Source organism: Ovis aries, chromosome 14, assembly GCF_016772045.2.
Source record: "Ovis aries strain OAR_USU_Benz2616 breed Rambouillet chromosome 14, ARS-UI_Ramb_v3.0, whole genome shotgun sequence".
Taxonomy (NCBI): Eukaryota; Metazoa; Chordata; class Mammalia; order Artiodactyla; family Bovidae; genus Ovis; species Ovis aries.
The window spans coordinates 51,510,838-51,647,036 of record NC_056067.1 but is presented as its reverse complement, the minus strand read 5'-3'; the positions used below and the strand labels follow the sequence as shown (position 1 = coordinate 51,647,036).

The 136,199-nt window shown below is 48.8% G+C and overlaps 10 protein-coding genes and 1 long non-coding RNA gene across 27 annotated transcripts in view; 3 read left to right on the top strand and 8 right to left on the bottom strand.

Annotated features, from left to right (window-relative positions):
* Positions 1-3,170, bottom strand: part of SRRM5 (serine/arginine repetitive matrix 5) — a 5,366-nt gene extending 2,196 nt beyond the window's left edge. Inside the window, exon 1 of the mRNA XM_012190493.5 lies at positions 1-3,170. This exon is cut by the window's left edge and continues 2,196 nt beyond it. Coding sequence (XP_012045883.2) covers positions 1-429 — 429 coding nt within the window. The 5' untranslated portion in view covers positions 430-3,170.
* The window catches only part of ZNF428 (zinc finger protein 428), a 9,397-nt gene extending 5,396 nt beyond the window's left edge, over positions 1-4,001 (top strand). For 5 of the 7 annotated variants that reach the window (XM_027978420.3, XM_060398111.1, XM_027978423.3 and 2 more), the window contains one exon: positions 3,340-4,001. In XM_027978420.3, coding sequence (XP_027834221.1) covers positions 3,340-3,842 — 503 coding nt within the window. In that variant the 3' untranslated portion in view covers positions 3,843-4,001. Of the gene's footprint in view, positions 1-3,127; positions 3,251-3,339 lie in introns of all 7 variants that reach the window. The other 2 variants (XM_042232111.2, XM_042232110.2) reach the window with 2 other exon arrangements.
* A 1,541-nt stretch (positions 4,002-5,542) lies between these two features.
* ZNF576 (zinc finger protein 576) lies at positions 5,543-13,358 on the bottom strand. Of its 4 annotated transcripts, XR_009596215.1 has the most exons (4): positions 12,468-13,358; positions 11,562-11,622; positions 7,960-10,869; positions 5,543-7,382 (listed from the first exon to the last, which is right to left on the bottom strand). XR_009596215.1 is itself a non-coding variant. In XM_012190490.5 (3 exons), exons 1-3 carry the CDS (start codon positions 12,955-12,957, stop codon positions 10,442-10,444), a joined length of 558 nt encoding a protein of 185 aa, XP_012045880.3. In that variant the 5' UTR covers positions 12,958-13,358; the 3' UTR covers positions 9,448-10,441. The 4 variants fall into 4 exon arrangements, 2 of the variants coding, with proteins under 2 accessions (XP_012045880.3, XP_012045881.3); XM_012190490.5 differs by lacking the exons at positions 5,543-7,382; positions 11,562-11,622 and having other exon boundaries at positions 9,448-10,869; positions 12,468-12,568; positions 12,929-13,358; XM_012190491.5 differs by lacking the exons at positions 5,543-7,382; positions 11,562-11,622 and having other exon boundaries at positions 9,448-10,869; positions 12,468-12,568; positions 13,174-13,358.
* Positions 13,359-13,420: 62 nt separating this feature from the next.
* On the top strand, positions 13,421-21,200 carry IRGQ (immunity related GTPase Q). 2 transcript variants are annotated; one of them, XM_015100037.4, is made up of 3 exons: positions 13,421-13,551; positions 14,008-14,539; positions 15,901-21,200. In XM_015100037.4, the coding sequence occupies exons 1-3, from the start codon at positions 13,542-13,544 to the stop codon at positions 17,237-17,239; spliced, it is 1,881 nt and encodes a 626-aa protein (XP_014955523.3). In that variant the 5' UTR covers positions 13,421-13,541; the 3' UTR covers positions 17,240-21,200. The 2 variants fall into 2 exon arrangements, with proteins under 2 accessions (XP_014955523.3, XP_027834219.2); XM_027978418.2 differs by having other exon boundaries at positions 13,523-13,699.
* A 3,351-nt stretch (positions 21,201-24,551) lies between these two features.
* Positions 24,552-28,649, bottom strand: LOC101106789 (phospholipase A2 inhibitor and Ly6/PLAUR domain-containing protein-like). Of its 2 annotated transcripts, none has more exons than XM_015100035.4 (5): positions 28,513-28,649; positions 27,073-27,189; positions 25,511-25,663; positions 24,980-25,123; positions 24,552-24,786 (listed from the first exon to the last, which is right to left on the bottom strand). In XM_015100035.4, exons 1-5 carry the CDS (start codon positions 28,580-28,582, stop codon positions 24,641-24,643), a joined length of 630 nt encoding a protein of 209 aa, XP_014955521.3. In that variant the 5' UTR covers positions 28,583-28,649; the 3' UTR covers positions 24,552-24,640. The 2 variants fall into 2 exon arrangements, with proteins under 2 accessions (XP_014955521.3, XP_027833383.2); XM_027977582.3 differs by having other exon boundaries at positions 24,552-24,789; positions 28,513-28,641.
* A 16,053-nt stretch (positions 28,650-44,702) lies between these two features.
* On the bottom strand, positions 44,703-48,939 carry LOC101106541 (phospholipase A2 inhibitor and Ly6/PLAUR domain-containing protein). Of its 2 annotated transcripts, none has more exons than XM_042232108.2 (6): positions 48,824-48,939; positions 48,457-48,619; positions 47,051-47,167; positions 45,658-45,810; positions 45,131-45,274; positions 44,703-44,940 (listed from the first exon to the last, which is right to left on the bottom strand). In XM_042232108.2, the coding sequence occupies exons 2-6, from the start codon at positions 48,524-48,526 to the stop codon at positions 44,792-44,794; spliced, it is 633 nt and encodes a 210-aa protein (XP_042088042.1). In that variant the 5' UTR covers positions 48,527-48,619; positions 48,824-48,939; the 3' UTR covers positions 44,703-44,791. The 2 variants fall into 2 exon arrangements, with proteins under 2 accessions (XP_042088042.1, XP_042088043.1); XM_042232109.2 differs by having other exon boundaries at positions 44,703-44,937.
* A 1,939-nt stretch (positions 48,940-50,878) lies between these two features.
* Positions 50,879-55,479, bottom strand: LOC114118001 (phospholipase A2 inhibitor and Ly6/PLAUR domain-containing protein-like). Of its 2 annotated transcripts, none has more exons than XM_042232107.2 (5): positions 55,275-55,479; positions 53,399-53,515; positions 51,857-52,009; positions 51,326-51,469; positions 50,879-51,131 (listed from the first exon to the last, which is right to left on the bottom strand). In XM_042232107.2, exons 1-5 carry the CDS (start codon positions 55,342-55,344, stop codon positions 51,016-51,018), a joined length of 600 nt encoding a protein of 199 aa, XP_042088041.1. In that variant the 5' UTR covers positions 55,345-55,479; the 3' UTR covers positions 50,879-51,015. The 2 variants fall into 2 exon arrangements, with proteins under 2 accessions (XP_042088041.1, XP_042088040.1); XM_042232106.2 differs by having other exon boundaries at positions 50,879-51,134; positions 55,275-55,457.
* A 17,719-nt stretch (positions 55,480-73,198) lies between these two features.
* Positions 73,199-102,221, bottom strand: LOC121816525 (phospholipase A2 inhibitor and Ly6/PLAUR domain-containing protein-like). 2 transcript variants are annotated; one of them, XM_042232104.2, is made up of 6 exons: positions 101,760-102,221; positions 77,139-88,445; positions 75,727-75,843; positions 74,171-74,323; positions 73,646-73,789; positions 73,199-73,454 (listed from the first exon to the last, which is right to left on the bottom strand). In XM_042232104.2, the coding sequence occupies exons 2-6, from the start codon at positions 77,206-77,208 to the stop codon at positions 73,336-73,338; spliced, it is 603 nt and encodes a 200-aa protein (XP_042088038.1). In that variant the 5' UTR covers positions 77,209-88,445; positions 101,760-102,221; the 3' UTR covers positions 73,199-73,335. The 2 variants fall into 2 exon arrangements, with proteins under 2 accessions (XP_042088038.1, XP_042088039.1); XM_042232105.2 differs by having other exon boundaries at positions 73,199-73,451.
* Positions 102,222-103,259: 1,038 nt separating this feature from the next.
* On the bottom strand, positions 103,260-119,987 carry LOC121816523 (phospholipase A2 inhibitor and Ly6/PLAUR domain-containing protein-like). 2 transcript variants are annotated; one of them, XM_042232102.2, is made up of 5 exons: positions 107,185-119,987; positions 105,770-105,886; positions 104,232-104,384; positions 103,700-103,843; positions 103,260-103,509 (listed from the first exon to the last, which is right to left on the bottom strand). In XM_042232102.2, exons 1-5 carry the CDS (start codon positions 107,252-107,254, stop codon positions 103,391-103,393), a joined length of 603 nt encoding a protein of 200 aa, XP_042088036.1. In that variant the 5' UTR covers positions 107,255-119,987; the 3' UTR covers positions 103,260-103,390. The 2 variants fall into 2 exon arrangements, with proteins under 2 accessions (XP_042088036.1, XP_042088037.1); XM_042232103.2 differs by having other exon boundaries at positions 103,260-103,506; positions 107,185-108,315.
* LOC121816524 (uncharacterized) lies at positions 108,356-130,836 on the top strand. The gene is made up of 3 exons (XR_006056196.2): positions 108,356-108,514; positions 109,708-109,791; positions 129,950-130,836. It is a non-coding gene; the product is annotated as an uncharacterized LOC121816524 (long non-coding RNA).
* Positions 130,837-133,443: 2,607 nt separating this feature from the next.
* Positions 133,444-136,199, bottom strand: part of LOC101111695 (phospholipase A2 inhibitor and Ly6/PLAUR domain-containing protein-like) — a 5,019-nt gene continuing 2,263 nt past the window's right edge. Inside the window, exons 2-5 of one of the 2 annotated variants that reach the window (XM_027978416.3) lie at positions 135,958-136,074; positions 134,419-134,571; positions 133,888-134,031; positions 133,444-133,697 (exon numbers count right to left, since the gene is read on the bottom strand). In XM_027978416.3, the coding sequence (XP_027834217.1) occupies positions 133,579-133,697; positions 133,888-134,031; positions 134,419-134,571; positions 135,958-136,074 (533 nt within the window). In that variant the 3' untranslated portion in view covers positions 133,444-133,578. The remainder of the gene's footprint in view (positions 133,698-133,887; positions 134,032-134,418; positions 134,572-135,957; positions 136,075-136,199) is intronic. The other variant, XM_027978417.3, reaches the window with a different exon arrangement.

Sequence of the window (136,199 nt, the reverse complement as noted above, 5' to 3'; positions counted from 1 at the left end):
GGCTGACCGCTTGGAGCTGCGGCTTCCCTTTCTGCCAGGAGTTCTGCCCCGGCTGCGGGTGCCTCGGTGCTGGGGGCGTCTTACCCCGCTGGCCTTGCTGGTCTTGCTGACCCTGGTGTCAGTGCTGGCCCGGGTGTCGGTGCTGGCTTTGCTGGGCGTGCGTGCCTGGCTTTGGACTCGTGACTTGTGGCTAGGCTGGTTAGAAGGGGCTGTCTTGGTCTTCGCCCATTTGGGAGATTTGGAACTGCTTGGGCTTGTGACCGAGTTGGGGGCTGTGGACTGTTTGGTGGATGCCGAGGGGCTGTTGGGCGCTGCTGATTTGGGGGTCTTCAAGGAGGCGGGAGGCTTGGGAGATGCTGCAGGCATCGGGGGTCCAGTGGGTGCCGGAGACGTGCTGGGCTTTGGGGCTCTCGTAGGTGGAGAAGGCATGGTGGCCGTGGAAGGGCTTGTGGGCTGGGAGTCACGGTGGACACAAGAGACCTGGTAGCCGCAGGTAGCCACTACCTGATTGCCTTGCTCAAGCCAACTTCGTGAAGTCACAGTGGGCAGTGAAGACCCTGGAGGGGTGGTGTGAAGTCAGAGGTGGGAGGAGAAAGAGGGGTGGGGCCCTAGCCCAAAGCTGGAGGTGTACGTCACAGCTCTTCAGCATATGCCTCCTCAGGCTGCCTTATGCTCAGGATAAGGAGAGGATGCAGAGAGGGGTAAGACCCAGGTCCTGCCTTCCAGGAGTTTCCAGTCACTGCCCAGGCCAGGCGGTCAGGGTATGTTGTGGGTAGGGGGAGCCCAGACGAGAGAGGCACTGACCACCTGGGCAGTCCAGGAGGACCTCACAGAGGCGGTGACGTGGAGCTGGGGCCTTAAAGAGGAGCAGGAGTTTGCTAGTCAAGAAGGAAAGGGTCGTCCCAGGCAGGAGGGGAGCAGAGGCAAAGGCCTGGAGGGGAGAGAGCGGGGCGGCCCTGCTCATCCCAACCACGTGGCCTGTGAGGGCCCCAGATGAGTCAGCCCTGTCCCGAGGGCTTCCTAGCCTGATGGGGGAGACATTCTGGGCCCAGATGGCTGCAGCCCTTAGGACAGTGACGGGGAGGTGGAGCCAGGGTGGAGGGAACAGGGCAGAGACCCCCACCTGAAGTCATCAGGGTGGTAACTTCATAGAGGACGGAGCCTGTGCTGGGTCCTGAAGGATGAGTAGGAGGTCGCCAGGCAGACAGAGTGGGGAACAGCGTTCCAGGCGGAGGGACCAGCCCACGCCAAGGCTCTTTATGTGACAGAGAGACAGCAGGACAGGGGCAGGAACAAGTAAGAGACAGAGGGAGCCGCAGAGAGGCCCAGACGTTTATAACCTGGGCTTCCAAGCTGGGTGATGCTGGGGACCCAGCAGTGAGTCGGCCCAGGCCTGTCCGCTGGTCAGTGGGGAAGAACTTCAGATGGGCACCTCCCTGAGGGTTCAGGACTAGGATAGCCAGAGAGCAGAAGTGACTGGCTGCCTGGGGTCAGGAGATCTGGGGTGCCCTCAGCAGAGAGGAAGGTCCTAAAGGCTAACAGGAGACATTCCCAGCACATGGGAAAGCCACAGAAAAGGCTGTCAAATTGAATGCCAGGCACAAGGAAAGTGTTCTAGATGCTAGGGCACAGCCGTGAATGAGACAAAGCCCCTGCTCTCAGGGACAGGCAGAAACCACATAGCGGGAGTTGCATACAGTAAATTGAGGAGGCGGATAAAGCCGCGTGGAGGGCGTCGGGGGTGCTCGGGAGGGACTGCCAGTCAGACTCACTGACCAGGTGTTCACCAAGGTGACACCTGAGCAGAGCTGTGATGGAAGGGAGGGATCAAGCCCTAGTCCATCTGCAGAAAGGGAGGCGAAGGCCCTGAGGTGGGGTCTGGCCTGGCTGTTGAGGGATGTGAGGAATGTGGCTGGCCCAGTTGTAACGGGGTCCCCGTACGCTGCTGGGGGAAACTAAGGTGGAGGGCCATGGATGAAGGGCTGAGCTGTCACAGTCTGAGGAGATGTTCTTGGCAGGCTCAGGCCACCACTCCTAAAGCAGCCGGTATTTCCCACACTGCCACTGCTGCCAGTGGCTCCCTCTGACTGGGGCTGGGGCCCACACCCCCCATAACAGCTGTTGGCGTCGCCCTTCCCTGTATATCCACTTTACACTTTTTACTTTATTTAAACGTAAATTTGTCCTAGGCCTGTCCTTCATACCCATGAAATCACAGGAATACCTCTATTCTTACAAATATTTTAACTCACTTTACTAGATGTTTTTTGTATACATACATACATATCTATATGTATGTGTATATAAAGGGCTTTTATATATATTTATATTTATAAGGGCTTCCCGGTGGCTCAGCGGTAAAGAGTCTGCCTGCAGTGCAGGAGACGTGGGTTCGATCCCTGGGTAGGGAAGATCCCCTGGAAAAGGGATAGGCTGCCTACTCCAGTATTCTCGGGCTTCCCAGTAGCCCAGCAGTAAGGAATCTGCCTACAGTGCAGGAGATGTGATTCGATCCCTGGGTCAGGAAGATCCCCTGGAGAGGGCATGGCAACCTTCTCCAGTATTCTTGCCTAGAGAGCCCCATGGACAGAGGAGCCTGGCGGGCTACAGTCCACAGGGTCACAAAGAGACAGACACAACTTAAGCGCCTGAGCATGCACTCACGAATATATATTAATATAAAACCATGTATTTCAAAGTATGTATATACGTGTCTTAATTTGATGAAATATCTGCTCAAGTGTTTGCCTCCCTAAAATGAGCCGTGCTAGGCCATCGCCCACATTTAGCTTTCCCTTTTCGCTGTGTGACTGAAGGCCAGTGATGTGGTGTGGAGCACCGCATCTCCGTGCCTCGGTTCCCCATTTGTCACTTAGGGATAATAATAGTAACTCTCTCAGGGTTGTTGTAAAGATTAGTTGAGTTAGTATTTATGGAAAATAAGGTTCTTGGGAATACCCTGGTAGTACAGTGGTTAAGACTCAGTGCTTCCATTGCAGGTTTGATCCCTGCTTGAGGAACTAAGATCCAGCCAAAAAAATCCCCAAAGTTCTTAAAGTAGCAGTGGACACTATCACTGTTTTTATTATTCCTATATCTCCTACTTTGTTCTTTTTAACCCCCTAAGATGCAGTTCTTAAAAGATGTGCGTTTGCTTAACGCACAGATTCCTAGCACCTCCTGCGTTCCGGGCTGTTCTGTGCGATGGGGGTTCATCAGTGCGGAGAGCAGGGTTGGGCCCAATACTGCGGTGAGTCTGCATGGGTCTTCTGGAGGGGACAGCCAGGCATAGCCCTCTGTCCTGTGACGCACTGTCTCCTTACCCACCACCCCCTGCAGGCCCCGAGCATTCCTCTGACTCCGAATACACTCTCTCAGAGCCAGACTCCGAAGAGGAAGACGAGGAAGAAGAGGAGGAGGAAGAGACCACTGACGATCCTGAATATGACCCCGGCTACAAGGTGAAGCAGCGCCTGGGCGGGGGCCGTGGGGGCCCGTCCCGCCGGGCGCCCCGTGCGGCCCAGCCTCCCGGCCCCCCAGCCCAGCCCTGCCAGCTCTGTGGCCGCTCACCCCTTGGGGAGGCCCCTCCGGGCACCCCACCTTGCCGGCTCTGCTGCCCTGCGGTAGCCCCCCAAGAAGCGCCAGCCCCTGAAACCCGGGCCCTCGGGGAGGAAGAGGGGGCCGCACCTCGGGCTGGGGAGGGCCGACCCACCGGGAGGGACGAGGAGGAGGAGGAGGAGGAGGAGGAGGGGACCTACCACTGCACCGAGTGCGAGGATTCCTTCGACAGCCTCGGCGAGCTGCACGGGCACTTCATGCTGCACGCCCGCGGGGAGGTGTAGGCAGAGCCCCACTCGGGCGCCTGGTGGAGGGTGGGGCGGGGCGGGGTGGGTGGGGGGTCGATGAGGACACTGGGGTGGTCAAGGGGGTGGGGTCCCTCCAATCTGTGTTGTCTTAGCAGTAGACATGTGAAGGCCAGAATAAAAGCCAAATTCTGTGTGCTGGTTCAGTGTGCCTTTGGGGGGTGTGTGTGTGTAAGCTTAAGTGTGTAAGGCATGCGCTTGTGTGTGTGTGTGTGTAAGCTCAAGTGCGTGAGGCATGCACCTGGGCATTTACCTCACCATCCCCGAGCTCCTTCTTGGGGAAACCTTAGGATCATCGTTACCACGATAATTAATGCTTACTAAATGCATCGTTCAATGTGGTCTCCGTGCATTTAATCACAGACCCTATGATGTACAGCGTCAGATGCAAGAGGATTCTGTTTCTCACTCACGTGGTAGTCCGGGGTTGGCAAGTAATCTGCATAGGGTGATTTGGGGAGGCCCAGGCATCCTTTCATCATTCACATGGTCGTGGCTGGATGTCCCTGGCTGGGGCTCTGTGGGCGGAAGAGGAGAGGCACACGTGCTTGCGGAGAAGCCCCAGCCTCCCCAGCCTGGAAGGGGCATGTACTGCTGCCACTTAACGTTCTATGGCTGAGAGATGAGTCACATGACCGCAGCTCGCTGCAAGGGAGTGTGGGAAAGGAGGTCTCGCCAAGTGCCCAGAAAGCAGAAAACGTTTGTGGAAGACAGCGAGCACGCTCTGCCACTTCATCCAAGAACCTTCACAAAGAGGACTTTAATTATAATCATAGCTCTGCTTCCTGAGCGCTTCCTGAGTGCCAAACGCCAGTGCAAGAGCTTTATGTATTCAGTGTATTGACTCAGAAAAGTTGTGCATCTAGGAACACACAAAAATAGAACCTTAATTATAATTACAGCTGCCGTTTTCCCAACACTTAACAGAGTGCTGCATTTTATTTGCATGAGATCATCAGGCCCTTAGAATAATTCTGCAAGGTAGGGACTGTGAGCCATTAATTGATTTAACAAATACCTTTTCAGTCCTTGGCTGTGTGCTAAGCATTGAGAACACACCAGTGAGTAAGATACAATCCTTGTGTTCATGGAGCTTACCTGGAAGTGAGAAGGGGTCCCTGGTGGGGACAGATAGTAAACCAGAAATAGACGAGAAGGGCATGACATGCTTGATGGTGCTAAGCACTGTGGAGGAGACTAGAGCAGAGCAGAGAACAGTTCTGAAAGAGGGTGCAGTTGTAAATAGTGATGTCCCTCCCTGAGGTGAAGAGAGACCAGAGAAGGGGGCGGGGGAGGGAGCCGTCTAGGTGAGGGCGTGGGGCATCAAGGAGGCCAGAGTGGCTGGAGGGATGAGGTCAGAGTTGGGAGTAGAGGGCCAGCTCGTGAGAGCCGTGTGGAAACACCAGCTCTCACTCTAAGACGGGAAATACTAATTCCCAGAAGCTTGGCATCAAAGCTTCTTTGAAAATAGAAGCTTAATTATAATAATAGCTACCATTTACTGTGTGCCAAGCTCTGTTCTAAGGCGCTTTACATGTGTTAACTCACAGAAGCTTGGCAACTAAGAACCCTCAAGAATAGAACCTGAATTACCATAATGGCTCACGGCTGACCAGACCCTGGGCTAAGCACTCTATAGGGATGGTCACATCGGATCCTTAATGAGGTAGGGACTGTTATTTATTCCCATTCATTCAACACTGATTTATTGAGCACGTAGGTGATACAGGTACTATTTGGGGAGCAGGGAACAGAGTGGTAAACACAATGAATAAAAGTTTCTGCCTTTGTGGTGGTTATAACAGTGGAAACAGATACTTGAATATTTAAGCAAAATGTATAGAATGGGCATTTCCCTGATGGTCCAGTGGCTAAGACTGCACTCCCAACGCAGGGGGCCCAGGCTGAATCCCTGGTTGGGGGACTAGATCCCGTATGCTGCAACTGAAAGAACCCGAAAGCCACAACTAAGACAGAGTATGGCCAAAACAAACACCGAAAAAAGGTATAGGACGTTAGCAGGTTGTAAGTGCTGTGGAGGAAAAGAGAAGGGGAATGGGAGGCTTTTGTGCGTGTGAAGCAGTTTCAAATGAGGTGGCTAGGGAAGGCTTCGCTGAGAAGGTGACGTCAGAGGAGACTAGAGGGGGAGGAGCGGGCCGTGTGGCTGTGGGGACAGCAGGCGCAAAGGCCCTGCTTGGGATGCTCACGGCAGCGCGCCTGGGGCAAGAGGCTGGTGCTGAGGAAGAGACGGAGGAGCGGGGAGACGGGGGAGCGCAGGGGCGGAGGGCCATGTCATACAGGGCATAATACTGGCTTTGACTTTCTCTCCAAGTCTGTCTTCATAATCCTTAGAGCTACAGGGGCCGTGATCATGACATTTTGCAGCTGGGGCACAGAGAGGTTGAGTAATCTGCTAGAGGTCACACAGCTAGAAAGAAGCAGAAGCTAGGTTTGAATCCAGACAGCTGGGTGCAGGGCACACATTCTTAGCCACTAAGCCACACACCAGAAATGGCTGTCCACAGCCATCATCTGACTTGCAGGAGTGCATTTGGTCTCCAGAGTCATTGAAGTTTTTAAAATCATGTTGGTCAACAACATTGAAAAACTGGGCAGATCTGGAACAGAAATGGAAGTTTCCAGCATCCCTATGAGATTGATGGCTGCACTCACAATCCCATGGGGTGACAGTTTGCTAGAGCTGAGTGGGGGTCACCTCCTATTAACGGGGCATTCCATCCTGCATGCCCAGACCCCACCACCTGGCGTCTGGACCCCTCATACCCTGCTTGTGTCACCAATCTGTGGTACCTGCTTGGCGCCAAAAGAGAACTGATGTCTGTTACAGGATTATGACCAAAGCATCTTTCAAAACCCCATACTGTTATCCTGGAAGCTCCGAATCTGACATTTATCCACTCCTTGAGACTTTCATAACCACTCTAGCTTAACATCAATGAGTCTCAGAATCATCAAAGCATTGGGTTGGCCAAAGAGTTCATTCAGGTTTTTCCATAACATGTTACGAGGGCTTCCCTGGTGGCTCAGTGATAAAGAATCTGCTTGCTGTGCAGGAGACGAGTTCGATCCCTGGGTCAGGAAGATCCTCTGGAGAAGGAAATGGCAACCCACTCCAGTATTCTTGCCTGGAGAATCTCACGGACAGAGGAGCCTGACGGGCTACTGTCTGTGGGGTCCGCAAAGAGTTGAACACAACTTGGCGACTATACCACCACCACAGAACCACCTCAGAATCTCAGTAGCTGAGCCAAGATGTTATGGGAAAATCCTAATGACCTTTTTGGCCAACTCAGTAGAAACTCGCAGCCCATTAAAACAACAGATGGATTTTATTTCCTGGGGCAGCTTGCCTAAGCCCTATTCTGCCTTAAGACGGGGCTTTCTAAACACAGAAGTAGAGAATTACCCCTTCGTCAGCAAAAGTTCCTAAGGATCGTGAGAGACTGGGGATCAGGAGACCAGGTCTGCTGCCAGTGGAGTCCTTCAGTTCTTCAGAGCCTAGAGGAAATAGAGGCCAAGTGAGGGATTCCGGAGGATTCTGTACTGGGAGTTGGTCACACAGGTACTAGAGAGCTAAGAGCACAAACCTATGCTCAAAATGTGGTAACTGAGAAATTAGTGTCTGCAGGAAGCTCCCACCTCTAGGACTGTGATGCAGAAAGAGAAGTACAATGGCCAGAACCCAGTGGGAGCCACATGTGTGGCTGGTACAGGGATCAATGACCCCATAGCTCCTGCTTAAACCCTAAGTGGGGCACAATGCTCTTGCTGAGTGTGTGAGGAGATACTGGAGCTTGAACTGCTGCTGGAGGGGCTCCAGCAGGACCCCTGCTTCCCTCTTTGACCTTCTTTCTGCCCTTAGGTCTTATGGGATGAAGTGAAGGAAGCCAGCTCTCCAGGGAGTCTGGGAAGTACAGCTGCCAAAAGCCCAGGCTGACAGAACAGTGTGGAAGGGTGGGCTGAGGCTGACAGCGAAGTAAGCCAGTAGACAGTCAAGGAGTTCTTTTTTGAGCCGCCGCGGTAAGCGCTATCCTAGGTGCTGAGGATGAAGCCGTGAGGAAGACGCAACACTCACCCTCAGGAGCTCGGATTCCAGAGGAAGGACACAGGTGATGATATAAACACGGGGTGACAGTTCCAAGTGGTGAAGTGCGCTGGGAAGACACTGAACCAGGGTAAGGGTTGGAGGTGCTGTTGTAGCCAAGGAGGACCTCTCTGAGGTGGCAGGCATTGAGACCTGAGTAACAAGGAGGCAGCCTGGCAAAGTTCTGGGTAAGATGAACCAGAGAGTGCAGAGGCTCCAAGGCAGATGTCAGCCTGGCCAGTGTGGCTAGAGTGTGGGGAAGAAGACAGCTCCATCCCTGGAGCTGAGACTGCTTCGGGGGCTGGGGCCTTGGTGCTGTTGGGTTTTGTGGTCCTGGTAAAGGTCTTTCAGTGTTACTTACAGGATACCATTGGAGGGTGAGTCTTTGTGGTTTTTTTTTCCCTAAACTACTACTTTTAGACCTGAGCTTGCAGGCATTTTGCCCCAGGTCTGCATCTCAGAAAGTCGTTTTTCTTTAAATATTTATTTGGCTGTGCTTGGTCTTAGCTGCAGCATGTGGGATCTAGTTCCACAATCAGGGATCAAACCCAGGCTCCCTGCATTGGGAGCATAGTCTTAGCCACTGGACCACCAGGAAAGTCCCTCTTTGGAGGGTTTTGAATGAGTGATGTAAGCTGATTTCCATATACACAAGGGGTAGTTTGTAGTAAAGAGACTGGGAGGTTGCAGGGGTGGGGAGCAGTAATAACAGGAGAACCTGCCTCCTACTGTCTTCTTGCCCTGCCACCATGGGGTCCCCTCTCCTGGTCCAAGATGGCTGGAGACCATGTCCACATTCCAGGTGGGAAGGTGGAGGAAAAGTAGGTTCCTTTCTGAAGCTTGAAGACTCTACCCAGGAGTTTAGTCAGAAGTGTATCATATGGCCACATCTAGCTGCAAGGAAATGTGGGAGATGCTGTCTTTGTAGCCAGCATGTGCCTAGCTAAAAACTGGGAGATGGCTCAGTCTCTGTGGACTTTCAAAATATCCCTCAGTTCAAACAGAGTCTGTGATTATTTTGTGCAAAGCATTGACCATTGTCTCTGGGGCAGAGCAGGTAATGTGAGGGAGTAACACTGGCTCAGTGGAACTCAGCCCAGAATGGGACCTTTTCAGAGCTGAAAATAGGATCTTAATGGAATATCTCCCAGTGCTGGCTAAATACAACAGGAAACAGAAGGTATCTCTGTTTGACTCCAAACCAGTTCCCCTGCAGGGCCAGCTCTGCCCTGAGCACCCCGCTGAACCACCCCCCATCCATCCCCCCGCCCTGGTGCCCTTCTGTTCTCTGGGAATTCCTGCTCAAAAGCAGAGTTCTGTTTAGACAGTTTAATGTGGACCTTTTGTTTTTTAATCTTTCAGCTGCATTATGAGGCATGTAGGATCTTGGTTCCCCAACCAGGGATTGAAAACCCATGTCCCCCTGCATTGAAAGTGCAGAGTCTTAACCACTGGGCTGCTAGGGAAGTCCCACGGATCTTTTGTTTTCAGATACTATTTCTGTTAGTTTATTCATGCCATGTCACCTACACATAATAGAAAATAATCCATGACCAGAATGGTACATAAAATTATTTAAATAAACAGTAAGTCATCCGGAGAAGGCAATGGCACCCCACTTCAGTATTCTCGCCTGGAAAATCCCATGGATGGAGGAGCTTGGTAGGCTGCAGTCCATGGGGTCACTAAGAGTTAGACACGACTGAGCGACTTCATTTTCACTTTTCACTTTCATGCACTGGAGAAGGAAATGGCGACCCACTCCAGTGTTCTTGCCTAGAGAATCCCAAGAACTGGGGTACCTGGTGGGCTGCCGTCTACGAGGTCGCACAGAATCGGATACGACTGAAGTGACTTAGCAGCAGCATCTAGGGAGAAGAGGGGCAGAGCTGTCCAATGCCATGGCCCCTCCTTGAGTGGGAAAGACTGGCGGGGGGTGGGAAGAGACACTAGCTCAGATTGCAACCCCCACACGACTCAGTACAGACTCTGACTTTGCTGTCCCATCCCCAGAGGCCCAAGTCGCTCCCTGTGTGGGACTGTGCTGTGGTGGCCTTGCAGGTGGGCAACGCCTCACTTTCCCTGCCTGCAGTCAGGCCCAAATCCAGTCACTCGGCTCCTACAGCCCCACAGCATCCATCTGGGATGAATTAAAGGTGGTTACACAATCTGCAGCTAGTTGCAGTTTCAAACTATATAATTGGGAATGAGGGAGATACAAATCACAGTTTTCCCTCTTTCCTGTTAATTTTTTAAAAAAACAATAGATCTCATTATTGTCTGATTTGACTGTTTCCCTGAAGGCTTTTGTGTCCTCCAACGACTGAAGCTCCAAATGAGTATCTTCTGGGTCCTGTTTCTCAGGAGTCCTTTGCCTTTCCAGGGAGGAAAGTCCAGGGCTCCCATCCCATATCAGACATGCATCCCACCAGCCACAGAGCTCCCACGGCCCTGGGGTGGGCGTAAGCTACTCTCAGAGCTCCCCCCGCGCATGCCGGATGTAGTGTTGGTGCAGCCCTGCTTCCTGGGCAAAGTCCTGACCACACTCTGTGCAGGCAAAGGGGCCAGGAAGGGGATGGGCCTCGTGTGCCTGGCGATGCCGCCTCAGAGAAGCAGCCTGCCCGAAGGTCTTGCCACAGTCGGGACAGGGGAAGGTGGGTGGTGTGGTGATGGGTGCAGCCGGCTGGGAGGCCCTGGCCACTGGACCGTGGCCGCGCTGGTGGGTGATCAGGGCCTTGGAGGAGGGGAAGGATCGGGCGCAGGTGAAGCAGATGAAGAGGACCCCCTGCAGCTTCTGGGCCACGAAGTCCGCTGGGTGCTCCCGCTTCATGTGGCGCTCCTGGAACTTGGAATCGGCGAAGGTGATGAGGCAGCGGGTGCACTCCAGGGCCCCCAGGTGGCCTGAGGACATGGGGGAGAGGTTGGGAGAGGCCAGCAGGTGTGGCGAGGGCCTCTCCCAGCCCCAGAATCATGCCGACAACCAGCATGCAGGACTTGACGTGCTCTGTGCCAGGTGCTGTGCCAGGCCTGGACGGGAGACTTACTGGACCTATTTTGTGAATGAGCAGACCAGGGCTGCAAAAGCTGAGGCAACTTGCTGACTGTCATGAGGCTGGGAAGTGAAATGGTGGAGTTAGAACTGGAACCCAGGCAGTCTGCCCTTCTGACAGAGCTGTATGATTAGGGCACAGCCTCTGGAGCCAGACTGCCTGGAACTGATTTCCCCTGGCAAGGGAAAACAGTGTTTTCATCTGGAAAATGGGGTAATCATTGTATTAGTATCCACCTCATATGGTTGTTGGAAGGAATAAATGAATGAACTTATAAATAGTGTTTAGAACGGTGCTACACAATGGTTTGCAATAATTATTGTTGAGAAAGAAGAAACCCCACAGCCAGGGGCTGGCCTGGCACAGCTAGGCCTTGGCATTCTCCTGGTGAGCATAAACAATTCCACAGAACGCTGTCAAACAAGGCCGTGCTGTGACTGGGGCAAATCAAGACCACACCATGGTGCTGTTCTGAACACAGACAAAACGTGAACATTGTCTGGGCCATGAGAAATGGCCAGACAGCCCCCTGTCCTGGCTTACGTGAGTGCCTGCTGCTGCTTGGCCAGTCAGAGCTGGAGCGTTCCCTTGTTCCTCCCTCCTCCTAGGTCAGATTTATTAAGTGAGCAGCCATCTAAGAGCCCTTGCTTCCTGGCAACCTCTATCCAGAGCAAAACCCCTTTCTTGAACCCTTCCCCAGTGGTAGGGAAGTCCTTTCTTATGAGATGCCCCACAGTGTGTGTACTTCCTCAGCACAATGAGCAATAAGCCTGATTTGCTCAACTCCACGTGTGTTCCTGGTGGTCTCCGGCTAGAAAGCACTAACACTAGCTTTCACTGTTATAAACACATAACCTCTCTTTGCCTCAGTTCCCTCACTTCATATGACAGTGATAATTATCAATTTCATAGAGTCTGTTAGGAGGACAGACTGAGACAAGTGTTAAAATCTTAGAATGCATCTAACACGTAATTAGCATTCAGTAGAAGCTGTTGCTGTTCTATGTCAAATTGGCTATCTTCATTAATATTAAGCTTTCTCCTTTTCTGCAGCTAATCCTCATACCAGCCAGCCCTGTGAGGTGAGGAGTGGCCACCCCTTTTGACAGGGAAACTGAGGTCCAAGGCGCACTGTAAGTCCAGGGCAGGGTTGGGACTGGGGCTCACTGCCCTTCCCAATCATTTCTCCCACCCCAAGCCTCTCTGGATGCCACTCTTTGCCTCTGAAGTGCATCCCTTTCATATTTATGTGGACAGAGCAGGGAGCTCTGCTCCTTGTTACCTCTGAGGGTAACAAGGGTCGGGGTCCTGAGAGGGCAGCTCATGGACCATTAACAGCTCCTTCCTAACGAGTAAGTCCCCACAATGCTTTGAACACTGAGATGCTATAGAAGTCCTTTTAGCATCACAGCTCCTGCAACCCACCCTCCTCTGGTCAGCAGTACTCACAGAGGTCACCTCTCGGACTTCGGGAACTTCTCTCCTCGGACGAATCCTGCTGCTCCATGGTCTGCTTGGAGTGCCGGTCCTCCATGGTGACTGGGACCCCTCTGGTCAAGAGAGGAGCATGCATGGCAGAATAGTAAATCAAGTGAAGTCGCTTATCTATAGCCAAATTTAGAGGGCCCCCTAATCCTGTGATCTTTGACAAGCTTACTTTGCCCGTCTTTGACTTCCATGAGATAACATCTCTTTGAATTCTAACCTAACAGCTCTCAGTAGAGAATTCAACCTTCCAAAAGATTCAGCTCCTCAGCTCTGTGACTTCTCTTAGCGCCTTCTCACTTGAGTGACCTATGCCTGCTACATCAAACCAATTCCCTGAACACAGAGCTAGGGACCCCTGATCTTTGGACACCAGCCTCATCCCCTTCTCTTCCACCTGTCTTGAGGCAGGTAGTGGTACCCACGCTTTAGCCCGCCTCCTCCCGAGAGACATCTTTCTCTGACATCCCGAAACTCTGAGACCCCGCTTCCCACGCGCGCTTTCAGCCGTTGTGACCCGCTGCCCCCAAGCACTGCCCTCGGCTCCCTCCCGAGGCCAGTAGCCTAGGTTTCTGCTTTTCTCCAAGACAGCAGAGGGGCTGCCTTTCGTTGCGCCTGTCAGTTGCTCGTCACAGCGCCGTCACCCGAAGGGAAACGGGGTAGGGCCCACCGAGTCTCAAAGTCCCGAGGCTTTCCACGGCCTTTCGCCTGATGAGCCTTTCGAAGCCCGGATCTTGGATTGCCATCCGACTGCAATGATGCAGTCCCACCAATTCGGTCCTCAATATAACGCGAGGGGTCCTTCCCTGCACTGGGGTGCGTAATGATGACGTTGTACGCAACTCTCGCCTGACCGACCGGTGCTTACTGCGCAAGCGTGTTAGGCGCTTCTGGCGCGCACGCGCTTTGGCTCCCTCATTGTTCTAGGACCTGCGACCGCTGAGAGCGGGCGAGCGCCCATCCGTCGTTCTGCGCAAGCGCCGCACAGCGCTGTCTTCCCGAGGTTACGCTTTCAAGACACACCTCCTCCTAAAGGGAATGACGTCAGGTTAGAACCCCTGGAAAGCGTCTGGACGTCCCCGAATCCCGGCGCTCTAACCTCTTAGGCCTCCGTCCCCCGACCCCAGAGCGGGGGCTTCTTAGGGGCAGACCACCTGCTACCAACTGCGCCGTCCCTTGTGCTGGTTGTTTGCTCGGTTGGTGATTTGGAAGGGAGGAGTGAGGGGTTAAAAACATCTGTATCCCAGAGGGTGTTGGGAGCTGGAGGCCAATTTCTGAGTTTTTGAAGCGGAAAAGGAAAGCCATCCAGAAGGAGGGCGGACGGGACTCCCGGGTCCCTGGGGAATAGAGGCTGGGCGCCAGATTTCTGGCTGCCTGGGAGTGGTACCCGAGAACGAAAGAAAGGGACAGAATAGTTGGCTGAAATGTGAGACCGGAGTAGGGAGGCTAGAAAATAAGGTTGGGTGCTCCGTGACCCAGGTCTTCCTCTCTCCTTGCTTCCCAGCTATGCCTCCGCCGCGAGGTGACGTGACCGTCTTATTCCTGGGGCCTCCGGGCTCCGGAAAATCTGCGCTGATCGCAGCGCTGTGCGACAGAGATGTGGAGACGGTCGAGATCCCCGACGGACGGCCGGATTCCGGGCTCCCCAGCCTGCGAGCTGCAGGCCCAGGCCTTTTCCTGGGCGAGCTGAGCTGCCCACCCGCAGAGCCGGGACCCTGGGCGGCGGAGGCCAACGTGCTGGTACTGGTGCTGCCAAGCCCCGAGAGCAATGAGGAGCCCTTGGCCCCGGCCCTGGGGGAGGCAGCACGGGCCGCCCTGGCCCGAGGGACCCCGCTGCTGGCTGTGCGGAATCTCCGACCCGAGGAGTCACAGAATGAAGCCCAGGCCCGGGATCAGACCGCGGCCCTGCTGGACAGCGCCGGGTTGGGCGCCGCGGCTCTCTTCGTTCCACGGACCGACTGCCTCAGCACCGACGGCTGCGAGGAGCTGGAGCGCCTGCGAGCGGCGCTGCGGAGCCAGGCCGAGGCACTGCAGAGGTAAGCGCGGAGCTTCTGGGTGGGTGGAAGAGGCCTGGAGCTTTATTTACTCTATACCTCCACCCTAAGGTGCTCTTTGAAGTCATCCCGCAGCAAGTTTGTGACCAACCTTAAAGAGATATCTGCTGAAAGCCCTGCTCCAGATCCTGCCCTTGAGTGCAGGTCGTGAGGTCCGCGAGGCCCCACCTCAAGCTAGCACTCTGTGCTTTTGTCATCTAGGCCCCATCCAAGGGTCGGTCAGCTGGAAGTCCCAGCCTGTCATCCAGCCTGCTCCTGCTAGCACTCTGAGGTCAAAAGTCCCGCTACCCTGCCAGAATTCTAGGAGGGGCCCGGACCTAAAGCCCAAACACTGCCCCCAAGCCAAGGTGTGAAGGAGGGCTTGCTCTCTGCATCCAAACTGGTGATCCTCATGAAATCTGTACCCGAAGACTCCACTCTCCAGTCTTTCCTCCTCACCATCTGCTTGGTTCTCGAGGGATCGCAGTCTCCAGAGAGCCCACCCTCAGTGAGCTTTGTTGTTTAGGGGGCCCTCCCCCATTTCGTTTCTCTAATCCCCTCCCTCTTCTTTCTGTACCCACCTGCTGGCTATCTCCTATCTCCCCCCACCCACCCCCAAGCAGCCTTGCCTCCTTTGGTAGAGGTTGAAAGAGCCTCAGGGAGGGGCAGCAGCTCCAAGCCCACCACCATTCTTTTTTCCTTAGCCCCACGCCCTTGCTAAGAACTATTAAATGAGGCTTCTCCCCTCTTTGGACTTTACACTCCTACTAACGCCTCTGCTCAAGGAAGAGCGCCTGTGTTGACCTTGCCCACCTAGAGCATTTAGTGCAAGGTTTTCATTTAGTCCCTCAATTCATTCCGGATTCTTTTGCCCTAAGGCTCACTGTGAGTTTTGCCCCACCCAGCATGGCCTTTTCTTAATCCTGCAGGTCCTTTGGAAAGCCCAGCTCCCAAAGAGTGTAACCCCTGGGGAGACTTAGCCAGTTCCCCATTTTCAGCTGTGTTGGAAGCCAGATTTCAATCGAGCAGTCCCTCCCTTGCTTTAGGCAATGATGGAGACCTGGGTTCGGTCCTGGAGTCGGAAAATCCCCTGGAGAAGGAAATGGCAACCCACTCCAGTATTCTTGCCTGGAAAATTTCATGGACGAAGGAGCCTGGTAGGCTACAGTCCATGGGGTCGCAAAGAGTCAGACACGACTGAGCCACTTTACTTTCCTTCTTAGCCTCGGTGCCGTTAATCTGGCCCCTCCCTTTCTTGCTTCAAACTCCACCTTGTCATTTTAGCCTGGTCCGACCCCCTAGGCTAGCTCTCCAGCCTCCAGCCCCTCTTCTGCCCTTGACCCTATCCCTCCCTATCCCCGCAGGCTCCTTCCACCAGCTCAGGATGGCTTCGAGGTGTTGGGCGCTGCGGAGTTGGAGGCTGTGCGGGAGGCCTTTGAGACTGGGGGCCTGGAGGCGGCCCTGTCGTGGGTTCGGGCTGGCCTGGAGCGACTGGGCAGCGCACGCCTGGACCTGGCCGTGGCCGGTAGGGCTGACGTGGGCCTTGTGTTGGACGTGCTCCTCGGGTTAGATCCTGAAGATCCGGGTGCAGTGCCTGCTGCAGCGCCTGCAGGGCCCACGCCCTACCCGGCCCCAGAGCGCCCCAACGTGGTGCTCTGGAGCGTGCCTCTGAGCTCCGCGGACACCACCGTCTCCCCGTACCCGACCACCCACTACGACGCTCTCATCCTCGTCACCCCTGGGGCCCCCACTGAGAAGGACTGGGCCCAGGTCCGGCCCTTGGTGCTCCCGGATACACCACTGGTCTGCGTGCGAACAGACGGCGAGGGCGAGGACCCAGAGTCTCTGGAAGAAGAGGAAAAGGCAGAGAAGTCTGGCAGCGAGAGCTTAGAGAACCCAGACGGAGAGGGGTTTGAGACTGCCCACAGTGATGGAAAGGAGAACCGCGGCCCCAGATTGCAAAAGGGAGGCAGTGGGGAAGGTTCAGAGGAAGCAGGCACGGAGAGTTTGCAGCCAGTGGGCGTCAGCGCGAAGAAATCCGGCAGCGGGGACTCAGAGCGCGCAGCTGCCCTGAGCCCCGAGGACGAAACGTGGGAGGTGCTAGAGGAGGCGCCGCCGCCCGTGTTCCCGCTGCGACCGGGCGGGCTCCCGGGGCTATGCGAGTGGCTGCGGCGCGCGCTCCCCGCGGCCCAGGCGGGGGCGCTGCTGCTCGCGCTGCCGCCCGCGTCTCCCCGCGCGGCCCGGACCAAGGCTGCTGCGCTGCGGGCCGGGGCGTGGAGGCCGGCCCTGCTGGCTAGCCTGGCGGCAGCGGCGGCCCCAGTCCCAGGGCTGGGCTGGGCGTGCGACGTGGCGCTCCTGCGGGGTCAGCTAGCGGAGTGGCGACGGGCGCTGGGGCTCGAACCCGCGGCACTGGCCCGACGCGAGCGCGCGCTGGGCCTGGCGCCCGGGGAGCTGGCCAAGCGGACGCGCTTCCCGGGCCCGGTGACGCGAGCCGAAGTGGAAGCGAGGCTGGGCTCGTGGGCGGGCGAGGGCACCGCCGGGGGCGCGGCGCTGGGCGCGCTCTCCTTCCTGTGGCCGGCGGGCGGAGCTGCGGCCACTGGGGGCCTGGGCTACCGAGCGGCGCACGGCGTCCTGCTGCAGGCGCTGGACGAGATGCGCGCGGACGCCGAGGCAGTGCTGGCGCCGCAGGTGCCCGCGCAGTGAGAGCTGGGCTGAGGGCCGGGGCTTCCGGGTGTGCCCAGGGTCCCAGCTGCCTGGCTCTGCCAGGGCCGGAGGACTCAAGACCCGGTGAGAGGGAGAGGGCACGGGGTCCAGACTCTAGCATGGGATGTCTGGGCCTGAAGGATCACAGAGCAAGGGGTCTGCCAGTCAGAATCCTGGGTGCTTGAAGGGAATGAGGGCTCTGACTAGGGCCTCGAGTGGGTGACGTCTGGTCACCAGGATTCCTGGGTCCTGAAGGGAAATAGAGTTCTGGGGACGGGACTCCTGATTTCTCTGGGTACCATCAGACTATGGAACTCCTCAAGGGAGTTGAGGGTTTGGACTCCTCAAAGGCGGCCATCTTGGTCTCTCAAGAGTAGAAACTAGATCCAATAGGTGTCTAGTCCCCCTGGGGAGGAGGAGGTGGAGGCCCTGGTTGCTGATGAAGGCGATCTCCTTCACACTAGGGATTCTGACATGGAGGAGGGGTGGTCTGGGTTCCCCAGGGAGCTGAACTCCTTGGGCTTCTGAGCCACAAAGGGATATAAGATCTAGGTTTCCGGGGGTGAGGGAAGGACGGTTCTCTGGACTCTCAGAACGCCTGACTCCCCAGAGGGCTGAGGTCTTTGCTTTCTAATTCATGGGTTGTGGAAGGTATCCATGTAGAGGAGGGTACCGGGTGCTGTGTGAGGGAGCTGGAGACCCTGTGGTCCCTCTTCGGAACTGGAGGGGTGTGATATTTGCCCCTCCAGAAGCCTGGGGGCACAGATTTCTTTCCCCGCTATTGTGGGGAGGATGGTACCACAAAACACAAGAGGAAGCAAGAGTGTTCTGGGCATGGTTGGGCTGGGGAGTAGCCAGAGACCAGGAATGAGGCTTCCTGACTGTGGAAGGGCAGGAACCCATCCCTCAGAGGGAACTCCCCAGAATCCCTAATAGATTTGGATCCTGGTGGCTGCCCTCCTCTGAGTTTGACTGGAAGGGGATGTGACTGACCCCATTTTCTAGGTGCTGGGCAGTTATGGGGCTCTCTGGGTACTCTGTCCCTCTCTCCCTTAGGGATTTCTATCGTTCTTGGGTCTTGGTGTCTTCTGTCATGAAACCTGAACCGTTTCTGGCCTTGCTATTTTGTATACCCGCCTTTTGGGAAATGCAGCTGTACTGCTGGACTAATCCAAACACTTTGTGTGGCTACCTCAGGTGTCCCCAAGAGAGACACAGAGAAGGCCACAGTGAGCCAGGCGCCCACAGAACAGCCGGGCAAGTGTTCCAGCCCATGGGAATGTGTCGCAGGGAGGCAAAGGCAGAAACCACAGTGCCTGGGATGTTCTAGGCTGCCAGCTACCAGTAGAGGAGAAGCAACAGGTCACAGAACTCTTTAATGCCAAAAAGAGAGAGAATGGGGCAGTGAGGGGGGCGATCTGCAGCTGAGAGGCCATCTAGCAGAATCTCTGTTATGTTAGATGGGGAAAGCAAAGCACAGAGAGGGCAGGCTCTAGGCCCAACAGCACACAGCAAGTTTGCTCCGTGCCTCTTTTCATTTCCTGCCCCCTCTCATCCTCATCTTCCTTCTGATGCTTGAGTGGGCCACCTGGGGTCATGCCTCAGGACCTTTATAGTTTCTGTTATTTTTGCCCAGAATGCTCGGCTCCCAGATCTACTTGCCAATCAGATCTCAGCACAAATGTCCCCTCACTAGGGACCTTTCCTGACCATTGTAACTGAAGTAGCTCATAGCTCACTGTTGTTATTCATCTCCACTGAGTTGTTGTTTTTCTTTTCCTTGCAGCAATTATGATTTTAGAAAATTACTTACTTACCTGTGTATTGGCTGTTATCCCCGTGCGGTACCCTCAGCCCCTCAAATAGTGCCTGACATACAGAAGGTACCTAGTAGATATTTAATTCATTAATCAGTGGCAGAACTAGGGCTGGAATTTAGGTCGTCAGCCTCTTGCCCCGAGACAGGGAAAAGGTGGGAGATGGAGGAGAAACAAGCATCTCCTAGGATAGGAGACACCTGTCGGGGGTCAGGAGGCCAGCACGGCTTTGCCACGTCACTCTGGGTGACTTGAGCCAGTGCCTTGTGTTCTCACCGTGAAATGAAAGGGCCGGAGAACAAGCATAAACACTTTCGAGACCCTGTTTCCTGTGACAGCTGAAGACAAGGGTAACCGGCCTGAGGGGCAGGTAGCTAAGGGGTAGTACCCCCAGGTCTAACTAGAATTCCCACCACTGGCACAGTTTGTCCCATCGAAGTTGAGATAGCCCAGATAGGGGAAAGCACTTCACACTATACTGGATGGCTCCAGGCACTGTCCTCAAAGCTCTTTCGGCCTTAGGAAAATGTTCCTCATCCATCTCCATGATACCCAGCACAACACTGTCTCCCCATCTCAACTGTGGTTCAAGCCTCTGCATCAAGCCTGCCTGCCACGGGCAGAAACAGGAACACACAGAGCAGCTAGTCCAGTAGAAACAACATCAGCCACATGTTCCGTCACTCAGTTGTGTCTGACTCTGCAACCCCAGGGACTGCAGGCAACCAGGCCCCTCTGTCCAGGGAATTTTCCAGACAAGAACACTGGAGTGGGTCGCCATTTCCTTCTCCAGGGGATCTTCCTGACCCAGGGATTGAACCTGTGTCTCATGCATTGGCAGGTAGGTTCTTGGCCCCTAAGCCACCTGGGAAGCTCATGAGCCACACAGGCAGCTTCATATATTCTAGTAGCCACGATGAAAAAGGAAGAGGGAACAGATACAGATGACACCAATTCTAACGTCTCACGTCAATATATCCAAAATATTAATTCAACATATGATCAATATAGGAAAGAACTTTTTTACGCTCCGTCTTTGAAATCTGGTGTGTATTTCTGTAGCGCATCTCAATTCAGATGATGAATTTTCATCAGAAATACTCGACCTCCATTTAGATTTCATGAAACTCAACATTTGAAGAAGTTGATTCCTATACCCACGCTGTCCCAGTGATGTTGAATAGTTTTCCAATAATGAAGATGAGAAGCATTTTCTAAATTAATGAGAAGTAAGTTGCAGGTAAACTTTTCCCCCGTTGCACCACAAACATGGTGAGTAGACAGAGCACTGGAGAGAAACAACAACAACCTTAGTATCACCAGGAATTCTGTCTGCATTGCCCTAGGGCCAGACAGCCCTTTGCATAAGGGTGGCCTTTTGCAAGTGAGTCACCAAGTGGAATCTACTGCAGGGTTGTCCTGAGCATTCCGAGTAGACACGTTTGTACCCCGTTCTCTCTTGTGTACAGTGATAGACTCCTGGAAGCCCTCAAGCATTCGTCCCACCCCCGTGCCTTTGCTCGGGGTGCCCACCTCTCTGACACCATCTCTACCTTGGCCCTGTCTGACATCTCTACGCTATGCTGCTCTGCCCTCCTGCCAAGGGGACTCCTGCCTGAGATCAACTCAGAAAGCAACACCCAGTTTTGTTTCCTTGTGTCACGGTTCCTTGTGGAGTGTGCTGATTGTGTTTAGTAGTTGTGTTTCAGCACCCTTGGGGGTCAACGACTGTCTTTTGGGAGTGGTTGCCTTTTAAGTCATGACTTTTAAACGGATTGAACTTTAGGCTCTGGAAGCGGGAAGCTGCCAGCGAGGCATCGGTCTCTGGGCACATCCAAACAGAAAAGACTGAAGACTCACTTGTGGAGCGACAACTGGCAGCCTTTGGGGTGAGTCTACATGGCACCTGCAGGCTGGCAGGTCCTTGAAGGCAGAAATTCTAGGAAACCTATGATGAATCTTGGTGTTGCCATCGCCAGAAGCAGAGGAGGAACAGAGCCTCATCAACTTAGATGAATTTCCTACTTGTCTGGACTATGACAGACTTGTGTCCATTGAGATGAGGAACCATGAAGCCTGGAGACTCAAGGGTGGGTTGACCTGTGGTGCTTTTTGGAGGAGTGAATAAAAAAGTAGAAATTTCATTGTGTGTGTGTTCATTGCGGGTTTAAAAGGAGGGAGAAGATGCTTGGGATTCTGACTGTCAACTGGAAGCCTAGACCCCTGTGTCTGATGGAGGAGGGGTCCAAGAGTGAGGCCTCCTGGGTCCCTGGAGAGGAGGGATGGTGGGGGTGTGTGCAGGATAGAATTCCCTGGGCTGCAGTCCAGTGACTTTAATAAAGAGTTTTGCCACCTTGGAGGAGGTGAGGTGGCCTAGTAATTTTTTAACCTTGTGGGCTGTGATAGTAAACTTCTTAGCTCTAGAACTAGCGTGGCCCATTAATGCCCCCAGTCTGTTCAGCATGTCTGCAGCCATGGCCTTGGGTAGACCCTTCTCATCCTGACTTTAGACCTGGTCTTTGGATCTGCTTGACTACTAGACTCAGACGTGATGCAAGCAGAGGCTTGACGAGTGCTCATGGACTGGGATGATCTCTCTTGCTGCCCTGGGGACCCCTGCCACCATGCCCACATGGGGAAGTCCAGCCTAACCTGCAGGGTGATAGATAACGTGTGGCCCAGCCAGCCAGGATGCCCCAATTAGTGTCAGCCCTCTAAAAGAGAGCTGCCTGGCTGATGAGCAGCTGAACCATCCTCCAGCTGATCCTAGACCAAATTGCCAACCCATGGAATGCGGTAAATACAGGACAGTAACTCTATAGGCTTCTCTGGTGGTCCAGTGCTTAAGAGTCTGCCTTGCAATGCAGAGGATTGAAATTCAACGCCTGGGAGGTAACTAAGTTCCCAGATGCCACCGATCATCTGAGCCTGGGAGCTACAACTAGAGTATCCATGTGCCACAAAAGGGATCCTGCATGACTCTGTGCTGCCAATGCAGGGGGCCCAGATTTGATCCCTGGTCAAGGAACTAGATCCTACATACCACAACTAAGAGTTCACATGCTACAGCTAAAGGTCTCAAATACCATCACTAAAGGCTCCACATGCCAGAACTAAGACCTGGTACACCCAAACAAATTTTCTTTAAAAAGTAAATTTACGTAAATAACCAAATAAGTTTTCTTTAAAAAAAAAAAAAGAAAAGAAAAAGAATCTGCCTTGCAATGCAGGGAATTCAAGTTCAATCCCTAGTGGGGGAACTAAGATCCCACATGGCTCAGAGCAACTGAGCCTGTGAGCTGCAGCTACAGAGTCTGTGCTCTGCAATGAAGATCCTTCAAGAGTCAATGGAGGCCTTGTGAGCTGCAACTAAGACCCAATACAACCAAGTAAATAAAACTATATAAATATGTTTATATAGGCAATTACTCTAAGTAACTGAGGTTTGGAGGGGCTTGTTACGTAGCAAAGGACGGATAACTGATAGAGGCGTATCCCCTCTCTCCGGAATGTGGTCTCTTTCTCCCTCTCAACAGGACCTAGTGATGAAAATCTTAACCTCTGTCACTTTTTAGCTGCATGGTGATGTCCAATGTGATGCTCCTTCTCTGAAGCTCAGGTGCTTCTGAAAACAGGGTTGAGAATAATAGTGCCCATCACAAGGAGTGTTGTGAAGATAAAGTGGATCACTTTCAGTTCGTGACCCTAAGAGGTCATGTTGGTTAGGAAACTTGTCTGGCAGGGGTGGGGGTGGGGTCAAAGGGGGCCAGACTGCTCTTCTTCCGCCTCTCCCCCTGGGGTTCGCTAGGGCCATGAAGGGGGAGCATCCTTCCCTACTCTACTGAGGTTGGCTCTAAACCCTATGATTTACTTTACTCCATGGATGTTAGCATCCCCAACCTCCTCCGGGACCTTTGGTGCACTTGGGTTTTCTGCTTCTGTCATCTGCCATGAGAAAGACATGAGCCAGGGAGCCACAGATCCCGCAAGACTGAAACCCCACGGAGAAGAACTAGTCCATCTTCCAAACTGGAGCGAAACCCACCAGTGCATAACCTGCAACAGAGCCGCCCCGCATACCTACAAACCATAGGAAGCAGAATGCATTTTGTTACAAGTCTCAGTTTGGGGATGGTTTGTTATACAACATTATCATAGCATTAACTGACTGATGTTCTTGTTCAGTCACTCAGTTGTGTCCAACTCTTTGCATCATCGTGGACTGCAGCACTCCAGACATCCCTGCCCTTTGCCATCTCCAGGAGTTTGCTCAACTCATGTCCATGGAGTCATTGATGCCATCAAACTGTCTCATCCGCTGTTGTCCCTTTCTCATCGTGCCTTCAATCTTTCCCAGCATCAGGGTCTTTTCTAGTGAGTCAGTTCTTCGCATCAGGTGACCAGTGTATTAGAACTTCAGCATCAGTCCTTCCATTGAATATTCAGGGTTGATTACCTTTAGGGATTGACCGGTCTGATCTCCTTGCAGTCAAGAGACTCTGAAGAGATTTTTCCAATACCACACTCCAAAAGGATCAGTTCTTTGGCGCTCAGCCCTCTTTGTGGTCCAACTCTCACATCCATACGTGGCTACTGGAAAAACCATAGCTTTGACTATATAGACCTTTGTCAGTAATACAACATTGTTGTTTTAAACCACTGAGTTTAGGGACTTCTAGGTTACCTTAGCATAATTCAGTCTATCCTGATAGATGCCAAGGTCTAGCACGTGCCAACTAATGCCTACTCAGCTATTAAGTAAGTAAGTGGCAGCTATTAGGACAGTAGCTATTTGGCCAGACACACTGTCTGTAGAACCAACACTTTCTTAAAGGTGCTAGTGCCTCTGCTCAGTCACTCAGTTGTGTTCAACTGTTTCTGACTCCATGGACTGTAGCCTGCCAGGCTCCTCTGTCCATGGGATTCTCCAGGCAAGAATACTGGGGTTGCCATGCCCTCCTCCAGGGGATCATCCCAATGCAGGGATTGAACCTGCCTCTCCTGCATTATTAGGCAGATTCTTTCCCATCTGAGCAACCAGGGGAGCCCCCTTTAAGGTGCTAGGCACTGCACTAAGTCCTTTTTTAGTTTTCTTTCATTTGACCCTTCAAATAGCTCTGTGAGGTTATAAATATTAATATCCACTGCTTACAAACATGAAACGGAGGCAAAAAGAGGTTAACCAGGAGAGGTGATCATGCACTCTGGAGTCTGACCCTCCCAACTGTTTGACCAAAGGCAAGTGACACCACAATCCGAGCCTCAGTTTGTTCCTCTGTAAAATGGGGACAGTACTTTCAACCTCACAGAGTTGTGATTATGAAATGAGCTCTCTCATGGAAAACACTTAGCACAGGGACCCAGCAAGAAGTAATCCTTTAACAAAAGGTAGCATCTTCCCTCTCCTCATTACAAAGAGGGGGTTCAACACGGTTGAGACCCTTGCTTTTGGCATCCCGTCTCCCTGAAATGCATCACATCACAAAGACTCAGGCTTGTTCTGTTGATTCGTTTAATTTATAGACACGTGGGAAGCTAGCGCTGAGAAGGAATGGAGACCAAACACCACATGGGCCTCAGTTCTTCACTCAGCTTTGCCAGAAGCCTGGGGGCTTGGAAGACAGCTGATCTTCTTGATGGTCAACAAATGAGAGCCTGAGGGCACCAGGGTCCCAGGCTTGATGTGGCAGGCGTTCTCCGTAGCACATCCCCAGAAAGCAAATTTGACACCTGCTGGAGGGGATTTCAGACTAGAATCAGGATCTCCAATGCCTCCCGCTCCCAATCCAGGGGTCATGCCCCAGCCACCTTCCTCCATTTCTCGGCAGCCACTTTCTCCCTAAGAATCTGGAATAATGAGGCTCCAGTTCTGGGGCCCTCTGGGAACCCTGTGCCCTCCTCCCGAAATCCATGTGCCCCTCACCAGGGTTCATGAGGCCAGTCACGGTGACACAGCGGGTTTCTTCACCAAAACAGAGCGTTTCGTCAGTCGGGGTGCATGTTTCCTTGAGGAAGGTGGAGCAGGAAGGACACCGAAGGCCATTCTTTGTCAGATTTCTCCTGAACGCTGGGGAGGAGGGTGGAGGGTAAGGTGCACGGGGACATTAGTCCCTTTCCCAACCTTACAACCAGCACAGGGACACCGGTCGCTAACCGGCACTGCATTTAAAAAAAAAAATGTTTATTTGGTTGTGTTGGATCTTAATTGGAGCATGTGGAATCTAGTTCCTTGACCAGGGATCCAACCCCTGCATAGGGAGCATGGAGGCTTAGTCAGTGGACCATCAGGGACATCCCTGGACACCGCAGTTTATGAGAGAAGAACCCAAGGCTCAGCGCCAGGAAGACGCTTGCCCTGTGACAGCGCAGGTCAGAGACAGGTGCTCTCAGCTGGCTCTGGGGGGGAGAGGTGGGCAGGAGGGGACTCCAGCCGTGGGGCTCAGCTGGGGCTTACCGGGCAGGGGGTCCTTGTTGCAGCCATTGCTCTGGCAGCAGCGCATGGTGGACCCTATGTTGCTTTCGGGGCCATCATTGAAGGAGAGGAATCCTGAGTCACAATCGCTGGATGTCGTGCACCCCTTCTTGGAGCTCACTAAAACGTCGCCAACTGCAGGATGGAGGCAGGGGGAGGGCTCAGGGGCCCTGGTCTGGACCCTGGCCTCGGGGTGTCTCCCTACCTTACAGCTTCCCCAGTCCACTGTGATCTAGAGAGGTCTCTTCCAGCTCCCAAAGGTCAGACCCCCTTTATCTGCCTGGGGCGTCGTCTGCACGGTTTATTAGGTAGCAACACTTCCTCCCTCCGCCCCTGGCTGTGTTGGTCTCTCCTGAGTGGTCCCTTCAGCCCCACGTCACCCACTGCCATCCTCTAAGGGTCACACCCGGAGAGGTCTTTTCCAGGCCACCTATGACTACCCCCAGGCCTGTGTGAAATGGTGTCTTCCAGCCTTCGGCCCTCCCCTGGCTCCTGCAATTCCCTGCACCAAACCCTAGGATGCAGCCCCCAGCCACCGCCCTGTAACACCTGTCGCCTTCTTCCAGGGTCACTGCCTAGACCTCCTACGGATGGTCCTTGCTGCCCTCCCTGGCTACTCTCAGGTCTTGCCTGCAGTGGCCTCCTCCAGCTTCCCTGGCCTCCCCCTCCCCACCACAGGGTGGTCTCTCCCAGCACTAGGGTTTCTGCTCTTCACCCAACCTGCGTGGGTCTGTGGGTCCTCAGGGGTGTCTGATTCTGCAACCTCATGGACTGAGTCCAGGGATTATCTGTCCCTACATATCTCTCTCTCTATCCCAATATTGAGGCTTCCCAGGTAGTGCAGTGGTAAAGAAACAGACTGCCAATTCAGGCGACACAAGAAATGCTGGATCGATCCCTGGGTGGGAAGGATCCCTTGAGGAGGAGATGGTAAGTGACTGCAGTATTCCTGCCTGGAAAATCCTATGAACAGAGGGGCCTGGGGGTCTGCAGTACATGGGGTCACAAAGAGTCGGACACGATTGAGCTCACACTCAACTCAATCAACCCAAATATCTCCCTCTTTCTCCTGTCTGGAAACCTTTGGTCCAGCCCGTATCCCTAGAGGATTCCTGGTGCCCCCAGAGAGTCAACCTGATCACTTTCCTTGCAACTCACCCCAGTCTTCTCTACACCCAGCCCTACACCTTGCATATTAGATGCCCCCTCTCTGGATTTCCAGCTTCCCCCACCCCCAGCACGTCCTTTCCTTTCCTAATCCCCTCTCACCTAAGAAAGTCCCTATATCTGCCCCTCCCCCATCCTCTCTTTAGAGTCTCATTTTCACAAATATTTGGCAACAGTGGTTTCTTTTTTTTTTTTGGCAACAGTGGTTTCTATCATTCCACCAGATTCTCTTTCCTCCACTCACCTTAAGATTGTCCTTACCTCTTTCCTGCCCCCTCATCACTCAAATGTTCCTCCCAGCAGTGCCTGGTGGTATCTGCTATCCTGAAGGCACTCCCCACCTCCGCAGGATCTGACGCTATCCCCTGCCCTCTTACCTCTGTGGGTCTCATACACTGCGGCCATACAGGTGTCCTCTTCGGGGGCGCAAGGTTGCATTGTTCCATGGCAAAAGGGACCGGGGCTTATACACACCCAGCAGTCTAGTGGGTGCCCTGCAGAAGAGAGCGGGGCTCTAGTCAAAGCTCATGTGGTCTGTGGGTCACAACTTCCAAATCCAGAGGGGCATGGGGTGGGGAGTCTGAAGGAAGAGGGACGCATGTCTCCCTAGTTATTAAGGGTGGGCTGCTGAACAGAAAATTTTCCGAAGCTCCTCCAGGGACACCAGGGTGCTGACAGCAAAGCTGCTTCCAGTGGTAAACAGCAACCCCACCAGCAGGCAAGTTTACCTACTTATAAGGCTGGAGACTTTGGACACTGGGGTCTTCTGAGAAAGCTTGAGGACAGTGAAGGGTCCTGCTGAAGGTTCCCATGGAGTTTTTTTTTTTTTTAATCTTTCTTTTCTTTTTTTTTTTTTCTATTTTTTGGCTATGCTGAATCTTCCTTGCTTCCTGGGGCTTTTCTCTAGTTGTAGTGAGTATGGTCTACTCTCTCGTTGCGGTGCCTGGGCTTCTCGTTTGGGGTGGCTCCTCCTGTTGCAGAGGACAGGCTCTAGAGCACGGGCTCAGTAGCTGTGGCGCAAGGGCTTAATTTGCCCAAGGAATGTGGAATTGTCCTGGACCAAGGATCGAACCCTGGACCAGGGATTGCACCCATGTCCACCGCTTTGGCGGGCAGATTCTCAGCCACTGGACCACTGGGGAAGTCCTTCATGGACTTTCGTGAACCTTCAGGTCCAGAGGGTCCTTGGAGCGGGACCCTCTCCCTTGTGGGTACCACACTTAAATCTGATAGATAGTGGGCACTCAGGCAGGGGTACCTGAGGCTGGGATCTGCATCCCAGGTCAAGAAGGAAGATCAAGGACCAAGAGGGTAAGTGCATGGACTCCTTGGTCCTGAGAGAGGAGGCAGCTGGAGCCCAGACACAAGGAAAGTGGGTCCTGAGGAAGGTGAAGCTGCCTGAACTCCTGAATGTAAGGGAGGAGGACACTGGGGACCTGAACTGCTTAGAGTCCTGGGAGAAAGGAAATCTCTCACCTTCGCCTCACATTTTTTCATATTAATGAAAAATAGTAATCATACTAATCATAGTCTCATCTGATTTTCTAGAATTCAGGTGTCTTATTTTGAGACCCTGCCTGGGATACAGGGAACAGAGCCCATCCAAACCCCTCCTTTCTCAGAGATTTAAACCCACACGTTTTTTAGCTCTTCCTCCCTTGGGGACCCAGGCTTTCTCTCCTTTACCCTCTGCCTTCTCCATGAATTTCAATTCCCAGGACACCTCCTCTTTCCCTTCTCCCTCGAGGACTTGGCTGAACACTCGCTCATAGTCCTTGTTTTGAGGGTCCCAGAAGTCCAGAGCCCTAGTCACTTACCCAGACCCAGGAGGGTGCAGAGCAGCACGGAAGCCAGCAGGAAGGTCTCAGGTTTCATGGAAGGCTTCATGATGGATGGATGAGTGACCCTGAAGTTCCAAGTCCCCAGCTCTTCTTATAGGAAGCTGAGAAGGGGCAAGTCTGGACCTACCTTAACCTTACCCCCAGGCTAAGAAATGATGTAAGACCTGGGGGTAGGTCTCTGCAGCTCTGAGCTGGGGAGGCAGAATCCAAATCCAAAAAGAACATGGGCATCTTCTAAACAACCCCTCCCCCAGGAGTCTCTGCTTCCAATCCTCTCTTCCATCAGATCCCACCACCCCCGCCCTCACCCCCTTTTTTTCTGACATGAAGCCTACGATCAGAATCAGGTCATTTTTTTTTTCCTGTAGGGGAGAGCAGCTGCTAGGACTCAGGTACCCTCTCCCCTCTCTCTCTTCCCAAGGAGGTGCCTAGCGTGGGTGAGACCCTACCTGGGAGCGCCCAGCAAGTCCAGGCTTGTTATGCGGGGGCATACTTGGTTCTTACTCCCTTTTCTGTGTTTGGGCTATCTCCAGCTCTGACACTACCCCAAGATGCACTTCTGGGTTACTGGGGGACTGAACAGAGGGGGCTTGTCATCAGACAGGAATGGGGATGATAGGAGAGAGATGCCCACAGGTCCCACTGGAAAACTGAGGCAAGCTTGGAAGCACTCAAGGCTGGGTGTGTGTCTAGTTTGGGCACATATTTTGTGTTTTACTGAGGTCCTTTATGCTCTCTGTCTGCCTTAGGCGTGATCTTCAGAGATCAGTGATTTCCCCCGCACCGCACCCCCGTGTGTGTGTGTGTGTGTGTGTGTGTGTGGTGTGTGTATGTGTGGTGTGTGTGTATGTGTGGTGGGCGTGGGGAGGGTAGCCAGCCATGGAGGGGATTCTGTTGCGGTAGGCTCCCGGCTTCTTGCAAAAATCCACTCAAGTTTGCTGGCCTCTTGTTTTCCAGGCTTCGGCTGGGCCGGTGAGGACAGCGAATTTCTTCTGGGGACCAATCCTGCAGGCCGCGCGGGTTGCAAGGATAGCCTGGTGTGAAGGTTACCGGGAGGATAGGCTAGCGAGCGGCTTCGCCAGAGGAAAAAGCTCCTTGCTAGGGAAGTCAGGGCCTCGCGCCTCTCTCAGTGGTAACGGAACCAGAACCGCAGGCGCGCCTGGGTTTGAAAGGGTCGCGCCTTGTGCGCTTGCGCAGTGAAGCCTGCGGGGGCATACCCGCCGTCTGTTCCCTTAACGGAGACCTTATTGCATCTTCTCGGTCAGGCGAAGCCACACGACGTTGACGAGCCGGAGATCATCCTCCGCCATGTGGTGTCCTGCAGTCGCCAGAATGCAGTGAGAGACTGGCGTTGGGGAGGGTGGGAGAATAATCCGTATCCGGGCTGCCAAAAAAAAAAAAAAGAGTTTCACTGGGGGGTTTTAAGAACTGCAATTTGAGAGACACATATTCCCGTAAAACTGAAAGAGAGCTGGCAGAATGAGTCAGGGCTTTTGAGGACAGAGGTCAGCAGGTTCTTGAAGTTGTGTGGTGGTGGTTTTTCAGTCGCTCAGTCGTGTCCGACTCTTTGAGACCCCATGGACTGCAGCACACTAGGCTTCCCCATCTTTCACCATCTCCCAGAGCTTGCTCAAGCTCATGTCCATTGAGTCAGTGGTGTCATTAACCATCTCGTCCTTTGTCTTCCCCTTCTCCTGCCTTCAATCTTTCTGAGCATTGGTGTCTTTTCTAATGAGTTGGGTCTTCGCATCAGGTGGGCAAAGTATTGGAGCATCAGCATCGGTCCTTCCAATGAATATTCAGATTTGATTTCCTTGAGGATTGATTGGTTTGATCTCCTTGCAGTCCAAGGGACTCTGAAGAGTCTAACACCACAGTTCAAAACCATCAGTTCTTCGGTGTTCAGTTTTCTTTATGGTCCAACTCTCACATCCATACCTAACTACTGGGAAAACCATAGCTTTGACTATACAGACCTTCACTGGGAAAGTAATGTCTCTACTTTTTAATACGCTGTGTAGGTTTCTCATAGCTTTTCTTCCAAGGAGCAAGTTTGTTTTAATTTCATGACCACAGTCACCCCAGGAAAATAAAGTCTGTCACTGTTTCCATTGTTTCCCCATCTATTTCCCATGAAGTGATGGGACCAAATGCCATGATCTTCATTTTTTGAATGTTAAGTTTAAGCCAGCTTTTTCACTCTCCTTTCTAATTTTCATTGAGAGGCTCTTTAGTTCCTCTTCACTTTCTGCCATAAGGATGATGTCATCAGCATATCTGAGGTTATTGATATTTCTCTCCACAATCTTGATCTAGCCCAGCATTTTGCATGACGTACTGTGCATGTAAGTTAAATAAGCAGGATGACAATATACAGCCTTGACGTACTCCTTTCCCAATTTGAAACCAGTCTGTTGTTCCATGTCCAGTTCTAACTGTTGCTTCTGGACCTGCATACAGATTTTTCAAGAGGCAGGTCAGGTGGTCTGATATTCCCATCTCTTTAAGAATTTTCACAGTTTGTTGTGATCCACACAGTCAAAAGCTTTAGTGTAGTCAGTAAAGCAGAAGTAGATGTTTTTCTGGCATTCTCTCACTTTTTCTATGATCCAGCAGATGTTGGCAAATTGATCTCTGGTTCCTCTGCCTTTTCTAAATCCATCTTGAACATCTGAAAGTTCATGGTTCATGTACTGTTGAAGCCTTCCTTGGAGAATTTGGAGCATTACTTTGTTATGGGGTGAAATGAGTTCAATTGTGTGGTAGCTTGAACAGTGTTTGGCATTGCCTTTCTTTGAGATAGAATGAAAACTGACCTTTTGCAGCCCTGTGGCCACTGCTAAGTTTTCCAAATTTGCTGGCATATTGAGTGCAGCCCTTTCACAGCATCTTCTTTTAGGATTTGAAACAGCTCAGTTGGAATTCCATCACCTCCACTAACTTCGTTCGTACTTAGGCCCAGTAAGGCCACTAAGGCCCACTTGACTTCACACTCTAGGGTGTCTGGCTCTAAGTGAGTGACCGCCATTGTGGTTATCTGGGTCATTAAGAGCTTTTTTTTAATATAAATATTTTTATTTTCTTAGCATTTATTTATTTGACTGCACTGTATCTTACTTTCGGCACATGGGATCTTTAGTTGAGGTATGAAAACTCTTAGTTGCAGCAGGTGGTATCTAGTTCCCTGACCAGGGATCGAACCCAGGCTCCCTGCATTGGTACCGCAGAGTCTTAGCCACTGGACTACCAGGGAAGTCTCAAGAGCTTTTTTGTATAGTTCTGTGTATTGTTGCCACCTCTTCTTAATATCTTCTGCTTCTGTTAGGTCCATACCATTTCTGTCCTTTGTTGTGCCCATCTGTGCATGAAATGTTCCCTTGGTATCTCTAATTTTCTTGAAGAGATCTCTAGTCTTTCCCATTCGGTTGTTTTTCTTTATTTCTTTGCATTGATCACTGAGGAAGGCTTTCTTATCTCTCCTTGCTATTCTTTGGAACTCTGTGTTCAGATCGATATATCTTTCCTTTTCTCCTTTGCCTTTCACTTTTTTTCTCAGCTATTTGTAAGGCCTCCTCAGATAACCATTTTGCTGTTTTGCATTCTTTTTCTTGAGGATGATTTTGATCGTTGCCTCCTGTACAATGTCATGAACCTCCATCCATAGTTCTTCAGGCACTCTGTCTATCAGATCTACTCCCTTGAATCTGTTTATCACTTCCACTGTATAAAAGTAAGGGATTTGATTTAGGTCAGACCTGAATGGCCTTTCTTCAATTTGACCCTAAATTTTACAATAAGGAGCTGGTGATCTGAGCCACAGTCATCTCCAAGTCTTGTTTTTGCTGACGGTATTCAGCTTCTCCATCTTTGGCTGCAAAGAATATAATCAGTCTGATTTCAGTATTGACCATCTGGTGATGTCCATGTGTAGAGTCTTCTCTTGTGTTTTTAGAAGAGGGTGTTTGCTATGACCAAAGCGTTCTCTTGGAAAACTCTGTTAGCCTTTGCCCTGCTTCATTGATTTTTAAAATGTTGACGTTCACTCTTGCCATCTCCTGTTTGACCACTTCCAATTTACCTTGATTCATGGACCTGGAAAGAATTATAATTGACTCTGATACATGTAAAGAAATATTTGGCTTTAAAGAAGAAGCCATCGTGAGTTGCTGTAGGGTAAGTGTTCAGTAAGTATCTTGAGTTTCTAGCATATTCTGGATACTTGTGTGAATGCGATAAGTCGTCAAAATGTTAGATTCCATTCTGGCTGATGGTTAGAATTCCTCAGTGGTCCCCCCCTCCCCCAGTGGCTCCATCTTAGAGAACATTTTTAGCAATATTGACTTCATTTTGATTTTACTTTCACAAAGGAGACTTTTTGGAATTCTAAGGAGGGTCGTTAGAATTTCTGGGAGGCCATAAGGAAATTCTGGAGAGATGTGTAATAGAGGAATTTTCCGAGAGAAAAGGAGGGATGGATCACTTCCTGGGAAGGATCAGAGGTCAATTTCCAGGGGAAGATTTTGTAAGGGACTCCAGGCAGAGTCTGGGGGGATTTATTATTATTATTCACACCAAAAACATTTTGTATTGGGCTATTGCCAATTAACAATGTTGTGATCGTTTCAGGTGAATAGCGAAGGGACTCAACCATACATATAAATGTATCCATTCTGTCCCAAACCCCAGAGTGTGGGGAGATTAATAGGGAAACTTAAATCTGAGGGATAGAAGGCTTGAGAGAACTCTGAGAATAATCAGAGAGCTGGGGACCTAGCTCTCAGCTCTGAACCCTCACTTTCCCTTTTCCACTCTTTTCTCCAGATATACTGTGCAAAAAAAACCTTCTCAAGGCAGACACTGTAAATGGCAGGCAGCCTGGGTGGGTGAGAAGACCATCTCTGTAGGACTCCATGTGATTCTTTCAGCCCCCTATCTGTTTTTTCTTTTTCTTTTTTTTTTTTTTTGGCCTTGCTGCTGTGTGGCATACAGGATCTTAGTTCTCTGACCAGGGATGGAATCCGTACACCCTGCAGTGGATGCTTGAAGTCTTAATCAGTGGATCCTCAGTGAAGTCTCCCTCCCATTGTCTCCTTAATAGGAGTCTGAAGGTCCAGAGTCCAGACTCTCTTCTGCGTTCAGCTAGCAGTGAGTTGAGGCACATTGCCTTTGGGTCTCAGCTTCCTCCCTGAACAGTGTGGTCCCTGTACCCTTAGCAGAGGAGAAAGGTGATCCAGGGACTAGGCCAGGAATGAATCCGTGTGTGGCCCAGTTAGGTTGCTGCTCCTTTCAGGGCTTTAGTATCCTCATTTGGAACAGAGAACATCATTGCCTTGCATTCTGCCTTCTAAAGGCCCTGGGCTTAGGACTGGAAGGTGTCTCATATCATCTAAGCCAATCAACCTCATTTTAAAGATGGCGAAACTGAGGCCTAGGAAGGGCCAAAGTGAAGTGGCCAGTCTAAGGTACCGTTGTCTGGAATGCTGAGTGCTGTGGTACATGCTTGGTGAAGTTGGAGGGAGCAAAGGGGAAAGGGGAGTTTGATCTAGGATGGTTACAGAATTCTCAACAGGCTGTTCCCATCAGGCATAAGGAACTGGTGGGAAAAGAGAGCTAGTGTGTTCCCAGGGGTGCCTGGGTGTTACCCTGCGTGATCCGGCTCTCCAGGGAGTCGGATGGTGTTGGGGCTGTTATCACCCCTCATACATGGCAGTGCTGAGGCCTGAACCCAGTATGGGTACTCTAGCCACCTTTTTCTTGCTTCTTTGACTTCATGTGTTGGCTTTCTTTCTTATTTATATTTATTTATATTTGGCTGCATTGGATCTTGGTAGTGGCATTGGGATCTAGTTCCCTCGCCAGGGATGGAAATTCAGGCCCCCTGTATTGGGAGCATGGAGTCTTAGCAACTGGACCACCAGGGAAGTCTGTCTCTTTAAAATAAATTTAAAAAAAAATTTTCAGCTCTGCCACATGACATGTTGGGACCTTAATTCCTCGACCAGGGATTGAACCTTGACTTCTGTTTTGGAAGCATGGATCTTAACCACTGGACCTCCAGGGAGGTCCTGAATCTCTTGATTTTGGCCACATTCCTCCCTTCTGAATGTAGGCGATTTTGGGGAGGGATGCTGGGGGCAAGGCTTACGGAATTGTGTTAAATATATTATTGTTTGTCTTACCCAGTGGTTCTGAAAAACTTTTGGTTCATAGAACCTTTTGAGAATTAGAAGGAAGCTGAGAATTCTCCTCCCAGGGAAAATACACAAACCCACAAGATTTTCTGAAAGATTTTAGGCATTTAAATATCTCATAGTTCCCTAACATAGTACAGTAAGAATAATGAGAGCTAACAGTTTATTCAGCACTACAAATGCCTGGGAATTCCCTGGTGGTGCAGTGGTTAGGATTGCGCAGTCCGAGGGCCCGGCTTCTATACCCGGTTGGGGAGCTTGCCACCGAAACAAAAAACCCTGCCTTTCGCCATCCTAAGCACCTCATATGGGTTAATTCATTGAATCCTCAGAAAAAAACCCATGACCTTTATCTACTATTATCCCCTTTTATAATGTAGGTGCAGCAGACATCACAGGACAAACATATGTCAAACCTGTGGGGATTTGATATTGGCAAGGAAAGACGGACAGATCAGTAAGTCAAATGTATGTCAGATGACGAGTGCTGGGGAGGAAAGTACATAGCTAGAAAGAATGAGGAATGCCTCCAGTGGGAGAGGAGACAGTGGAGAGGGGTTTCTTGACTTAAAAAAAAAAAATTATTGATTTATTTGACTGAGTTGGGTCTTAGCAGTGGCATGCAGTATCCTTTAGTTGTGGGATGTGGGATCTAGTTCCCTGACCAGGGATGGAACTTGGGTCCCCTGTGTTGGGAGTGTGGAGTCTCAGCCCCTGGACCATCAGGAAAATCCCAAGAGGTTTTTGGTTATTTTTTTTTTAACCTAAATAGGGAGTCATAGGATGCCTCCTGAGAAGCTGACATTCAAGGAGAGCGAGCTTTGCCAATGTCTGGGACGGAAACAGACTCCAAGGCAGGCTGGTGCCTGGCGAGCTGGCATTTTGCCTTGTGGGTAGGTGCCTGCTGGGCTGGAGGGATGGCACGGAGGCCAGTGTGGGTGAGCGGGGTTGACGAGAGGGGGCAGGAGCTGACAGCGTTGGGGTAGTGGGCCCTGAAAGCCACTGTAAGGATTTAAGCTTTTGCTCTGCATGAGGTGGGAGCCGGGGCAGGCTTTGGAGCAGAGGAGCACAGACTCGGAGTTAGGTTCTGGCATAATCCTCTGTAGGGTTCCCAGCTGAGAATAAACCACAGCGGGGACATGCGTGGAGAGGCAGCACTGCAGCCTCGGTTGTCAGTTTATTTCGGGTTTGAGACCCTTCCGACAAGCCGATGGCATTTGGCAGCTGCCAGTACGCAGGGTGACTCCAAATTCATCAAGTGCTAATTTTGGCTCTTTTCAAGCAAGTGATGAACAGAAGCTTTGGGACACCTGGAGATGTAGACGGATATGTAGAGGTTTTCCTACTACTATTTTTTTTGCCCCCCTCAAATGCTATCTGGCAACATCTGTCTATTACCATCTGGGGTTCAGCTCGTAACAGCCCCCACCTGCCTTTTTTGTGTGCAGTGGCCAAGAGAGGCTCTGTGGCCCACCCATCACCTGCTCCCAGGCTGGCAGTTCCGGCCTCTTGGCTAACCACCCCTGTGCCAGAGGAGTGGCTCCAGTCTCCTGCTGGAGGTACATTCTTAGAAGAAATGTTCAGTAGCAAAGTGAAGATATTTCATTTCTGTGTTTCAGTGTTTTCTCATCACCCATTTTGCCACTGTGGTGTTTTATATTTGTTACCTACTTCTCACATGACACGTGTGTACAGCAGGCACAGTCCAGTGAACCAACACACGCACAGCCCACGTCCTCTGCACCAGGTCAAGGAACAACACGCCTCCCCCACCCATGTCTCCTTGGGCTCCTTCCTGCCACTGCCCCCCACAAGGGTAACCATGATGCCGATTTTTAACAGCTTTGATTGCCTGGCTTTGAACTGTATATAAATGAAATCACATGGTATATGATCATTTCAGTACATAGTACTTCTGCCTCCAGCAGGTCTGATCTTTGCCAGCTTTGTGTGTTAGTTTCATTCTGTCAGTTTCATCCCTCTTGCTGGTGTGCCTCGGGAGGGTTCATTCTCATTTCTGCATGGTATTCCACTGTTGGAGGTAACCGCTGTGCTTTTATTAACTTTGCTTTTCAAATGGGTGTTATTTGCATATGGTGCCTGACTCAAAAGGCCCCAAAGGGAGAGTGTACACTGAAAAGGAAGTCCTCATCACAGGCCACCTGCTTCAGTCCCCTCCAGCCCCACCTCCCCATCCCTGCTGCTTAGGTCTTCCTTCCTGTGGCAGTCATTGTGAGCAGCTTCTCATGTGGTGCCCCAGGTCACTCTGTCCATATACAAGCATATGTATTCACCCGCCCCCCCCCCCACTTTTAAAAGTACATAGTATGTATGTACTCTCTCTTGCTTTTTCCCAAGAAGCTGTATCTTAGAGGTCTCTTATCATGGTGTCAAATTCTACCTTACTCTTTCAAATGAGGGATGACATAGCTTTTCATGGATGCGGAACCTTTCTTTAAAATTTTTAACTTTGAAAAATGTTGGCTGCACCGGGTGGCATGGGGATCTTAGTTCCCCAACCAAGAACTGAACCTGTTCCTCCGCAGTGGAAGCTCTGAGTCTTAACCACTGGACCACTAGGGGAGTCCCTTTTATTTTTATTTTATATTGAGATAGAGTTGATTAACAGTGTTGTGTTAATTTCAAGTGTACAGCAAAGTGATTCTGTTACACATATATGTGTATCCTTTTTCAGATTCTTTTCCCACTCAGGTTCTTACAGAGTACTGAGTAGAGTTCCCTGTGTTGTAGAGTAGGTTCCTGTTGGTTGTCTGTTCCTAAACTCCTAATCTGCCACTCCGCCTCCACTACATTCGCCCTGGTAACCATAAATTTGTTCTCTAAGTCTGTGTGTCTGTTTCTGTCTTCTAGATAAGTTCATTGTAACCTTTTTTTTTTTTTTTTAGATTCCACATAGAAACAATATCAAGTGATATTTATCTTGAAACAGTTGTTTTAACAAGATGTCTCAGGGACTTTGCAAATCTTTCATGTCCCATTTATTCCACTGTCGTGAATCCTGTCTTCCTGAGACAGGTGCACACAGACCTGGGCCCCAGATGAGTCAGCTTGTGCTTAAGCCTTTTTCCTAACCGCTGATACTTACCCAACACCGAACACTCTCTTCTTTCTTCATGAGATAAAATTCACGTAATATACAGTGAATAATTTTTACCATTGAAAGTATATAATTCAGGGGGTTTAGTATACTCACAGTCTTCAGCATTCATTGCAGTGTCTAATCCAGAACACTTTCATCACCCCCCAAAACCCCAGAACCATTAAGCGTTCACTCCCTAGTCCACTATCCCCACATTGCTTCCTGGCAACTGTTTTGTTTTTTTTTTTTAATAGGGAATTCAATTGTTTATTTATTTATTTATTACTCAAATGAACTTAATCAATCTGCATTAAATGCTGCTGATGTACTTTTAAATCAACACGATTTTTTAAAATTAATTAATTTAATTGGAGGCTAATTACTTTACAATATTGTAGTTGTTTTTGCCATACATTGACATGAATCAGTCATGTGTGTACATGTGTTCCCCATCCTAAAGCCCCCTCCCACCTCCCTCCCCATCCCATCCCTCAGGATCATCCCAGTGCACCAGCCCTGAGCACCCTGTCTCATGCATTGAACCCGGACTGGCAATCTATTTCACATAAGTTAATATACATGTTTCAATGCTATTCTCTCAAATCATCCCACCCTCGCCTCCTCCCAGAGTCCAAAAGTCTGTTCTTTACATCTGTGTCTCTTTTGCTGTCTCGCATATAGGGTCATTGTTACCATCTTTCTAAATTCCATATATATGCGTTAATATACTGTATTGGTGTTTTTCTTTCTGACTTACTTCACTCTGTATAATAGGCTCCAGTTCAGTTTCATCCACCACATTAGAACTGATTCAAATACATTCTTTTTAACAGCTGAGTAATATTCCATTGTGTATATGTACCACAGCTTTCTTATCCATTCATCTGCTGATGGACATCTAGGTTGCTTCCATGTCCTGGCTGTTATAAACAGTGCTGTGATGAACATTTGGGGTACATGTGTCTCTTTCAGTTCTGGTTTCCTTGGTCTGTTTGCCCAGCAGTGGGATTGCTGGGTCATATGGAGTTCTATTTTGTTTTTTAAGGACTCTCCACACTGTTCTCCATAGTGGCTGTACTAGTTTGCATTCCCAACAACAGTGTAAGAGGATTCCCTTTTCTCCACACCCTCTTCAGCACTTATTGTTTGTAGATTTTTGGATAGCAGCTATTCTGACTGGCATGAGATGGTACCTCATTGTGGTTTGGATTTTCATTTCTTTGATAATGAGTGATGTTGAGCATCTTTTCATGTGCTTGTTAGCCATCTGTATGTCTTCTTTGGAGAAATGTCTGTTTAGTTCTTTGGCCCATTTTTTGATTGGGTCGTTTATTTTTCTGGAATTGAGCTGCAGGAGCTGCTTCTGTATTTTTGAGATTAATTATTTGTCAGTTGCTTTGTTTGCTATTATTTTCTTCCATTCTGAGGGCTGTCTTTTCACCTTACTTATAGTTTCCTTCATTGTGCAAAAGCTTTTAAGTTTAATTAGGTCCCATTTGTTTATTTTTGCTTTTATTTTCATTACTCTGGGAGGCGGGTCATAGAAGATCCTGCTGTGATTTACGTCAGAGAGTGTTTTGCCTATGTTTTCCTTTAGAAGCTTTATAGTTTCTCGTCTTATATTTAGATCTTTAATCCATTTTGAGTTTATTTTTGTGTATGGTGTTGGAAGTGTTCTAGTTTCATTCTTTTACAAGTGGTTGACCAGTTTTCTCAGGACCACTTGTTAAAGAGATTGTCTTTTCTCTATTGTATATTCTTGCCTCCTTTGTCAAAGATAAGGTGTCCATAGGTGCGTGGATTTATCTCTGGGCTTTCTATTTTGTTCCATTGATCTATATTTCTGTCTTCGTGCCAGTACCATACTGTCTTGATGACTGTAGCTTTGTAGTATAGTCTGAAGTCAGGCAGGTTGATTCCTGCAGTTTCATTCTTCTTTCTCAAGATTGCTTTGGCTATTCAAGGTTTTTTGTATTTCCACACAAATTGTGAAATTGTTTGTTCTAGTTCTCTGAAAATTACCATTGGTAGCTTGATAGGGGTTGAATTGAACCTATAGATTGTGTTGGGTAGTATACTCATTTTCACTATATTGATTCTTCTGATCTATGAACGTGGTATATTTTTCCATCTATTTGTGTCATCTTTGATTTCTTTCATCATTGTTTTATAGTTTTATATATATAGGTCTTTTGTTTCTTTAGGTAGATTTATTCCTAAATATTTTATTCTTTTCATTGCAACAGTGAATGGAATTGTTTCCTTAATTTCTCTTTCTGTTTTCTCATTGTTAGTGTATAGGAATGCAAGGGATTTCTGTGTGTTAATTTTATATCCTGCAACTTTTCTAATTATATTCCTAATTAGCTCTAGTAATTTTCTGGTGGAATCTTTAGGGTTTTCTATGTAGAGGATCATGTCATCTGTAAATCAACATGATACTAACTTTTTAAATTTTTAAATCCTCAAGATAAAAACTGTATTATTATTTTAGTTTAAACTCATCTTTTCCAATTTTTTAAAAGATTGAAGTAAAGTTGATTTACAATGTCTTATTAGTTTCAGGTGTACAATATAGTGATTTAGTTATATGTACATGTACATGTATATATATTTTCAGATTCTCTTCCTTAATAGGTTATTATAAAATATTAACTGTAGTTCTCTGTGCTATACAGTAGGTCCTTTTGATTGTCTAGTTTATACTAGTATGTATATGTACCACTGATGTACTTTCTGTTTCTGTGAATTTGTCTATCCTGGACATTTCATATAAATATGTATGTATGTGTTAGTAGCTCAGTTGTGTCTGACTCTTTGCAACCCCATAGACTGTAGCCTGCCAGGCTTCTCTGACTGTGGAATTCTCCAGGCAAGAATACTAGAATGGGTTGCAATCTCCTTCTCCAGGGGATCTTCCCAACCCAGTGATTGAACCTGCCTCTCCTGCTTTGGCAGGTGAGTTCTTTACCACTGAACCTTCTGAGGAGCCCATAGGCCACACAGATAGTTAATGGCACCCCACTCCAGTACTTTTGCCTGGAAAATCCCATGGATGGAGGAGCCTGGTAGGCTGCAGTCCATGCTAAGGGTCAGACATGACTGAGCGACTTCCCTTTCACTTTTCACTTTCATGCATTGGAGAAGGGAATGGCAACCCACTCCAGTGTTCTTGCCTGGAGAATCCCAGGGATGGGGGAGCCTGGTGGGCTGCCGTCTATGGGGTCTCAGAGAGTCGGACATGAATGAAGTGACTTAGCAGCAGTACTCACTTAAAAAAGGAAAAGGAAATAGGTGACACCAATTCTAATATGTCTTATGTCAATGTATTCAAAATACTGTTATTTTAACATGTAATCAGTATAGGAAAGCACTAATGAGATATCTCACATTCTTTTTTATGCTAAGTCTTTGAAATCTGGTGCATGTTTATCCTAGCACATCTCAATTCAGATGATAAATTTTCATTGAAATACTTGGCCTCTGTTTAGATTTCATGAAACTTCTCTCACATTTGGAGAAGTTGATTCCTATACCCAGGTCGTCCCAGTGATGTTGAATAGTTTACTAGTCAGGATGATGCAGAGCAATTTTTAAGTCAATCAGAAGTAATTCACAGGTAAACTTCAGTTTCCCAGTTGCAGCAGCCACAGGTGCTGAATAGTGACAGTATTGGATAACCCAGCCCTAGTATCACGGGGAATCCCGTGTGCCTTGCCCTAGGGCCAGACAGCCCTTGACCATAGGGGTGGCCTTTTGCAAGTGAGTCAGCAAATGGCATCTACCTGCAGGGTTATTGTGAGCATTCCTTGTAGGCACATTTGTTCTGTCTGGTCCACAGTAATAGACTTGCAGCCCTTCCTGGAAGCTCGGAACACAGGGAATGCAAGCATTAGTCTCACTCCTGTGCCTTTGCTCAGGGTGCCCTCCTCTCTGACACCATCTCTAACTTGGCCCTGTCGGACATCTCTACACTATGTATGCTTCTCTGTTCCAAATTCCCTCTGTCCTCCCACCAAGGGGACTCCTGCCTGAGATCGACTCTGAGAAAGCAAGACCCAGTTTTGTTTCCTTGTGTCACTGGCCCTCATGGAGTGTGCTGATTGTGTTTAAGTAGTTACCCTTGGGTGTCACGACTATCTTTTGGAGTGGTTGCCTTTTAAATCATGACTCTTAGATAGATTGAATTTTAAGTTCTGGAGGCAGCAAGTTGCTAGTGAGGCATCGGTCTCTGGGAACATCCAAACAGAAAAGACTGAAGACTCCCTTGTGGAGGGACAACTGGCTGCCTTCAGGGTGAGTCTACGTGGCACCTGCAGGCTGGAAGGCCCTTGAAGGCAGAAATTGTAGAAAATGTCTGATAAATCCTAATGTTGTTCTTGCCAGAAGCAGAGGAGGAACAGAGCCTCATCAACTTAGGTGAATTTCCTACTTGTCTGGACTATGATAGACTTGTGTCCATTGAGATGAGGAACCATGAAGCCGGGAGACTCAAGGGTGGGTTGACCTGTGTGCTTTTGGAGGAGTGAATAAAAAGTAGAAATTCCATTGTGTGTGTGTGTTCATTGCGGGTTTAAAAGGAGGGGGAAGATGCTTGGGATTCTGACTGTCAGCTGGAAGCCTAGACCCCTGTGTCTGATGGAGGAGGGGTCCAAGGGTGAGGCCTCCTGGGTCCCTGGAGAGGAGGGATGGTGGGGGTGTGTGCAGGATAGAATTCCTTGGGCTGCAGTCCAGTGACTTTAAGAGTTTTGCCACCCTGGAGGAGGTGAGGTGGCCTAATAATTGTTTAACCTTGTGGGCTGTGATAGTAAACTTCTTAGCTCTAGAACTAGCGTGGCCCATAAATGCCCCCAGTCTGTTCAGCATGTCTGCAGCCATGGCCTTGGGTAGACCCTTCTCGTCCTGACTTAGGACCTGGTCTTTGGATCTGCTTGACTACTGGACTCACAGCAAACGTGATGCAAGCAGAGGCTTGACGAGTGCTCATGGACTGGGATGATCTCTCTTGCTGCCCTGGGGACCCCTGCCACCATGACCACATGGGGAAGTCCAGGCTAACCTGCACGGTGATAGATAACATGTGGCCCAGCCAGCTAGGACAATCCTCTTCAATGCAGAGGATTGAAGTTCAATCCCTGGCGGGTATCGAAGATCCCAGATGCCACCGAGCATCTAAGCCTGGGAGCTGCAACTAGAGTGTCCATGTGCCGCAAAAGGGATCCTGCATGACTTATTAAAGATATTGTGTGCCACAACTAACACCCAATGCAGCCAAATAAATATATATAAGGATGTTTATATAGGCAATTATTCTAAGCAACTGCGGTTTGGAGGGGCTTGTTATGTAGCCAAGTATTGATACTGATACAGCCGTGTCCCCTCTCTCAGGAATGCAGTCTCTTTCTCCCTCTCAATTTGACTCAATGATTAAAATCTGAAGATCTGCCACCTTTTAGCTGCACGATCACCAATGTGATATTCCTTCTTGAACCTCAGATTCTTTAACAGGATAGTGCCTATCACAAGGAGTAGCGGTGAAGATTAAATCTGTCATTTTCATTTCATGACCCTCAGAGGTCATGTTGGTAATGAAGCCTGTCTGGCAGGGGCATAGGGGGCCAGACTGCTCTTCTTGAGCCCCTCCCCCTGGGGTTTGCTAGGGCCACTGAGGGGTACTATAGTTCCTTGCTCCAGTGAGGTTGGCTTTAACTGTATGATTTCCTTACTCCATGGAATGTTAGCACCAACGCAGGGACCTTTGGTGCACGTGGTTTGTGTGCGCGTGTCATCTGCCGTTAGACAGACATTCGCCAGGGAGCCACAGATCTCAGAAGACTGTAACCCCATGGAGTGGAGGAGAACTAGAGTCCCTCTCCCAAGCTGCAGCCAAACCCACCAGCGCACAGCCAGAAACAGAGGTGCCCTTAGGAATGGCTACCGAGTAGGAGAAAGAATGCTTCTTGACATGTCTTGATTTGGGCATGGTTTGTTACACACTACTACAGCATCAACTGACTAATACAACTTTGTTGTTTTAAGCTATTGAGATTGGAGACTTATTTGTTACTGTAGCATAATCCAGTCTATCCTGATAGATGCCAAAGTCTAGTGCCTTCTAACTAATGGCTACTCAGTAAGTGGCCGCTGTTAGGATGGTAACTATTTGCTCAGACACACTGTCTCCAGAACCAACAAAGTTTTAAAGTTGATAGTGTGTGTACTCAGTCACTCAGTTGTGTCCGACTCTGATCTCATGGACTATAGCCCACCAGGCTCCTCTGTCCATGGAATTCTTGAGGCAAGAATACTGAAGTGGGATGCCATGCCCTCCTCCAGGGGATCTTCCTGACCCAGGGATTGAACCCACATCTTCTGAATTGGCAGGCAGATTCTTTCCCATCTGAGCCACCGGGGAAGCCCCCTTAAAGGTGCTAGGCACTGAACTAAGTCCTTTTTTCATTTTCCTTCATTTGACTCTTAAGACAGCCCTTTGAGGCTATAGCTGTTAATATCCACAGTTTACAAACATGGAAACTGATGTTGGTAACCTAAAAGAGGTTAATAAGGAGAGCTGTGCATGGACTCCAGAGTCTGATCCTCCCAACTGTTTGACCAAAGGCAAGTGACACCACAATCTGTGCCTCAGTTTGTTCCTCTGTAAAATGGGTACCATTTGACCTTCACAGAGTTGTTGTGATTACGAAATGAGCTCTCCCATGGAAAACACTTAGCACGGGGACCCAGCAGGAAGTAATCCCGTAACAAAAGGTAGCATCTTCCCTCTCCTCATTCCAAAGAGGGGGTTCAACACGGTTGAGACCCTTGCTTTTTGCATCCCATCTCCCTGAAATGCATCACATCACAAAGACTCAGGCTTGTTCTGTTGATTCGTTTAATTTATAGACACGCGGGAAGCTAGAGCTGAGAAGGAATGGAGACCAAACACCACATGGGCCTCAGTTCTTCACTCAGCTTTGCCAGAAGCCTGGGGGCTTGGAAGACAGCTGATCTTCTTGATGGTCAACAAATGAGAGCCTGAGGGCACCAGGGTCCCAGGCTTGATGTGGCAGGCGTTCTCCGTAGCACATCCCCAGAAAGCAAATTTGACACCTGCTGGAGGGGATTTCAGACTAGAATCAGGATCTCCAATGCCTCCCGCTCCCAATCCAGGGGTCATGCCCCAGCCACCTTCCTCCATTTCTCGGCAGCCACTTTCTCCCTAAGAATCTGGAATAATGAGGCTCCAGTTCTGGGGCCCTCTGGGAACCCTGTGCCCTCCTCCCGAAATCCAGGTGGCCCTCACCAGGGTGCATGAGGCCAGTCACGGTGACACAGCGGGTTTCTTCACCAAAACAGAGCGTTTCGTCAGTCGGGGTGCATGTTTCCTTGAGGAAGGTGGAGCAGGAAGGACACCGAAGGCCATTCTTTGTCAGATTTCTCCTGAACGCTGGGGAGGAGGGTGGAGGGTAAGGTGCACGGGGACATTAGTCCCTTTCCCAACCTTACAACCAGCACAGGGACACCGGTCGCTAACCTACACTGCATTTTTAGAAAATAATATTTATTTGACTGGATCTTAGTTGCGCCCTGTGGAATCTAGTTCCCTGACCAGGGATCACAACTCTGCAGACGGAGCATGGAGGCTTAGTCACTGGACCACCAGGGACTTCCCTGGACACTGCAGTTTACAGGAGAAGAACCCAAGGCTCAGCGCCAGGAAGACGCTTGCCCCATGACAGCGCAGGTCAGTGACAGGTGCTCACAGCTGGCTCTGGCAGAGGAGGGGTGGGCAGGGCGGGACTCCAGCCGTGGGGCTCAGCTGGGGCTTACCAGGCAGGGGGTCCTTGTTGCAGCCATTGCTCTGGCAGCAGTGCGTGTCGGACCCCATGTAGTTCTCTGGAGCCACGGTGAAGGAGAGGAACGCCGGGTCACACTTGCTGGATTTCGAGCACCCCTTGTAGCTGGTCACGTCCACGGAGCCCTCTGCATCATGAGGGTGGACAGAGGACTCAGGAGCCCTGGTCTGGACCCTGGTCCCGGGGTATTTCCATCACCTTACAGCTTCCCCAGCCCACTGCTGTCTAGAGAGGCCTCTTCCATCTCCCCAAAGTCATACACCCTTATCTGTCTGGGGCAAGGCCTGAGGGTTGAGTATTGTACCCAACCCTTCCTCCCTCTGCCCCCAGCTGTGTTGGTCTCTCCTGAGGGTCCCTTCAGCTCCACAGCTACCTCGCCGCCATTCTGTAAGGGTCACACCTGGAGAGGTCTTTTCCAGGCCACCTACGACTACCCCCAGACCTGTGTGAAACGGTCTCTTCCAGCCTTCAGCCCTGCCCTGACCCCTGGAATTCCCTGCACCAAATCCTAGGATGCAGCCCTCAGCCACCGCCCTGTAACACCTGTCTCCTTCTTCGTCTAAGTTTTCCCGGGTCACTCCCCAGACTTCCTACCTATGGTCTCTTGCTGCCCTCCTTGGCTATTCTCAGGTCTTGCCTGAAGCGGCCTCTTCCAGTCTCCCTGGCCTTCCCCCTCCCACCAAGGTTGGTCTCCTCCAGCCCTAGGGTTTCTGCTCTGTACCCCAAGTGCTTGGGTGAGTGGGTGCTCAGTCCTGTCTGTCTCTTTGCAAACTCATGGACTGAGTCCTTGGATTATCTGTCCTTATCTCTCTCTCTGTTCTAATACTGGGGCTTCCCAGGTGGGGCAGTGGTAAAAACCCCCACTACCAATGTAAGAGACACAAAATACTGGTTCAATCCCTGGGTTGGAAAGATCCCCTGGAGGAGGAAATGGCAAGCCACTCCAGTATTCCTGCCTGGAAAATCCCATGGACAGAGGAGCCTGGTGGGCTATACCTGATTACAGAGTCAACCTAATCACATTCTTTGCAACTCACCCCAGTCTTCTCTACATCCACCCCTACACCTTTTGCATATTAGATTCCTGCCCCCCACCGTGGAGTTCACTCTTTCCCTGTGTCCTTTCCTAATCCCTTCTTGCCTAAGAAATTCTGTATATCTGCCCCTCCCCCATCACGTCTTTGGAGTCTCATTTTCAGAAATCCTTGGCAACAGTGATTTCTGTCATTCCACTGGATTGTCTTTCCTCCTTTCCCTCTTTCCTGCCCCTTCTTCACTCAAAGGTTCCTCCCAGTGCGTGGTAGTATCTGCTACCCTGAAAGCACCCCCACCTCCCCAGGATCTGACGCTATTCTCTACCCTCTTACTATTGTTAGTCTCAGTCATGATGACGACGCAGGTGTCCTCGTCCAGGGCGCAAGGCTTCATTTCTCCAATGCATATGGCTCCATTCCTGATACACATCTCACAACTTAGTGGGTACCCTGAGGTATAGAGAGAGAGGCTTTAGTCCAAGTGGTGTGGTCTCTGGGCCATGACTTCTCAGTCCAGAAGGGGATGGGGACGGGAGTCTGAAGGAAGAGGGAAAGGTGTCTCCCTGGTTATTCATAAGAGGGACATTGCCCACTGATCAGGGAACTGTCTGAAGCTCCGTCAAATATGCTATGGGTGCCGCCAGCAAGGCTGCCTCCAGGGGTAGGCAGCAACTCCATCAAGGAGCAAGTTTACCTAATTACAGGGTTGGGGAATTTGGACACTAGGGCCCTCTGAGAAAGCTGGAGGATAGTAAGGAGTCCTGCTGAAGGTTTCCATGCCTTTTTTTTTTTTTTTTTAATTTATCCTTTGGTTTTCTTTTTTCTATTTCAGGCCATGCTGGGTTGTCCCTGCTTCCTGTGGGTGTTCTCCAGTTGTAGTGAGTGGGGGCGACTCTCTCGTTGAGGTGCCTGGGCTTCTCGTTTGGGGTGGCTCCTCCCATTGCAGAGCACAGGCTCTAGAGCATGGGCTTAGCAGCTGTGGCGCAAGGGCTTCGTTTGCCCAAAGCATGTGGGATATTCCTGGACCAGGGATCGAACCCATGTCCCCTGCGGTGGCAGGCAGATTCTCAACCGCTGGACCACTGGGGAAGTCCTTCATGGACTTCTGTGAGCCTTCAGGTCCAGCTGATTCTCAGAAGCGGGACCCTCTGCCTTGTGGGTACATTTAAGTCTGGTAGACAGCACAGTTGCTCAGGCAGGGGTACCTGAGGCTGGGATCTGCAACCCAGGTCAAGAAGGAAGATTGAGCACTAGGAGAATCAGGGCCTGGCTCCTTGGTCCTGAGAGAGGAGGCAAGTGGGGCCCAGACACAGGGGAACTGGGTCCTGGGGAAAGTGGAGTTGCCTGAATTGCATCTAAGGAAAGAAGACACCAGGGACCTGAACTCCTTAGAGTTCTGGGAGAAAGGAAATCTCTCCCCCTCACCTCACTTTTCTTTTTTCTAATCATACTCTCATCTGAATTCCTAGAATTCAGGTGTTTTATTCTGAGACACTGTCGGAGGGAAGGGGAGCAGAACCCATCCAAACCCTTCCTTTTTTCAGAGATTTAAACCCACATGTTTTTGAACTCTTCTTCCCTTGGGAACCCAGGCTTTCTCTCTTTTACCCTCTGCCTTTTCCATGAATCTGAATTTCCAGGACACCTCCTCTTTCCCCCTGACCCTCAAGGACCTGGCTAAATGTTCCCCCATAGTCTTCATTTCAGGACTCCTGGAGTCCAGACCCCTAGTCACTTACCCAGACCCAGGAGGGTGCAGAGCAGCATGGAAGCTAGCAGGAAAGGCTCAGGTTTTGTGGAAGGCTTCATGATGGTTGGATGAGTGAAGATGCAGCCCCAGGTCCCGAGCTCATCTTATAGGCAGGTGAGAAGGGGCGGGTCTGGATCTACCTTGCCCCTTGGCTACGAAAGATGATGTAAGATCTGAGGGTAGGTCTCTGTAGCTGAGTGGGGGAGGTGGAACAAGAATCCAAAAGGAACGTGGGCATCTTGTGCTCAGCCCCCTTCTCCATGGGGACCCCAGGAGTCTGGGCTTCCAACCCTCTCTCCATCTGGTCTCACCCCCTTCATCCCCCCATGCCCCCGCCCCCCTTTTTTTTTTCTTACCTGAAGCCCAAGATCAGAATCAGGTAGGTCATTTTGTTTCCTGCAGGATAGAACAGTGCTAGGACTCAGATTCCCGCTCCCTTGTCTCTCTTCCCAAGGAGGTGCCCAGTGTGGTTGAGGCCCTACCAGGGAGCGCCCAGCAAGTCCAGGCTTGTTCTGGCAGGGCATGCTCGGCTTAATACCCGCTTTTCTGTGTTTGGTCTGTCTCCAACTCCAACCCCACCCCAAGATGCATTTCTGGGTCTCTCGGAAACTGAACAGAGGGGTGCTTGTCATTGGGCCAGGATGGGCACGGTACCAGATGCCCAGAAACCGCACTGGAAAGCTGAGGCACGGTTGGAAGCACTCCAGGTTGGGTGTGTGTCTGGTTTGGAAACATACTTTGTATTTTATTGAGATCCTTTACCTCAGGCACATGATCTTGAGAGATCAGAGATTTTGTGTCTGTGTGTGTATTTTTCACGTGTTTATGTATATATTTTCGTGTGTCTGTGTGTGTATTTTGGGGGGTGTAATTTTACGTGTGTGTTTGTGGGGGGTGGTGGGTGTGGCTGTGGGGAGGGTATCCAGCCATAGGTCGAGGGGCTCCTGTTGCGGTAGGCCCCTGGCTCCTTGCAAAAATCCACTCAAGTTTTCTGTCCTCTTGCTTCCCAGGCTTCAGTCGGGGGGCTGAGGTTGGTGAATTTCTTCCAGGGACCAATCTTGAAGGCCTCGTGGGTTGCTAGGATACCCTGGTGTGAAAGTTATCAGGAGGAAGGGGTAGAGAGCTGTTTGGAGAGAGGGAGGCGGGAAAAGATCGTTGCTAGGGAACTCAGTGCCTCTCGCAGCTCTCTGGCAAGACGCACTAGACGTGTGCAGTGGGGACGTGGCCCCTTGGGCTCAGCGGTTCGAAAGGCCGGAGCCTTGTGCGCTTGAGCAGTGAAGGCCTCCCAGGGCGCAGCCGCTGTGAGCAGCCTAAACTCAGCCCTGCCTGCGCTTGGTCAGGCGAAGGCCACATGAGGGTAACATGCCCGAGATCGGCCTCTGCTATGTGGTGTCCGGCAGTAGCCAGGACTTTGTGAGAGACTGGCATGGAGGAGGCTGGAAGAAGTGAAGGAAGTCGTGAAGGGGCTCTGGGAGAACTTTTGGAATCTCAAAGGTGTTGAAAAATAATCCGTTATCTGGGCTGCCAAGAAAAACAGTTTATTGGGGTTCTTAGGAATTAGAATTTGGGAGACACAGATTCCCGTAAAATTTAATAGTGTTGGCAGACCGAGTCAGGGGCTTATGAGTACTGCGGTCAGCAGGTTGTTAAAATTATGTGGAGAGAATTATAATTGACTGTGATACATGTAATATTTGATACAAAGAAATGTCTGACTTTAAAGAAGCTGTCATGAGTTACTGGAGGGTAAGGGTCTGATAGGCATCTTGAGTTTCTGGCATATAGTCTGGATGCCTGTGTGAATACAGTAAGTAGTCAAAAGGTCAGATTCCTTTGTGGCGGAGACCTGATTGGTCAGAAATGGCTACTCAGAAAATGTCAGCTATTACAAATGTAAATATTTGGCCAAACACATTCTCTCTGGAGCCACCACTGTCTTAATAGTGCGTTTGCTCAGTCACTCAGTTGGGTTTGATTCTTTGTGACCCATGGACTGTAGCCCACCAGGCTCCTCTGTCCATGGGATTCTCCAGGCAAAAATAGAGTGCGTTGTCATGACCTACTCCAGGGGCTCTTCCCCAGCCCAGGGACTGAACCCCCATCTCCCTCATTGGCAGGCAGATTCTTTCCCATCTGAGCCACCAGGGAAGCCCCTTCAAAATGCAAGTTACACCACAATCTGGGGCTCAGTTTGTTCCTCTGTGAAATGGGGGCAATACTTTCAGCGTCACTGAGTTGTGATTATGAAATGAGGTACCGCATGGAAAACACTTAGCATGGGGACCAGGCAGGAAGTAATCCCTTAACAAAAGGTAGCATCTTCCCTTTCTTTCTTCCAAAGAGACGGTTCCCAAGGGTTCAGACGCCTGCTTCTTGCATCCCATCTCCCCGAAATACAGCACATCACAGACTCAGGATTGTTAACTTGTTTAATTTATAGACACATGGGAACTGTAGCAATTTCTAGAACCATAGCTGAGAAGGAATGGACACTGAACACCACATGGGCCTCAGTTCTTTACCCAGCCTTGCCAGAAGCCTGGGGGCTTCAAAGACAGCTGGTCTTCTTGATGGTGAACAAACGAGCACCTGAGGGCACCAGGGTCCCAGGCTTGGTGTGGCAGGTGGTCTCCATACCACAGCCACGGACAGCAAATTTGACACCTGCTAGAAGGGATTTTAGACTACAGTCAGGATCGCCAGCCTCCCTCCTCCTAGTCCAGGGTCATACGCCCCAGCTACCTTCTCCCCCAGATCTTTGGAGCCACTCTCTCCCTTAGAATCTGGAAGCATGAGGCTCCAGTTCTGGGCCTGTCTGGAACCCCTGTCCCTCCTCCCGAATGCCAGGTGCCTCTTACCAGGCTGCACCAGGCCAGACAGGGCGACACAGCGGGTTTCCTCGCCAACGCAGAGCGCTTCCTCACTGGCAGTGCATGTTTCCGTAAAGGCAGCGATGCAGGAAGGACAGCGAAGGCCATTCTCTGTTTGGTTTCTCACGAACGCTGAAGTGGAGGGTGGAGGGTCAGGTAATTGGAGACGCGAGTCCCTTTCCCAACCTCCCAACCCCTCAGCGGACAGCTGTTGGTAACGGACACTGCATTTTCAGAAAACAATGTCCATTTGGCTGTGTTGGCTCTTAGTTGCGCCCTGTGGAATCGAGTTCCCTGACCAGGGATCCAACCCCTGCAGAGGGAGCATGGAGGCTTAGTCAGTGGACCACCAGGGACGTCCCTGGACACCGCAGTTTACAGGAGAAGAGACCAAGGCTCAGTGCCAGGAAGACGCTTGCCCCGTGACAGCGCAGGTCAGAGACAGGCGCTCACAGCTGGCTCTGCGGGGGAGGGGTGGGCAGGGCGGGACTCCAACCGTGGGGCTCAGCTGGGGCTTACCGGGCAGGGGGTCCTGGTTGCAGCCATCCTTCTGGCAGCAGCGCCTCCTGGAGCCCATGTAGTTCTCAGGGTTCATGGTGATGCCGAAGAGTCCTGACTCACACTCGCTGGATTTCGCACACCCCTTGTAGCTGGTCACCGCCAAGGAGGCCTCTGCAGGATGGCCATGGGCACGGGGCTCAGTGGCCCCTGGTCTGGACCCTTGCCCTGGGGTGTCTCCCCAACCTTAGAGTTGCCCCAGCCTACTGCTTTCTAGAGAGGTCTCTTCCAGCTCCCCAGTATTAGACTCCCTTATTTACCTGGGGTGTTGTCTGAATGGTTTATTAAGTACGGAACCCCTCTTCACACTGCCCCAGACTCTGCTGGTCTCTCCTGAGTGGCCCCTTTCAGCCCCACGGTCACCCCACTGCCATCCTGCAGGGCTCCCACCTGCAGTGGCCTTTTCCAGACCACCTATGATTAACCCCGTGCCTGTGCAAAATGGTCTCTTCCAGCTTTCAGCCCTCCCCTGACCCCTGGAATTCCTGCCACCAAATGCTGGGATGCGGCTGCCATCCCCGCCCCCTGTAACACCCATTTCCTTCTGCACCTAAAGTGGGCTCTTCCAGGTTTCCCAGGGTCACTGCCCAGGCCTCCTGCAAACGGTCTCTTGCTGCCCTCCTTTGCTGCTCTCAGGTCTTGCCTGAAGTGCTCTCCTGGTCTCGCTGGATGTCCCCCTCCCCAGCACAGAGTGGTCTCTTCCAGCCCTAGGGTTTCCACTCTTCACCCCACACTCGTGTGGGTGCAAGTGTGCTCAGTCGTGTCTGACTCTCTGGGACCTCATAGACTGAGTCCAGGGATCATCTGTCCTTATATACTGTCTCTGTATGCCAGTACTGGGGCTTCCCAGGTGGTGCAGTGGTAAAGAACCCCCCGCCAATGCAGGAGATGCAAGAGACGTGGGTCCATCCCTGGGTGGGAAGATGCCCTGGAGGAGGAAATTGTAAGCCAGTCCAGTATTCTTGCCTGGAAAATCCCATGGACAGAGGAGCCTGGCGGGCTACAGTCCATGGGGTCGCAAAGAGTCAGACACGACTGAGCTCTCACCCAACTCAACCAGCTGCTGTATCTCCCTCTTTCTCCTGTCAGGAAAGGTCTCTTGCAGCCTGCATCCCTGGGAGATCACTTGCGCCCCCAGAGAATCAAATTGATCACCTTCCTTGCAACTCACCCTAGCCTCTTCTTGACACCTACCCCTCCACCTTTTGGATATTAGATTTACCCCCCTCTGGATTTCTTTCTTCCCCTGTGTCCTTTCCTAATTCCTTCTTTGGTAAGAAAGTCTCTATATCTGCCCCTCCCCTGTCCTCTCTTGGCGTTTCATCTTCAGAAATCCCTGGTAACAGTGGTTTCTGTCATTCCATGGGATTCTCTGTCCACCACCTTTCCCTCTCTCCTGACATCATCATCACTCAAAGGTTCCTCCCAGTGCATGGTGGTATCTGCCACCGTGAAGGCACCCCCCGCCTCCCCAGCATGTGATACCAGCCCCTGGCCTCTTACTTCTGTTGGTCTCAGTCACGACAGCGATGCAGGAGTCCTCATCCGGGGCGCAAGTCTGCAGTTTCCCAGTGCAACTGGGACCGTCACCGACACACACCTCACAGCTCAGTGAGTATCCTGTGGTATAGAGAGCAGGGGTCTACTGAATGCTGGTATAGTCTTTGGGCCACAGCTTCCTGGTCCAGAGGGGAATGGGGCAGAGGGGGGATGTGAAGGAAGAGGGACAGGTGTCTCCCTGGCTATTCATGGGCAGGACATTGGTTGCTGAGCAGGGGTCTGTCTGAAGCTTGGCAGGGATACCATGGTGCTGTGTGCAAAGCTGTTTTTGGGTTGGGGGCGGAAGCAGTTCCGACCAGGGAGCAAATTTACCTAATTACAAGGCTGGGGACTTTGGACGCTAGACCCCCTGAGCAAGCCTGGGGACAGTGCGGGGTCCTGCTGAAGATTACCATGGAGTTAAAACATTTTTCTCATCTTTTAGTTTTTTTTTTTCTTCTATTTTTGATTTGCTGGGTCTTCTTGCTTCCTGTGGGTTTTTCTCTAATTGTAGCGATTATGGTCTAGTGTCTAGTTGCTGAACTTTGGCTTCTCATTGGTGGTGGCTTCTGCTGCAGAGCATGGGCTCCGTAGTTGTGGTAAAATGTCTTAGTGGCCCCAGGGCATGGGGAATCTTCCTGGACCAGGGATCGAACTCATGTCCCCCATTTTGGCAGGCAGATTCTCAACCACTGGACTACTGGGGAAGTCCTTCATGGAATTTTGTCAACCTTTAGGTCCAGCTGGTTCTCAGAAGCGGAACCCACTTCCTCGTGGGTACCATGCTTAAGCCTTGTAGACAGTGGAAATTCAGGCAAGAGTACCTGAGGCTGAGATCTGCATTCCAGATGAAAAAAGATCAATGACTAAGAGGAGAAGGGCCTGGCTCCTTAGTCCTGAAAGAGGAGGAAACTGGGGACACAGACACAAGGCAACTGGGTCCTGCAGGAAAATGGAGTTGCCTGAAATGCATCTAAGGGAGGAGGACACTGGGAAGCTGAACTGCTTAGAGTTCTGGAAGCAAGGAAATTTCTGCCCCTTGCCTCATTTTTCTTTTTTCTAATCATACTCTCATCTGATATTCTAGAATAAAGGTGTCTTATTTTGAGATACTGCTGGAGAGGAGAGGAGCAGAGCCCATCCAAACCCCTCCTGTTTCAAAGATTCAAAACCACACATTTTTTAGCTCTTCCTCCTTTGTGGACTCAGGCTTTGTCTCCTCCTTTGCCCTCTGCCTTTCTCCAAGAATCTAAATTCGTGGGACACCTCCTCTTTCCCTTCTTCCTCGAGGATCTGGCACAGTGCTCTATCAGTTCAGTTCAGTTCAGTCGCTCAGTCATGTCCGATTCTTTGCGACCCCATGAATTGCAGCATGCCAGGCCTCCCTGTCCATCACCAACTCCCGGGGTTCACTCAAACTCACGTCCATCGAGTCAGTGATGCCATCCAGCCATCTCATCCTCGGTCGTCCCCTTCTCCTCCTGACCCCAATCCCTCCCAGGATCAGAGTCTTTTCCAATGAGTCAACTCTTCGCATGAGGTGGCCAAAGTACTGGAGTTTCAGCTTTAGCATCATTCCTTCCAAAGAACACCCAGGACTGATCTCCTTTAGAATAGACTGGTTGGATCTCCTTGCCGTCCAAGGGACTCTCCAGAGTCTTCTCCAACACCACAGTTCAAAAGCATCAATTCTTCGGTGCCCAGATTTCTTCACAGTCCAACTCTCACATCCATACATGACCACTGGAAAAACCAGTAGTCTCTAACAGTGTCAAAAAACAGTGCTCTATAATAGTCCTCATATCGAGTGCCCCAGGAGTCCAGACCCCTCGTCACTTACCCAGACCCAGGAGGGTGCAGAGCAGCGCCGTGGCCAGCAGGAAGGTCTCAGGTTTTGCAGATGGCTTCATGATGGATTGGTGAGTGACCCTGCAGTTCCAGGTCTCCAGCACTTATAGGAAATTGAGAAGGGGCGGGTCTGGACCCACCTTACCCCTAGGCTAAGAAATTGTGTTTGAAGACCTAGGGGCTGGTCTCTATGGTTCTGAGAGGGAGAGGCAGAACCAGAATCCAAAGGGAACATGGGCATCTTGTGCCCAGCCCCCTCCTTCATGGGGACCCCAGGAGTCTGGGCTTCGAACCCTGTCTCTGTCAGGTCTCACCCACTGTGTCTCTTTTTCTGATCTAAAGCCCAATATCAGAATCAAGTCGTTTTGTTTCCTGTAGGTAGAGCAGCTGCTAGGACTCAGAAATGGCCTCCCTTCTCTCCCTTCCCAAGGAGATGCCCAGTGTGATTGAGGCCCTACCCCTATAGGAGCGCCCAGAAAGTCCAGGCTTGTTTTGCGGGGGCATGCTTGGCTCATACTCCCTTTTCTGTCCACAGCTTCGCCTCCACTCCAGGATGCACGTGGGTCTTTCGGAGACTGAACAGAGAGATTCTTGTCATTAGACCTGGATGGGCATGGTAGGAGAAAGATGCCCAGATATTTCACTGGAAAAGTGAGACATAGTTGAAAACAGCCAAGGCTGGGTGTGTGTCTGGTTCAGGCACATACTTTTGTGTTTTATTAAGGTCCTTTACACACTCTGTCTACCTCAGGCATGTTCTCCAGAGGTCAGAGAGTTTTTTCGTGTGTTTGTGTGTGTTTATGTCTGCGTGTGTGGTGGGCGTTATGAAAGTAGCCAGCCATAGCTGGAGGGGATCCTATTGCGATAGGCTCCCGGCTTCCTGAAAAAATCCACTCAAGTTTGCTGGCCTCTTGCTTTCCAGGCTTCAGCTGGGGCGCTGAGGATGGTGAATTTCTGCTGGGGACCAATCCTGCAGGCCAAGCCCGGTGCTAGGAAAGCCTGGTGTGAAAGTGACCGGGAGGAGGGCCTAGAGAGCGGTTTGGCCAGAGCCAGGCGGGAAAAGCTCGTTGCTAGGGAATTCAGCGCCTCTAGCTGCTCTCGGGAGAGACGCACTAGGCATGCGCAGTGGTGACGTAACCGCAGGCGCGCCGCGGTTTGAGGGGCCCGGAGCCTCGTGCACTTGCGCAGTGAAGCCCGCGTGGGGCGCACCAGCTGAGCCTCCTAAACCCACGCATTCCTGCGTCTTCTTTGTCGGGCGAAGCCCACAAGAAGTTGACGTGCCGGAGATCCACCTCCGCCATGTGGTGTCCTGCAGTGGCCAAGACTCCTTAAGTGACTGGCGTGGGGGAGGGTGGAAGCATAAAGGAACTCGTGAGGCGGCTCTAGGAGAAAGTCTGGAGTCTCAAAAGTAACATAATCCGTATCCGGGGTGCCGAGAAGAAAGAGCTTGATTGGTGTTCTTGAGAATTGCAGTTTGGGAGACACAGATTCCGGTAAACCCTTGAGTGTTGGCAGAGCCAGTCAGGGGCTTATGAGGACATAGGTCAGCACGTTGTTAAAGTCCTGTGGAGGGAATTCCAGTTGACTGTGATACACGTAAAGGAATATTTGACTTTAAAGAAGGAGCTTTCATGAGTTTCTGTAGTGTAAAGGTCTGATCAGTATCTTGAGTTTCAGGCACATATTCTGGATGCCTGTGTGAATACAGTAAGTGGTCAAATGATCAGATGCCATTGTGGTCTAGATCTCCAAAGTCAGAATTCCTCAGTGGCCCCACCCCAGACCCTGGTCGGTCATCTTAGACAACACTTTTAGCAATGCTGACTTCATTTTGGTTTTCCTTTCACGAAGGAGACTTTGTGGAATTCTAAGGAGGGTCATGGGAGAATTTCTGGGAGGCCATAGAGTATTCTGAAGAGATGTGGAATAGAGGATTTTCCAGAGAGAAAAGGAGGGAGGGGGCGCTTCCTGGGAAGGCTCAGAGGTGAATTTCCAGAGGAAAATGTTGTAGGGGACTCCAGGCAGAGTGTGGGGGGATTTATTATTTTTTTAATGAAAAAAATTGTTTATTTAATTTAATTAAAATGAAAGAAAGTTAAAAGTTCAGTTCCAGTTAATTAGTGACATTTCAAGTGTCCAGTAGCCACATGTGCTTAAAGGTTACCGTACTGAATAGTGCAGCTTTAAAGAATTTGTTAGTAAGGCAGAGAAACTCCACATATTGAAAGAGTTTTAAAGTATTCCCAATATATTGTTTATGCTCTATAAACCCACAATTTATGCATCCCCTTTACACTTTTCAAAAGTACAATAGTAATGGTGAGGGTGAGGTGAGTGTTAATCACTCACTCACATCCCACTCTCTGTGACCCCATGGATTGGGGCCCACCAGGCTCCTCTGTTCATGGGATTTTCCAGGCAAGAATACTGGAATGGGTTGCCATTTCCTTCTCCAATTATTATTTTAACACTAAAAGCATTTTGTATTCGGGTACAGCCAATTAACGATGCTGTGATAGTTTCTGATGAATAGCGAAGGAATGTAACTATTGTGTACATATATACACGTACCCATTCTTCCTCAAACCCCAGAGTGTGTGGGGATTAATAGGGAAACTTAAACCTGGGGAATATCAGAGGGTTTGAGAGCACTCTCAGATTAATCTGAGAGCTGCGGACATAGCTCTATCTCTGAACCCTAACGTTCCCTTTCCCACTCTTTTCTCCAGACTTCTGTGTAGAAAACCTGAAGGCGGACACTTACTGTAAATGGTGGGCAGCCAGGGCAGGCGAGAAGACCATCTCTATGCTCCAGGCGATTCTATGCAGCTCCCCCCTATCTTTTTTTTTTTTTTTTTGGCCTCTCTGCTATGTGGCATGCAGGGTGTTAGTTCTCTGACCAGGTACAGCACCCGTACCCCAAGCAGTGGAAGCTCTGAGTCTTAATCACTGGACCTGCCCAGAGCAGTCTCCCTGCCCCCATTCGTTAATAGAAGTCTGAAGGTCAGACTCTGCTCTGGAGTTAACTGGAAGTGAGCAGAGGCAGTTTTCCCTTTGTGCCTCAGCATACTCAGTGAACAGTGTGGTCCCTATACCCTTAGCAGAGGAAAAAGGTGATGCAAGGCTAGGCCAGGGATGAATCAGTGTGTGGCCTGTGTAGGTTGCTGCTCCTTTCAGGGCCTTAGTATCCTCAGTTGGAACAGAGTAAATCATTGGCCCACATCCTGCTTTCTGAAGTCCCTGGGGTTAGGACTGGAAGGTGTCTCATATCTAAGCCAATCAACCTCATTTTAAAGATGGAGAAACTGAGGCCTAGGAAGGGCCAAAGTGAAGTGGCCAGCCTAGTGGCCATCGTGGAATGCAGAGTGCTGTGGTACGTGTTGGTCAAGTTGGAGGCAGCAAAGGGAAAAGGGGAGTTTGACCCAGGATGGTGACAGACTTCCCAACAGGCTGTTCCCATCAGGCACAAGGAACTGGTGGGAGAAGCGAGCTAGTGAGTTCTCAGGGCTGCCTGGGTGTTACCCTGCATGATCCGGCTGTCCAGGGAGTGGGATGGTGGTGGAGCTGTTATCGCCCCTTATGCATGGTGGTGCTGAGAGCTGAACCCAGTGTGGGTGCTCTAGCCAACTTTTTCTTGCTTCTTTGTGTCCATATGTTGACTTTCTTTCCTTTTTATATTTATTTATATTTGGCTGTGTTGGGTCTTAAATTGTGGCAGGTGGGACCTGGTTCTCTAGCCAGGGATTGGATCCTGGGGCCCCTTTCATTGGGAGCATGGAGTCTTAACCATTGGACCACCTGGGAAGTCTCTGTCTAAAAAAAAAAAATTATTTACAATTTTTTGTCACACCACATGACATGTTGGGACCTTCATTCCTTGTACGGGGAGTGATCCTGGGCCCCTTTTTCCTCCTGTGCCCACCGCCCCCCACCATCCAGCCCCCTATTGGCAACATGGATTCTGAACCACTGGACTACCCAAGAAGTCCTGTCTTTCTCAATTTTGGTCACATTCCTCCCTTCTGAATGTTTGGGTGTTTGGGGAGGGATGCTGGATGCAAGGCCTATGGAATTGGGCTAAATATATTATTGTCTGTCTTACCCAGTGGTTCTGAAAATGTTTTGGTTCATAGACCATTTTGAGAATTAGAGAGAAGCTGAGAATTCTCCTACCAGGAATTATACACAAGCCCACAAGATTTACTGAATGACCGTAGGTGTTTAAATATCTCCTAGTTCCCTAACATGGTACAGTAAGAATAATGAGATATAATTTACTCAGCATTACAACTGTCTGGGAATACCCTAGTTGTCCAGTGGTTAGGACTCTACTCTCCAAGGGCCCAGGTTCAATGCCCAGGTGGGAAACTGCAACCAACAGACAAACCTGCCAGTCCCCGTTCTAAACACCTCATATGGGTTAATTCACTGAATTCTCATAAAAATCCCATGGCCTCAATTCTATTCATTATCCCCTTACATGATGAAGAAACTAGACCCAGAGAGGCTATGCCATTTGCCTAGAGCCAGTATTTTAAACTGAGAGAGATCCAGGTGGCTGACAAGTTAATCTCTCATACCTGGATTCAAGTCCCCATCTCTCCCCCTTACTCAGTCTGTGACCTCAGGCAAATGCATTCGTCTTGCAGAACCTGCCTTCTCATCTGTCCATTGGGGATAATGTGATCTGAGCCCAGGGTTATCGGGAAAATCCGGTGACGTAATTGTTTGCAGTAGTGCGCTGTCACCACGCAGGTGTTTGTGTAAAGGGGGGGATTCACATGTGCGTTGCTGGATGATCCTGCTGGGCTGTTTTATGGTCAGGAACTTCCCGTTTAATTGTGCACTGTAGCTGCAGTGGGAGCAAGAAGAGACAGAATGTGGGGAGTGAGGGAGCCAGAGGGCTGAAGCGACTTAGCAGCAGCGGCGTGCAGGGTGACTCCAAACTCACTGAATCTAGTCTTGGTTCTTTTCAAGTAAGCGATAAGCGGTAAAGTCAGGACACGTAGACTGATCTGGAGGTTTTCCTTCTACTCTGTATTTTTCGCCTCAGATTATATCTCGCAGCATCTGTGTATTACCATCTGGGTTTCAGCTCGTGAAAGCCCCACAGGTTTTTGGTTCACAGTGACCAAGAGAGTCTCTATTGCCGACCCATCACCTTCTCCCTGGCTGGCAGTGGCTAACCGCTCCTGGGCCAGAGGGGTGGCTCTAGTCTCCTGCTGGAGGTACGTTCTTAGAGGAATTGTTCAGTAGCAAGTGAACATGTTCCATTTCTGCATTTCGGTGTTTTCTCACCCTTTTTCCCATCGTGGTGTTTGAAATTTCTTGCCTGCTTCTGACATGACACGTGTGTACAGCAGGCACACAGTCCAGTGAACCAACACAAGCGCAGCCCACGTCCTCTGCACCAGATCAAGGAACGGAGCACTCCCCCCCACCGCCACGTATCCTTGGGCTCCTTCCTGTCGCTGCCCCCTACAAGGGGAACCCTAACCCCGGTTTTTAACAGCTCTGACGAACTTTGCCTGCACGGAAACAGAGTCACACAGTGTCTAGTGGGCATATAGTACTTTCACCCCGGGCTGGTTTGTTCTTTGCCAGCGTTGTGTGTTAGGTTCATTCTGTTTCATCTTCCTCGCTGGGTGTGGCTCTAGAGGGTTCATTCTCATTTCTGCATAGGATTCCATTGTCGGAGATAAGTACTGTGGTTTTATTAGCTTTACTTTTCAAATGAGTGTTATGTGAATATAGTGCTTAACTCAGAAAGGCATGAAAGGGAGAGTACACACTGAAAAGGATGTCCTCATCACCAGCACCTGCTTCAGTCCCCGCCTGCCTTTCCCCTCCCTTTCCTGCTACCCAGGTCTTCACAGTGGCGATCACTGTGAGCAGCTTCTCAGGGGGTTCCTCAAGTCACTCTGTCCACAGGGAAGCATATATATTCACCCCTACCCCACTTTGGAAAGTACGTTGTATGTACATGGTCCTCTCCCTTGCTTTTTTTCCAAGTAACCTTATCTTAGAGGTCTACTGTTATGGCATCAGGGTCTACCTTATTCTTTCAAATGATTCATATCATTGCCTTTCATGGATGTGGAACCTTTTTGTATTATTTAAATTTTTTGGCTGCCCTGAAAGGCATGTAGGGTCTTAGTTGCCTGACCAGGGGGATCGAACCTGTGCCCACCCCAGTGGAAGCTCAGAGTTTTAACTGCTGGACTGCCAGGGAAGTCCCTTTAATTTTTATTTTATGTTGGAGTGGAGTTGATTCAGCAATGTTGTGTTCATTTCAAGTGCACAGCAGTAATTCGTTTATGTATACCTTATATGTGTTTATATGTATTCTTTTTCAGATTCTCTGCCCAAACAGGTTATTATAAAATATTGAGTATACTTTGTAAGGTGAGCACAGAGAAAAAGAGAGCAAGCTGGGCACTCAGGAAGAGTAAGATTTATTATAGGAAGAGAGAAAATGACTGGCTTTAGAGAGAAACCAGTGCTGTCCCTTTACAGCCAACACTTCTTACACCCTATTGTTGGGAAGTTGTGCCCTGAAGGGGGAGTGTCTTAGTTTATCTGTAACCTGCAACTGGAGTCTTATGATCCTGTAGTCGGAGGATCTCATGGTCAGGTAGTCAGGTAGTCTTGAGAAACTGGCACCAGCAGGGAACAACAGGGTATTGCCTTAAGGAAAAACCAGGATGCTACCTGGGCAATGTGGCCACGGTGACTTCATCCCTTGTGTGTCAGGTCACCGCAATGGGGCATTTTTAAGTTCTGAGCCCCTTGTGGACCCTAACAAGTTCCCTGTGCTATACAGTAGTTCCTTTTGATGGTCTACTTTGTATACTAGTGTGTGTGTGTACTACTGATGTGCTTTCTTGTCTCTACGAATTTGTCTGTCCTGGACATTTCATGTAAATAAGATCATACAGGAGCTTCCCTGCTGGTTCAGAGGGTAGAGCGTCTGCCTGCAATGCAGGAGACCCGGGTTCGATTCCTGGGTCGGGAAGATCCCCTGGAGAAGGAAATGGCAACCCACTCCAGTACCCTTGCCTGGAAAATCCCATGGACGGAGAAGCCTGGTAGGCTACAGTCCATGGAGTCACAAAGAGTTGGACACGACTGAGCGACTTCACTCAAGATCATACAATATGCCGCCTTTTGTGTCTGGCTCCTTTCACCTAGCGTCGGGTTTTCAGGGTTCCTCCACATTGAAAGTTCAATCAGTCTTTCATCCCTTTTTACAGCTGAGTACTGTTCCATTGCCTCAGATGGGAAAGGATGTGCCTGCAATGAGAGAGACCTGGGTTCTGTCCCTAGGTCTGGAAGATCCCCTGGAGAATGGATTGGCAACCCACTCCAGCATTGTTGTTGGGAGAATTCCATGGACAGAGGAGCCTGGTTGGCTACAGTCCATGCGGTCTGAGAGTTGGACAGGTCTGAGCAACTAACACTTTCACCATTCCATTGTAGTATAAATATCATAAAATATTTATCCATTCATATGGACATTTGGGTTGTTTCCATGTTTTTAATCAGAAATTTTCTGTTTATCAAAAAGGAAGACAAGGGAGCCCATATGTGAAATAAGAAACAGTCATTAAAATATGAATGTATATGTTCTACCAGATGAAGGGCCCCATGCTTTATAATGTGGGAGAGGCAGAGGTGTTGAGTTTTGTTTTCTTTTTAGGTCGTGCCCTGTAGCAGTAGGATCTTAGTACCCTATCCAGGGATTCAACCTGGGCCCCCGCAGTAGAAGCTTGGAGTCCTAAGCACTGTACCACCGGGAAAGTTCCAAGATGTTGAGATTTTACCAAAGGATTGAAACTGTGGGCTTAGAAAGCAGTCTTGGCTTGTACTCAGGCAGTTGGGTCTGAACTCTGCCAGTCATTAGCTGTGTGTAACATGTGAACCATTGATTTTCCTGTCTCGGACTTAGTTTCCCCATCTGTAAAGCTGGGAGAATTGCTGAGCCTTCCTCCCAATGTGGTCGTGATGATTGACTGATGCCTGTCTGAGGAAGAACTTGCAAAGCATGGTAGACAGAATAATGGACCCCTGAAGGTGTCACAGGCTTCCCTGGTGGCTCAACAGTTAGGAATCCACTTACCAGTGCAGGAGACAGTGGATTCGATCTCTGGGTCGGGAAGATCCCCTGGAGGAGGAAATGGCAACCCATCCAGTACTCTTGCCTCAGAAATCCCATGGACAGAGGAGGCTGGTGGACTACAGTCCATGGGGTCGGAAACAGTTGGACACAACTGAGCCACCACCACATACACACACACAAAAAAAGTTGTCCGCATCCCCAGCACCTGAACATGTGTCCTTTACATGGAGAAAAGGACTTTTGAGGATTTTTAAAAAATACTTATTAATTTTTATTTATGTATTTCGCCACACTGAGTCTTGGTTGTGGCATGCAGGATCTTTTGTTGTTGCGTGCAGACTCTTAGCTGCAGATTGTGGGATCTAGTTCCCTGACCAGGGATCAGACTCTGACTGCTTCCATTGGGATGGCGGAGTCTTAGCCACTGCACCACCAGGGAAGTCCCTGTAAGGATCTCGAGGAGGGGAGATGGGCCTGGGTGATGTGGGGGGAAGCAGTGTCATCACACGGAGAAGGCGATAGCACCCCACTCTATTACTCTTGCCTGGAAAATCCCATGGGCGGAGGAGCTTGGTAGGCTGCCGTCCGTGGGGTCACAAAGAGTCTGACACTGAGCGAATTCACTTTCACTTTTCAGTTTCATGCATTGGAGAAGGAAATGGCAACGCATTCCAGTGTTCTTGCCTGGAGAATCCCAGGGACGGGGGAGCCTGGTGGGCTGCCGTCTCTGGGGTCGCACAGAGTCTGACACGACTGAAGCAACTTAGCAGCAGCAGCAGTGTTATCACAAGGGTCCTTATCAGGGAAGGAGGGCGACTGGAGAACCAGAGAGGAGCTGTGGGCATGGAAGCAGAGGCTGGAGCGGTGCCACTGCTGGCTCTGGAGCTGGAGGAAGGGGCCGCAGCCCAGGAGGGCAGGGGGCTCTAGAAGCTCAGACAAGATGAGGGAACGATTCTCCCCCAGAACGTCTAGAAGGAACGCAGCCCAGCTGTCACTGGCTTTAGCCCAGCCTCGTGACCTCTGGGAAGTTGCACAGCTGCTTCCTGTCTCAGTGGCTCGCCTGTGAAATGGAGATAAAGATAGTCCCCGGCTCCCAGAGGTGTCGCGGTCTTACAGGAGTTACAGGTCTGCCGCACTGTTTACACCTGGGCGCCGCCGCAGTGGCTGTGCGTTGCAGTGGTTAGCATTCTGCGTCCCGTCACCTCCTTTCAGAAGCGCGGAGCCCCCCCTTCGCTCATGAGGAAACTGCCGCTCAGAGAGGTTTTATGTCACCCAGGGCTGCACAGCTTGGCACTGGCAGGGCTAGATTTGAACTCGGGCTGGTCTCCTCACAAGCCCAGGCTCCTTCCTCGGCTGTGGGGACCTTCTTGTCTGTAGCAGTGTGCCAGCAGAGTCTCCGGGCCACCTCCCGGCTGGGAGGTGACATTGCAGATAGGGTCATCGGATGTTCCTGGCTGTGTGGGGTGGCGGACTAGGAACCTTTGGGGGTCATAGTCACTTGTCATTCTGTGAGCCAAATAAAAGAGTCCTAGGGAATTTTCCAGGTGGTCCAGTGGTTAAGAATGCTTCTTGCAATGCAGGGGACATGGATTTGATCCCTGGTCAGGGAAATAATATTCCACATGCCTGGGATCAACTAAGCCCAGTCACCCAAATGAAAGATCCTGCAACAAAGATCCCGAGTGTTGCAACTGAGATCCAAGACAGCCAAGTAAATAAATTTAGAGAAAGAGCCACGGAGTGCTTCAGCCCCTGTAACTGCCTTCCACCCCCACGTGGCCTTCTGTGCCTTTACGTCCGACAGAAGCGGACGCTTTGGCAGAAGCCTTCCTACAGTCATCCCTTTACTTACTTTTGCCTGTGCTGGGTCTTCACTGCTTTTCCATCGGCTTTCTCTAGTTGCAGGGAGTGGGGGCTACGCTCCAGTCCCAGGGCGTGGGCTTCTCTTGGTGCAGAGCATGGGACATGGTCTTCAGTAGCTTGGCATGTGCACTAAGTTGTTGCAGCTCAAGGGCTCCAGAGAACAGGTGCAGTCGTTTTGGCTCATGGGCTGAGTTGCTCTGTAGCATGTGGAATCTCCCCAGACCAGGTATCAAACCCCTGTCCCCTGCACTGGCAGGAAGATTCTAATCCACCTTGTGATAAGGAGAGTCCAGCTCTTTTCTTCTTTCAACACAGTAATTGAGCAGCGACCTCCTGACTGGCAGTGACCGGGTGCCCTCCACGAGCTGTGCCCTGTGGCCGTGGTATTTATGTGCATAAATCCCACATAGGGTGAGCATCCCCAATTTACAGATGAGGAAACTGAGGCTCCAAAAGTTGAGCCCACAAGGTGCTAAAGCTAGTATGGAGCAGAGCTGGGCTCAACCTCAGGAACCAGTAGTGAACAAAACCAAACCAGGCCCACCCTCAGGGAGCATCCACAGAGTCCTATGTGATTGCAGGCAGGGGAGACAGATAGGCAATTTGTCATAGCGCCATCAAGGAGAGCTTGTGGTGCCAGGCTGGAAGCCCGTCCAGCAGAGCCTGGTGGAGCCGGGAACACGGGGTCTAACATATTGCATGTGTGTTAGCGGTCTGTTCCACTTTGTTGCTGAGAAGCTTCACCGGAAGCAGAGATCTCGACGTGTTCCTCCATTCTCTTGTTGACGGGCCCCTGGACTGTTGCCACGTTTCGGTGGCTGTTTCTGTCCACACCTCACAGCTTTCAGGATCTTAGTTCTCCAAACAGGGACTGAACCCAGACCCCAGCAGTGAAAGTGAAAAGCCCTCACCACTAGACCGCCAGGGAACTCCCCACCACTTTTTGACTATTACGAACACAGCTGCTGTGAACCTTCTTGTACAAGCCCCTGTATAGAGCTCTCTTTGGGGTAACTGTCTAAAAGAGTCAAATTGCAGGGTCTTCAGTTAGATCTAGGCCTTGCCTGTTAGCTAATGGTAAAGAATCTGCCTGCAAGGCAGGAGACACAGGAGAGGCGAGTTCGATCCCTGGGTTAGGAAGATGCCCTGGAGGAGGGCATGGAAACCCCCTCCAGTGTTCTTGCCTAGAGAGCCCCATGGACAGAGGAGCCTGGCGGGCTACAGTCCATAGGGTCACAGAGAGTCGAAGATGAGTGAACTGACTTAGCATGCAGGCAGATTTGCTTAACCTATTAGAAATGGACTGGTTTCCAAAGTGGTTGTTCCACTTTACATTTCCCTCAGCAGTCTGTGAGCATCACGCCCTCACTGAGCCTTGGCATCGCCAGGCCTCATGTGTTGATTTCACTGGGCCAGGCCTTAGGTGCGGCTGCACATGCCAGCAGGGTCTAGTTCACTGACCAGTGATTGGGCCCGGCCCCTGCGTTGGAAGCACGGAGTCCCAGCCACTGTACCCCCAGGGAAGTCCCACAAATCTTTTAATTTTAAACAGTGCGTTGAATTTTAAACAGTGCTTGTTCCACCTTACAAAGTACATTCTAACCAATGAGATTTTCCTTGAACGCACATTCTTCTTCTAAAGGTCCTAGGGACTCGAGGTGCAGTGCTTAGAGCCCAGATTCAATCAGTCCCTGGTTGGGGAACTAAAATCCCACAAACTGTGCAGTGTGACCAAAAAGAATGATAATAATAATAATAATAAAATAAAGGTCCTATCAGTTGTAAAAGGTAAACTGTGGCACATTATAGTTTGAAGAGTTCATTTAAGGAGACAATTCAAATCAGACAGCCAAAACGGAAAAATGATTAGATGTGCTTTGTCGGTAGGCCAGGACAGAAGATTTCAAAGTGAAAACATGGAAGTGGAGCAATTATTTAATTGGCTTGATGTTGAACGTTTAACTTAATCAATTTTATTGGGGTATAGTTCCTTTACAATATGGTCTTAGTTTCCACTGGGCAGCAAGGTGAATCAGCTGTACATATATACACATATCCCCTCACTCCTGGATTTCCTCCCCATTGAGGTCAGCACAGAGCCCTGAGTGCAGCGCCCCCTGCTGTACAGCAGGTTCTCATCAGCCGTCCCTGCCCGAGAGGGTATCAGGAGTATACGCGTGTCAGTCCCAATCACCCAGTCTACCCCACCTCCCTGGGGCTTAAAGGATTTTCCAACTTGGGAAAATCGAGGGACTAGGCTGTTCACAGAATGGGAAAGACTAGAGATCTCTTCAAGAAAATTAGAGATACCAAAGGAACATTTCATGCAAAGATGGGCTCTATAAAGGACAGAAATGGTATGGATCTAACAGAAGCCGAAGATATTAAGTAGAGGTGGCAAGAATACACAGAAGAACTGTACAAAAAAGATCTTCAAGACCCAGATAATCACGATGGTGTGATCACTCATCTAGAGCCAGACATCCTGGAATGTGAAGTCAAGTGGGCCTTAGAAAGCATCACTATGAACAAAGCTAGTGGAGGTGATGGAATTCCAGTGGAGCTCTTTCAAATCCTGAAAGATGATGCTGTGAAAGTGCTGCACTCAATATGCCAGCAAATTTGGAAAACTCAGCAGTGGCCACAGGACTGGAAAAGGTCAGTTTTCATCCCAATCCCAAAGAAAGGCAATGCCAAAGAATGCTCAAACTACCACACAGTTGCACTCATCTCACATGCTAGTAAAGTAATACTCAAAATTCTCCAAGCCAGGCTTCAGCAATACGGGAACTGTGAACTTCCAGATGTTCAAGCTGGTTTTAGAAAAGGCAGAGGGACCAGATGAAATCAAATTGCCAACATCCACTGGATCATGGAAAAAGCAAGAGAGTTCCAGAAAAACATCTATTTCTGCTTTATTGACTATGCCAAAACCTTTGACTGTGTGGATCACAATAAGCTGTGGAAAATTCTGAAAGAGATGGGAATACAGACCACCTGACCTGCCTCTTGAGAAACGTACATGCAGGTCAGGAAGCAACAGTTAGAACTGGGCATGGAAAAACAGACTTCTTCCAAATAGGAACAGGAGTACGTCAAGGCTGTATATTGTCACCCTGCTTATTTACCTTACGTGCAGAGTACCTCATGAGAAACGCTGGACTGGAAGAAGCACAAGCTGGAATCAAGATTGCTGGGAGAAATATCAATAACCTCAGATATGCAGATGACACCACCCTTATGGCAGAAAGTGAAGAGGAACTAAAAAGCCTCTTGATGAAAGTGAAAGAGGAGAGTGAAAAAGTTGGCTTAAAGCTCAACATTAAAAAAACGAAGATCATGGCATCTGGTCCCATCACTTCATGGGAAATAGATGGGGAAACAGTGGAAACAGTGTCAGACTTTATTTTTGGGGGGCTCCAAAATCACTGCTGATGGTGACTGCAGCTATGAAATTAAAAGATACTTACTCCTTGGAAGGAAAGTTATGACCAACCTAGATAGCATATTAAAAAGCAGAGACATTACTTTGCCGACTAAGGTCCGTCTAGTCAAGGCTATGGTTTTTCCTGTGGTCATGTATGGATGTGAGAGTTGGACTGTGAAGAAAGCTGAGTGCCAAAGAATTGATGCTTTTGAACTGTGGTATTGGAGAAGGCCCTTGAGAGTCCCTTGGACTGCAAGGAGATCCAACCAGTCTATCCTGAAGGAGATCAGCCCTGGGATTTCTTTAGAAGGAATGATGCTAAAGCTGAAATTCCAGTACTTTGGCCACCTCATGTGAAGAGTTGACTCACTGGAAAAGACTCTGATGCTGGGAGGGATTGGGGGCAGGAGGAGAAGGGGATGACCGAGGATGAGATGGCTGGATGGCATCACTGACTCGATGGACGTGAGTCTGAGTGAACTCCGGGAGTTGGTGATGGACAGGGAGGCCTGGCGTGCTGTGATTCATGGGGTCGCAAAGAGTCGGACACGACTGAGCGACGGAACTGAACTGACTGAGGCTGTTCACAATTAGTTGATTTCATTTTCTTAGATTGGAGTTCATCAAATCTGGCTTAAATTTTGATTGGTTTACTGAAGCTACCTGAGGCTTTCCCATCATCAGGAGCTTTCCCAGTGAGTCAGCTCTTCACATCTGATGGCCAAAGTATTCCCGCCACCTAGAGCCCTTTGATAATCAAGCTCTGTGCCACCTGGGTTCAGTTGACAAGGCAGACACCAACATCAGTGCCATCCATTGTATCAGTCAGGGTCCCACCAGGAGGCTGAAACCACAGCAGTTAGTTTACCAGTGAATTAATATAAAGAACTAGTAAGGAGGTGGCTCAGTCAGTGAAGAATCTGCCTTCAATGCAGGGGACACCAGTTGGATTCCTGGTGTGGGAGGATCTCCAGGAGGAGGAAAGGGCAGCCACTGAGTGGGGTCCAGTATTCTTGCGTGGAGAATTCCACGGACCGAGGAGCCTGGTGGGCTACATTCCATGGGGTCGCAAAGAATCGGACCCGACTTGATGACTAAAACACCACCATTGACTAAAGAGGACAGAAGACGCGGGTAGAACGCAGAAGCCACTGCTGGGAGCAGCCGCCACCCTTAGGGCTGGAGGAGGAAAAGGAAGAGGTTGCAGTTACAGAAATGAGGGTGTTTTGACGCTTGGAGGTGAACCCTTGGGGCCGGAACTCAGATCCTGAGGAGGGGGTGATCCCCAGCTGATTCTGTTCTTAGCCTGAGATCGTGCGGTGAGGCTAGTTCTGCAGGTCCTGGGACACTGCAAACTGGATCCGCCTGCGCGACCCCCACCCACCAAAGCGGCCTCAAAGCACACCTGAGGTGCTGCTCACGTGACATGCAGGGTCCCGCCTCCCTCCACCATCCTTGCAGCCACCAGCACACTCTTGCTCGCTCGCTCCCCCTGCTGGCGGAGCCTGGCGAGGAGCAGCTGGAGATTAGAGTTGTGCTGGCATCCCACAGCATCCACGGCGCGCGGCGCACGCCATCGTGGTGCAGGCGGTTGTCGAGATGCGCGCGGACGCCGAGGCAGTGCTGCCGCCGCAGGTGCCCGCGCAGTGAGAGCTGGCCTGAGGGCCGGGGCTGCCGCGTGTGCCTACGGTCCCAGCTGCCTGGCTCTGCCAGGGGCCAAAGACTCAAGACCCGGTGAGAGGGAAAGGGCACGGGGTCCAGACTCTAGCATGAGATGTCTGGGCCTGAGAGATCGCAGAGCGAGGGGTCCTCCAGTGAGAATCCTGGGTGCTTGAAGGGAATGAGGGCTCTGACTAGGGCCTGGAGTGGGTGACGTCTGGTCTCTAGGATTCCTGGGTCCTGAAGGGAAATAGAGTTCTAGGGACGGGATTCCTGATTTCTCTGGGGACCATCACATTATGGAACTCCTCAAGGGAACTGAGGGTTTGGGCTCCTGGAATGGGGCTATCGTGGACTCTCAAGAGTAGAAACTAGATGTAATAGGTGTCTAGTGCCCCTGCGGAGGAAGAGGTGGATGCCCTGATTGCTGATGAAGGCGGTCTCCTTCACACTGGGGATTCTGACCTGAAGGAGGGGGCTCTGGCTTCTCCAGGGAACTGGAATCGTTGGGCTTCTGAGCCACAAAGGATATAAGATGTAGGTTTCCGGGGTTGGGGGATAGGCCTGCATGCAAAGTTGGCTTTGAATCTTCACTGGGGGAAAGACCGTTCTCTGGAGTCTCAGAACTCCTGGCTCCCCAGAGGGCTGTGGTCCTTGCTGCTTAATTCATGGCTGGTGGAAGGTCTCCATAGAGAGGAGGGAACTGGGGTCTGTCTGAGAGAACTGGAGACCCTTTGGTCCTTCTTGGGGAATAGGAATTCCATCTGCGTTGCCCTAGGACCAGACAGCCCTTTGACATTAGGGGTGGCCTTTTACAAGTGGCCCCAAAATGGCATCTACCTGCAGAGTTATCGTGAGCATTCCATGTAGGCTCACTTGTATCTGCACAGTAATAGACTTGCAACCCCTCTTGGAAGTCCAGAACTCAGGGAGCTCAAACTTTAGTCTCACCCTTTGCCTTGGCTCAGGGTGCCCTCCTCTCTGACACCATCTCTGGCTTGGCCCTGTCTGACATCTCCACCCTGCACTTTTCTGTTCCAAATTCCGTCTACCCTCCTGCCAAGGGGCCTCCTGCCTGGATCAAATCTCAGAAAGCAAGACCCAGTTTTGTTTTCCTGTGTCACTGTCCATTGTGCTGATCTCATTCACATAGCTGTATATTGGGTGTCACGACAATATTTTGGAATGGTTGCATTTTAAATCATGACTTTTAAAAGGATTGAGTTTTAGGCTCTGGAGGCAGCAAGTTGGTAGGGAGGCATCTGTCTCTGGGAGCATCCAAACAGAAAAGACTGAAGACTCCCTAGTGGAGGGATCGCTGGCTGACCTCAGAGTGAGTCAATGCGGCACCTGCAGGCTGGCAGGCCCTTGAAGGCAGAAATTCAAGTAAAGAAATACAGTGTTGCCACTGGCAGAAGCAGAGGAGGGCCAAAAGCGGCATCAGCTTAGCTGTATTTCCTCCTTGTCTGGATAACGGTACATGTCTGTCCATTGAAGTAGGGAACCATGAAGCCCGGGAATCAAGGGGTGGTTTGCTGTGGTGTTCTTTGCAGGAGTGAATAAAAAGGTAGAAATTCTGTTGTGGGTCTGTCTTTGGGGTTTGAGGGAGGTGGAAGATGCTTGGGACTCTGTGAGCGGGAAGCCTAGACTTCTGGGTCTGAGGAAGGAGGGATCCAGGGTGAGGACTCCAGGGTCCCTGGAGAGGAGGGATGCTGGGGTCGTGTACAGGATGGTCTCCTGGTCACCCCCAAACCTCCGCAGGGACCTTTGGTGCACTTGGGTTCTGTGCCCCTCTCAGCTGCCATGAGAAGGACATTAACCAGGGAGTCACAATCCCAGAAGGCTCTGGAACCTGACGGAGAACTAGAGTCCTCCTCCCGAACTGGAGCCAAACCCACCAGTGCACAGCCAGAAACAGAGCCGCCCCAGATACCTACAAACACTTAGGAAGAAGAATGTTTCTTTTCACAAGTCTCAATGTGGGCGTGGTTTGTTACACAACATTACTACAGCATCAACAGACTAATACAATTTTGTTGTTTTAACCACTGAGTTTAGGGACTTGCTTGTTACTGTAGCATAATCCGGAGTATCCTGATAGATGCCAAGGTCTAGGATCTGCCACACATGGCTACTGAGTAAGTAGTAGGCTTAGGGTGGTAACTGGGCAGACACATTGTCTCCAGAACCCCCACTGTCTTAAAGGCGCCAGTGCAGTGTGCTCAGCCACTGAGTGGGCTCTGACTCTTTGTGACCCCGTGGACTGCAGCCTGTCAGACTCCTGTCGGGGGATGCTCCAGGCAAAAATAATGGAGTGGGTTGCCAGGCCCTTCTCCAGGGGATCTTACACACCCAGGCATCGAACCCGCGTCTCCCACATTGGCAGGCAGATACTTCCCTGTCTGAGCCACCAGGGGAGCTCCTGAAAGGTGCAAGGCGCTGTACTAAGTCCTTGTTTCGTTTTCTTTCATTTGACTCTTAAGACAGCCCTTTGAAGTTATAGCTATTATATCCACATTGACGAACATGAACTCTGGTTAACTAAGGAGGTTAACTAGGAGAGCTGATCATGGACGCTGGAGTGTCACCCTCCCAGCTGTTTGACCGAAGGCAAGTGACACCACAATCTGTGCCTCAGTGTGTTCCTCTGTAAAATGGGGACAATACTTTCAGCGTCACAGAGTTGTGATTGACTGCACGGAAAACACTTAGCATGGGGACCAGGCAGGAAGTAATCCCTTAAGAAAAGGTAGCATCTTCCCTTTCTTTCTTCCAAAGAGACGGTTCCCAAGGGTTCAGACCCCTGCTTTTTGCATCCCTTCTCCCCGAAATACAGCACATCACAGACTCAGGATTGTTAACTTGTTTAATTTATAGACACATGGGAACCGTAGCAATTTCTAGAACCATGGCTGAGAAGGAATGGAGGCCAAACACCACATGGGCCTCAGTTCTTTACCCAGCCTTGCCAGAAGCCTGGGGGCTTCAAAGACAGCTGGTCTTCTTGATGGTGAACAAACGAGCGCCTGAGGGCACCAGGGTCCCAGGCTTGGTGTGGCAGGCGGTCTCCATACCACAGCCCCGGACAGCGAATTTGACACCTGCTAGAAGGGATTTTAGACTACAGTCAGGATCGCCAGCCTCCCTCCTCCTAGTCCAGGGTCATACGCCCCAGAAACCTTCTCCCCCAGATCTTTGGAGCCACTCTCTCCCTTAGAATCTGGAAGCATGAGGCTCCAGTTCTGGGCCTGTCTGGAACCCCTGTCCCTCCTCCCGAATGCCAGGTGCCCCTTACCAGGCTGCACCAGGCCAGACACGGCGACACAGCGGGTTTCCTCGCCAACGCAGAGCGCTTCCTCACTGGCAGTGCATGTTTCCGTAAAGGCAGCGATGCAGGAAGGACAGCGAAGGCCATTCTCTGTGTGGTTTCTCACGAACGCTGAAGGGGATGGTGGAGGGTAAGGTAATCGGAGACGGGAGTCCTTTTCCCAACCTCCCAACCCGTCAGGGGACAGCTGTTGGTAACGGACACTGCATTTTCAGAAAACAATGTCTATTTGGCTGTGTTGGATCTTAGCTGCACCCTGTGGAATTGAGTTCCCTGACCAGGGATCCAACTCCTGCAGAGGGAGCATGGAGGCTTAGTCAGTGGACCACCAGGGACATCCCTGGACACAGCAGTTTATAGGAGAAGAAACCAAGGCTCAGGAAGACGCTTTCCCCGTGACAGCACAGGTCAGAGACAGGTGCTCAGAGCTGGCTCTGGGGGGGAGGGGTGGGCAGGGCGGGACTCCAGCCATCAGGCTCAGCTGGGGCTTACCGGGCAGGGGGTCCTGGTTGCAGCCATCCTTCTGGCAGCAGCGCCTCCTGGAGCCCATGTAGTTCTCAGGGTTCATGGTGATGCCGAAGAGTCCTGACTCACACTCGCTGGATTTCGCACACCCCTTGTAGCTGGTCACCGCCAAGGAAGCCTCTGCAGGATGGCCGTGGGCAGGGGGCTCAGTGGCCCCTGGTCTGGACCCTTGCCCTGGGGTGTCTCCCGAACTTTGAGTTGCCCCAGCCCACTGCTGTCTAGACAGGTCTCTTCCACCTCCCCAATTTAGACCTCTATTCTGCCTGGGGCATCCTCTGAATGGTTCATTACGTATGCAACCCATCCTCCCGCAGCCCCCAGGCTGTGCTGGACTCTCCAGGGTAGCCCTTTCAGCCCCAGGGCCACCCCACTGCCATCCTGCAGGGCTCCCACCTGCAGTGGTCTTTTCCAGACCACCTGTGACTACCCCCATGCTTGTGTGAATGGTCTCTTCCAGTCTTCAGCCTTCCCCTGACCCCTGGAATCCCATCCACCAAATGCTGGGATGGGGCTGCCATCCCCACCCGTTGTAACACCCATTTCCTTCTCCACCTAAGGTAGAGGCTTCCAGATTTCCCAGGGTCACTCCCCAGACTTCCTGGCTATGATCTCTTCCTGCCCTCCTTGGCTTCTCTCAGGTCTTGCCTGAAGTGGTGTCTTCCAGTCTCCCTGGCCTTCCCCTTCCCCACTATAGATGGGTTGGGCTCCTCCAGGCCTAGGGTTTCTGCTCTTTATCCGCCCTGCTTGGGTGTGTGGGTGCTCAGTTGTGCCTGATTCTTTGCGACTTCATGGAGTGTGCCCGGGGATCATCTGTCCTTAGACGTCTCTTTCTCTATGACAGTATTGGGACTTCCCAGGTGGTGCAGTGGTAAAGAACCCCCGTGCCAATGTAGGAGATGCAAGAGACGCGGGTTCCATCCCTGGGTGGGGAAGATCCCCTGGAGGAGGCAATGGCAAGCCTCTCCAGTATTCTTGCCTGGAAAATCCCAGGACAGAGGAGCCTGGCGGGTTACATTCCATGGGGTGGCAAAGACTGAGACACAACTGAGCTCTCACCCAACTCAACCAGCGCCAGTATCTCCCGCTTTCTCTTGTCAGGAACAGTCTGTTGCAGCCCGCATTTCTGGGAGACCCCTCGCAGCCCCCGAGAATCAACCTGATCACATTCCTTTCAACTCACCCAAGTCTGTTTTACACCCACCCCTTCACCTTTTACATATTAGATCTCCCGCTTCTCTGGATTCCACTCTTCCCCCATGTCCTTTGCTTGCTAATTTCTTCTTTGGTGAAAGAGTCTATATCTGCACTTCCTCATCCTCTCTTTGGAGTCTCATCTTCAGAAATCCTAGGCAACAGTGGTTTCTGTCATTCCACCGGATTCTCTCTCCACCACCCACCTCGAGGTTGCTTTCCCTCCTTCCTGATAATTATCACTCAAAGGTTCACCCAGCCCGTGGCGGATTCTGCCATCCTGAAGGCAAACCCGCCTCCCCAGCATGTGATTCCAGCCCGTGCCCTCTTACTTCTGTTGGTCTCGGTCACGACAACGACGCAGGAGTCCTCATCCGGGGCGCAAGTCTGCAGTTTCCCAGTGCAACTGGGACCGTCACCGACACACACCTCACAGCTCAGCGGGAACCCTGCAGTTAGAGAGCGGGGCTCTAGTGAATGGTGCCATAGTCCTGGGCCGAGACTCCTGAATTGGGATGGGGATGGGGTGGAGGGGTCTGAAGGAAGGACTGGGGTCTCCCTGCCTATTCACGGGTGGGACACTGGCCGTTAAACAGGGATCTGTCTGAAGCTCGGCAGGGATGCCATGGGGCTGGGAGCAAAGCTGCTCTCTGGGGCAGGTCAGAAAGCAACTCCAATCAGGGAGCAAGTTTATCTAATCACAAGGTTGGGGACTTTGGATGCTAGACCCCCTGATCCATCTTGGGGACCTTGAGTGGTCCTGCTGAAGCTTTCCATGGATTTTAAGAAGTTTTTTTTAATAGTTTTAATTTTCTTTTTCCTATTGTTGGCTCTGCTGGGTTCCTGCTTCCTGTTGGTTTTCTCTAGCTGTAGTGAGTAGACGCTACTCCCTAGTTGCGGTGTGGGGTTTCTCATTTGTGCTGGTTTCTCCGCTTGCAGAGCACAGGCTCTAGAGCATGAGCTCAGTCGTTGTGGCGAAGGGTCTTAGTTGCCCCCGTGCATGTGGAAGCTTCCTGGACCAGGGATTGCACCCCTGTCCCCGGCTTTGGAAGGCAGATTGTGCACTGAACCACGGGGAAGTCCTTCACGGACTTCTGTGGACCTTCAGGTGCAGCTGGTTCTCGGAAGTGGGATCACCTTCCTTGTGAGTACCAGGTTCTCTAAGTCTGGTAGGCAGTTGGCACTCAGGCAGGGGTACCTGAGAGATCTGCATTCCAGGTCAACAAGAAAGATCGAGGACTAAGCGGATAAGGGCCTGGATTCCTTGGTCCAGAGAGAGGAGGCAACTGGGGGCCCAGACACAAGGCATCTGGGTCCTGGGGAAAGTGGAGCTGCCTGAACTCCTATATCTAAGGGAGGAGGACACCAGGGACCTGAACTGCTTAGAGTCTTGGGAGAAAGGAAATCTCTCGACTTCGCCTCATGTTTTTCATACTAATGAAAAATACTAATCATACTCTCATCTGATTTTCTAGAATTCAGGTGTCTTATTCTGAGACACTGCCTGGGATATAGGGAGCAGAACCCATCCAAACCTCTCCTGTCTCAGAGATTTAAACCCATAGGTTTTTTAGCTCTTCCTCCCTTGGGGACCCAGGCTTTCTCTCCTTTAGCCTCTGCCTTCTCCATGAATTGCAATTCCCAGGACACCTCCTCTTTCGCTTCTCCCTCTACGACCTGGCAGAATGTTCTCTCATACTCCTTGTTTTGAGGGTCCCAGGAGTCCAGAGCCCTAGTCACTTACCCAGACTCAGGAGGGTGCAGAGCAGAGCGGAGGCCAGCAGGAAGGTCTCGGGTTTCATGGAAGGCTTCATGATGGATGGATGAGTGACCCTGCAGGCCTGGGTCCCCAGCTGTTCTTATAGGAAGCTGGGAAGGGGCGGGTCTGGACCTACCTTACCCCTAGGCTAAGAAATGATGATGTAAACCCTGGGATAGGTCTCTCCAGCTCTGAGTGGGGGAGAGGGAAACAGAATCCAAAAGGAGCAGTGGCATCTTGTGCCCAGCCCCCTCCTCCATGCAGCCCCAGGCGTCTGTGCTTCCAACCCTCTCTTCCATCAGGTTCCACCGCCCCAGCCTTCACCCCCTTTTTTTCTAACGTGAAGCCCACGATCAGAATCAGGTCATTTTGTTTCCTGTAGGGGAGAGCAGCTGCTAGGACTCAGTACACTCCCACTTCTCTCCTTCCCCAGGGAGGTGCCCAGTGTGGGTGAGGCCCTACCTGTGAGTGCCCAGCAAATCCAGGCTGGTTTTGCTGGCGCCTGCTTGGCTCATACTCCCTTTTCTGTGTTTGGTCTGTCTCCATCTCCGACCCCACCCCACGATTCACTTGGGTCTCTTGGAGACTGAACAGAGGGCTGCTTGTTCAGGGCATGGGGATGGTAGGGGACAGATGCCCAAGAGTTCCCACTGGAAAAGGAAGGCTGGGTGTGTGTCTGGTTCGGGCACATACTTTGTGGTTTATTGAGGTTCTTTACATACTCCCTCTGTCTCAGACCTGATCTTCAGGGATCCGAGATTTTCTCGTGTGTGTGTGTCCGTGTGTGTGTCTGTGTGTGTTGGGCGTGGGGAGAGCAGCCAGCCAGCCAGCCATAGAGGGGATCCTGTTGCGGTAAGCTCCCGGCTTCCTGAAAAAATGCACTCAAGTTTCCTGGCCTCTTGCTTTCCAGGCTTCAGCTGGGTGCTGAGGATGGCGAATTTCTGCTGGGGACCAATCCTGCTGGCCAAGCCGGTTGCTAGGAAAGCCTGGTGAGAAAGTGACTGGGAGGAGGGGCGAGAGAGCCGTTTGGCCAGAGCCAGGCAGGAAAATCTCGTTGCTATGAATCTCGGCGCCTCTTGCATCTCTCCGGAGAGACGCACTAGGCATGCGCAGTGGTGACGTAACCGCCGGTGCGCTGGGGGGTGAAAAGCCCCAGTCTCGTGCGCTTGCGCAGTGAAGGCCGCCCAGGGCGCACCCCCTGTGAGCCCCCTAAACTCAGAGCTTCGTGCATCTTTTGAGTCGGGGGAAGCCCACACGGCATTGACATGCTGGAGATCCGCCTCCGCCATGTGGTGTCCTGCAGTAGGCAGGACTCGGTGAGGCACTGGCGTGGGGGAGGGTGGAAGCAGTGAAGGAATTCGTCAGCGGGCTCTGGAGCTTCTGGAGTCTCAGAGGTGTTGAAGGCTAATCCGTATGCGGGGTGCCAAGAAAGAGCTTTATTGGGGTTCTTAAGAATTGCAGTTTGGGAGACACAGATTCCGGTAAACGGAGTGTTGGCAGCGGGAATCAGGGGCTTATGAGGACAGAGGTCAGCAGGTTGTTAAAGTCGTGTGGAGAGAATTCTAATTGACTGTGATACACGGAAAGAAATATTTGGCTTTAAAGAAGAAGCTGTCCTGAGTTATTGGAGAATAAGAGTCTGATAAGTACCTTGAGTTTCTGGCACATATTCTGGATTCCTGTGTGAATACAATAAGTGGTCAAAAGGTCAGATTCCACTGTAGTTGCGACCCGCTTGGTCAGAATTCCTCCGTGGCCCCCCGGTCATCTTAGAGAACTCTTTTAGCAATACACACTTCATTTTGGTTTTCCTTTCACAAAGGGGACTTTGTGCAGTTCTAAGGAGGGTCATCCCAGGGACGGGGAAGCCTGGTGGGCTGCCATCTATGGGGTCGCACAGAGTCGGACACGACTGAAGGGACTTAGCAGCAGCAGCAAGGAGGGTCATAGGAGAATTTCTGGGAGGCCATCGGGAATTCTGGAGAGATGTGAGATAGAGGAATTTGCTGAGAGAAAAGGGGGGTGTTTTGCTTCCTGGGTAGGAGCAGAGGTGAATTTCTAGGGGAAAATGTTGGAGGGGACTCCAGGTAGTGTGTGGGGTTCTTATTTTAACACTAGAAGGTTTTTGAATTGGGGTATAGCCAGAAAAGAGAAGGCAATGGCAACCCACTCCAGTGTTCTTGCCTGGAGAATCCCAAGGTTGGGGGAGACTGGTGGGCTGCCGTCTATGAGGTCGCACAGAGTTGGACACGACTGAAGGGACTTAGCAGCAGCAGCAACATAGCCAGATAACAAAGTTGGGATAGTTTCAGATGAGCAGCAAGGGGACTCAGACATACGTATACATGTATCCATTCTTCCTCACACCCCAGCGTGTGGGGGGATTATAAGGAAAGTTAAACCTGGGTGATGTCAGAGGGCTTGAGAGAACTCTCAAACTAATCTGAGAGCTGGGGACATAGCTCTCATCTCTGAACCCTAACATTCCCTTTTCTATTCTTCTCTCCAGACCTACTGTGCAGAAAACCTTCTCAAGGCAGACACTCACCGTAAATGGCGGGCAGCCTCTAAGACCATCTCTGTGGTACTCCAGGTCATTCTGCCAGCCACCCCCGCCCCGCCATCTTTGTTTTATTCCCCCTCTCTCGGTGGCCTGAAGGATCTTAGTTCTCTGACCATGAACCGAACTGGAGCCCCTACCCTGGAAGCTCAGAGTGTTAACCACTGGACCCCCAGAGAAGTCTCCTTCCCTCCATGTCCTTAATGGAAATCTGTAGGTCCAGGGTCCACACTCTACTCTGGAGTTAACTGGCAGTGAGCTGAGGCACTTTCTCTTTGGTCCCCATCACCTCACCTGGACAATGAGCAGTGTGGTCCCTGTCCCTTAGCAGAGGAGAAAGGTGATGCAGGGACTAGGCCAGGAATGAATCCGTGTGTGGTCCAGGTAGGTTGCTGCTCTTTTCAGAGCCTTATCATCCTCAGTTGGAAGAGAGTAAACCATTGCCACGCATTCTGCCTTCTGAAGGCCCTGGGCTTAGGACTAGAAGGTGTCTCATCATCTAAGCCAATCAACCTTTTTTTAAAGATGGGAAAACTGAGGCCTAGGAAGGGCCAAAGTGAAGTGGCCAGCCTAGTGACCATCGTGGAATGCAGAGTGCTGTGGTACATGCTTGGTGAAGTTGGAGGCAGCAAAGGGAAAAGGGGAGTTTGACCCAGGATGGTGACAGACTTCCCAACAGGCTGTTCCCATCAGGCACAAGGAACTGGTGGGAGAAATGAGCTAGTGAGTTCCCAGGGCTGCCTGGGTGTAACCCTGCGTGATCCAGCTCTCCAGGAAGTCGAATGGTGGTGAAGCTGTTATCACCCCTCATGCATGGTGGTGCTGCGAGCTGAACCCAGTGTGGGTGCTCTAGCCGCCTTTGTCTTCCTTCTTTGTGTCCGTATGTTGACTTCCTTTGTTTTTTATATTTATTCATATTTGGCTGCTTTGGGTCTTATTTACGGCATGTGGGATCTAGTTACCTGGCCACGGTTAGGAACCTGGACACCCTGCATTGGGAGCATGGAGTTGTAGCTCCTGGATCTCCTGAGAAGTCTGTCTTTCTTTATTTTTAATTTTTGGCCACACCACATGACACTTTGGGGCGTTAGTTTCTCAGCTGGGGATTGAACCTGCCCCCAGCCCCCTGCCGCCTGCCCCATTGGAGGCACGGATTCTTAACCACTGGACCACCAGGGAAGTCCTCCACTTCCGGATTTTGGCCACATTCATCCCTCCAATGTAAGGGTGTTTGGGGAGGGATGCTGGGGGCAAGGCCTGCCGGATTGTGTTAAATTTATTATTGTTTGTCTTACCCAGTGGTTCTAAAAATGTTTTGGTTCGTGGACCTTTTTGCAAATTAAAGAGAAGCTGAGAATTCTCCTCCCGGGAATTATTTACAAAGCCACAAGATTTTGTGAATGATTTTTGGACTTTACATATCTCATAGTTCCATAAGGTAGTACAGTCAGAATAATGAGAGCTAACAGTTTATTCACAGTTACAGCTGTTTGGGAAAACCGTGATGGGGCCTGGTTAGGATTCCACTCCATGCCATGAGGCCCAGGTTCAATGCCCAACTTGGGAAAATGCCCCCCACCCCAGAAAAGAAAACCCTGCCAGTTACCATTCTAAATGCTTCCTATGGGTTAGTTCATTGAATCCTCATAAAAATCCCATCACCTCAAATCTATTATTATCCCCTGTATGATGCAGAAACTGGGCCCAGAGAGAGTATACATTTGCCTAGAGGCAGTATTCTCAACTGAGAGAGAGATGCAGGTGGCTGACAAGTTAATCTCAGGTGGAATTCAAGTCCCCATCTCTCCCTCTTACTCTCCCTGTGACCTCAGGCCAATGGTTTCCTTTCTCAGAAGCTGTTTTCTCACCTGTCCATGGGGGATAATGTGATGGGCGCCCAGGGTCACCGTGACAATCCGGTGACATCATGTTTGCAGAAGTGCCGTGTCAGCACGCAGGTGTGTGTGTAAAGGGGGGACTCACGTGTGTGTTACTGGATGGTCTTGCTGGGCTCTTTATGATCAGGAGCATCCTGTTTAATTCTGCACCGCTGTTGGAGTGGGGGCAAGAAAGACAGGAAGTGGGGAGTGAGCGAGCCAGAGGAGCCAGCGGAGGCTCCGTAACTGAAAAGAGCACAAAAGGGAGGGTGTACACTGAAAAGGAAGTCCTCACCAGAGGCCACCTGCTTCCGACCCCTCCTGCCCTATCCCCCCATTCCTGCTGCCCAGGTCTTCCTTCCTGTGGCAGTCATCGTGAGCAGCTTCTCATGTGGTTCCCCAGGTCCCTCTGTCCACAAAGAAGCATATGGATTCACCTGAACCCCCTTTCTTAAAGTATGTAATATGTAATGGGCATCACCCTTGCTTTTTCCAAGAAACCATATCTTAGAGGTCCTGTCATGGCATCAAGTTCTACCTTATTCTTCTGAATGGTGCATAACATTGCCTTTCATGGATGTGGAACCTTGTTTTAATATTTTAATTTAATTTTTAAATTCGTTGGCCACAGTGGGCGGCATGCAGGATCTTAGTTCCCCAACCAGGGATCGACCCTGTGCCTCCGGCAGTGGAAGCTCAGAGTCTTAACCACTGGATCACCAGGGAAGGCCCTTTAATTTTTATTTTATGTTGAGGTAGAGTTAGAGTTGATTAACGATGTTGTGTTAATTTCAAATGTACAGCAAAGTCATTCAGCTATGCATATACATGTATCTATGCTTTTTAAAATTGTTTCCCACTCAGGTTCTCACAGAATACTGAGTAGAGTTCCCTGTGTTGTACAGTAGGTTCTTGTTGGTTATCTATTTTACATATAACTCTGTGTGCATGTGGATCCTGAGCTCCCTATCTGTTCCTCCCCCGCCTCTGCATTCGCCCTGATAACCATGAATTTGTTCTCCTGAGTCTGTGTGTCTGTTTCTGTTTTGTAGATAAGTTCTTTTGTATAATTTTTTTTCTTTAGATTTCGTATAGAGACAATATCATATGATATTTATGTTGGAAAAGTTGTTTTAACAAGATATCTCAGTGTCTGCAGACCTTGCATGTCTAATTTATGCCACTGTCATGAATCCTGTCTTCCTGAGACAGGTGCACACAGACCTGGGCCCAGATGAGTCTCGTGCGCTTAAGCATTTCTCCTAACGGCTGATAGTTACCCAACACTCTCTTCTTTCTTCGTGAGATAAAATTCATGTAACATAAGTTCATTACTTTAACCATTGAAAGTGTGTGATTCAGGGGATTTGGTATATTCACAGCGTGCAGCATTCATTACAGTGTCTAATCCAGAACATTTTCATCACCTCCCGCCAGAAAAAACCCCAGAACCATTAAATGGTCATTCCCTTACCCTCTTCCCGCAGTTGCCCTTAGCAACTGCTGATGTACGTTTTTGAAAAAGCAAAAAACATGAAATTCAGTTGTTAATTTTTTGTTTTTCACTCAAATGAGTTTATTGAATTAATCTGAATTTAACATTGCTGCTGTATACTTAAATCAACATTTGATATTAACCTTTTTAATATTTAAATCCTAATATTTACATCCTATATTTTAAAAACTATGTGATTATTTTAGTCTGAACTTCTTTTTCTGATTTTGTGAAAAGCTTGAGGTAGAGTTGATTTACGGTGTGGTGGTACTTTCAGGTGTATAGCAGTGATTCGTTTATTTATACGTGTATAAATATTGTTTTCCGAGTCTCTTCCCTTATGCGTTATTACAAAATATTGCGTGTCATTCTCTGTGCTACACAGCAGGTCCTTTTGGTTATTTACTTGATACTAGTGTGTGTATGTACCACTGATGTGCTTTCTGTCTCTCCGAATTTGTCTGTCCTGAACGTTTCCTATAAATAAGACCTTGCAATATGCTCCCTGTTGTGTCTGGCTCCCTTCACGTAGTTTTCGGATTTCCTCCATGTCATAACTTGCATCAGACCTTCATTCCTCTTTATAGCAGAATACCATTCCATTAGCTCAGATGGTGAAGAATCTGCCTGCAATGCAGGAGACCGGGGTTCGTTCCCTGGGTCGGGAAGATCCCCTGGGCAAGGGAATAGCACCCCATTCCAGTATTCTTGCCCGGAGATCCCATGAACAGAGGAGCCTGGTGGGCTACAGTCCATGGGGGTCACAAAGCATGGGCCCTGACTGAGTGACTAATACTTGCCTTTTCACTGTTCCATTGTAGGGAATCATGTACTGTATGTCCATTCATATGGACATTTGGGTTGTTTCCATATTTTTTAATCAGAAATTTTTGTCTGTCATAAGAAAGACAGACGAGGGAGCATCTCTGTGTGTTAAAAGTAGAAGTACTCATATGTGAAATCCGAATTAGTCATTAAAATACAAAGGTATATGTCCTACTGGATGGAGGGTCCCATGCTTTTAATTTGGGCCAGGCAGAGGTGTTGAGTCTTGATTTTTTTTCGGACGTGCCATGTGGCAGTGGGATCTTAGTTCCCTGACCAGGGATTGAACCCAGGCCCCCTGTGGTGGAAGCTGGGAGTCCTAACCCTGGGCCACCAGGGAAGTGCCAAGATGTGGAGGTTTTACCACAAGGATTGAAGTTGTGGAGTTGGAGAGCACGGTTGGCGTGCAGTCCGGCAGTTGGTCTGAATTTCTCTGCCAGTCATTACCTGTGTGTGACATGCAAGCTGTTGATTTTCCTGTCTGCATCTCGGTTCCCCATCTGTAAAGCATATCCTACATAGGGTGATCATCCCCAATTTACAGACAAAGAAACTGAGGCTCCAAAAGCTGAGCCTTCAAGGTGCTATAGCTAGTGTACAGCAGAGCTGGGCCCAAGCTCAGGAACCAGTAGTGAACAAAACCAAACCAGGCCCCGACCCTTAGGGAATATCCACAGAGTCCTATGTGATTGCAGGCAGGGGTGACAGATAAACAATTTGTCATAGCGCCATCAAGGAGAGCTTGTGGTGCCAGGTTGGAAGCCTGTTTAGCAGAGTCTGGTGGAGCTGGGAACACGGGGTCTCACATATTGTGTGTGCGTTAGTGGTCTGTTCCACCTTGTCGCTGAGAAGCTTCACCGGAAGCAGAGATCTCGACGTCAGGCCTCGGGACTGTTGCCACGTTTTGGTGGCTGTATCTGTCTGCACCTCGCAGCTTTTAGGATCTTAGTTCTCCAGGCAGGGACTGAACCCAGACCACAGCAGTGCAAGTGAGAAGCCCTCACCACTAGACCGCCAGGGAACTGCCCACCACTTTTTGACTACTATGAACACAGCTGCTGTGAGCCTTCTTGTAAAGGCTCTGTACAGAGATATCCTTGGGGTAACCATCTAAAAGAGTCAAATTGCAGGGTCTTCAGTCCTTAGTTCTAGGACTTACTTGCCTCAGTAAGTAAGTGGTAAAGAATCTGCCTGCAACACAGGAGACACAGGAGAGGCGGGTTTGATCCCTGGGTTGGGAAGATGCCCTGGAGGAGGGCATGGCAACCCACTCCAGTGTTGTTGCCTAGAGAGCCCCATGGACAGAGGAGCCTGGTGGGCTACAGTCCATAGGGTCACAAAGAGTTGAAGACAACTGAACTGACTTAGCATGGAGGCAGATTTGCTTTCCTATTAGAAATGGACTGGTTTCCAAAGTGGTTGTTCCACGTCACGTTTCCTTCAGCAGTCTGTGAGCGACACGCCCTCACTGACCCTTGACATCGCCAGGCCTCATGTGTTGATTTCGCTGGGCCAGTCCTTAGTTGCAGCTGCACTTGGCTCAGGGTCTAGTTCACTGACCAGGGATCGGGCCCAGGCCCCTGCAAGGAAGTGCAGACTCTAGCCACTGGGCCCCCATGGAACACCCACGAGTGTTTAAACTGACGTGTGTTGAATTTTAACCAGCGCTTTTTCCACCTTACAAAGTACATTCTAACCAATGAGGTTTTCCTTGAACGCACATTCTTATTCTAAAGGTCTTAGGGAATTCCCTGGTGGTGCAGTGGTTAGGACGCCACTCTCTCATTGCCAGGGGCCCAGGTTCAGTCAGTCCCTGATTGGGGAACTAAAATCCCACAAGCTGTGCAGTGTGACCAAAAAGATTGGTAATAATAAAATAAAGGTCCTATCAGTTGTAAAAGGTGAACTGCAGCACATTATAGTTTGAAGAGTTCATTTAGGCAGACAATTCAAATCAGACAGCCAAAACTGAAAAGTGATTAGAGGTGCTTTGTGGGTAGGAGGACAGAAGATTTCAGAGAGAAAACATGGAAGCAGAGCAATTATTTAATGGGCTTGAGCGTGAACTTTTCAAATTAATCAATTTTATTGGGATATAGTTCCTTTACAGTGTTGTGTTGGTTCTCACTGGGCAGCAAGGTGAATCAGCTGCCGGTACACACATGTCCCCTCACTCCTGGATTTCCTCCCCATTTAGGTCGGCACAGAGCCCTGAGTGCAGCGCCCCGCGCCGTACGGCAGGTTCTCATCAGCCATCTCTGCCCAAGAGGGTATCAGGAGTATACGGGTGTCAGTCCCAGTTTCCCAGTCCATCCCACCTCCCTGGACCTGAAAGGATTTTCTTACTTGAGAAAATCGAGGGACTTGGCTGTTCATGATTAGTTGATTTCATTTTGTTAGATTGGAGTTCATCAACTCAGGCTTAAATTTTGATTGGTTTACTAAAGCTACCTAAGGCTTTAGAATCACCCAGTCTAATGGCCTCCTTGATTAAAATTTTACATAAAATCAACCATCTTGGGGCAATTAAAAAGAAAAACTTCTTGGCAAAGAGATTCAGATCAGAATTCCATCTTTTAATTATGAGAAAGTCAATGCATTTTTGGCTAAAACTGTATCTAATCTGGTATGTGGATCTTTATTATTCACCTCTTATCTACCTAAAATGTGGAATGGTCATCTCAGGACTTTATGTTTGCAGAGGCTGGAAACGCTTATGTCAATAGTTCCTCATTCCCTTGAGGTTTCTTAAAATTATTATTCAGTTCAGTTCAGTTCAGTCACTCAGTTGTGTCCGGCTCTTTGGGACCCATGAATTGCAGGAAGCCAGGCCTCCCTGTCCATCACCAACTCCAGGAGTTCACTCAAACTCACATCCATTGAGTTTGGTGCCATCCAGCCATCTCATCCTCTGTCGTCCCCTTTTCCTCCTGCCCCCAATCCCTCCCAGCATCAGAGTCTTTTCCAGTGAGTCAACTCTTCGCATGAGGTGGCCAAAGTACTGGCATTTGAGCTTCAGCATCATTCCTTCCAGTTACTACACTTTATTTATCAGTTTTGGCTGCACCAGGTCTTCATTGCTGAGCGTGCGCTTTCTCTCGTGGCAGCGAGTGGAGTTTACTTACTCTCATTGCTGTGCACGGGCTTCTCACACAAAGACTTTGCTTACTGCGGAGCACAGGCCTTTGGTGCCTGGAGTCAGTAGTTGTGGGGCTTGGACTCAGTTGCCCTGAGGCATGTGGAATCTTCCTAGACCTGGGATGGAAACTGAGCGCCCTGCACTGGAGGGGGATTCTTACCCACTTACTTGTATATTGTGTGTTTCATAATATCAGTTTGTTGTTCAGTACCTTAGTCGTGGCCGGCTCTTTGCGACCCCATGGACCCCAGCACGCCAGGCTTCCCTGTCCTTCACTGGCTCCTGGAGTTTGCTCAGACTCATGTCCATTGAGTCAGTGAGCCCACGATGCCATCTAAACTCTCAGCCTCTGCTGCCCTGTTCGCCTTCTGCCGTCACTCTTTCCCAGCATCCGTGAAAGTGGAAGTCACTCAGGTGTGTCTGACGCTTTCCAAGCCCACTGACTGCTTGTGGAATTCTCCAGGCCAGAACACTGAGTGGGCAGCCATTCCCTTCTGCAGGGGATCATCCCACCCCAGGGATCGAACCCAGGTCTCCCACGTTGCAGGTGGATACTTTATCATCTGACCACCGAGGACGCCCTCCTAACATCAGGGTCTTTTCGAATGAGTCAGCTCTTCACATCAGGTGGCCACAGTATTGGGGCTTCAGCATCAGTCCTTCCAATGAATATTCAGGGTTGATTTACTTTAGGATGGACTGGATTGATCTCCTTGGAGTCTTCCCCAGCACCACACTTTGAAAGCATGTCTGTACATGACTACTGGAAAAACCATGCCTTTCACTATACAGACCTTTGTCAGCAAAGTGATGTCTCTGCTTTTGAATATGATGTGTAGGTTTGTCATAGCTTTTCTTCCAAGGAGCAAGCGTCTTTTAGTTTCATGGCTGCAGTCACCGTGCCAGCAATTTTGGAGCCAAAGGAAATATAGTCTGTCACTCTTTCCAGATTTCCCCCATCAATATATGCAATCTTTGTGTGTCTGGGTCTGCTGTTTGTGGGTTCTACCGACCCTTAATCATGGCAGCCTAATTTCTGATGCCTAATGGTATGTGTGTGTGTGTTAATTCCACTTAGGGTAATATATTGGTGGAAATTCTTTGAGGGGCTGGTTTGAAGTACATTCCTCTAAAGACGATCTGCCCTGGCGCCAGGTGGTACTACGTATACAGCACCACTTAGAGCTTTCAACTTGGGTCTTTTCGCACTGACAGTTACTTAGTATTTTTGCTCCAAATCGTTGACAGTAGAGATCATGGATGAGAATACTGCAGTGGGTTGCCATTCCCTTCTCCAGGGGGTCTTCCGGACCTAGGTATCCAATCCAGGTCTCCTGCATTGCAGGCAGATTCTTTACCATCCGAGCCCCGAGGGAAGCCAGTATTGGCTAGGAGTCTGCAGAGAGGCAGAGAGAAGTTTTCATGTTTTGTCTCTTGTCCCTGCAGAGCTAAGGCCACCCACGGACACCCCCACAAGGCACATTTCTCCTTCATTTACCCGCAGCAGAGCTCCGCTCTGCGCTCTGAGAGTCCAGGGGCGGCTCCTGAGAGGCCTGTCTTCCTGAGTGGGCGCTCATGCGCTGTTTCCCTTCCCGTCCTCTTCCTGCCACATTGTCCTTCAGTCGCTAAGTCCTGTCCGCCTCCTTGAGACCCCATGGACAGCAGCGCGCCAGGCTTCCCGCTTCTTCACTATATCCCAGAGTCTGCTCAAATTCATGTCTGTTGAGTCGGTGATTCCATCCAACCATCTCATCCTCTGTCACCCCCTTCTCCTCCTGCCACAATCTTTCCCAGCATCAGGGACTTCCCCAGTGAGTCAGATCGTCACATCCTATGGCCAAAGTATTCCCGCCACCTAGAGCCTTTTGAAAATCAAGCTCTGTGCCACTTGGAATCAGTTGACAAGGCAGACACCAACATCAGTGCCACCCATTGTATCAGTCAGGGTCCCACCAGCAGGCGGAAATCACAGCAGTTAGTTTACCAGAGAATTAATATAAAGAACTAGTAAGGAGGTGGCTCAGTCAGTGAAGAATCTGCCTTCAATGCAGGGGATACAAGTTGGATTCCTGGTGTGGGAAGATCTCCAGGAGGAGGAAAGGGCAGCCCAGTCCAGTATTCTTGCGTGGAGAATTCCATGGACCGAGGAGCCTGGCGGGCTACATTCCATGGGGTCGCAAAGAGTCGGAGGCGACTTGGTGACTAAAGCACCACCATTGACTAAAGAGGACAGAAGACGCGGGTAGAACACAGAAGCAAGTGCTGGGAGCAGCCGCCACCCTTAGGGCTGGAGGAGGAAAGGAAGAGGTTGCAGTTACAGAAATGAGGGTGTTTTGAAGCTTGGAGGTGAACCCTTGGGGCCGAAACTCAGATCCTGAGGAGGGGGTGATCCCCAGCTGATTCTGGTCTTAGCCTGAGAACGTGCGGTGAGGCTAGTACTGCAGGTCCTGGGACACTGCAACCTGGACTCACCTGCGCGACCCCCCCTCGACCCCTCCGCTAGCAAAGCGGCCTCAAAGCACACCTGGGGTGCTGAACACGTGACCTGCATGATCCCGCCTCCCTTCACCAGCCTTGCAGCAGTCCGCTCTCTCGCTTGCTCGCTCGCTCATTCACTCCCCCTGCTGGAGGAGCTGACGAGGAGCAGCTGGAGATTAGAGTTGGGCCCAGCATCCCACAGCATCCATGGCGCGCAGCGCACGCCGTCCTCGTGCAGGCGCTGGACGAGATGCGCGGGGAACACGAGGCAGTGCTGCCGCCGTAGGTTCCCGCGCAGTGAGAGCTGGGCTGAGGGCCGGGGCTGCCGCGTGTGCCCAGGGTCCCAGCTATCTGGCTCTGCCAGGGTCGGAGGACTCAAGACCCGGTGAGAGGGAGAGGGCACGGGGTCCAGACTCTAGTACGGGATGTCTGAGCCTGAGAGATCGCAGAGTGAGGGGTCCGCCAGTGAGAATCCTGGGTGCTTGAAGGGAATGAGGGCTCTGACTAGGGCCTGGAGTGGGCGACGTCTGGTCACCAGGATTTCTGGGTCCTGAAGGGAAATAGAGTTCTGGGGATGGGATTCCTTATTTCTCTGGGTACCATCAGACTATGGAAATCCTCAAGGGAGTTTGGACTCCTGGAATGGGGCTATCTTGGTCTCTCAAGAGTAGAAAGTAAATCTAATAGGTGTCTAGTCCCCCTGTGGAGGAGGAGGTGGAGGCCTTGATTGCTGATGAAGGCGGTCTCCTTCACACTGGGGATTCTGATCTGAAGGAGGGGGGTCTAGGTTCCCCACGGAGCTGAACTCCTTGGGCTTCTGAGCCACAAAGGGTATAAGATGTAGGCTTCCGGGGCTGGGGGATAGGCCTGCATGCAAAGTGGGCTTTGAATCGTCACTGGGAGAAAGAGAGTTGTTTGGAGTCTCAGAAATCCTGGCTCCCCAGAGGGCTGTGGTCCTTGCTTCTTAATTCATGGCTGGTGGAAGGTCTCCATGGAGAGGAGGGAACTGGGGTCTGTCTGAGAGAACTGGAGACCCTTTGGTCCCTCTTGGGGAATAGGAATTCCATCTGCGTTGCTTTAAGGCCAGACAGCCCTTTGACAATAGGGGTGGCCTTTTACAAGTGGCCCAGCAGATGGCGTCTACCTGCAGAGTTATCGTGAGCATTCCATGTAGGCTCACTTGTATCTGCATGCTCTCTCGTGCACAGTAATAGACTCACAAGCCCTCCTGGAAGCCCAGAACTCGGGGAGCTCAAACTTTAGTCTCACCCTTTGCCTTGGCTCAGGGTGCCCTCCTCTCTGACACCATCTCTGACTTGGCCCTGTCTGACATCTCCACCCTGCGCTTCCCTGCTCCAAATTCTGACTACCCTCCTGCCAAGGGGCCTCCTGCCTGGATCAAATCTCAGAAACCAAGACCTTGTGTTGGTTTCCTGTGTCACTGTCCATTGTGCTGATCTCGTTCACATAGCTGTATATTGGCACCCTTGGGTGTGACACCTATCTTTTGCAAGGGTTGCCTTTTAAATCATGGCTTCTAAAAGGGTTGAATTTTATGTTCTGGAGGCAGCAAGTTGGTAGGGCTGCATCTGTCTCTGGGAGCATCCAAACAGAATAGACTGAAGACTCCCTTGTGGAGGGATCACTAGCTGAACTCAGAGTGAGTCTACGTGCCACCTGCAGGCTGGCAGGCCCTTGAGGCAGAAATTCAAGGAAAGAAACTCAGTGTTGCCACTGGCAGAAGCAGAGGAGGTCCAAAAGTGGCATCAGCTTAGCTGAATTTTCTCCTTGTCTGGATAACGGTACATGTGTGTCCATTGAGGTGAGGAACCATGAAGCCCAGAGAATCAAGGGTGGGTTTGCCTGTGGTGTTTTTTGGAGGAGTGAATAAAAAAGTAGCAATTCTGTTGTGGGTCTGTCTTTGGGGTTTGAGAGGGGTGGAAGATGCTTGGGACTCTGTGAGATGGAAGCCTAGACTTCTGGGTCTGAGGAAGGAGGGATCCAGGGTGAGGACTCCAGGGTCCCTGGAGAGGAGGGATGCTGGGGTCGTGTGCAGGATGGTCTCCTGCTCACCCCCAAACCTCTGCAGGGACCTTTGGTGCACTTGGGTTCTGTGCCCCTGTCAGCTGCCATGAGAAGGACGTTAACCAGGGAGTCACAATCCCAGAAGGCTCTGGAACCTGACGGAGGAGAACTAGAGTCCTCCTCCCAAACGGGAGCCAAACCCACCAGCGCACAGCCAGAAACAGAGCCGCCCCAGATACCTACAAACACTTAGGAAGAAGAATGTTTCTTTTCACAAGTCTCGATTTGGACGTGGTTTTTTACACAACATTACTACAGCATCAACAGACTAATATGTCTGGGCCTGTTTAACAGGAGGATTCCTACGTGCTGTTTCTCACAAGTCCTTTGTTTCTTTTTAAGTGGAACAGCATGCTGCTCCCAGGAACAGGGGTCATTGTGTTAGACAGGCTTGAATCTCCTTTAGTAAACATTCTCTTTATGACAAAACTGCTTAGTCTCAACCCCCTTCTTGAGATATGGATTGTCTCCTGACCTTTTGACCATCATCATCCCTTGTTCCCTTGGTGATAGGTGCTGTACAATTTGATTTCTGATCTTTATCATTGTCGAAAGAAACTTCTTGTACCACAGCCTTTATATACTCACGGAGAAATCATTAAAGCACCTTTGCTCCATCAGCGCTTGGGTCCCTGTGTCTGTCTTTCGCTCTCTATCTCTCACTCTCCTCGCTCTCTATCTCTCACTCTCCTCGGCTGATTCCTTGGAGCGCAGAGACCCGTCTTGCTCACTCTCCTGCACGGGCTTCTAAGACTCCCTCGAGAAGGCACACTGTTCCTTCACCCCCTCCTTGAGAGGGTGCCCGGTGCCTTCATGAGAGATGCAAGTCCTGTGTCAAGGACTTTATTGGTTTTCTGTGTAAACCAGGGGGTATCAGCTTCCTTCTCTCTTTTATCATCGCCTCTGGACCGCCAGGTCCTGGTCCATTAAAGGACCCCAACAAGTGGCGCCCCAGAACAGGGACTCTGGTATACGTGGCATTTGGTTGGAGAGACTTGGTACCTACGGAGGTCAGGACCTATTGACATCGGTAAGTACTAAGACATGGGTTATACGGGTGGAAAGTCCCATCATTTCTCTACTTAACTTCACCATTCGTCTAAAGCTCAGGGACTTTTGGTTTCGCGCCACTGAATAGAGGCTTACTTTCAAACACTGGTTAAATGTAATCCTTGATTCCCTGATAAAGGCAGTTTTGATTTAGAAATTTGGCAGCAGGTAAAAGAAAATGTTGAATGAGCTGCCAAGCAAGGAAAAAATATTCCTATAGATTTCTGGCCATTTCAAGGTAGATTCTCAGTCAGTCAGTTCAGTCGCTCAGTCGTGTCCGACTCTTTGCAACCCCATGAATCGCAGCACGCCAGGCCTCCCTGTCCATCACCATCTCCCGGAGTTCACTCAGAGTCAAGTCCATCGAGTCCGTGATGCCATCCAGCCATCTTATCCTCGGTCGTCCCCTTCTTCTCCTGCCCCCAATCCCTCCCCAGCATCAGAGTCTTTTCCAATGAGTCAACTCTTCACATGAGGTGGCCAAAGTACTGGAGATTCAGCTTTAGCATCATTCCTTCCAAAGAAATCCCAGGGTTGATCTCCTTTAGGATGGACTGGTTGGATCTCCTTGCAGTCCAAGGGACTCTCAAGAGTCTTCTCCAACACCACAGTTCAAAAGCATCAATTCTTCGGCCCTCAGCCTTCTTCATAGTTCAACTCTCACATCCATACATGACCACAGGAAAAACCATAGCCTTGACTGGACGGACCTTGGTCAGCAAAGTAATGTCTCTGCTTTTGAATATACTATCTAGGTTGGTCATAACTTTTCTTCCAAGGAGTAAGCGCCTTTTAATTTCATGGCTGCAGTCACCATCTGCAGTGATTTTGGAGACCCAAAAAATAAAGTCTGACACTATTTCCACTGTTTCCCATCTATTTCCCATGAAGTGATGGGACCAGATGCCCTGATCTTCGTTTTCTGAATGTTAAGCTTCAAGCCAACTTTTTCACTCTCCTCTTTCACTTTCATCAAGAGGCTTTTTAGTTCCTCTTCACTTTCTGCCATAAGGATGGTGTCATCTGCATATCTGAGGTTATTGATATTTCTCCCAGCAATCTTGATTCCAGCTTATGCTTCTTCCAGCCCAGCGTTTCTCATGATGTACTCTGCATATAAGTTAAATAAGCAGGGTGACGATATACAGCCTTGACATACTCCTTTTCCTATTTGGAATCAGTCTGTTGTTCCATGTCCAGTTCTAACTGTTGCTTCCTGACTTGCATACAGATTTCTCAAGAGGCAGGTTAGGTGGTCTGGTATTCCCATCTCTTTCAGAATTTTCCACAGTTTATTGTGATCCACACAGTCAAAGGCTTTGGCATAGTCAATAAAGCAGAAATAGATGTTTTTCTGGAACTCTCTTGCTTTTTCCATGATCCAGTGGATGTTGGCAATTTGATTTCATCTGGTCCCTCTGCCTTTTCTAAAACCAGCTTGAACATCTGGAAGTTCACAGTTCCCGTATTGCTGAAGCCTGGCTTGGAGAATTTTGAGCATTACTTTACTAGCATGTGAGATGAGTGCAACTGTGTGGTAGTTTGAGCATTCTTTGGCATTGCCTTTCTTTGGGATTGGGATGAAAACTGACCTTTTCCAGTCCTGTGGCCACTGCTGAGTTTTCCAAATTTGCTGGCATATTGAGTGCAGCACATTCACAGCATCATCTTTCAGGATTTGAAAGAGCTCCACTGGAATTCCATCACCTCCACTAGCTTTGTTCATAGTGATGCTTTCTAAGGCCCACTTGACTTCACATTCCAAGATGTCTGGCTCTAAATTAGTTGATCACATCATCATGATTATCTGTGTCATGAAGATCTTTTTTGTACAGTTCTTCCCGTGTATTCTTGCCACCTCTTCTTAATATCTTCTGCTTCTGTTAGGTCCATACCATTTCTGTCCTTTATCGAGCCCATCTTTGCACGAAATGTTCCCTTGGTATCTCTAATTTTCTTGAAGAGATCTCTAGTCTTTCCCATTCTGTTGTTTTCCTCTATTTCTTTGCATTGATCGCTGAAGAAGGCTTTCTTATCTCTTCTTGGTATTCTTTGGAACTCTGCATTCAGATGCTTATATCTTTCCTTTTCTCCTTTGCTTTTCACTTCTCTTCTTTTCACAGCTATTTGTAAGGCCTCCCCAGACAGCCATTTTGCTTTTTTGCATTTCTTTTCCATGGGGATGGTCTTGATCCCTGTCTCCTGTACAGTGTCATGAACCTCATTCCATAGTTCATCAGGCACTCTATCTATCAGATCTAGGCCCTTAAATCTATTTCTCACTTCCACTATATAATCATAAGGGATTTAATTTAGGTCATACCTGAATGGTCTAGCGGTTTTCTCTACTTTCTTCAATTTGAGTCTGATTTTGGTAATAAGGAGTTCATGATCTGAGCCACAGTCAGCTCCTAGTCTTGTTTTTGTTGACTGTATAGAGCTTCTCCATCTAGGTAAATTCTAGCCCTCCTACTATCAACAACAGAATTCTTCCCACATGAATATGAATTAGATGATAAAACTTTAAAAAAGGCCCAATTAGAACAACAAAATATTTCAAAATTGTCTTACTAGCCCCGCCCCGGCCGTTCCATATGCTCCTCCTCCGCCAACAGGCGCAACTCCAAAAGTCTCTCCTTTGTTGGAACCTAACGAAAGTTATGCTGATTTTTTAGCTAGATTAGAAACTGCTATTTCCCGTACTGTAATCGGAGGAGAAACCAAGGAACAGCTAGAGAAATTACTTGGTTATGAGAATGCAAATCAGGAATGTCAAAGATCTATCGCTGCAATTCGTGAAACTGGGACTATTATTGACTATCTGAAGGCTTGTCACAATCTAGGATCAGAAACTCAAAAGATGCAAATGCTAGCTGAAACAATGGCTACTACCTTTAAAAAGGGAAATGAAGGATGCTTTACATGTAGAGATAAAAACCATTTAGAAAGGGACTACCTTAAGAAGGCTAATAAAAAACCTCCAAGAATTCACCCTCACTGCCTTAGAGGAATGCATTGGGGCAAAGATTGTAAATTTAAATTTGATATTGATGGAAAACCTATTCCAGGGAACTCCAAACAGGGGACCCTCCAGGTCCCCTACAACAAAAACCAGGGGCAAATTCTATCTTTTCCCTCAAACCCTCAACATCCGGCAATGCTACCAGCCCTAGATGGTTTTTCCTTTACCCTTAAGCAGTCCCTTCTAGAGTACCTATGGACTTTTTGGACCCCTGCCCCCACAAAACTTCAATCTTTTATTTGGTCGATCTAGTTTGGCTTCTAAAGGAATTATTGTTCACCCTGGAATAATTGATTCAGATTATAAAGGAGAAATTCAAATTAGGATGTCATCTCAGATTCTATGGCAATTTTAAAAGGGGGACAAAATTGCTCAGTTACTTCTTTTGCCTTACATTTCTATTAACTCCTCTAATAATGTACAGACAGGCAGATTCAGCAGTACAGATCAAAAACAATCCTTATGGACATCACTGGTAACTGAATATGCCTGACCAAATATAAATATCAAAATTAATAATAAAAGATTTTCTAGTCTCCTCGACACTGGATCTAGTATTACTATTATTTCCAAACACTTATGGCCCAAATCCTGGCCTATACAAAAGGTCTCTCGCCAAATTGCAGGAATTTCTCAAACCAAAGTACAAGACATTTATCAAAATGTTTAGATCCACCCATATGAAGGGCCAAAAGGCCAACCTACAACATTAAGACCTTATGTGACAAAGGCACCCCTTAATCTAATAGAGACTTACTTAAGCAATGGCAAACTCAGATACACATTCCACATTGTTCCTAGGGGCCACTGCTCATTTAACAAACAAAGCAATTATTAAAATAACTTGGAAGGATGATGAGCCTATTTGGACAGAGCAATGGCCCCTTTACGAAAGATAAATTACAGGCTACTAAAGAACTTATAGACACAGAATTGAAACATATCAAGGAATCTTACTTTCCTTAGAACTCTGTTTTTATTATAAAGAAGAAATCTAACCAATGGTGTCTCTTAACAGACCTTAGAAAAGTCACTGCATCTATGAAACCTATAGATGCATTACAACCAGGGATCCCATCACCTACCACTCTTCCTCAAAGTTGGCACATTATTATTACTGATTTACAAGATTGCTTTTTAAATATACCTGTACACTCTTTAGACTGGGAGAAATTCACTTTCTGTCTCCCTTGTCCTAATCACATCGGGCCTCATAAAAGATTTCAATAGACTATGTTACCTCAAGGTATGCTTAACAGTCTAAATATTTGTCAAAATTTTATAGCCAAGGCTTTACATCCTATATGACAGCAATTCCCTCATGCATATATCATTAATAATATACTGTAACTACAAAAATGAGAAATGGTATTTTTGACACTCAATGGCCATGATATTCTTTAGACTCCAGATAAAATTGATTAAAATAAAATCTTTTTTGAAATTGCAAAACCGATTCTTCTTACACATGCAGTTAGGAAAAGGTTAACTTGTTAAACTACTTTTTTGGAGCTCCAGTTCTGCCTGGGAAACAAAAACAGGCCTAAGAAAAAACCTGAAATTAACTCTTATCATGTCCTTGGGAAACACAGCCCACTCGATCTAGGACTCCAGCCATGAACGAATTGGTGGAACTCAAAAAATAAATAAATTAAAAAATAAAACAAAAAGACGTTTTAAATTTCAAGCAGAAAACTATGCCTATCTATCTAAAATTATCTCTGTCTCAATATATGTCTTTGTTTTTGGATAATATGAAGTTAATAAGCTCTATTTAAATTCAGGTTAACATGAACTGAAAAATATTCAATATTAAATATGTTTATTTAAATACATATAATTTAAATATAGTTGTTTGCTAATCTAATTGAGACATGTCTTAAATCATCAACACTACATAATACTTTTATTGTGCCTAAGTTTAAGGTAAACTAAATTTATCAACAAAAAGATAACTCTTTATATATATATATATATATATGTAAATAAGATGAAAACTTTTAGATAAACTCTATTAAAAATAAGTATATTTTTAATAGAATAATCTATTATTATAATCTAAAATAATCTCTTAGGATTGGAGTAACTTAAGTTTCTGGACTTATACTAAACTAAATAATAAAAGTTTATTAAATAGCTAGGTCATTTCCAAGTGAAATAAGATTTTAAAAATTAATTACTGAACACTAACTTCCTCTTACAAAAAGTTTTTCTTATAGAAAAACTTAAGAGATTTTAAATTATTAATACATATAACAAAACATTTATATTTTATATAATTTATATAATTTATAATATATTTGTGTGGTATTTATATATTTATATTTATTTATTAATAGTTTATTCACCAATCTATAAAAATAATAACATATAAGACACTTCATAATTGCTAAAGAAAAATAAGATATATGCTTTTAATAAAAAGATATAAGAAATGGCAAATAAAATGATGAATACAAAAATGTCAAAAGGGTTTATGACAAATGAAAGAAAATTTTATGACAAGTGGATTTAACTCATTACCCTGAACTTCCTTCCTCTTCCTTCTTACGTGTCTCAATCAATACAAATTCTTCTTTTATAGGGCCCACACCTCTCCGAGGTGAAACTACACGACATGTTATAACCCACCCGTTAGCTTACTTTGCAGTAATGAGAATACCTAATTCTATAAAAACAGACAATGGCCCTACCTATATTTCTAAACAATTTTTACATTCGTTCTCTATTAAACAGATTACAAACATTCCTTATCATCTGCAAACACAAGATGTAATTAAACAAACACATTACACACTGTAACTACAAATGGAAAATTAAATAAAGAAAAATACACAGGAACACTTTTCCTTACCAGAGCAGACATTACTAGATTCTGACGCAATATATTTTTTAAGCCTATAACTACTGTCAATATAGCTTTATTTCTGTTTCCAGTCTGTAAGATTCTTAAAATAACATCAACTTCAATGCCTGTTTCACCATACAAAACAAAAGCAACGTAAAAAGGACACCCATTTGCCAAATAAGTTATTTGTTCCTAAGAATATCAAAAGTGCAAAATATTCGCCTTCTTTTCAGGTCTGTCTTGAAAGTATAATCATCTTCCTTGACACACTGAACAGAGAGATTCAACAGCTGCCAGGCTGCATTTCTTTTCCAAGGACAAGGTCAAATATATTTGGATATGAGCAACATTTCATTTATCAAGTTGTTCTGCATCAACTTTCAAGAATTTCTCTTAGGAAGAAATATTTGAATGTTTGTTCCTAATCCTTTGCCCCAAATAACACAAACCACTTAAAACACAGTCAGATCCCATTTCTTTTTATATCAGGAAAAATGTATATACTGAATGAAGAGAAAATCAACCCATTAATTCAAAACCACAGCCAAATACCAGTCCCAAACAGATTTCTAGATGATTTTTTTTTTCTTTTGGACTGAAATATTTCCTAACAATGTTTTCATCATTATCGCTTTCCTTTCTTTCTATAACTCTTGTTAATATAGCTTTATTTATTTTAAATTTTTTAAACTTACTGCAAGGAGATATTTTGACAAAAGCAGAAAAACATTTTGAAACATTAAAGGACACCTCCCCTCCTTTACCCATTTGCTATCAAGACGGGTTAACTAATCTGTGGAAATCTAAGAAACTAATCTTACAGGGAAAGGGATATGCTTCTATTTCTCCAGATGGATCCAACAAACTCATATAACTTCCTCTTCAGAAGATTTAACCTAAGGGGCCCCCCAGCATTCAGACTAGAAACGAAACAACAAAAACCTCAGGAGGAAGAAATGCCAATCCAAGCCATGGTGACTTTAAAAATTTCCAAAAAGCACCGTACTCAATGTCATCGACCGTATGATCTCCCTATTTGAGGACAGAAAAACGCTTACTCATCAAACTGAAAATCTGATTTCTCAACAGGGAATGCCTCAGAATCCTGAAAATATTTTTCTTCACTATGCTTGCTTTGCTTGCTTTTGTTTCCCCCGCTGCAGCTGACTTGATTGATCACACTTATTGGGCTTACATACCTAACTCCCCTTTTTTTATTGTAGGTCACAGAATGGACAGATATAGGACCAATCGTATCTACTAATGACTCAACACATACGTCCGCTCCTTGGAACTTGGAGGGGCCCTCTCATCCTGAAAAAAAAGAAAAACTAATTACTATCTCTCTAGGTTATGAAGGCCTTCCTTTGTATATGGGCCCAACAAAATTATGCATAAATGTTAGCCGACAAACTTGGGCTTTCGCCCTGCCTCTAAAAGAGGACTTTCGGACACTGCTTGGATTATTTACTACCCTTTTTTTTGTCCGTGAACCATGTTTATAGTACTGAAACTTTAGGGAAAGAGTTAGGGAAAGAACAAAGAACATTATGCAAAGAGTTTACTAATAAGAACTTTAAATATATTCCTGTTCATTGGGACAAATGTCAGGCCAAATCAGGAAAATTAATGTTTATGGCTAATCATACAATTGTCGATTGAGGACCCCATGGTATGTGGTTATCTAACTGCTCAGATGATATTAATAGAACGTGTGTGATTATGTTACTCAAACGGCATGGACGGTTACTAATACTACAATGGAGCATTACCATGACGGAGGACTTCTTGGATGGCTTGACAGTGGAATGGTCCTCCCTCGTCCTCAAATCATTCTTGATGAACAGATTGGGCCTAAGCAACGGGACATTGGAAACTTGCTGCAAACACCGAGGAACTTGGGACTTGGACTGGACATTTCACAGGGACTAGTGGTAGCCATAGCCATTATTTCTTTCAGTATAATCAATCATATTTTATGCAAGCCTATGTTCCACTTCCTTTTGTTGTAGCTATAGGAAATTTACAATTCCGTAAGACTTTATGTTCTGTAACTTGCATAAATGGTAAATTATATACTTGTCTTAACTTCTCTATTTCCTTGAGAAATGACTCCCTTTTGATTCTTTGATCTCGACATAATCTGTGGTTACCAATAAATCTCCACCGGCCCTGGGAAGAAGGTCCCATGGCTGGACTTGCTTCCTGGTTACTTACTAAATTGCTCCAACGATCTAAACGATTCAGTGGATGGCTGATTTTTGGCATTTTGGGATTAACAGCTATTTGCATTAATAGCTGCTGCTGCTGTCACTGGTATTGCTTTACAAACCTCAATTCAAACACATAATTTTATTCAAAATTGGACTAAAGATCCCCATACTATGCAGGCCACTCAGGCTCAGATAGATGAGGATATTCAAGATGAAATACGGGAACTAAAAACAGCAATCAAATGGGTTGGAGATCAATTAATAGATGTACAAAAATAGGTGATCCTAAACTATGATTGGAATTCTACTCAATTTTGCGTTACTCCTGTTCATTTCAATAATAGTGCCTACAACTGGGAAGAAATCAAATTTCATTTACAAAGCATACATGATAATGCCTCTCTGAAAGTACAATTATTACACAAAGAAATTTGAAACCTTTTCTAATAACCTGCCCTCTTCCACTAATTTGGAAACTTTAGCTGAACAACTAGCTGATCAATTATCCGGGCTAGACCCACGCGGATAGTTTCAAAGCATTACTCACAACATCGGGTCTAAAACTGTAATTTTGGGGATTGTCTTAATTTGGTGATTTGTCATCTAGCGCTACCAAAATTCATGGCAAAACTGTTAAAACTAAACAAACTCTAATGGTCAGAACTCTTTTTACAAGTATTATAAACAAATAAGGGGAAAACGTCAGGGAATGTTTAACAGGTGGATGCCTAGCTGCTGTTTCTCACAAGTCGTGTGTTTCTTTTTAAGCGGAACAGCACGATGCTCCCAGGAACTATGGTCATTGTGTGAGACAGACTTCAATCTCCTTTAGTAAACATGCTCTTTACGACAAAACTGCTCAGTCTCGATCCCCTTTCCTGAGATATGGATTGTCTCCTGACCTTGCGACCATCATCATCCCTTGTTCCCTTGGTAACGGGTACTGTACGTTTGGTTTTCTGACCTTTATCACTGTCGAAAGAAACTTCTGTACCATAGCCTTTATATACTCACAGAGTGAAGTGAAGTCGCTCAGTCATGTCCGACTCTTTGCAACCCCCTGGACTGTAGCCTATCAGGCTCCTCCGTCCATGGGATTTTCCAGGCAGGAGTGCTGGAGTGGATTGCCATTTCGTTCTCCAGGGGATCTTTCCGACCCAGGAATCAAACCGGGTCTCCCACATTGCAGGCAGACGCTTTACCGTCTGAGCCACCAGGGAAGCCCAATACTCACAGGGAAATCATTAAAGCACCTTTGCTCCATCAGAACTTCAGTCCCCGTGTCTTTCTCTCTCTCTCTCTCTCTCTCTCTCTCTCTCTCTCTCTCTCTCTCTCCCTCCCTCTCTCCCTCTCTCCCTCTCTCCCTCTCTCTCTCTGTCTCTGTCTCTCTCTCTCTCTCTCTCCTCAGCTGATTCCTTGGAGTGCAGAGACCCGTCAGGCTCACTCTCCTGCTGGGGCTTCTAAGACTCTCTTGACAAGGCGCCCTGTGCCTTCACCCCACCTCGAGAGGGCGCCCGGTGCCTTCCTGAGAGACGCAAGTCCTGTGTCAAGGATTTGATTGGTTTACTTTGAAAACCAGGGAGTATCAGCCTCCTTCTCTCTTTCACTTTCTTATCATCACCTCCGGACCGCCAGGTCCCGGTCCATTAAAGGCCCCAACACTAATACAACTTTGTTGTTTTAAACACTGAGTTTAGGAACTTATTTGTTACTGTAGCATAATCGAGACTATCCTGAGAGATGACAAAGTCTAGCAGCTGCCAAACATGGCTACTGAGTTAAGTAGTAGGCTTAGGGTGGTAACTGTTTGGCCAGACACATTGTCTCCAGAACCCACACTGTCTTAAAGGCGCTAGTGCAGTGCGCTCAGCCACTGAGTGGGCTCTGACTCTTTGTGACTCCGTGGACTGCAGCTTGTCAGACTTCTCTGTCCGGGGGATGCTCCAGACAAAAATAATGGAGTGGGTTGCCAGGCCCTTCTCCAGAGGATCTTACACACCCAGGCATCGAACCCGCGTCTCCCACATTGGCAGGCAGATTCTTCCCTGTCTGAGCCAGCAGGGAAGACCCTGAAAGGTGTTAGGCACTGCACAAAGTCCTTTTTTGATTTTCTTTCATTTGATTCTTAAGACAGTCCTTTGAAGTTATAGCTATTATATCCACATTGACGAACATGAACTCTGGGCAAAAACAGGTTAACTAGGAAAGGTGATCGTGGATTCTGGAGTCTGACCCTCGCAGCGCTTTGACTGAAGGCAAGTGATACCACAATCCATGCCTCAGTGTGTTCCTCTGTAAAATGGGGGCAATACTTTCAGCGTCACTGAGTTGTGATTATGAAATGAGGTACCGCATGGAAAACACTTAGCATGGGGACCACGCAGGAAGTAATCCCTTAAGAAAAGGTAGCATCTTCCCTTTCTTTCTTCCAAAGAGACGGTTCCCAAGGGTTCAGGCCCCTGCTGTTTGCATCCCATCTCCCCAAAATACAGCACATCACAGACTCAGGATTGTTCTGTTAACTTGTTTAATTTATAGACACATGGGAATCTTAGCAATTTCTAGAAACATAGATGAGAAGAAATGGAGGCCAAACACCACATGGGCCTCAGTTCTTCGCTCAGGCTTGCCAGAAGCCTGGGGGTTCAAAGACAGCTGGTCTTCTTGATGGTGAACAAACGAGCGCCTGAGGGCACCAGGGTTCCGGGCTTGGTGTGGCAGGCGGTCTCCATACCACAGCCCCGGGCAGCGAATTTGACACCTGCTAGAAGGGATTTTAGACTACAGTCAGGATCGCCAGCCTCCCTCCTCCTAGTCCAGGGTCATACGCCCCAGAAACCTTCTACCCCAGAACTTGGAGCCATTCTCTCCTTTAGAATCTGGAAGCATGAGGCTCCAGTTCTGGGCCTGTCTGGAACCCCTCTCCCTCCTCCCGAATGCCAGGTGCCCCTTACCAGGCTGCACCAGGCCAGACAGGGCGACACAGCGGGTTTCCTCGCCAACGCAGAGCGCTTCCTCACTGGCAGTGCATGTTTCCGTAAAGGCAGCGATGCAGGAAGGACAGCGAAGGCCATTCTCTGTGTGGTTTCTCACGAATGCTGAAGGGGAGGGTGGAGGGTCAGATAATCGGAGACGCGAGTCCCTTTCCCAACCTCCCAACCCCTCAGCAGACAGCTGTTGGTAACGGACACTGCATTTTCAGAAAACAATGTCTATTTGGCTGTGTTGGCTCTTAGTTGCGCCTTGTGGAATCGAGTTCTCTGACCAGGGATCCAACGCCTGCAGAGGGAGTATGGAGGCTTAGTCAGTGGACCACCAGGGACGTCCCTGGACACCGCAGTTTACAGGAGAAGAAACCAAGGCTCAGCGCCAGGAAGACGCTTTCCCCGTGACAGCACAGGTCAGAGACAGGTGCTCAGAGCTGGCTCTGGGGGGGGAGGGGTGGGCAGGGCGGGACTCCAGCCATCAGGCTCAGCTGGGGCTTACCGGGCAGGGGGTCCTGGTTGCAGCCATCCTTCTGGCAGCAGCGCCTCCTGGAGCCCATGTAGTTCTCAGGGTTCATGGTGATGCCGAAGAGTCCTGACTCACACTCGCTGGATTTCGCACACCCCTTGTAGCTGGTCACCGCCAAGGAAGCCTCTGCAGGATGGCCGTGGGCAGGGGGCTCAGTGGCCCCAGTCTGGACCCTTGCCCTGGGGTGTCTCCCCAACTTTGAGTTGCCCCAGCCCACTGCTGTCTAGACAGGTCTCTTCCACCTCCCCTATTTAGACCTCTATTCTGCCTGGGGCATTGTCTGAATGGTTCATTCCGTATGCAACCCATCCTCCCGCAGCTCCCAGGCTGTGCTGGACTCTCCAGGGTAGCCCTTTCAGCCCCAGGGCCACCCCACTGCCATCCTGCAGGGCTCCCACCTGCAGTGGTCTTTTCCAGACCACCTGTGACTACCCCCATGCCTGTGTGAATGGTCTCTTCCAGTCTTCAGCCTTCCTCTGACTCCTGGAATTCTTTCCATCAAATGATGGGATGGGGCTGCCATTCCCACCCGCTGTAACACCCATTTCCTTCTCCACCTAAGGTAGAGGCTTCCAGATTTCCCAGGGTCACTCCCCAGACTTCCTTGCTGCCCTCCTTGGCTTCTCTCAGGTCTTCCTGAAGTGGTGTCTTCCAGTCTCCCTGGCCTTCCCCTTCCCCACTATAGACGGGTGGGCTCCTCCAGGCCTAGGGTTTCTGCTCTTTACCTCCCGTGCTTGGGTGTGTGGGTGCTCAGTTGTGCCTGATTCTTTGCAACTTCATGGAGTGTGCCCGGGGATCATCTGTCCTTAGACGTCTCTCTATGACAACATTGGGACTTTCCAGGTGGTGCAGTGGTATAGAACCCTCGTGCCAATGTAGGAGATGCAAGAGACACGGGTTCCATCCCTGGGTGGGGAAGATCCCCTGGAGGAGGCAATGGCAAGCCTCTCCAGTATTCTTGCCTGGAAAATCCCAGGACAGAGGAGCATGGAGGGTTACACTCCATGGGGTCACAAAGACTCAGACAAAACTGAGCTCGCACCCAACTCAACCACCCTCAGTATCTCCCGCTCTCTCTTGTCAGGAACAGTCTCTTGAGGCCCGCATCTCTGGGCGAACCCTCCCAGCCCCCGAGAATCAACCTGATCACATTCCTTTCAACTCACCCAAGTCCGTTTTACACCCACCCCTTCACCTTTTACATATTAGATTTCCCCCTTCTCTGGATTCCACTCTTCCCCCATGTCCTTTGCTTGCTAATTTCTTCTTTGGTGAGAGAGTCTGTATCTGCACTTCCCCATCCTCTCTTTGGAGTCTCATCTTCAGAAATCCTTGGCAACAGTGGTTTCTGTCATTCCACCGGATTCTCTCTCCACCACCCACCTCGAGGTTGCCTTTCCCTCCTTCCTGATAATTATCACTCAAAGGTTCACCCAGCCCGTGGCGGATTCTGCCATCCTGAAGGCACCCCCCGCCTCCCCAGCATGTGATTCCAGCCCGTGCCCTCTTACTTCTGTTGGTCTCGGTCACGACAATGATGCAGGAGTCCTCATCCGGGGCGCAAGTCTGCAGTTTCCCAGTGCAACTGGGACCGTCACCGACACACACCTCACAGCTCAGTGGGTACCCTGCAGTTAGAGAGCAGGGCTCTAGTGAAAGGTGCCGTAGTCTGTGGGCCATGACTCCCAAATCTCATGCGGATTTTGTAGAGGGGTCTGAAGGAAGAAGGACTGGGGTCTCCCTGCATATTCACGGGTGGGACACTGGCTGCTAAACAGGGATCTGTCTGAAGCTCAGCAAGGATGCCATGGAGCTGGAATCAAAGATGCTCTCTGGGGCAGGTCAGAAAGCAACTCCAATCAGGGAGCAAGTTTATCTAATCACAAGGTTGGGGACTTTGGATGCTAGACCCCCTGTTCCATCTTGGGGACCTTGAGTGGTCCTGCTGAAGCTTTCCATGGATTTTAAAAAGTTTTTTTATAGTTTTAATTTTCTTTTTCCTATTGTTGGCTCTGCTGGGTTCCTGCTTCCTGTTGGTTTTCTCTAGCTGTAGTGAGTAGACACTACTCCCTAGTTGCGGTGTGGGGTTTCTCATTTGTGCTGGTTTCTCCGCTTGCAGAGCACAGGCTCTAGAGCATGAGCTCAGTCGTTGTGGCGAAGGGTCTTAGTTGCCCCCGTGCACGTGGAAGCTTCCTGGACCAGGGATTGCACACCTGTCCCACGCTTTGGCAGGCAGATTGCGCACTGAACCATGGGGAAGTCCTTCACGGACTTCTGTGGAACTTCAGGTGCAGCTGGTTCTCAGAAGTGAGATCACCTTCCTTGTGGGTACCAGGCTGTCTAAGTCTGGTAGGCAGTGGGCGCTCAGGCAGGGGTACCCGAGAGGAGATCTACATCCCAGGTCAGGAAGAAAGATTGAGGACTAAGAGGATAAGGGCCTGGATTCCTTGGTCCTGAGAGAGGAGGCAACTGGGGGCCCAGACACAAGGATCTGCATCCTGGGGCAAGTGGAGCTGCCTGAACTCCGACATCTAAGGAGGAGGACACCGGGGACCTGAACTGCTTAGAGTCCTGGGAGAAAGGAAGTCTCTCGACCTCGCCTTATTTTTTTTCATACTAATGAAAAATACTAATCATACTCTCATCTGATTTTCTAGAATTCAGGTGTCTTATTCTGAGACACTGCCTGGGATATAGGGAGCAGAGCCCATTCAAACCTCTCCTATCTCAGAGATTTAAACCCATAGGTTTTTTAGCACTTTCTCCCTTGGGGACCCAGGCTTTCTCTCCTTTACCCTCTGCCTTCTCCATGAATTGCAATTCCCAGGACACCTTCTCTTTCCCTTCTCCCTTGAGGACCTGGCAGAATGTTCTCTCATACTCCTTGTTTTGAGGGTCCCAGGAGTCCAGAGCCCTAGTCACTTACCCAGACCCAGGAGGGTGTAGAGCAGAGCGGAGGCCAGCAGGAAGGTCTCGGGTTTCATGGAAGGCTTCATGATGGATGGATGAGTGACCCTGCAGGCCCGGGTCCCCAGCTGTTCTTATAGGAAGCTGGGAAGGGGCGTGTTTGGACCTACCTTACCCCTAGGCTAAGAAATGATGAGGTAAGCCCTGGGGGTAGGTCTCTGCAGCTCTGAGTAGGGGAAGGGAATCAGAATCCAAAAGGAGCAGTGGCATCTTGTACCAACGACCCTCATCCTAGCAGCCCTAGGCGTCTGAGCTTCCAACCCTCTCTTCAATCAGGTCCCACCGCACCAGCCATGACCCCTTTTTTCTAACGTGAAGCCCAAGATCAGAATCAGGTCATTTTGCTTCCTGTAGGGGAGAGCAGCTGCTAGGACTCAGGTACCCTACCCCTTCTCTCCTTCCCCAAGGAGGTGCCCAGTGTGGGTGAGGCCCTACCTGTGAGTGCCCAGCAAATCCAGGCTGGTTTTGCTGGCGCCTGCTTGGCTCATACTCCCTTTTCTGTGTTTGGTCTGTCTCCATCTCCGACCCCACCCCACGATTCACTTGGGTCTCTCGGAGACTGAACAGAGGGCTGCTTGTTCAGGGCATGCGGATGGTAGGGGACAAATGCCCAGAGTTCCCACTGGAAAAGGAAGGCTGGGTGTGTGTCTGGTTCGGGCACATACTTTGTGGTTTATTGAGGTTCTTTACATACTCCCTCTGTCTCAGACCTGATCTTCAGGGATCAGAGATTTTCTCGTGTGTGTGTGTCCAGGTGTGTGTCTGTGTGTGTTGGGCGTGAGGAGAGTAGCCAGCCAGCCAGCTATGGAGGGGATCGTGTTGCGGTAGGCTCCCGGCTTCCTGAAAAAATGCACTCAAGATTGCTGGCCTCTTGCTTTCCGGGCTTCAGTTAGGGTGCTGAGGACGGCGAATTTCTGCTGGGGACCAATCCTGCTGGCCAAGCCGGTTGCTAGGAAAGCCTGGTGTGAAAGTGACTGGGAGGAGGGGCGAGAGAGCGGTTTGGCCAGAGCCAGGCGGGAAAAGCTCGTTGCTAGGGAACTCCGCGCGTCTGGCAGCTCTCCGGGGAGACGCACTAGGCATGCGCAGTGGTGACGTAACCGCCGACGCGCCGCGGTGTGAAAGGCCCCAGTCTCGTGCGCTTGCGCAGTGAAGGCCGCCCAGGGCGCACCCCCTGTGAGCCCCCGAAACTCAGAGCTTCGTGCATCTTTTGAGTCGGGTGAAGCCCACACGGCGTTGACATGCCGGAGATCCGCCTCCGCCATGTGGTGTCCTGCAGTAGCCAGGACTCGGTGAGGGACTGGCGTGGGGGAGGGTGGAAGAAGTGAAGGAATTCATCAGCGGGCTCTGGAGCTTCTGGAGTCTCAGAGGTGTTGAAGGCTAATCCGTATGCGGGGCGCCAAGAAAGAGCTTTATTGGGGTTTTTAAGAATTGCAGTTTGGGAGACACAGATTCCGGTAAACGGAGTGTTGGCAGAGGGAATCAGGGGCTTATGAGAACAGAGGTCAGCAGGTTGTTAAAGTCGTGTGGAGAGAATTCTAATTGACTGTGATACACGGAAAGAAATATTTGGCTTTAAAAAAGAAGCTGTCCTGAGTTACTGAAGGATGAGGGTCTGATAAGTACCTTGAGTTTCTGGCATATATTCTGGATTCCTGTGTGAATACAATAAGTGGTCAAAAGGTCAGATTCCACTGTAGCTGCGACCCGCTTGGTCAGAATTCCTCCGTGGCCCCCCGGTCGACTTAGAGAACTCTTTTAGCAATACGCACTTCATTTTGGTTTTCCTTTCACAAAGGGGACTTTGTGCAATTCTAAGGAGGGTCATCCCAGGGACAGGGAAGCCTGGTGGGCTGCCATCTATGGGGTCGCACAGAGTCGGACAGGACTGAAGGGACTTAGCAGCAGCAGCAAGGAGGGTCATGGGAGAATTTCTGGGAGGCCATCGGGAATTCTGGAGAGATGTGAGATAGAGGAATTTGCTGAGAGAAAAGGGGGGTGTTTTGCTTCCTGGGAAGAAGCAGAGGTGAATTTCCAGGGGAAAATGTTGGGGTGGACCCCAGGTAGTGTGTGGGGTTCTTATTTTAACACTAGAAGGTTTTTGAATTGGGGTATAGCCAGAAAAGAGAAGGCAATGGCAACCCACTCCAGTGTTCTTGCCTGGAGAATCCCAAGGACAGGGGAGACTGGTGGGCTGCCGTCTATGGGGTCACACGGAGTCGGACACCACTGAAGGGATTTAGCAGCAGCAGCAACATAGCCAGATAACAAAGTTGGGATAGTTTCAGATGAACAGCAAGGGGACTCAGACATACATATACATGTATCCATTCTTCCCCACACCCCAGTGTGTGGGGGGATTATAAGGAAAGTTAAACCTGGGTGATGTCAGAGGGCTTGAGAGAACTCTCAGACTAATCTGAGAGCTGGGGACATAGCTCTCATCTCCGAACCCTAACATTCCCTTTTCTATTCTTCTCTCTAGACCTACCGTGCAGAAAACCTTCTCAAGGCAGACACTTACCGTAAATGGCAGGCAGCCTCTAAGACCATCTCTGTAGTACTCCAGGTGATTCTGCCAGCTGGCCCCCCGCCCCCGCCCTGCCATCTTTGTTTTATTCCCCGTCTCTGGGTGGCCTGAAGGATCTTAGTTCTCTGACCATGAACCGAACTGAAGTCCCTGTCCTGGAAGCTCAGAGTCTTAACCACTGGGCCCCGAGAGAAGTCTCCTTCCCTCCATGTCCTTAATAGAAATCTGTAGGTCCAGGGTCCACACTCTACTCTGGAGTTAACTGGCAGTGAGCTGAGGCACTTTCTCTTTGGTCCCCACCACCTCACCTGGACAATGAGCAGTGTGGTCCCTGTCCCTTAGCAGAGGAGAGAGGTGATGCAGGGACTAGGCCAGGAATGAATCCGTGTGTGGTCCAGGTAGGTTGCTGCTCTTTTCAGAGCCTTATCATCCTCAGTTGGAAGAGAGTAAACCATTGCTACACATTCTGCCTTCTGAAGGCCCTGGGCTTAGGACTGGAAGGCGTCTCATATCATCTAAGCCAATCAACCTCATTTTAAAGTTGAGGAAGCTGAGGCCTAGGAAGGGCCAAAGTGAAGTGGCCAGTCTTAGTGGCCATTGTGGACTGCAGAGTGCTGTGGTACATGCTTGGTGAAGTTGGAGGGAGCAAAAGGAAAAGAGGAGTTTGATCCAGGATGGTGACAGACTTCCCAACAGGCTTTTCCCATCAGGCACAAGGAACTGGTGGGAGAAGAGAGCTAGTGAGTTCCCAGGGCTGCCTGGGTGTTACCCTGCATGATCCGGCTGTCCAGGGAGTGGGATGGTGGTGGAGCTGTTATCACCCCTCATGCATGGCGGTGCTGCGAGCTGAACCCAGTGTGATTGCTCTAGCTGCCTTTTTCTTCCTTCTTTGTGTCCATACGTTGGCTTACTTTGTTTTTTATATTGATTCATTTTTGGCTGTGTTGGGTCTTAGTTGCAGCATGTGGGATCTAGTTAGCTGGCCAGGGTTGGGAACCTGGGCACCCTGCATTGGGAACACGGAGTTGTAGCTCCTGGATCTCCTGAGAAGTCTCTGTCTTTCTTTATTTTTAATTTTTGGCCACACCACATGACACTTTGGGGCATTAGTTCCTCAGCCAGGGACTGAACCTGCCCCCAGCCCCCTGCCCCGTTGGAGGCACGGATTCTTAACCACTGGACCACCAGGGAAGTCCTCCACTTCTGGATTTTGTCCACATTCATCCCTCCAATGTAAGGGTGTTTGTGGAGGGATGCTGGGGGCAAGGCCTGCCGGGTTGTGTTAAATTTATTATTGTCTGTCTTACCCAGTGGTTCTGAAAATGTTTTGGTTCATAGACCTTTTTGCAAATTAGAGAGAAGCTGAGAATTCTCCTCCCAGGAATTATTCACAAAGCCACAAGATTTTGTGAATGATTTTTGGACTTTACATATCTCATAGTTCCCTAAGGTAGTACAGTCAGAATAATGAGAGCTAACAGTTTATTCACAGTTACAACTGTTTGGGAAAACTGTGGTGGGGCATGGTTAGGATTCCACTCCATGCCACAAGGCCCAGGTTCAATGCCCAACTTGGGAACATGCCCCCCACCCCAGAAAAGAAAACCCTGCCAGTTACCATTCTAAATGCCTCCTATGGGTTAGTTCATTGAATCCTCATAAAAATCCCATCACCTCAAATCTATTATTATCCCCTGTATGATGCAGAAACTAGGCCCAGAGAGAGTATACATTTGCCTAGAGGCAGTATTTTCAACTGAGAGAGAGATGCAGGTGGCTGACAAGTTAATCTCAGGTGGAATTGAAGTCCCCATTTCTCCCTCTTACTCTCCCTGTGACCTCAGGCCAATGGTTTCCTTTCTCAGAAGCTGTTTTCTCACCTGTCCATGGGGGATAATGTGATGGGCGCCCAGGGTCACCGTGACAATCCGGTGACATCATGTTTGCAGAAGTGCCGTGTCAGCACACAGGTGTGTGTGTAAAGGGGGGACTCACGTGTGTGTTACTGGATGGTCTTGCTGGGCTCTTTATGATCAGGAGCATCCTGTTTAATTCTGCACCACTGTTGGAGTGGGGGCAAGAAAGACAGGAAGTGGGGAGTGAGCGAGCCAGAGGAGCCAGCAGAGGCTCATGTCGTCCATAACTGAAAAGAGCACAAAAGGGAGGGTGTACACTGGAATGGAAGTCCTCACCACAGGCCACCTGCTTCCGTCCCCTCCTGCCCCAGCCCCCCATTCCTGCTGCCCAGGTCTTCCTTCCTGTGGCAGTCATCGTGAACAGCTTCTCATGTGGTTCCCCAGGTCCCTCTGTCCACATACAAGCATATGGATTCACCTGAACCCCCTTTCTTAAAGTATGTAATATGTAATGGGCATCACCCTTGCTTTTTCCAAGAAACCAATCTTAGAGGTCCTGTCACGGCATCAAGTTCTACCTTATTCTTCTGAATGGTGCATAACATTGCCTTTCATGGATGTGGAACCTTGTTTTAAAATTTTAATTTAATTTTTTAATTCGTTGGCCACAGTGGGCGGCATGCAGGATCTTAGTTCCCCAACCAGGGATCGACCCTGTGCCTCCGGCAGTGGAAGCTCAGAGTGTTAACCACTGGATCACCAGGGAAGGCCCTTTAATTTTTATTTTTTGTTGAGGTAGAGTTAGAGTTGATTAACGATGTTGTGTTAATTTCAAGTGTACAGCAAAGTCATTCGGCTATGCATATACATGTATCTATGCTCTGTCAAAGTTATTTCCCACCCAGGTTCTCACAGAATACTGAGTAGAGTTCCCTGTGTTGTACAGTAGGTTCTTGTTGGTTATCTATTTTACATATAACTCTGTGTGCATGTGGATCCTGAGCTCCCTATCTGTTCCTCCCCCGCCTCTGCATTCGCCCTGATAACCATGAATTTGTTCTCCTGAGTCTGTGTGTCTGTTTCTGTTTTGTAGATAAATCCTTTTGTATAATTTTTTTTTTAGATTTTGCATAGAGACAATATCATATGATATTTATCTTGGAAGAGTTGTTTTAACTAGATGTCTCCTTGTTGGCAGACCTTCCGTGTCTCATTTATGCCACTGTCGTGAATCCTGTCTTCCTGAGACAGGTGCACTCAGACCTGGGCCCCAGATGAGTCTCGTGCACTTAAGCCTTTCTCCTAACTGCTGATACTTAGCGAACACTCTCTTCTTTCTTCATGAGATAAAATTCATGTAACATAAGTTCATTACTTTAACCATTGAAAGTGTGTGATTCAGAGGATTTGGTATAGTCACAGCGTCAGCATTCATTACAGCGTCTAATCCAGAACATTTTCATCACCTCACCCTAAAAAACCCCAGAACCATTAAGTAGTCATTCCCTTACCCTCGTCCCACAGTTGTCCTTAGCAACTGTTGATGTACATTTTTAAAAAAGCAAAAAACATGAAATTCAGTTGTTTATTTTTCACTCGAATTTATTGAATTAATCTGAATTTAACATTGCTACTGTATACTTAAATCAACTTTTGATATTGACCTTTTTAATATTTAAATCCTAATATTTATATCCTATATTTTAAAAACTATATGATTATTTTAGTCTGAACTTCTTTTTCTGATTTTGTAAAAAGCTTGAGGTAGAGTTGGTTTACAGTGTGGTGGTACTTTCAGGTGTATAGCAGTGATTCGTTTATTTATACATGTATGTGAATATATATTGCTCTTCCGATTCTCTTCCCTTATAGGTTATTACAAAATATTGCGTGTCATTCTCTGTGCTACACAGCAGGTCCTTTTGGTTATTTACTGGATACTAGTGTGTGTATGGACCGCTGATGTGCTTTCTGTCTCTCCAGATTTGTCTGTCCTGAACGTTTCCTATAAATAAGACCTTGCAATATGCTCCCTGTTGTGTCTGGCTCCCTTCACGTAGTTTTCGGATTTCCTCCATGTTGTAACTTGCATCAGACCTTCATTCCTGTTTATAGCAGAATACCGTTCCATTAGCTCAGATGGTGAAGAATCTGCCTGCAATGCAGGAGACCGGGGTTCGTTCCCTGGGTCAGGAAGATCCCCTGGGCAAGGGAATAGCACCCCATTCCAGTATTCTTGCCTGGAGATCCCATGAACAGAGGAGCCTGGCGGGCTACAGTCCATGGGGGTCACAAAGCGTGGGACCTGACTGAGTGACTAATACTTGCCTTTTCACTGTTCCATTGTAGGGAATCATGCACTATATGTCCATTCATATGGACATTTGGGTTGTTTCCATATTTTTTAATCCGAAAGTTTTGTCTGTCATAAGAAAGACAGACAAGGGAGCATCTGTGTGTGTTAAAAGTAGAAGTACTCATATGTGAAATCCGAATTAGTCATTAAAATACAAAGGTATATGTCCTACTGGATGGAGGGTCCCATGCTTTTAATTTGGGCCAGGCAGAGGTGTTGAGTCTTGATTTTTTTTTTTTGGACGTGCCATGTGGCAGTGGGATCTTAGTTCCCTGACCAGGGATTGAACCCAGGCCCCCTGTGGTGGAAGCTGGGAGTCCTAACCCTGGGCCACCAGGGAAGTGCCAAGATGTGGAGGTTTTACCACAAGGATTGAAGTTGTGGAGTTGGAGAGCACGGTTGGTGTGTAGTCCGGCAGTTGGTCTGAATTTCTCTGCCAGTCATTACCTGTGTGTGCCGTGCAAGCCGTTGATTTTCCTGTCTGCATCTTGGTTCCCCATCTGTAAAGCATATCCTACATAGGGTGATCATCCCCAATTTACAGACAAAGAAACTGAGGCTCCAAAAGCTGAGCCTTCAAGGTGCTATAGCTAGTGTACAGCAGAGCTGGGCCCAAGCTCAGGAACCAGTAGTGAACAAAACCAAACCAGGCCCCGACCCTTAGGGAACGTCCACAGAGTCCTATGTGATTGCAGGCAGGGGTGACAGATAAACAATTTGTCATAGCGCCATCAAGGAGAGCTTGTGGTGCCAGGTTGGAAGCCTGTTCAGCAGAGTCTGGTGGAGCTGGGAACACGGGGTCTCACATATTGTGTGTGCGTTAGTGGTCTGTTCCACCTTGTCGCTGAGAAGCTTCACTGGAAGCGGAGATCTCGACGTCAGGCCTCTGGACTGTTGCCACGTTTTGGTGGCTGTATCTGTCTGCACCTCGCAGCTTTTAGGATCTTAGTTCTCCAGGCAGGGACTGAACCCAGACCCCAGCAGTGCAAGTGAGAAGCCCTCACCACTAGACTGCCAGGGAACTGCCCACCACTTTTTTACTACTATGAACACAGCTGCTGTGAGCCTTCTTGTAAAGGCTCTGTACAGAGATATCCTTGGGGTAACCATCTAAAAGAGTCAAATTGCAGGGTCTTCAGTCCTTAGGTCTAGGACTTACTTGCCTGTTGGCTCAGTGGTAAAGAATCTGCCTGCAACACAGGAGACACAGGAGAGGCGGGTTTGATCCCTGGGTTGGGAAGATGCCCTGGAGGAGGGCATGGCAACCCACTCCAGTGCTGTTGCCTAGAGAGCCCCATGGACAGAGGAGCCTGGTGGGCTACAGTCCATAGGGTCACAAAGAGTTGGAGACAACTGAACTGACTTAGCATGCAGGCAGATTTGCTTTCCTATTAGAAATGGACTGGTTTCCAAAGTGGTTGTTCCACGTCACGTTTCCTTCAGCAGTCTGTGAGCGTCACGCCCTCACTGAGCCTTGGCATCGCCAGGCCTCATGTGTTGATGTCGCTGGGCCAGGCCTTAGTTGCAGCTGCACTTGGCAGCAGGGTCTAGTTCACTGACCAGGGATCGGGCCCGGCCCCTGCATTGGAAGTGCAGACTCTAGCCACTGGGCCCCCATGGAACACCCACGAGTCTTTAAACTGACGTGTGTTGAATTTTAACCAGCGCTTTTGCCACCTTACAAAGTACATTCTAACCAATGAGGTTTTCCTTGAACGCACATTCTTATTCTAAAGGTCTTAGGGAATTCCCTGGCGGTGCAGTGGTTAGGACGCCACTCTCTCATTGCCAGGGGCCCAGGTTCAGTCAGTCCCTGATTGGGGAACTAAAATCCCACAAGCTGTGCAGTGTGACCAAAAAGATTGGTAATAATAAAATAAAGGTCCTATCAGTTGTAAAAGGTGAACTGCAGCACATTATAGTTTGAAGAGTTCATTTAGGCAGACAATTCAAATCAGACAGCCAAAACTGAAAAGTGATTAGAGGTGCTTTGTGGGTAGGAGGACAGAAGATTTCAGAGAGAAAACATGGAAGCGGAGCAATTATTTAATGGGCTTGAGCGTGAACTTTTCAAATTAATCAATTTTATTGGGATATAGTTCCTTTACAGTGTTGTGTTGGTTCTCACTGGGCAGCAAGGTGAATCAGCTGCCGGTACACACATGTCCCCTCACTCCTGGATTTCCTCCCCATTTAGGTCGGCACAGAGCCCTGAGTGCAGCGCCCCGCGCCGTACAGCAGGTTCTCATCAGCCATCTCTGCCCGAGAGGGTATCAGGAGTATACGGGTGTCAGTCCCAGTTTCCCAGTCCATCCCACCTCCCTGGACCTGAAAGGATTTTCTTACTTGAGAAAATCGAGGGACTTGGCTGTTCATGATTAGTTGATTTCATTTTGTTAGATTGGAGTTCATCAACTCAGGCTTAAATTTTGATTGGTTTACTAAAGCTACCTAAGGCTTTAGAATCACCCAGTCTAATGGCCTCCTTGATTAAAATTTTACATAAAATCAACCATCTTGGGGCAATTAAAAAGAAAAACTTCTTGGCAAAGAGATTCAGATCAGAATTCCATCTTTTAATTATGAGAAAGTGAATGCATTTTTGGCTAAAACTGTATCTAATCTGGTATGTGGATCTTTATTATTCACCTCTTATCTACCTAAAATGTGGAATGGTCATCTCAGGACTTTATGTTTGCAGAGGCTGGAAACGCTTATGTCAATAGTTCCTCATTCCCTTGAGGTTTCTTAAAATTATTATTCAGTTCAGTTCAGTTCAGTCACTCAGTTGTGTCCGACTCTTTGGGACCCATGAATTGCAGGAAGCCAGGCCTCCCTGTCCATCACCAACTCCAGGAGTTCACTCAAACTCACATCCATTGAGTTTGGTGCCATCCAGCCATCTCATCCTCTGTCGTCCCCTTTTCCTCCTGCCCCCAATCCCTCCCAGCATCAGAGTCTTTTCCAGTGAGTCAACTCTTCGCATGAGGTGGCCAAAGTACTGGCATTTGAGCTTCAGCATCATTCCTTCCAGTTACTACACTTTATTTATCAGTTTTGGCTGCACCAGGTCTTCATTGCTGAGCGTGCGCTTTCTCTCGTGGCAGCGAGTGGAGTTTACTTACTCTCATTGCTGTGCACGGGCTTCTCACACAAAGACTTTGCTTACTGCGGAGCACAGGCCTTTGGTGCCTGGAGTCAGTAGTTGTGGGGCTTGGACTCAGTTGCCCTGAGGCATGTGGAATCTTCCTAGACCTGGGATGGAAACTGAGCGCCCTGCACTGGAGGGGGATTCTTACCCACTTACTTGTATATTGTGTGTTTCATGATATCAGTTTGTTGTTGTTCAGTACCTTAGTCGTGGCTGGCTCTTTGCGACCCCATGGACCCCAGCACACCAGGCTTCCCTGTCCTTCACTGGCTCCTGGAGTTTGCTCAGACTCATGTCCATTGTGTCAGTGAGCCCACGATGCCATCTACTCTCAGCCTCTGCTGCCCTGTTCGCCTTCTGCCGTCACTCTTTCCCAGCATCCGTGAAAGTGGAAGTCACTCAGGTGTGTCTGACGCTTTCCAAGCCCACTGACTGCTTGTGGAATTCTCCAGGCCAGAACACTGAGTGGGCAGCCATTCCCTTCTGCAGGGGATCATCCCACCCCAGGGATCGAACCCAGGTCTCCCACGTTGCAGGTGGATACTTTATCATCTGACCACCGAGGACGCCCTCCTAACATCAGGGTCTTTTCGAATGAGTCAGCTCTTCACATCAGGTGGCCACAGTATTGGGGCTTCAGCATCAGTCCTTCCAATGAATATTCAGGGTTGATTTACTTTAGGATGGACTGGATTGATCTCCTTGGAGTCTTCCCCAGCACCACACTTTGAAAGCATGTCTGTACATGACTACTGGAAAAACCATGCCTTTCACTATACAGACCTTTGTCAGCAAAGTGATGTCTCTGCTTTTGAATACGATGTGTAGGTTTGTCATAGCTTCTCTTCCAAGGAGCTAGCGTCTTTAATTTCATGGCTGCAGTCACCGTGCCAGCAATTTTGGAGCCCAAGGAAATAGAGTCTGTCACTCTTTCCAGATTTCCCCCATCAATATATGCAATCTTTGTGTGTCTGGGTCTGCTGTTTGTGGGTTCTACCGACCCTTAATCATGGCAGCGTAATTTCTGATGCCTAATGGTATGTGTGTGTGTGTTAATTCCACTTAGGGTAATATATTGGTGGAAATTCTTTGAGGGGCTGGTTTGAAGTACATTCCTCTAAAGACGATCTGCCCTCGCGCCAGGTGGTACTACGTATACAGCACCACTTAGAGTTTTCAACTTGGGTCTTTCCGCACTGACAATTACTTAGTATTTTTGCTCCAAATCGTTGACAGTAGAGATCATGGATGAGAATACTGCAGTGGGTTGCCATTCCCTTCTCCAGGGGGTCTTCCGGACCTAGGGATCCAATCCAGGTCTCCTGCATTGCAGGCAGATTCTTTACCATCCGAGCCCCGAGGGAAGCCAGTATTGGCTAGGAGTCTGCAGAGAGGCAGAGAGAAGTTTTCATGTTTTGTCTCTTGTCCCTGCAGAGCTAAGGCCGCCCACGGACACCCCCACAAGGCACATTTCTCCTTCATTTACCCGCAGCAGAGCTCCGCTCTGCGCTCTGAGAGTCCAGGGGCAGCTCCTGAGAGGCCTGTCTTCCTGAGTGGGCGCTCATGCGCTGTTTCCCTTCCCGTCCTCTTCCTGCCACATTGTCCTTCAGTCGCTAAGTCCTGTCCGCCTCCTTGAGACCCCATGGACAGCAGCGCGCCAGGCTTCCCGCTTCTTCACTATATCCCAGAGTCTGCTCAAATTCATGTCTGTTGAGTCGGTGATTCCATCCAACCAGCTCATCCTCTGTCACCCCCTTCTCCTCCTGCCACAATCTTTCCCAGCATCAGGGACTTCCCCAGTGAGTCAGATCGTCACATCCTATGGCCAAAGTATTCCCGCCACCTAGAGCCTTTTGAAAATCAAGCTCTGTGCCACTTGGAATCAGTTGACAAGGCAGACACCAACATCAGTGCCACCCATTGTATCAGTCAGGGTCCCACCAGCAGGCGGAAATCACAGCAGTTAGTTTACCAGAGAATTAATATAAAGAACTAGTAAGGAGGTGGCTCAGTCAGTGAAGAATCTGCCTTCAATGCAGGGGACACCAGTTGGATTCCTGGTGTGGGAAGATCTCCAGGAGGAGGAAAGGGCAGCCCAGTCCAGTATTCTTGCGTGGAGAATTCCATGGACCGAGGAGCCTGGCGGGCTACATTCGATGGGGTCGCAAAGAGTCGGAGGCGACTTGGTGACTAAAGCACCACCATTGACTAAAGAGGACAGAAGACTCGGGTAGAACACAGAAGCAAGTGCTGGGAGCAGCCGCCACCCTTAGGGCTGGAGGAGGAAAGGAAGAGGTTGCAGTTACAGAAATGAGGGTGTTTTGAAGCTTGGAGGTGAACCCTTGGGGCAGAAACTCAGATCCTGAGGAGGGGGTGATCCCCAGCTGATTCTGGTCTTAGCCTGAGAACGTGCGGTGAGGCTAGTACTGCAGGTCCTGGGACACTGCAACCTGGACTCACCTGCGTGACCCCCCCTCGACCCCTCCGCTACCAAAGCGGCCTCAAAGCACACCTGGGGTGCTGAACACGTGACCTGCATGATCCCGCCTCCCTTCACCAGCCTTGCAGCAGTCCGCTCTCTCGCTTGCTCGCTCGCTCATTCACTCCCCCTGCTGGAGGAGTTGACGAGGAGCAGCTGGAGATTAGAGTTGGGCCCAGCATCCCACAGCATCCATGGCGCGCAGCGCACGCCGTCCTCGTGCAGGTGCTGGACGAGATGCGCGGGGAACACGAGGCAGTGCTGCCGCCACAGGTTCCCGTGCAGTGAGAGCTGGGCTGAGGGCCGGGAATGCCGCGTGTGCCCAGGGTCCCAGCTATCTGGCTCTGCCAGGGTCGGAGGACTCAAGACCCGGTGAGAGGGAGAGGGCACGGGGTCGAGACTCTAGTACGGGATGTCTGAGCCTGAGAGATCGCAGAGTGAGGGGTCCGCCAGTGAGAATCCTGGGTGCTTGAAGGGAATGAGGGCTCTGACTAGGGCCTGGAGTGGGCGACGTCTGGTCACCAGGATTTCTGGGTCCTGAAGGGAAATAGAGTTCTGGGGATGGGATTCCTTATTTCTCTGGGTACCATCAGACTATGGAAATCCTCAAGGGAGTTTGGACTCCTGGAATGGGGCTATCTTGGTCTCTCAAGAGTAGAAAGTAAATCTAATAGGTGTCTAGTCCCCCTGTGGAGGAGGAGGTGGAGGCCTTGATTGCTGATGAAGGCGGTCTCCTTCACACTGGGGATTCTGACCTGAAGGAGGGGGGTCTAGGTTCCCCACGGAGCTGAACTCCTTGGGCTTCTGAGCCACAAAGGGTATAAGATGTAGGCTTCCGGGGCTGGGGGATAGGCCTGCATGCAAAGTGGGCTTTGAATCGTCACTGGGAGAAAGAGAGTTCTTTGGAGTCTCAGAAATCCTGGCTCCCCAGAGGGCTGTGGTCCTTGCTGCTTAATTCATGGCTGGTGGAAGGTCTCCATGGAGAGGAGGGAACTGGGGTCTGTCTGAGAGAACTGGAGACCCTTTGGTCCCTCTTGGGGAATAGGAATTCCATCTGCGTTGCTTTAAGGCCAGACAGCCCTTTGACAATAGGGGTGGCCTTTTACAAGTGGCCCAGCAAATGGCGTCTACCTGCAGAGTTATCGTGAGCATTCCATGTAGGCTCACTTGTATCTGCATGCTCTCTCGTGCACAGTAATAGACTCACAAGCCCTCCTGGAAGCCCGGAACTCGGGGAGCTCAACCTTTAGTCTCACCCTTTGCCTTGGCTCAGGGTGCCCTCCTCTCTGACACCATCTCTGACTTGGCCCTGTCTGACATCTCCACCCTGCGCTTCCCTGCTCCAAATTCTGACTACCCTCCTGCCAAGGGGCCTCCTGCCTGGATCAAATCTCAGAAACCAAGACCTTGTGTTGGTTTCCTGTGTCACTGTCCATTGTGCTGATCTCGTTCACATAGCTGTATATTGGCACCCTTGGGTGTGACACCTATCTTTTGCAAGGGTTGCCTTTTAAATCATGACTTCTAAAAGGGTTGAATTTTACGTTCTGGAGGCAGCAAGTTGGTAGGGCTGCATCTGTCTCTGGGAGCATCCAAACAGAATAGACTGAAGACTCCCTTGTGGAGGGATCACTAGCTGAACTCAGAGTGAGTCTACGTGGCACCTGCAGGCTGGCAGGCCCTTGAGGCAGAAATTCAAGGAAAGAAACTCAGTGTTGCCACTGGCAGAAGCAGAGGAGGTCCAAAAGCCTCATCAGCTTAGCTGAATTTTCTCCTTGTCTGGATAACGGTACATGTGTGTCCATTGAGGTGAGGAACCATGAAGCCCAGAGAATTAAGGGTGGGTTTGCCTGTGGTGTTTTTTGGAGGAGTGAATAAAAAAGTAGAAATTCTGTTGTGGGTCTGTCTTTGGGGTTTGAGGGGGGTGGAAGATGCTTGGGACTCTGTGAGATGGAAGCCTAGACTTCTGGGTCTGAGGGAGGAGGGATCCAGGGTGAGGACTCCAGGGTCCCTGGAGAGGAGGGATGCTGGGGTCGTGTGCAGGATGGAACTCCTGCTCACCCCCAAACCTCTGCAGGGACCTTTGGTGCACTTGGGTTCTGTGCCCCTGTCAGCTGCCATGAGAAGGACGTTAACCAGGGAGTCACAATCCCAGAAGGCTCTGGAACCTGACGGAGGAGAACTAGAGTCCTCCTCCCAAACTGGAGCCAAACCCACCAGCGCATAGCCAGAAACAGAGCTGCCCCAGATACCTACAAACACTTAGGAAGAAGAATGTTTCTTTTCACAAGTCTCAATTTGGACGTGGTTTTTTACACAACATTACTACAGCATCAACAGACTAATATGTCCGGGCCTGTTTAACAGGAGGATTCCTACGTGCTGTTTCTCACAAGTCCTTTGTTTCTTTTTAAGTGGAACAGCATGCTGCTCCCAGGAACAGGGGTCATTGTGTTAGACTGGCTTCAATCTCCTTTAGTAAACATTCTCTTTATGACAAAACTGCTTAGTCTCGACCCCCTTCTTGAGATATGGATTGTCTCCTGACCTTTTGACCATCATCATCCCTTGTTCCCTTGGTGACAGGTGCTGTACAATTTGATTTCTGATCTTTATCATTGTCGAAAGAAACTTCTTGTACCACAGCCTTGAAGTTTTTTTATTTTTTATTTATTTATCTGCACTGGGTCTTAGTTATGGCATGTGGGATATAGTTCCCTGACCAGGGATCGAACCTGTGCCCCCTGCATTGGGAGCTCAGAGTCTTAGCCTCTAGACCACCAGAGAAGTCCTACCACAGCCTTTATATACTCACGGAGAAATCATTAAAGCACCTTTGCTCCATCAGCGCTTGGGTCCCTGTGTCTGTCTTTCGCTCTCTATCTCTCACTCTCCTCAGCTGATTCCTTGGAGCGCAGAGACCCGTCTTGCTCACTCTCCTGCACGGGCTTCTAAGACTCTCTCGAGAAGGCACACTGTTCCTTCACCCCCTCCTTGAGAGGGCGCCCAGTGCCTTCATGAGAGATGCAAGTCCTGTGTCAAGGACTTTATTGGTTTTCTGTGTAAACCAGGGGGTATCAGCCTCCTTCTCTCTTTTATCATCGCCTCTGGACCGCCAGGTCCTGGTCCATTAAAGGACCCCAACAAGTGGCGCCCCAGAACAGGGACTCTGGTATACGTGGCATTTGGTTGGAGAGACTTGGTACCTACGGAGGTCAGGACCTATTGACATCGGTAAGTACTAAGACATGGGTTATACGGGTGGACAGCCCCATCATTTCTCTACTTAACTTCACCATTCGTCTAAAGCTCAGGGACTTTTGGTTTCGCACCACTGAATAGAGGCTTACTTTCAAACACTGGTTAAATGTAATCCTTGATTCCCTGATAAAGGCAGTTTTGATTTAGAAATTTGGCAGCAGGTAAAAGAAAATGTTGAATGAGCTGCCAAGCAAGGAAAAAATATTCCTATAGATTTCTGGCCATTTCAAGGTAGATTCTCAGTCAGTCAGTTCAGTCGCTCAGTTGTGTCCGACTCTTTGCCACCCCATGAATCGCAGCACGCCAGGCCTCCCTGTCCATCACCATCTCCCGGAGTTCACTCAGAGTCAAGTCCATCGAGTCCGTGATGCCATCCAGCCATCTTATCCTCGGTCGTCCCCTTCTTCTCCTGCCCCCAATCCCTCCCAGCATCAGAGTCTTTTCCAATGAGTCAACTCTTCGCAGGAGGTGGCCAAAGTACTGGAGATTCAGCTTTAGCATCATTCCTTCCAAAGAAATCCCAGGGTTGATCTCCTTTAGGATGGACTGGTTGGATCTCCTTGCAGTCCAAGGGACTCTCAAGAGTCTTCTCCAACACCACAGTTCAAAAGCATCAATTCTTCGGCCCTCAGCCTTCTTCATAGTTCAACTCTCACATCCATACATGACCACAGGAAAAACCATAGCCTTGACTAGACGGACCTTGGTCAGCAAAGTAATGTCTCTGCTTTTGAATATACTATCTAGGTTGGTCATAACTTTTCTTCCAAGGAGTAAGCGTCTTTTAATTTCATGGCTGCAGTCACCATCTGCAGTGATTTTGGAGACCCAAAAAATAAAGTCTGACACTATTTCCACTGTTTCCCATCTATTTCCCATGAAGTGATGGGACCAGATGCCATGATCTTCGTTTTCTGAATGTTAAGCTTCAAGCCAACTTTTTCACTCTCCTCTTTCACTTTCATCAAGAGGCTTTTTAGTTCCTCTTCACTTTCTGCCATAAGGGTGGTGTCATCTGCATATCTGAGGTTATTGATATTTCTCCCAGCAATCTTGATTCCAGCTTATGCTTCTTCCAGCCCAGCGTTTCTCATGATGTACTCTGCATATAAGTTAAATAAGCAGGGTGACGATATACAGCCTTGACATACTCCTTTTCCTATTTGGAATCAGTCTGTTGTTCCATGTCCAGTTCTAACTGTTGCTTCCTGGCCTGCATACAGATTTCTCAAGAGGCAGGTTAGGTGGTCTGGTATTCCCATCTCTTTCAGAATTTTCCACAGTTTATTGTGATCCACACAGTCAAAGGCTTTGGCATAGTCAATAAAGCAGAAATAGATGTGTTTCTGGAACTCTCTTGCTTTTCCATGATCCAGCAGATGTTGGCGATTTGATCTCTGGTTCCTCTGCCTTTTCTAAAACCAGCTTGAACATCAGGAAGTTCACGGTTCACGTATTGCTGAAGCCTGGCTTGGAGAAGTTTGAGCATTACTTTACTAACATGTGAGATCAGTGCAATTGTGTGGTAGTTTGAGCATTCTTTGGCATTGCCTTTCTTTGGAATTGGGATGAAAACTGACCTTTTCCAGTCCTGTGGCCACTGCTGAGTTTTCCAAATTAGCTGGCATATTGAGTGCAGCACTTTCACAGCATCATCTTTCAGGATTTGAAACAGCTCAACTGGAATTCCATCACTTCCACTAGCTTTGTTCATAGTGATGCTTTCTAAGGCCCACTTGACTTCACATTCCAAGATGTCTGGCTCTAAATTAGTGATCACATCATCATGATTATCTGTGTCGTGAAGATCTTTTTTGTACAGTTCTTCCCGTGTATTCTTGCCACCTCTTCTTAATATCTTCTGCTTCTGTTAGGTCCATACCATTTCTGTCCTTTATCGAGCCCATCTTTGCATGAAATGTTCACTTGGTATCTCTAATTTTCTTGAAGAGATCTCTAGTCTTTCCCATTCTGTTGTTTTCCTCTATTTCTTTGCATTGATCGCTGAAGAAGGCTTTCTTATCTCTTCTTGGTATTCTTTGGAACTCTGCATTCAGATGCTTATATCTTTCCTTTTCTCCTTTGCTTTTCACTTCTCTTCTTTTCACAGCTATTTGTAAGTCCTCCCCAGACAGCCATTTTGCTTTTTTGCATTTCTTTTCCATGGGGATGGTCTTGATCCCTGTCTCCTGTACAGTGTCACGAACCTCATTCCATAGTTCATCAGGCACTCTCTATCAGATCTAGGCCCTTAAATCTATTTCTCACTTCCACTATATAATCATAAGGGATTTAATTTAGGTCATACCTGAATGGTCTAGCGGTTTTCTCTACTTTCTTCAATTTGAGTCTGATTTTGGTAATAAGGAGTTCATGATCTGAGCCACAGTCAGCTCCTAGTCTTGTTTTTGTTGACTGTATAGAGCTTCTCCATCTAGGTAAATTCTAGCCCTCCTACTATCCAACAACAGACAGAATTCTTCCCGCATGAATATGAATTAGATGATAAAACTTTAAAAAAGGCCCAATTAGAACAACAAAATATTTCAAAATTGTCTTACTAGCCCCGCCCCGGCCGTTCCATATGCTCCTCCTCCGCCAACAGGCGCAACTCCAAAAGTCTCTCCTTTGTTGGAACCTAACGAAAATTATGCTGATTTTTTAGCTAGATTAGAAACTGCTATTTCCCGTACTGTAATCAGAGGAGAAACCAAGGAACAGCTAGAGAAATTACTTGGTTATGAGAATGCAAATCAGGAATATCAAAGAGCTATCGCTGCAATTCGTGAAACTGGGACTATTATTGACTATTTGAAGGCTTGTCACAATCTAGGATCAGAAACTCAAAAGATGCAAATGCTAGCTGAAACAATGGCTACTACCTTTAAAAAGGGAAATGAAGGATGCTTTACATGTAGAGATAAAAACCATTTAGAAAGGGACTACCTTAAGAAGGCTAATAAAAAACCTCCAAGAATTCACCCTCACTGCCTTAGAGGAATGCACTGGGGCAAAGATTGTAAATTTAAATTTGATATTGATGGAAAACCTATTCCAGGGAACTCCAAACAGGGGACCCTCCAGGTCCCCTACAACAAAAACCAGGGGCAAATTCTATCTTTTCCCTCAAACCCTCAACATCCGGCAATGCTACCAGCCCTAGATGGTTTTTCCTTTACCCTTAAGCAGTCCCTTCTAGAGTACCTATGGACTTTTTGGACCCCTGCCCCCACAAAACTTCAATCTTTTATTTGGTCGATCTAGTTTGGCTTCTAAAGGAATTATTGTTCACCCTGGAATAATTGATTCAGATTATAAAGGAGAAATTCAAATTAGGATGTCATCTCAGATTCTATGGCAATTTTAAAAGGGGGACAAAATTGCTCAGTTACTTCTTTTGCCTTACATTTCTATTAACTCCTCTAATAATGTACAGACAGGCAGATTCAGCAGTACAGATCAAAAACAATCCTTATGGACATCACTGGTAACTGAATATGCCTGACCAAATATAAATATCAAAATTAATAATAAAAGATTTTCTAGTCTCCTCGACACTAGATCTAGTATTACTATTATTTCCAAACACTTATGGCCCAAATCCTGGCCTATACAAAAGGTCTCTCGCCAAATTGCAGGAATTTCTCAAACCAAAGTACAAGACATTTATCAAAATGTTTAGATCCACCCATATGAAGGGCCAAAAAGGCCAACCTACAACATTAAGACCTTATGTGACAAAGGCACCCCTTAATCTAATAGAGACTTACTTAAGCAATGGCAAACTCAGATACACATTCCACATTGTTCCTAGGGGCCACTGCTCATTTAACAAACAAAGCAATTATTAAAATAACTTGGAAGGATGATGAGCCTATTTGGACAGAGCAATGGCCCCTTTACAAAAGATAAATTACAGGCTACTAAAGAACTTATAGACACAGAGTTAGAATTGAAACATATCAAAGAATCTTACTTTCCTTAGAACTCTGTTTTTATTATAAAGAAGAAATCTAACCAATGGCGTCTCTTAACAGACCTTAGAAAAGTCACTGCATCTATGAAACCTATAGATGCATTACAACCAGGGATCCCATCACCTACTACTCTTCCTCAAAGTTGGCACATTATTATTACTGATTTACACGATTGCTTTTTAAATATACCTGTACACTCTTTAGACCGGGAGAAATTCACTTTCTGTCTCCCTTGTCCTAATCACATCGGGCCTCATAAAAGATTTCAATAGACTATGTTACCTCAAGGTATGCTTAACAGTCTTAATATTTGTCAAAATTTTATAGCCAAGGCTTTACATCCTATATGACAGCAATTCCCTCATGCATATATCATTAATAATATACTGTAACTACAAAAATGAGAAATGGTATTTTTGACACTCAATGGCCATGATATTCTTTAGACTCCAGAGAAAACTGATTAAAATAAAATCTTTTTTGAAATTGCAAAACCGATTCTTCTTACACATGCAGTTAGGAAAAGGTTAACTTGTTAAACTACTTTTTTGGAGCTCCAGTTCTGCCTGGGAAACAAAAACAGGCCTAAGAAAAAACCTGAAATTAACTCTTATCATGTCCTTGGGAAACACAGCCCACTCGATCTAGGACTCCAGCCATGAACGAATTGGTGGAACTCAAAAAATAAATAAATTAAAAAGTAAAACAAAAAGACGTTTTAAATTTCAAGCAGAAAACTATGCCTATCTATCTAAAATTATCTCTGTCTCAATATATGTCTTTGTTTTTGGATAATATGAAGTTAATAAGCTCTATTTAAATTCAAGTTAACATGAACTGAAAAATATTCAATATTAAATATAATGTTTATTTAAATATAAATATATAATTTAAATATAGTTGTTTGCTAATCTAATTGAGACATGTCTTAAATCATCAACACTACATAATACTTTTATTGTGCCTAAGTTTAAGGTAAACTAAATTTATCAACAAAAAGATAACTCTTTATATATATATATATATATATATATATATGATGAAAACTTTTAGATAAACTCTATTAAAAATAAGTATATTTTTAATAGAATAATCTATTATTATAATCTAAAATAATCTCTTAGAATTGGAGTAACTTAAGTTTCTGGACTTATACTAAACTAAATAATAAAAGTTTATTAAATAGCTAGGTCATTTCCAAGTGAAATAAGATTTTAAAATTTAATTACTGAACACTAACTTCCTCTTACAAAAAGTTTTTCTTATAGAAAAACTAAAGAGATTTTAAATTATTAATACATATAACAAAACATATTTTATATAATTTATATAATTTATAATATATTTGAGTGGTATTTATATATTTTTATTTATTTATTAATAGTTTATTCACCAATCTATAAAAATAACAACATATAAGACACTTCATAATTGCTAAAGAAAAATAAGATATATGCTTTTAATAAAAAGATATAAGAAATGGCAAATAAAATGATGAATACAAAAATGTCAAAAGGGTTTATGACAAATGAAAGAAAATTTTATGACAAGTGGATTTAACTCATTACCCTGAACTTCCTTCCTCTTCCTTCTTACGTGTCTCAATCAATACAAATTCTTCTTTTATAGGGCCCACACCTCTCCGAGGTGAAACTACACGACATGTTATAACCCACCCGTTAGCTTACTTTGCAGTAATGAGAATACCTAATTCTATAAAAACAGACAATGGCCCTACCTATATTTCTAAACAATTTTTACATTCGTTCTCTATTAAACAGATTACAAACATTCCTTATCATCTGCAAACACAAGATGTAATTAAACAAACACATTACACACTGTAACTACAAATGGAAAATTAAATAAAGAAAAATACACAGGAACACTTTTCCTTACCAGAGCAGACATTACTAGATTCTGACGCAATATATTTTTTAAGCCTATAACTACTGTCAATATAGCTTTATTTCTGTTTCCAGTCTGTAAGATTCTTAAAATAACATCAACTTCAATGCCTGTTTCACCATACGAAACAAAAGCAACGTAAAAAGGACACCCATTTGCCAAATAAGTTATTTGTTCCTAAGAATATCAAAAGTGCAAAATATTCGCCTTCTTTTCAGGTCTGTCTTGAAAGTATAATCATCTTCCTTGACACACTGAACAGAGAGATTCAACAGCTGCCAGGCTGCATTTCTTTTCCAAGGACAAGGTCAAATATATTTGGATATGAGCAACATTTCATTTATCAAGTTGTTCTGCATCAACTTTCAAGAATTTCTCTTAGGAAGAAATATTTGAATGTTTGTTCCTAATCCTTTGCCCCAAATAACACAAACCACTTAAAACACAGTCAGATCCCATTTCTTTTTATATCAGGAAAAATGTATATACTGAATGAAGAGAAAATCAACCCATTAATTCAAAACCACAGCCAAATACCGGTCCCAAACAGATTTCTAGATGATTTTTTTTTTCTTTTGGACTGAAATATTTCCTAACAATGTTTTCATCATTATCGCTTTCCTTTCTTTCTATAACTCTTGTTAATATAGCTTTATTTATTTTAAATTTTTTAAACTTACTGCAAGGAGATATTTTGACAAAAGCAGAAAAACATTTTGAAACATTAAAGGACACCTCCCCTCCTTTACCCATTTGATATCAAGACGGGTTAACTAATCTGTGGAAATCTAAGAAACTAATCTTACAGGGAAAGGGATATGCTTCTATTTCTCCAGATGGATCCAACAAACTCATATAACTTCCTCTTCAGAAGATTTAACCTAAGGGGCCCCCCAGCATTCAGACTAGAAACGAAACAACAAAAACCTCAGGAGGAAGAAATGCCAATCCAAGCCATGGTGACTTTAAGAATTTCCAAAAAACACCGCACTCAATGTCATCGACCGTATGATCTCCCTATTTGAGGACAGATAAAAACGCTTACTCATCAAACTGAAAATCTGATTTCTCAACAGGGAATGCCTCAGAATCCTGAAAATATTTTTCTTCACTATGCTTGCTTTGCTTGCTTTTGTTTCCCCTGCTGCAGCTGACTTGATTGATCACACTTATTGGGCTTACATACCTAACTCCCCTTTTTTATTGTAGGTTACAGAACGGACAGATATAGGACCAATCGTATCTACTAATGACTCAACACATACGTCCGCTCCTTGGAACTTGGAGGGGCCCTCTCATCCTGAAAAAAAAGAAAAACTAATTACTATCTCTCTAGGTTATGAAGGCCTTCCTTTGTATATGGGCCCAACAAAATTATGCATAAATGTTAGCCGACAAACTTGGGCTTTCGCCCTGCCTCTAAAAGAGGACTTTCGGACACTGCTTGGATTATTTACTACCCTTTTTTTTGTCCGTGAACCATGTTTATACTACTGAAACTTTGGGGAAAGAGTTAGGGAAAGAACAAAGAACATTATGCAAAGAGTTTACTAATAAGAACTTTAAATATATTCCTGTTCATTGGGACAAATGTCAGGCCAAATCAGGAAAATTAATGTTTATGGCTAATCATACAATTGTCGATTGAGGACCCCATGGTATGTGGTTATCTAACTGCTCAGATGGTATTAATAGAACTGTGTGTGATTATGTTACTCAAACGGCATGGACGGTTACTAGTACTACAATGGAGCGTTACCATGACGGAGGACTTCTTGGATGGCTTGACAGTGGAATGGTCCTCCCTCGTCCTCAAATCATTCTTGATGAACAGATTGGGCCTAAGCAACGGGACATTGGAAACTTGCTGCAAACACCGAGGAACTTGGGACTTGGACTGGACATTTCACAGGGACTAGTGGTAGCCATAGCCATTATTTCTTTCAGTATAATCAATCATATTTTATGCAAGCCTATGTTCCACTTCCTTTTGTTGTAGCTATAGGAAGTTTACAATTCCGTAAGACTTTATGTTCTGTAACTTGCATAAATGGTAAATTATATACTTGTCTTAACTTCTCTATTTCCTTGAGAAATGACTCCCTTTTGATTCTTCGATCTCGACATAATCTGTGGTTACCAATAAATCTCCACCGGCCCTGGGAAGAAGGTCCCATGGCTGGACTTGCTTCCTGGTTACTTACTAAATTGCTCCAAAGATCTAAACGATTCAGTGGATGGCTGATTTTTGGCATTTTGGGATTAACAGCTATTTGCATTAATAGCTGCTGCTGCTGTCACAGGTATTGCTTTACAAACCTCAATTCAAACACATAATTTTATTCATTATTGGACTAAAGATGCCCATACTATGCAGGCCACTCAGGCTCAGATAGATGAGGATATTCAAGATGAAATACGGGAACTAAAAACAGGAATCAAATGGGTTGGAGATCAATTAATAGATGTACAAAAATAGGTGATGCTAAACTATGATTGGAATTCTACTCAATTTTTGCGTTACTCCTGTTCATTTCAATAATAGTGCCTACAACTGGGAACAAATCAAATTTCATTTAGAAAGCATACATGATAATGCCTCTCTGAAAGTACAATTATTACTCGAAGAAATTTGAAACCTTTTCTAATAACCTGCCCTCTTCCACTAATTTGGAAACTTTAGCTGAACAACTAGCTGATCAATTATCCGGGCTAGACCCACGAGGATAGTTTCAAAGCATTACTCACAACATCGGGTCTAAAACTGTAATTTTGGTGATTGTCTTAATTTGGTGATTTGTCATCTAGCGCTACCAAGATTCATGGCAAAACTGTTAAAACTAAACAAACTCTAATGGTCAGAACTCTTTTTACAAGTATTATAAACAAATAAGGGGAAAACGTCAGGGAATGTTTAACAGGTGGATGCCTAGCTGCTGTTTCTCACAAGTCGTGTGTTTCTTTTTAAGCGGAACAGCACGATGCTCCCAGGAACTATGGTCATTGTGTGAGACAGACTTCAATCTCCTTTAGTAAACATGCTCTTTACGACAAAACTGCTCAGTCTCGATCCCCTTTCCTGAGATATGGATTGTCTCCTGACCTTGCGACCATCATCATCCCTTGTTCCCTTGGTAACGGGTACTGTACGTTTGGTTTTCTGACCTTTATCACTGTCGAAAGAAACTTCTGTACCATAGCCTTTATATACTCACAGAGTGAAGTGAAGTCGCTCAGTCATGTCCGACTCTTTGCAACCCCCTGGACTGTAGCCTATCAGGCTCCTCCGTCCATGGGATTTTCCAGGCAGGAGTGCTGGAGTGGATTGCCATTTCGTTCTCCAGGGGATCTTTCCGACCCAAGAATCAAACCGGGTCTCCCACATTGCAGGCAGACGCTTTACCGTCTGAGCCACCAGGGAAGCCCAATACTCACAGGGAAATCATTAAAGCACCTTTGCTCCATCAGAACTTCAGTCCCTGTGTCTTTCTCTCTCTCTCTCTCTCTCTCTCTCTCTCTCCCCCTCCCTCTCTCCCTCTCTCCCTCTCTCCCTCTCTCCCTCTCTCTCTCTCTCTCTCTGTCTCTCTGTCTCTCTCTCCTCAGCTGATTCCTTGGAGTGCAGAGACCCGTCAGGCTCACTCTCCTGCTGGGGCTTCTAAGACTCTTGACAAGGCGCCCTGTGCCTTCACCCCACCTCGAGAGGGCGCCCGGTGCCTTCCTGAGAGACGCAAGTCCTGTGTCAAGGATTTGATTGGTTTACTTTGAAAACCAGGGAGTATCAGCCTCCTTCTCTCTTTCACTTTCTTATCATCACCTCCGGACCGCCAGGTCCCGGTCCATTAAAGGCCCCAACACTAATACAACTTTGTTGTTTTAAACACTGAGTTTAGGAACTTATTTGTTACTGTAGCATAATCGAGACTATCCTGAGAGATGACAAAGTCTAGCAGCTGCCAAACATGGCTACTGAGGTAAGTAGTAGGCTTAGGGTGGTAACTGTTTGGCCAGACACATTGTCTCCAGAACCCACACTGTCTTAAAGGCGCTAGTGCAGTGCGCTCAGCCACTGAGTGGGCTCTGACTCTTTGTGACTCCGTGGACTGCAGCTTGTCAGACTTCTCTGTCCGGGGGATGCTCCAGGCAAAAATAATGGAGTGGGTTGCCAGGCCCTTCTCCAGAGGATCTTACACACCCAGGCATCGAACCCGCGTCTCCCACATTGGCAGGCAGATTCTTCCCTGTCTGAGCCAGCAGGGAAGACCCTGAAAGGTGTTAGGCACTGCACAAAGTCCTTTTTTGATTTTCTTTCATTTGATTCTTAAGACAGTCCTTTGAATTTATAGCTATTATATCTACATTGATGAACATGAACTCTGGGCAAAAACAGGTTAACTAGGAAAGGTGATCGTGGATTCTGGAGTCTGACCCTCGCAGCGCTTTGACTGAAGGCAAGTGATACCACAATCCGTGCCTCAGTGTGTTCCTCTGTAAAATGGGGGCAATACTTTCAGCGTCACTGAGTTGTGATTATGAAATGAGGTACCGCATGGAAAACACTTAGCATGGGGACCAGGCAGGAAGTAATCCCTTAAGAAAAGGTAGCATCTTCCCTTTCTTTCTTCCAAAGAGATGGTTCCCAAGGGTTCAGGCCCCTGCTGTTTGCATCCCATCTCCCCAAAATACAGCACATCACAGACTCAGGATTGTTCTGTTAACTTGTTTAATTTATAGACACATGGGAATCTTAGCAATTTCTAGAAACATAGATGAGAAGAAATGGAGGCCAAACACCACATGGGCCTCAGTTCTTCGCTCAGGCTTGCCAGAAGCCTGGGGGTTCAAAGACAGCTGGTCTTCTTGATGGTGAACAAACGAGCGCCTGAGGGCACCAGGGTTCCGGGTTTGGTGTGGCAGGCGGTCTCCATACCACAGCCCCGGGCAGCGAATTTGACACCTGCTAGAAGGGATTTTAGACTACAGTCAGGATCGCCAGCCTCCCTCCTCCTAGTCCAGGGTCATACGCCCCAGAAACCTTCTACCCCAGAACTTGGAGCCATTCTCTCCCTTAGAATCTGGAAGCATAAGGCTCCAGTTCTGGGCCTGTCTGGAACCCCTGTCCCACCTCCAGAATGCCAGGTGCCCCTTACCAGGCTGCACAAGGCCAGACAGGGCGACACAGCGGGTTTCCTCGCCAACGCAGAGTGCTTCCTCACTGGCAGTGCATGTTTCCGTAAAGGCAGCGATGCAGGAAGGACAGCGAAGGCCATTCTCTGTGTGGTTTCTCACGAATGCTGAAGGGGAGGGTGGAGGGTCAGATAATCGGAGACGCGAGTCCCTTTCCCAACCTCCCAACCCCTCAGCAGACAGCTGTTGGTAACGGACACTGCATTTTCAGAAAACAATGTCTATTTGGCTGTGTTGGCTCTTAGTTGCGCCTTGTGGAATCGAGTTCTCTGACCAGGGATCCAACGCCTGCAGAGGGAGTATGGAGGCTTAGTCAGTGGACCACCAGGGACGTCCCTGGACACCGCAGTTTACAGGAGAAGAAACCAAGGCTCAGCGCCAGGAAGACGCTTTCCCCGTGACAGCACAGGTCAGAGACAGGTGCTCAGAGCTGGCTCTGGGGGGGAGGGGTGGGCAGGGCGGGACTCCAGCCATCAGGCTCAGCTGGGGCTTACCGGGCAGGGGGTCCTGGTTGCAGCCATCCTTCTGGCAGCAGCGCCTCCTGGAGCCCATGTAGTTCTCAGGGTTCATGGTGATGCCGAAGAGTCCTGACTCACACTCGCTGGATTTCGCACACCCCTTGTAGCTGGTCACCGCCAAGGAGGCCTCTGCAGGATGGCCGTGGGCAGGGGGCTCAGTGGCCCCAGTCTGGACCCTTGCCCTGGGGTGTCTCCCCCACCTTAGAGTTGCCTCAGCCCACTGCTGTCTAGACAGGTCTCTTCCACCTCCCCTATTTAGACCTCTATTCTGCCTGGGGCATTGTCTGAATGGTTCATTCCGTATGCAACCCATCCTCCCGCAGCTCCCAGGCTGTGCTGGACTCTCCAGGGTAGCCCTTTCAGCCCCAGGGCCACCCCACTGCCATCCTGCAGGGCTCCCACCTGCAGTGGTCTTTTCCAGACCACCTGTGACTACCCCCATGCCTGTGTGAATGGTCTCTTCCAGTCTTCAGCCTTCCTCTGACTCCTGGAATTCTTTCCATCAAATGATGGGATGGGGCTGCCATTCCCACCCGCTGTAACACCCATTTCCTTCTCCACCTAAGGTAGAGGCTTCCAGATTTCCCAGGGTCACTCCCCAGACTTCCTTGCTGCCCTCCTTGGCTTCTCTCAGGTCTTCCTGAAGTGGTGTCTTCCAGTCTCCCTGGCCTTCCCCTTCCCCACTATAGACGGGTGGGCTCCTCCAGGCCTAGGGTTTCTGCTCTTTACCTCCCGTGCTTGGGTGTGTGGGTGCTCAGTTGTGCCTGATTCTTTGCAACTTCATGGAGTGTGCCCGGGGATCATCTGTCCTTAGACGTCTCTCTATGACAATATTGGGACTTTCCAGGTGGTGCAGTGGTATAGAACCCTCGTGCCAATGTAGGAGATGCAAGAGACACGGGTTCCATCCCTGGGTGGGGAAGATCCTCTGGAGGAGGCAATGGCAAGCCTCTCCAGTATTCTTGCCTGGAAAATCCCAGGACAGAGGAGCATGGAGGGTTACACTCCATGGGGTCACAAAGACTCAGACAAAACTGAGCTCGCACCCAACTCAACCACCCTCAGTATCTCCCGCTCTCTCTTGTCAGGAACAGTCTCTTGAGGCCCGCATCTCTGGGCGAACCCTCCCAGCCCCCGAGAATCAACCTGATCACATTCCTTTCAACTCACCCAAGTCCGTTTTACACCCACCCCTTCACCTTTTACATATTAGATTTCCCCCTTCTCTGGATTCCACTCTTCCCCCATGTCCTTTGCTTGCTAATTTCTTCTTTGGTGACAGAGTCTGTATCTGCACTTCCCCATCCTCTCTTTGGAGTCTCATCTTCAGAAATCCTTGGCAACAGTGGTTTCTGTCATTCCACCGGATTCTCTCTCCACCACCCACCTCGAGGTTGCCTTTCCCTCCTTCCTGATAATTATCACTCAAAGGTTCACCCAGCCCGTGGCGGATTCTGCCATCCTGAAGGCACCCCCCGCCTCCCCAGCATGTGATTCCAGCCCGTGCCCTCTTACTTCTGTTGGTCTCGGTCACGACAATGATGCAGGAGTCCTCATCCGGGGCGCAAGTCTGCAGTTTCCCAGTGCAACTGGGACCGTCACCGACACACACCTCACAGCTCAGTGGGTACCCTGCAGTTAGAGAGCAGGGCTCTAGTGAAAGGTGCCGTAGTCTGTGGGCCATGACTCCCAAATCTCATGCGGATTTTGTAGAGGGGTCTGAAGGAAGAAGGACTGGGGTCTCCCTGCATATTCAC

What these genes read in the sequence shown, in the direction of transcription:
- ZNF576 (XM_012190490.5), bottom strand. Translation starts at nt 12,957, where the DNA reads ATGTCTCTCGGGAGGAGGCGGGCTAAAGC. An exon ending in GGGAGGAGGCGGGCTAAAGC is followed by an intron (nt 12,569 to 12,928) that starts GTGGGTACCACT and finishes TCTCTTGACCAG; the next exon opens with AGGGGTCCCAGTCACCATGG. An exon ending in AAGTCCGAGAGGTGACCTCT is followed by an intron (nt 10,870 to 12,467) that starts GTGAGTACTGCT and finishes CCATGTCCTCAG; the next exon opens with GCCACCTGGGGGCCCTGGAG.
- IRGQ (XM_015100037.4), top strand. An exon ending in CAGGCCGAGGCACTGCAGAG is followed by an intron (nt 14,540 to 15,900) that starts GTAAGCGCGGAG and finishes CTATCCCCGCAG; the next exon opens with GCTCCTTCCACCAGCTCAGG.
- LOC101106789 (XM_027977582.3), bottom strand. Translation starts at nt 28,582, where the DNA reads ATGAAGCCTTCCATGAAACCTGAGACCTTCCTGCTGGCTTCCGTGCTG. An exon ending in AGTGTATGAGACCCACAGAG is followed by an intron (nt 25,664 to 27,072) that starts GTAAGAGGGCAG and finishes TCCATCCTGCAG; the next exon opens with TTGGCGACGTTTTAGTGAGC. An exon ending in CAACAAGGACCCCCTGCCCG is followed by an intron (nt 25,124 to 25,510) that starts GTAAGCCCCAGC and finishes CCTCCTCCCCAG; the next exon opens with CGTTCAGGAGAAATCTGACA.
- LOC101106541 (XM_042232108.2), bottom strand. Translation starts at nt 48,526, where the DNA reads ATGAAGCCTTCCACAAAACCTGAGCCTTTCCTGCTAGCTTCCATGCTG. An exon ending in CTGCACCCTCCTGGGTCTGG is followed by an intron (nt 47,168 to 48,456) that starts GTAAGTGACTAG and finishes TCTATACCTCAG; the next exon opens with GGTACCCACTAAGTTGTGAG. An exon ending in GACTGGCCTCATGCACCCTG is followed by an intron (nt 44,941 to 45,130) that starts GTGAGGGCCACC and finishes AATCCCCTCCAG; the next exon opens with CAGGTGTCAAATTTGCTTTC.
- LOC114118001 (XM_042232106.2), bottom strand. Translation starts at nt 55,344, where the DNA reads ATGAAGCCATCTGCAAAACCTGAGACCTTCCTGCTGGCCACGGCGCTG. An exon ending in CTGCACCCTCCTGGGTCTGG is followed by an intron (nt 53,516 to 55,274) that starts GTAAGTGACGAG and finishes TCTATACCACAG; the next exon opens with GATACTCACTGAGCTGTGAG. An exon ending in CGTGACTGAGACCAACAGAA is followed by an intron (nt 52,010 to 53,398) that starts GTAAGAGGCCAG and finishes GCCATCCTGCAG; the next exon opens with AGGCCTCCTTGGCGGTGACC.
- LOC121816525 (XM_042232104.2), bottom strand. Translation starts at nt 77,208, where the DNA reads ATGAAGCCTTCCATGAAACCCGAGACCTTCCTGCTGGCCTCCGCTCTG. An exon ending in CAACCAGGACCCCCTGCCCG is followed by an intron (nt 73,790 to 74,170) that starts GTAAGCCCCAGC and finishes CATCCCCTTCAG; the next exon opens with CGTTCGTGAGAAACCACACA. An exon ending in GTCTGGCCTGGTGCAGCCTG is followed by an intron (nt 73,455 to 73,645) that starts GTAAGGGGCACC and finishes AATCCCTTCTAG; the next exon opens with CAGGTGTCAAATTCGCTGTC.
- LOC121816523 (XM_042232102.2), bottom strand. Translation starts at nt 107,254, where the DNA reads ATGAAGCCTTCCATGAAACCCGAGACCTTCCTGCTGGCCTCCGCTCTG. An exon ending in CTACACCCTCCTGGGTCTGG is followed by an intron (nt 105,887 to 107,184) that starts GTAAGTGACTAG and finishes CTCTAACTGCAG; the next exon opens with GGTACCCACTGAGCTGTGAG. An exon ending in CGTGACCGAGACCAACAGAA is followed by an intron (nt 104,385 to 105,769) that starts GTAAGAGGGCAC and finishes GCCATCCTGCAG; the next exon opens with AGGCTTCCTTGGCGGTGACC.